The sequence below is a fragment of the Hyperoodon ampullatus genome, assembly GCF_949752795.1.
Source record: "Hyperoodon ampullatus genome assembly, chromosome: 13".
NCBI lineage: Eukaryota > Metazoa > Chordata > Mammalia > Artiodactyla > Ziphiidae > Hyperoodon > Hyperoodon ampullatus.
In genome coordinates, this window is record NC_136926.1 from 79,531,546 (window position 1) to 79,675,724 (window position 144,179).

The 144,179-nt window shown below is 33.8% G+C and overlaps 1 protein-coding gene across 1 annotated transcript; it reads right to left on the bottom strand.

The window, feature by feature from the left end:
- Positions 1-29,387: 29,387 nt before the first annotated feature.
- On the bottom strand, positions 29,388-88,977 carry CDH19 (cadherin 19; the record flags this gene model as incomplete). Its single annotated transcript, XM_079718276.1, has 12 exons — positions 88,933-88,977; positions 83,892-84,190; positions 80,371-80,665; positions 73,239-73,358; positions 70,028-70,192; positions 67,826-68,007; positions 66,823-67,076; positions 54,764-54,885; positions 48,417-48,538; positions 34,867-34,981; positions 32,578-32,829; positions 29,388-29,878 (listed from the first exon to the last, which is right to left on the bottom strand). The coding sequence occupies exons 2-12, from the start codon at positions 84,084-84,086 to the stop codon at positions 29,388-29,390; spliced, it is 2,313 nt and encodes a 770-aa protein (XP_079574402.1). The 5' UTR covers positions 84,087-84,190; positions 88,933-88,977.
- Positions 88,978-144,179: the final 55,202 nt, after the last annotated feature.

Sequence of the window (144,179 nt, forward strand, 5' to 3'; positions counted from 1 at the left end):
CCCATAATTTAGTATCCATGGTATTCCTATAGAACATTTTTGGACCATTTACAAAATTAAAATATCAGTATATGATCGAGTTTGCATAAAGGACCGTGGCCGTGTGCTAGAGAAACTCTGCTTGATGCATGTTTCTGATTAATCAATCCTCTCATCTTACACTAACTTCACTCTTAGGTCTCCTGATCCAGCTTATGCAACTATTGTTTGACATATAATTATCTCCTATAATTTACTGTTTGTTTATCATATCATGTGATTTTTCTGTTGATTAACCAACTATGACATGAGATACTCAAGACAAGTTAGCGGCTTAAGAGTGTATTTGTCTCCCTCATGATGGTTCAGGGCAGATGTTCCAGGTCTGTGTGTAATTCTCCTTCATTTGTTGATTCAGACTTAGGACCCTTCCATCTGCTCACTCTACACTTTCCTAGGGCTTACTCACCATCTACATGGTGGAGACCTGCTAGCCACGCCTAGGCTGCAGATGGCAAAACGGAAAGGGATGTGTGAAGCAAGTATGCTGCTGACTTAAAAGTCCTTGGTCAGAAAGAGAACACTTCTGTCTACATCCTATTCCCTTGCCAAGTGGTCAGACACGAGTGAAAGGGTGACTGAGAAATGACGTCCGACTGTGTGCTCATGATGAAGGGGTGGGTGAGGAATATTTGAGAGAGAGCCAACAGTCTCTGTCACCCCATTAATTTCCTTAACTTTTACTATGACAAATGTTCTCATCTGGTATTTCAGGTATTATTAGGAGTCCTTAGGAGAGGAGATAGAACACCCTAACAATATGTCATTACATTATTGCTTGAAAACACGTCAAAATGAAGTGATGCAGGTGTTATTCCCTTGTGTATTCAGTCTGTTCTCCTCAACCAACAGTGACTCCCAGAGGGCAGGGTGTGCCTTGTAAACTCAGGATGCAGCCCCGGTCTGGAATAGACTATGAATATGTTCAACACCTTGGTTATGGCATAAAGAAATGTGGCCAGGCAAAATTAAGATGTTCTTACTACTTAAAAAGATGGAAATGCTACTATCAATTAACTGTGCTTTGATCATGACACCAGTGTTTTGTTATATTTCTGACACTAAATTTAAACAAGAATATGTGTAAAGAGGGTATCTGTCAACTGAAAGCAACTTACTAAAGACTGACTCAGATGAAGTCGTAGTTCACTGCCATATCATATGAAGAATGATAGCCAAACTATGACTAATTAGCCTATAGGAAAAAAACAAAACACATGAGAACATGACAGCTGTTTCAAAGAAACATATTTTGCTGTTTATGGACCTCTGAAGAAAATCTATATTTTTTGGTTGGAAGTTCTTAAGTTCCATTTAAATAAGTAACTTTAAGATATACCAGGAAGAGTCGACCAAGATGGTGACAGAAGGCTCGTGAGCTTCCTTCCTCCCACTAACACATTGAATGTACAACTACAGGAGGAAAAATTGCCTCTGAAAGACATCCAGAAACTAGCTGGGGCACTCCTACAGATGCAAAAAAAAAAAAAAAAAAAAAAAAACACCTCATAGGAAGGAGTACGAAAGGCTGAGACTCAGACCCCAGGGCTGACACTGCACCATACAAATGGGAGGGTTTGGACCCCACATCTAGACCCCAACTTTTAAGACTTTTAAGACTCCCACTGGAGAGACTGGCTTCCAAAACATCTAGTTCAACACCAGTAATCAGGGCAATGAAAGTCAAAACCACAGTCAGATCACCTTGCACCAGTTAGAATGGTTATTATCAAAAGCCCAAGAGATAACAAGTGCTGATAAGGTTGTGGAGAAAAGGGGACTCTTTTGCCCTGTTCATGGGAATGTAAACTTAAACAACCACTATGGGAAACAGTACGGAGTTTCCTCAAGATTAAAAATATATCTAACATATGATCCAACAATTCTACTTCTTGGTATGTATCCAAAGAAAATGAAATCAGTATCTTTAAGACATATTGGCATTGTCATATTTATTACAGTGTTATTCACAACAGCCAAGGTATGCAAACTACCTAAGTATCCACCGATGGATAAATGGATAAGGACAGGGTGGTATGTACATGCAATGGAATATTATTCAGCCATTAAAAAAGAGGGAAATCCTGCCATTTGGAACAATATGGATAGAGCTTAAGGACATTATGATAAGTGAAATAAGCCAGACAAAGAAAGACAAATATCTCATAGTATCACATTTATGTGAAATCTTAAAAAAAAAAAAAAAGTTGAACTTATAGAAACAAAAAGTAGGAAAATGTTTCCCAGAGGTTGGGTCATAGAGGAAATGAGGAGAGGTTGGTAAAAGGGTACAAAGTTTAAGTTATAAGATGAATAAGATCTGAGGGTCTAATGTATTATATGGTGATTGTAGTTGATAACACCGTATTATATAATTGAAATTTACTAAGGGAGTAGAACGCAAATGTTACCACAAAAAAAAAGAAAAATAACAAATCCCCAGTCACTTGAAGGTGTCATAGAGTAAGTCAAATTCTGAGTGTTTCATACAGATAGCATCTATGCATTCTATTTGTGGTAGGATAACAACATCTATAACTTATGTGAAAATCTTAAAATTCTATATCAAAGCCAATGTAAACATTTAAATACTTTTACTCCAAAAGGGAACTTCATGGTAAAGACTGTATCAACCTAAATGTTAGCTTTCTCAACAATTTTTGAAAGATAAATGATATTTAAATCATTTCAAAAATATCTTTACTAATTATAATAAAAGGAATACATTGTTATTTAAGAGAACAAATAAGTTTACTTTAGTATATTAACTTCAAATGAACCAATAGCATCATGTTTTATTAAATATATATATAATTAATTTATTCATGCATATTTTATTGATTCCCTAAAAAACACATCATATTGTGGAGATTGTAAAGATAAATCATAATTCCAGAGATCAAGGGACTTATAATCATAAAATTAGAGAAAAGTTGCTACAACTCTGGTTCTATTTTATACACATAGTCATTTTTACAGATTCATTCCAGATTTTCAATCAAAAATGCAATTATAAAATATAACATTTGGGGAACAAAAACAAAATTCTCCACAAATTTATTTAGGGAATCTGACACATAAAATCACATTTTAATGTACATGTTTATGTTGTCAACTTTATAATATGGAAAATATTATTATTATTTATTAAATTTTTATTAAAAGAACTCCATAATGACTGTCTTGGAAATGCCCAACAAAGACAGTGGTTGTGTGTACATTGTTACCAGGCACTGTGGTGCTTTTGGAGCATTCTGTGTTATTTTTCTAGTCTTATGGTGTAAATAACCCCTTTATAATTTTTCTTCATAAAGTCACACTGTTCCTCAAGACAGAGATGTCATCAAATTTCTGGCTTTGTCCAGTTTGCAACTACCTAATTTTTATGACATGTTCCTAAGTAGCTCAGAGAATCAGATAGTAACTGAATTTCCTTAAAAATATAAATATGTTTCAATAAACATCTGAAGGCATTCTCTCTTCAATTAGGTGACACTCAACAAACAGTTTTTGGTTTGCTGAATGAGAGAGAAAGTAAAATCATTCAAATAAAAAAGCAAAAATCATATTGCAAATGTTTTTGTAACCAGCCTCCATCAGTAAATTTAATATAACAAAACTGACAAGCTATTTTGATTTTATTTACTCTTGCCTTGAATTTTAACTCTCTTAAGTTACAAGACAATATTAAGAAAGCCAAAATGAGTGAAGATGTATTACTGTATCACATCCATTATTGCAAGAGTTTCCATTCTCCAAAACAATGGAGGAGTAATGCCCTTTTCAAGTGTATCAAATGATCTCCACATTTGAAGACAAGCATCTGTTAACAACATAAATAAAATGCAAGTAAAAGCATAAAATATGTAGTTACATGGGAGCAACTATAAAAAGCATTTCTCTTTGATTTTCAATAAATTGTCCATGGCTCAGCTACAGAGAGTGTCTATACTAATTCTTTGTGGAAATAAATGCAGTTCATTCCACATCTGCAAAATATTTGGAAATATAATAAACATAAACATACTTAAAAATATTTTTATCATTATTTTACCTGATGGAACATATTTAATTTTAGTTATCATTTGTGTGTTGATGGATTGATGGAATAGAAATTTATGAGCCTGTATCCTTCATGTATCATCAATATCTATCTTAAATTGACTTCATAGCCCATAATGCATTCTATTACCACACTTCCCTTCTTACTACTTCTCTGTATTTATGCAGCAACAATTGGCATCTTTGATTTTCAAATAACTGGAAATATTAGTTCCTCTGATAGTGACTGAAATGAAAAAATATGACACAACCCCTTTGTAAAATTCTAAAATTCCTGTCAGAACCATTTATAGTGTCTCTTGGGTGGTGGTTCCAAATTCTTGCTAAGTTTTCATATGGAAAGTTACAAACCACAGCTCAACATATATATATGTTGAGCTAAAAAATTAAACATATATATTCATTTATATCTAAATAGTTAGGTAATTGTATCTAGCCAATTAATATCTGAAATAACAAGTGAAGCTATGCCTGAACTACATGACTATTTATTATATACACAACATGTATATGAATGTATTTACATACATAAATACACATGCATATTTATATATGTATATATGCTTGTGTCTATGCATGTATGTATGTATATAATTGTATATTGACTGGGTGACTCACTATGAATAAGAATGTCTCTATTAGTTCATGAGGTAACCTAAAAACCCATATTTATTCTTAATATAATATAGATATTTAAATCTAATCTTTAAAATAGGAGCCAAACATGTTAGGTCTAATAATAAATCACTTTTTACTTATCATCTTTTTTAAAATTGTAGTAAAATACATAAAATTTACCATTAACTATTTTTTTAAGTGTACAATTCAACAGCACTAAGTACATTTGCATTGCTGTGCTACCATTACCATCATCTATCTATAGAAGTCTTGTTATCTTTCAAAACTGAAACTCTGTACCTATTCTAAAATACTCCTAATTCCCTCCTACTCCCAGCCATTGCCAACCATTATTCTACTTTCCGTTTCTATGAATTTGATTACTCTAGGTACTTCATGTAAGTGGAATCATGCAGTATTTGTTCTTTTGTGACTGGCATATTTCACTTAGCATAATGTCCTTAGGGTTAATCCATCCTATAGCACATGTCAGAATTTACTCCTTTTTTAAGGTTGAACAATATTCAATTGTATGCATATTGCACATTTTGTTTATCCATTCATCCGTCAATAGATACTTGGGTTACTTCCACCTTTTGGCTACTGCAAATAATGCTGCAATAACATGGGTGTACCAAATATCTCTTTAAGATGATGTCTTCAGTTCTTTTGGGTATATATCCAGAAGTGAAATTGCTATATCATATGGTTATTCTATATTTATTTTTTTGAGGAATTGCCAAACTGTTTTTCATAGCAGCTGCACCATTTACATTCCCATCAACAGTGTACAAAATTTCCCATTTCTCCACATCCTTGCCAACACTTCTTATTTCCTATTTTTTGATAGTAGTCATACTTATGAATGTGAGGTGGTATCTCACTGTGTTTTTGATTTGCATTTCCCTAATTATTAGTGATGTTGAGCATCTTTTCCTATGTTTATTAGCCATATATATTTTTTCTTTGGAGAAATGTCTATTCAAGTCTTTTCTCTCTTTTTAAAATTCAGTTTGTTCTTTTGCATGTGTTATTAAGATGTAGGGGGTCTTTATATGTATCTGATATTAAGTCCTTTACATATTTATGATTTTTAGATATTTTCTCCCATTTCATGGGTTGCCCTTTCACTCTGGCAAAATTGTTATGTTGATGCAGTTCTTTATCTGTAGGTCTTATGTTCCTTATCTCCTTGATACAGTTTTCCTCAGCAGTTAAGTTTACACACCCCATGCATGCATCACTGAATTCCTTCAGACAATTTTTCATAAACTCTATAATATTCACACCTTATCTCTGCAAGTAGTGATCTACACTGTTATAATAATACTGAACAATTTCATCAAATGTGTTTATTTTCTCTATCAGATTTGCTCTTCTGTCTTTATTGTAGATCTAATTTTAATATTGGAATGGCAGTTACTCTGTTATACTACAGTAGGCAATCAAAACAGATATAAGCTTTTCAAGCAAGTAAAATATTTATGTAGTGGTTCTGAAGGAAAAATCTTTAATTCCTTGAAACATTTTCATCTATTCTATGCCTTAGAACACCAAAGTTATTAACTTCTGACTACCATTCCATCTTTATAGTAATTATATCCACCTTGTCTCTAAAGGTTAATTGATACAACTTGACATCTCTTTTATAATTTTATCATTCCTGTTGAAAATAGGGAGACTAGTTTCACAACATTCTCTACTCTCAACTGTGGCTTACAGAAATTAGGCATGCTGACCTAAACAACAAAAGCAGTATGCATTTCATCAGAAAAATTCTTATGAGCCCAGTGAACAGATAGCTCTTTGGCTTTCTCAAGAAACAAAGTAATCCTGTGGGTTCTCTTACACATTTTGAGTTATTTGATCATTTTCTCCACACCCTGCAAAGGGTCTTTTTTTTTTTTTTTACATTTTTATTTCAGGTGAGTCATCACATTTGCAAGTTTCCAGGATCGTTGGTTTCTGGTGTTATAGAAAAGCACTTAAATTCTAAACCAAAGAAGAGTCTCTCTATCCATAACTCATTTTAGTTTATCCAGACTTAATTTCTTATTTCCTGATATTCCATAAACTCATGGACCACTCACAAACATGCTCTCAAAGTCTCTATTGATTAATTACTGCATGTTATTTTGATTTACCGAGGTTGCTTTGGTGTACATGCCATTTTGTACACAGCTTGCTAGTCATACCAGAAGAGATTTGACCTCATGACTGGACTTATGGCCAGGAGAGGTAAATATTGTCTTACAACTCATCTGTCTCACAATTTCAGGGTAGAAGTGATATGTCCAGTGAGGAAAACTTGGATAGGAATCAATACTGTAATATGTCAATCCACAATTCTCCCTGAGTCCCAGTTCTACCACTTAGCAGGCATGGGAATTTTGATCATGTTATGAACTTCTCCAGGTCTCAGATTCTCAGTATGAAATGTGTATATAATACATATATATATATACATAAAATATAAAATATACATTATATATATAATATATATGAGAGAGAGATAAGAATTAGTTCATTCTTGGAATTTTAGGTTGCAATCTGAACATTAGACTTGAAATAAATGATAATCTAACATAGAATGTATCCCATAGAGTATGAACAGGATTGTGAGGAAAACAAATGTTTATGTGTGTGAAATGAACTTTGCCCGTTGAAGAGAAAAATGGGGGGGAGGAGAAGGAGGCATAAAGATTTTCTTTAAATTATCAAAAGGGCACTCTCATAAGAGGAATTAGATGTATAGAATAAAACCCCAGATGAGAGAAGTAAAAGTAATGGATAGAAATTATGGTGAGGAAGACTCTGTATCAAGATGATAATGTTCTATTAACAACTACAGGAAAAAAATGGACTAAAATTTCTCTGAAATGGGCTTATTCTCACCTCTGTGGATGTGTTTAAGCAGAGTGGGATGTGCATTTGAACAATATTTTGAACAAATTTATGTGCCTCACAGGGGTCAGGACAATATGCTAAGAAATTAATTTTGATTATGAGATCCTAGCCCCATGATGTTATAATTAATTCATGATTATATTTAATGGAATATCCAGGAACAGGATTATTATACATGAGTATTAACGGACATTAATATGCATAATATGCATTTCTTTGTTATAAAGCTTTGTACCATAATACATATAACACTTTGGTTTAGGAAAAAATAAATAATTGCTGACAAATTCAAAACAGCCTAGAGATATGGATTCATTTATAAAATTATGTATGAAATGTTGGTGTTTTCTCACACTCAGTACTGCAGAAAGTCATGGCTAAGATATTTCATCTTTTATTTATTGTAGGTTTACTTTTCTACTGCTATTAATGTTAATGTAACTTAAATAAAATAAACCATCATTATTTATTTTGTTCTGTTTTTGTGAAACTTGGCTTCACTAGGTGTAATACTGATTAAAGTTTTATGGGCAGCCCAATTTCCCCTTGATAATCAAGATCAGTATCCCACCCAGTACATTAACCCCCTTCTTTGCCTAACTTAGAGGCATGAGGAGGTCAAAGTGGACAGTGGCAGTAGTAACTTCTCACCAGTGGAAACATTTTATCTCTTGAAGGAAGCAATACTGCCTTTGGAAGTCTCTAAACCAGGACAGCCTAAGGTCATGGGGATAGGAAGCAAATGTTTTGCTAATGGATCACTAGGTATCAGTGTGAGTCAGCCACTCCTATTTCCACTCTTGATTCCTGAACTTATAAATCCTGGCTGTGGGAAAAACAGCAACATATTTGGACACTGGTTAAGGTCATATACAGAATCTTGATGAGTATATCTTTAGCCCCACAAGGTATTACCACTTAGCTGACACTGAGAATCTTCAAAAGGCTATTCTATCCCTCTTGTTAAGCCAGGTGGACCAGTGAATTGCATGTGCATGGTTCCACTGATGCACTTTATTTACTGTGTAGTGAGTTCCATGATATGTAAAGATTAAGTCTGCCATTTTATTATTTGTTTCTATCTCACCAAAGGAAATAAAAAAGGAAAAGAAGAAAGAAAAAAATGTTCATTCTCAAGAAAATAACTCACTCTGTTGAAATATGTTGAGACTGTTTCAATGAAATCCTCGATGAAAAGTCAAGGGACTTCCCTGGTGGCACAGTGGTTGAGAATCCACCTGCCAATGCAGGGGACATGGGTTCGGTCCCTGGTTCAGGAAGATCCTACATGACGCAGAACAACTAAGCCCCTGCTCCACAACTACTGAGCCTGTGCTCTAGAGCCTGTGAGCCACAACTACTGAGCTCGCATGCCTCAACTACTGAGCCCACACACTTAGGGCCCATGCTCCGCAACAAAAGAAGCCACTGCAATGAGAAATCCATGCACTGCAACAAAGAATAGCCCCCTCTCACCGAAACTAGAGAAAGCCCGCTGACAATAATGAAGACCCAACACAGCCAAAAAAAAATAAATTAAAAAAATCTTTTTTAAAACGTTGAACAACATTCTTACATTCTTTTGTGGAATAATGTAATATTTTTTTTAAAATTCAAGATTAAGAGTATGAATACTCTTTCAAAGCAACCTGAGGTCCAGGTCTCAGATTTTTTGTGCCTAGCAAAATTTACTTCGAAATGATACTGGAAATTTAACCATAAATCAATTTTTGTGTAAAAACATATTAGAGAAGATGAGTTTGGCTTCATACTGAGTGATGCCTCAGAGAGTGCTGTAAAACTGATTTTTTAATGAATATTGTCATTTGCCAGGTTTTTTAAAATTATAAAAACAATATAAGGTAATGGGTAAGTCCTCAATAAACATTTTTGAATGGCTGACTATATGAATGAATAAGGAGAGATCACAAATTTTATAATAAACATGTTCTTTGATATGCTTATTGACAAAATTACTTATTTTTACCACTATTTTTCATAACTTCTAATAATTGCTTAGAAATATATTGAATTATCTATAATAATTTATCTTGGACAGAAAATTTTTATAATTTCTGAATTTTTTGAATTGGAGAAGTTGGCAAATATTAAGGATAAGTATTTAGAAATTTTAAAATGTAAAATATTTGCATATATCATTAATTCACGAAAATATATAGCACCATATAAAGTGAATGAAATGATTTGGAAAAAAAATGAACTAACAATTACAATATGGAATAATTACCTTTATGCTGAAAATAATTATTTTAAAAATCAAAATAAAGATGAACAAACTGGACACATCCCAGCTGATCTAATACTCAACAAGGGTATTAGATTAGCTAAAATCAAAAGTATACAAATAACAAATTAAGAAAGGTCAAGAGAAACTCACAGAACAAAGACATTTAATAAAGGAGAAACAAAATATATCTCTCTATATAAATCTGGAAACCCAGATGAAATGTATGCTTTGGAGAAAATATGGTATAGAAAAACTGCAACTGGAAGATACAGAGAGTGTAAACAATTTAAAAGAACTTCCCAGTAAAATGCCCAAGAATTGTACTTTTTTTCTGAGGGGAACTTTACAAAATCTTTAAAGATCAGAGAATAAAATCATACCTAAGCTGTTTCAGAGAATAGAAAAGAAAGGACATTTTCCAATTTGTATGGGGGCATACTGAAGTGTAATTAATGTAAATGATAAAACAATACTCTAGGTCAATATCACTTAAGAATATCAATAAAAATTATTATCAAGCAATCCCACAAAATATTAAAGATAATACATTATGACTAATTACATTTTTGAAATTCAATGATTGTATAGATTAAGAAATCCTTTAATATGATACATTCTATTTATAGAACTTAAAAGTAATAGTCATTTCCATGCATACAAAAATATATTTTAAAAAACTGAACTTCTTCAACAAATACCTGAGATAATATCAGTTTTACAAATGAAAAAATTGAGGTTCATTTAATTTAAAGGATTTTGTTGCAGAGGACAAGCGAGCAAGTAGGGGGTGTGGGATTCCAGCCTTCACCCTCCTGATTCTAAATGTCACTGTAACCCAGCTCTCACCAGTGGGCAAGGCTTTCATTCACATGCTGGGCAGTTGCTCTGTGCCAGGCACCGTTCTACATGCTTTATTTCCATCATCCTATTTAATCCTCCCAACAGTCACATGAGATAGGTAATATAATTCCCCCTGTTCAAAAAAAATGAAAACAAGCCCAGAAGGGTTTTTAAAAAAATCAAACTTCTATTAATTGTAAAAAGAAGCAATAAAATAGTATGATGTGACATATGGTTATTACCTCTTTATATTATAAACCCAAGAGTCAGAATCTTATTGGTCAATGGGTACAAACTTGCAGCTATAAGATGATAAAGTTCTGAGGATTTAATTCGCAACATTGTGAATAGAGTTGACCATACAGTTTTATATTCTTGAAAGCTGCTAAGAGAGTAGATCTTAAAGGTTCTCACCACAAAAAAGAAATGGCATTATGTGACATGATGGTTGTGTTAGGTAACACTACAGAGGTAATCATATTGCAATATATAAGTGTGTCAAATCAACACATTGTACACATTAAACTTACACAATGTTATATGTCAATTATATCTCAATAAAGCTTGAAAAACTGTATATAACTAGAAATAAAATTATTAAAAAGAGAGAGACCCCACCAAGCTCTGGAGCCCTTTCTACCATGTGAGGACACAATGAGAAGTCTGTCACCTCGGAGAGGCCCCTCAGCCAACCATGCTGGCATCCTGACCTGGGACTTTCAGGCTCCGGAACTGTGAGAAATAAATTTCTGTTGCTTAAAAGCTACTCAGTCTGTGGTATTTTGCTATAGCAGCTCGAACGAGCTAAGACAGCACTATAATAAAAATTATTAATGCTACATCTCTGATTTCTATCAGAGATTTCTTTCAGACATTTTTTTTTTGTTAGTCTCCACGATACCATGCATGCATAAGTGTTGTGGGAGCAGGAAAATTCTACAAAATCCATAGAATGAAACTAGAGCAGTTAATAAACCAAACGCTGTGGTACATTGTTAATTCGGGTCCATGTAAAATAAAGTTCAAGTACGAACAGTATTAACATTGTGAGACTGTGTTTAAACAATTGTTAATTACTTATGTCTTATTTTTACCCAGATGATAGATGTGTGTATTTTTAAGGAAACAAGGCTTTTTGTCTTTTTGTTTTGTTTTTGTTTTTGTTTTTTTTGGAATAGAAAGCATGCCTTGAGAAAAACCTTTCCCTCTTTTACCTGGATTTATAAATCTAGGTCTCAGCATTTGTTTTGGAGGGAAAGTGGGGAATAAGAATATCAGGTCCAAACATTTAGTATGTAGCTTTCAGTAATATAACAACATTATACTGCATATTGTATTAATTAAAAATAGGACACCATGTCTACGCAGACAGAGCCCTACGGGTGAAGGGGTAGGGTATAGAATCTTGTCTTAGTCTGCTGAGAGATTGAAAGAATAAATTGTGTACGGCTGAAAATTCTCCTTCCTTTGTGATTTTAGCCAGTCTACTACCTAAGTTTATTTTGACATTTATCAAATCCAAATCTTTATCTAATAAGAAGTCACAGGAGATCTTTCACCTGCTTGGTACTTTTTCCCATGTTTGACATAAGTATATATAAAAATAAAGTTGGTGTAAATTCATGCAATATAGATGCACAGCAGCATGCAGGCTGCGGCATTTCATTTAATTCTTATTAACTTGAAATAGGAAGCATCTATGACCCCAAAACCGCAATCGTCTCTCCCAGCCCAGCTTTAACTATTTGCGTTTTTGGATAAGTCAATTTTGTAAGGAAGGATAATTTATACCTATCTTAAGAGCCTAATTTATTATTTCATTGATGACCTATTAAGCCGTCAGTTCTGTACTATGCCCTGTGATTATTAAAGAGCTAACTTTTTGACATGATAAATTAGGATCAATTCAGAAAGAAGTATCAGATAAGAATTTTTAAATCTAAGCTAACTAGAAATAAAATGATAAGTGACCACTCCATCTTCCTATGTCCTGTAAAGTGTCACTCTGGGACTTTGCAAATGAAGTGACTTGCATTTAACTCCTTTTCTAAATGTACTTCTCTATGCATTTACAAGTTTCTCAAAAAGTGAATGTGGATGGAGAGAGTGCTTTAAAACTATTTCAGAATATGCTCCACTTGTATTAATTTGAAATCAAGAAGGCTGATCCACATTGGACTATGTTTCAGAATAAAATGCCCATAAAGATACTGTAGTTCCATTCTGATAAATTCATGTTTTAGAGGAGTTTCCATAATTCTTAAGTAAAGCATTAAACCCACTTCTCTGTTAAATTATATAAGAAAAAAATAATCTACAGGCTTTTGCTTTAAAGAAATGACAGGGATGGCCACTACTTAAACAAGATCTGTATCTTATAAGAAGTACTGTATATGATAATCACTTTGGGAAAAGTGTCCATTCAAAGAAATGGCTGCACTGGGAGAAGTTATGGATGAATTGTAGAGTCATATGCTGAAAATCTAGGTTATTTCAAAGTTATACAATCTTCTTTGACCCATCCAGGTTAAAGCAAAGCCGAACGACAAAACCTGTGCTACAGAAGCATATCCTTTTAGGGGTCAAAGAACCAGGGATAAAAAAGTAATTGCTGTTCAATTGGTTAATTGATTGGATAGTGTATCAATCACTGGAATATGTCCAATTAGAAGCTTAGATAATATTCACCTGGCTATAAAGAACAGAATATGTTTATTATTCGTAATTACAATAACCTTTAAGTATCATATCATTTACTACATATTTTCAGATACATTTTCTAATTTGACCTTCAAAAACAGGCCAAGTAAATAAGCAAGTGTGTTTAGTGAATTCCTACAAAGAACTGTAATAGGCATAGGGAAATTATGACAATTTAATTTGTTTCCCTCAATTCTAGCCTCCTTTCTCATAGAGATATTACTATATTTGACTTTTCACATGAATAAACTGAAGTAGGAAATTTTAATTACTTGCTGATATCTGACAGAATCTGCACAAAGCCTGTTCTTCATAATCCAGGCAAATTCCACACCAGGTTGTTTAACTCTTAGGACACTGAAAAAACAATCATTATTTAAAGCACTGAAGTACTAACATATAGCTGTAAGTGTATTGGATTTCCAAAGAATACCTTAAAACAAGGGTTAGAAAACTATGGCCTGTGAGCCTGCTGCCTGATTTTACAAATAATGTTTATTGGAACTTAGCTGTGCCATTAATTTATGTATCATCTGGGGCTGCTTTATACTATAAAATCAAACACTGAAAAGTTGCAATAAAGACTATATGCACGGCAAGGCTAAATTATTTACTACCTGAGCCTTTAAAGAAAGACTTGCTGACCACTGCCTGGGATTCACAAGGGCCACAAACAATTTCAAATTACAACAAAACAGTAGGGAGAACGCAACCCACAACAAAGAGGGAATTCAAAACCATAGCTTCTCCCAGAGAAGCGAATTGTTCTAACGCCACACTGAGCACCCCGACTTGCTCATCTGGCTGAGCACCCACTGAGACACCTGAAAGATGAACCCCCAAAACATCCAACTTTGAAAAGCAACATGGCTCGAGGCTCGCGACCACAATACCCCGCAGCGAACTGAGAAACCGCTCCTAAAAGGCTTACCCCAGGGCCCAGCACAGAAGCAGCGCTTTGAAAAGCACCCAAACTTTATATGAAAGAAGCCAGCTTGCTAACCTTAAGGCGTTGGTCTGAGGGTCGGCGGCTGCTGAGATAAACTCCAGGGACAGAGGCTGGCGGGCGTAGTCTTTTTTTTTTTTCTTCTTCTTTCCAAGTAGTGCCAGCTTTGTGCTCCCCTCTGCCTTGCCCCAGCTGGTGGGCTCCATCTTCACGCTCTCCTTCTGCCTTCCTTAAATTTTGAGGAGAGATTTCTGGCACGAGCAACGACGGATAAAGAGACTGGAAGATGTCACCCCCATTCTTACAACAATAACAGCAAAAACTGAACAAGCTGAAATTCACTGACTTTTCTTAAACCCGTCAGATAACTGATATGGCAGCTTATTATTGGAAGGCAAACTGCCACGCTGAAATTTGGAAACACAGGTGAATCCAGTCAGTCTCAGCTCCTCGACCCATTAACTGGTAATTTGAACAAATTGCTGGGGACTGAGTGTGGACTAGCATGAGAATGAGAAACTCCTAAAAGCTGCAGTCTTTGGTGGATTTCCCCTCTGGAATTCCAGCAGTTTTTTATGAAAAAGAGCCCCCAGGTCCCCCAAAACAAACAGGAAAGAAAATGGAGAAGGGAGAAAGGAGGGAAAAAGAAAAGAAAGAAGGAAGGAAAAAGAAGGTAATAAAGAAAGGTTCCTTGTGTTTCTGGCAGCGGGGAAAGAAAAATAATCTTTGTGAAAATACGCCTGGAATATACTTGGCAGACCTGTAGAACAGGATTATCGCCATGGCCTACCCGCCAGGGAGAAAGACCTTTCCAGAGACATACCCACCTAGAGACAAGGGCGTTTATCTAAGTCTAGCTCCCACTACCATTCTGCCTCACTTAAGCAGTTGGGGGAAGAAAGAAATACTTGTGAAGGTCATAGCACTGAGACAGAGGGCCACTAAGAGAGATTAATCATAAGCTGAGATTTAATCATAATATTATAGAATGCTTCCCCTCCCCCACCCACATTATTACCGCCTCATCAGAGCTCCAGTAAATAAGAATGGATTATAAATGAAATAACCACAACCCAAGGAATCCATGTAAGGAGACAAACAGAAGGACACTAGGTGAAATTGAAGATATATACATGTAATCACTTTAAATATGAATGGTATAATCATTAAAAAAGATATTGTAAGAGTGGATATAAAAATAACCCACTATGAGATGGGAATATGAAATGCACTTTAAATGTAAAAAGTCAAATAAGTTAAAAGTAAAGGGATGAGGAAAATGTATCATGTAAATATTAACTGAAAAAAAAACTCGAATCTGTATATAAATTTCAGAAAAAGTGGACTTCAGGACAGAGAAAAGTATCAGTTATAAAGAGGGATATTATATAGATTATAGACATAGACATAGAGATAGGAATAGATATAGTCAATTCTCCATGAAAATATAACAGATAACAGTCCTTAATGTGTATGCATCTAACAAAAGAGTACCAACATATGAGGCAAAAACTTAAAGAACTAAAGGATAAATAAACAAATCCATTCTTAGTTTGACACTTCAACACCCTCTTTCAGTAACTGACAGTTCAAGCAGGCAGAAAATCAGTAATAATATAATTACCTGACCAACACTGTCATTCAATCGAATTGACATTTATAGAATACTCCATCTAAACACAGCTGAATAGACACATACAAAGTTTCATCCCAAAGGGGTACTTGTTAACAATTCTGATACTGCTATAGATGTATATTAGAATTGAATAATTAAGTAAATGGATGGAAGATATTAGAAACCAGGTTTCTCACTGTTGGAGCATAGTCTAGATATAAGCAAGTGTAGAAGGCTAGAATGACCCATTAGCTAATAGATTACTGTTGGAACCATAAGTATAAGCTCATATGTTGCTTAATACAGATGCAGATGGTTGCATATGGAAATACTTATGATATGATTAAGATATGTGTATTTACACATGACAGTAAACACATGTATATTTCCCTGCTCTTACAGCTGAGAGCCTAAAAGAAGGAAAAAGAAAAACCAATACCCCAGTAGCAATAAACACTCTTATTGCCCAAATCTTGGTTTCTAACATCATTCACCAGTAGAAGGTCCCAGAGCTCACTAGAGAAATGGCTGCTTCTGGGAGTGAAGCAGGAAATATACAAAATAAACCTAGAACATCTTATTGTGCCAGAAAGTAAGAAAGTGCTACGCATAGACACATACACATACACAGAGTCATGGGGGCGGGTGTCAAAATGACACAAAATCCAAATATAAGAACTCCAAATGGCCAAAGCTGGAACAATCTGAGCAACAAAATAAAGTAATATTGGATTATAACCCAAAAGATAAAGTAAATATCCATGAGTTTATACTGATATAAATGAGTGAATAAATAATCAGGAGACCTCTCTCCCATGCGTAAGAATCTCTCAAAGTACGTACTTACTCTGCCCTCAATGAGGGGAAGCATAATTCCTCATGTCCTAGATGTGGGCTGTACATAGGCGCTTCCTTCCAAAAAATATAGTAGGAAAAGGGAGAAAAAAAGAGTAACTTAACTGTGGAGAAGAGTGACAGACACTACGCCAACCAGGCAAAGTCAACAACAGCAGCAACAGATCATATGGAAAGTATGTACCTTTGATTTGGTATGATTAAAATGGCACCTCAGTGATCTTCCCCCCAAAACACACAACCCCAGTCGAAACACTAGGAAGACATTAGTCAAATTAAATTAGAGGGACATTCAACAGAATACCTGACCAGAGATATTCAAAACAGTCAGGTTCATCAGAAACAGTGAAAGCCTGAGAAACTGTCGCAGTCAAGAGGGGCCTAAGGAGCAGTGAAAACAAAGTGTGTTGTATCCTGAATAGGACCCTGAAACAAAGGAGACATTAGTTAATACCTAAGGAAATTTTAATAAATTGTGGACTTTATTTAATAATAATATATCATTATTGGTTCATTAATTGTAATAAGTGTACTATACTAACGTAGAATGTTGATACTGGGGAGACTGGGTATGTGGTATAGGGGAAGTCTGTACTATCAACACAAATGTAAATCTAAAATGCAACATAACAAACATAAATCTAGAATTGTTTGAAAAATAAAGTATATTCACAATTTTCTTGGGAGAGAGACATTTGTGGCCACAGTTGCCTCATGAGTCAAATCCTATTGCAACACTGATTGCAAATGAATGGCACCCCTAAGAGTTTCTCTATGCATGGTTATGCTCTCTACCTAGCTGTCTGCATTTGCACCAAAACTGGCATTCACTGCTTGTATATTTGGGGCAAGCCCAGCTTTGAGGTAATTTTTATGTACCTGCAAGCTAAACGGTGTCACCAGAAGGTTCTGTCTAACATCTAAAGAAATTCCACTGTGTGGTAGGTAAATGTGTATGAGGTACAGTATTGTATCCACAAAAATCATGTGAACGACCATCTCCTTATCAATCTTCTTCAAACCCAGCTCAAATATCACCAGCTTATGGAGTGTTTTCTCACCACACCTCTCTGCCCTATCTCCTACTGGGCACTGCTAGCTTTGGGATTATGAGAAATGCATTGTTGCACACCTGCTTCTCACTTAGAGTATATTTTTGGTATTAAGAGACCTTGTAGTATTCTCTTTGATTTTCTCAGCATCTACTAAAGTGCTTGCCATGTAATCGGTGCTCAATAAGTATTTATTGATTGGGGTTTAAAAGGGAAAATTGAATAAATAATAAATATGCTACATGTCCTTAGAAAGAACCGGGGATGAGAACATAGCAGAATGGATTCTCACTATCTTATGGTGTGACTTCTGCCTCTTATGATATATGTTACTACGAGTTGTTATATATACATAATGGAATTTTTCATTGCACAACTCTATAGGTACTTAGTAAACTAGAACCAAATCATCTTAAAAAATGCAACAATATAGGATCACGTAGCTATCACATTTTAAAGATATTTAATAATATTATTCAAATGGATCTTTTGAAGAAAATAATTGCTTAAGTAACAAAATACCTTCTAAAATGTGCATTTTCAACTTTTCTTGCTACTTTTAGTAGGTGAAGGACACTTTAAGGACATTGTGTCTTACAAGTAGTTTAACAGTGGTTTAACTGTATGAAATTTAACTCTTGAAAAGATTAACAATGTTTACTACACATTATATTTCCTCAAAGAATATCTACTAAATACTTGAGTATTCCAAACCAAATTGCTTGACTCTTTTATTACTAATGCAAAGCAGTATAGGTATGATATTTAAAAATTCATTGTTTTGGGGTTCCCTGGTGGCGCAGTGGTTGAGAGTCTGCCTGCCGATGCAGGGGATGTGGGTTCGTGCCCCGGTCCGGGAGGATCCCACATGCCGCGGAGCGGCTGGGCCCGTGAGCCACGGCCGCTGAGCCTGCGCGTCCGGAGCCTGTGCTCCGCAACGGGAGAGGCCACAACAGTGAGAGGCCCGCGTACCGCAGAAAAAAAAAAATTAATTGTTATTCTGATCCTCTCTCCTCTGGGGCAATGTCTTAAGTCAAAAGCTCATTGTAAAAGCCACATCTCAGATAATTTCTGCTTGAATAAAGGAACTGTCTGGAGGAAGAGAAGCATCTTGAATTGCTTTATAAAGGTGTGATGTTGTTGAGATTCCCAGTCTCTCAGTGGGAAAGTTGCCATGTTTAACATATTTAATACATTTAACTATCCTACCTTTCAGAAAAGCAATTAGAGGTCATAATGGAATACGCTGATTAACTTAATGTTATATACAGTATGAAAATCAGTGGAAGTGATTAGGGAAGGGAAAATATGGGCTGAAACCTTCCTCAGAGATTAGCATACATGCCACAAAAAAGTAGCATTTGGCTTTTGGAAGTGTAAGGCGTGTGGCAAAGCAAGAGTCAGCTTGGAAATGAATAGCTCCGCCCCCACAAGGCATTTGAGTTCAAATCCCAAGGTTCCATAAGCTTTGTGCAACCAATTTAATTAGGAAAAAGAATACATTATAAGGTAGCAAATGATTTACAAGGGCAGAAACCCTTCTGCAATCTTAAATACAATAAGATGACTCATTCCTAAAAGCTTCAGCTCTGACTTTCAGTTCTAGTTACCTATACATTTTAATAAATCTAGTAGTTTTTATTAATGTTGCAAACCAAGAATTTTTTAAAGGCTGAAAACCATCAGAAATTCAGGATTTTAATATAATATAAAATTCTGTGTGGGTTGGTGCTACTTCCTCATACATGTTCAGTTCTATTCTCTTACTCTGAGCTGATAATGGTAATGTTTGCTTTGACACAAAATACAGAAGGGCCCATAGTCTTCTCTCTAAGTAAAAATGGGTAGAATGCACCCCCTGCAGGGGCAGACTATATGGGTGTCTTGTCTACCTTGCCTTTCCCAGATCAGAGTCAAGCTTCATTTCATCAATAGAAACAAGGCATTTTAATTACTTGGTTAGGAACACAGTAATGATTCAGTGATAATAACTGCCCACCATGTTTTAATATTCACTCTAAAAATATTAAGAGAAAGGATTTTAGGTTACCTTCTTTCCACATGGAGAGTAGAAAGAGAGCATGGAGAATAGTCGCTTGAATACATTTCCTTTGCAAATGGCTCTAGGTATGTGGCTCCTGAGTTATTCTCTCTCTTTCTTGTTTTCATCCTTTCCAGGTTTATTATATTAAAGATTTGCACGGTTTTTGGCCCTAAAGTTGATCAGAAGACAATTTTAAACAAAGAATTTCAAGTTAAAAACTTGAAATTTTTAAAGTCAAATTAAATTGACTTGTATCATTCTATGTTGACCACCTTAAAAATTAAGACCAGAGAGCTTCCCTGGTGGCGCAGTGGTTAAGAATCCACCTGCTAATGCGGGGGACACGGGTTTGAGCCCTGGTCTGGGCAGATCCCACATGCCGCGGAGCAACTAAGCCTGTGAGCCACAACTACTGAGCCCATGTGCCACAACTACTGAGCCCACGTGCCACAACTACTGAAGCCCGCACACCTAGAGCCCATGCTCTACAACAACAGAAGCCACCGTAATGAGAAGCCCATGCACCGCAATGAAGAGTAGACCACGCTAGCCACGATTAGAGAAAGCCCACGCACAGCAACACCACCCAGTGCAGCCAAAAATAAATAAATAGATAAATAGATAAATAAATAAAGACCATATTTGAGTATGCATGTAGAAAGATCAAAAATAAAAACAATTACAATTCAGATGTGCAAAAAAATCAGTTGACTGATATGCTTCCCAGTGTGCTAATTTTATATGATGACCATATATCCCAATATACAATCACACATTGCTGTGGACGAAATAGAAACTTCTATTTTGTTTTCATCCTGAGTGAAGAGGATGTGTGCTGGCGAAATCAATAGATGACCTGGTGCTCAGTAGTGATGGTGGCTATTATCTTGGTATTTCAGGTGGTCTGTTGGTCAATTGCTGTCTCCTTTATTCAAAGAGTACTACATTCTTTAATATGATTCAGACCATGAACTCTGATATCAGTAGAGGAAAGCTAAAGGAACATGTCGGGCTTATTATCATGCTTTTGTTCCTAAGGCACAGATCATTGCTGAAAAATACATCAGGGAATCATGTGTGTTTATTTATGAAAGCTTACTTTGTGCTACCCAACCACATCAGAATAATTCAACTATCCTGTGAGTCTTGGTGTTCAGTTCTCTGTTTCTATGAATCTCAAAAGTCATTGCTTAAAAATAGCTAATCCTTGTCTCTGATTGAGGATTAAATTATGAAAAATAAATCAAGCGCATTCTAAGATACAGAAAACGCTCAAATAGAAAAAAAAAAAAACAGCAAAGAAAGAAGCAGGGGGGCGTGACAAAAGCAATGTAAATGAATGGTAGTTGCTCTGAATTCCCAATGTGAATTTAGTGGTTTTTTCATATTCTTGCCTAATTTTCTTTCTTTCTTTTGCTCATTATTTATTTGCTATTCATGACAACATATACACAAGTATTTATTTTATTCCCTTTATGGGGGGATTATTACTAAGGAGAGGGAAAAATATAAGTCATATTAAGTAAATTAATATACTGGATTTTTATGTCATTATCTAATATAACAATAATCTGAGTATCCTTAAATAATCAATCTTCTGTTCTCATGTTTTGAGGGTGTCATTTCTATGGTTGATTAGTAGCAGTAAGGAATGGTATGTAATAATAAGGGGAAAAGTAAAATGTTCAACATTTCATTTTGATAGAAACAGTTTCAGTAATAATAATATAAAAATGGCTCAGTATGTTTTGAAAAAAGAATACTAATCAACTCTTTATCCTATCTATATGTATATATAATTTATATGCTACCATAACATCTAAAGTAACAAAAAAAATCATTGGTAACCAAATGAATAAAGCCCCTACATTAATAACCTAAGAAGGTAATGCAAATTAGGAACTGGTATGGTATGATGGGTGAAAGCCTGGCATCTAGAACTAATTTGCCTGGGTTTACATTATCACCACTTATTATATGTATGACTTCAGGCAAATTGCTCAGTCTTTCTTTGTCCCTGTTTCCTTATTAGTATGCTAGGAGTAACATCAGTACCTTTCTCTTATAATAGAGATTTAAATAACACTTAAAACAACACTTAGAATAACACCTGGAAATGCAACTGCATTAAAAAAAAAAAAAAGAAAAAAAAGAGTGAGAGAGATTTAAAGGAACAGCTTTATTTATTTTCTTTTTTAACATCTTTATTGGAGTATAATTGCTTTACAACGGTGTGTTTCTGCTTTATAGCAAAGTGAATCAGCTACGCACATACATATAACCCCATATCTCCTCCCTCTTGCGTCTCCCTCCCTCCCACCCTCCCTATCCCACCCCTCTAGGGGGTCACAAAGCACCGTGCTGATCTCCCTGTGCTATGCGGCTGCTTCCCACTAGCTATCCATTTTACATTTGGTAGTGTATATATATATCCATGCCACTCTCTCTCTTCGTCCCAGCTTACCCTTCTCCTCCCAGTGTCCTCAAGTCCATTCTCTATGTCTGCGTAAAGGAACAGATTTGTTTGACATATTCAGAAACATCTGAAAGAGTACAAACCTCATCATTAATACTTTCCTGTTTGGGGCCAGTAGCGTAACTGAATGAAGAGCAGTAAGAGGCAGTGACTCCTTTGCAAAGCACAGAGGGGAGCTGAACTCAACACCGAGTCTCACCTTAGCACTAGCTCTCACCCTGGTCACAGTCTCTCACTCCACCTCCACTTGTTCCTCGCCATAATTTTTCCAGCGAGGATGCAGATATAGCATTTGTTAGGATTCCAATCAGGGTTCATTATGCAGTACTCAACTTGGAGATGCTCAGAAGATGATTCTAGTGGATAAGATCTTTGACGTTTGTTATTTACTTAAGGCAGATGGGTGAACATAAGTGTGAGAAATATGTAGGATTTTCACAGTTCACACTTTTTGCTAGTATGTCCTTTGGTACAGATTTCATTTTCAAGCATTTATGTAAAAAAATAAAGTAACATGACTGTAGACTATTTTATAAAGTGGGAGAAATTTTTGCTCTTAAAAACTATGTTATTGGGACAAATTATTTTAACAATGTGTGATAATGGTAAGGTAGTATGAATAAATATACCATATGATTTATCAACTTCTAATTTTATTTATACAATCTCTAAAACTTAAAACGTTTTCAATTGATCAGCTGAAATTCTATGTAAATTGAATTTGTCATGTGCAGGTATGTTTTAAGTTGTAAAGAGAGTTAAAATTAGTTAATTAGCTCCGCAGAGGAATAATGCGGAGGTCATCTGGGATAAGAAAGGAGTTTCTGAAAACTGAGGTGGCATTATGAGCTGGATAATTGCCTAGAAGTTGCCTGAGTCCTAAAATTGGATAGAAGAAAAGGAGATGATAAAAATGTACTCATCAGAGAACATACGGCAACACGTCCTTAATTTTTTGTTTTTAAAACAAGAAAGGACAGGGGAATGTAGATAGAAGCCAAAGTGCAACTTTTCATTTTGTATCTTCAGAGTTGATGAGAACAATCTGCTTCGTAATTTAATTTTAAATTCTTAACATAAAATTAGAACTGTGGGTATCAGACCTTAGATATTACAACTGGTATGAAAGCTTTCTCTTGGAGCCATTAGCATGTGAACTTCACGTTTTCCATGTAGTTCTAATAAAGCATAGAAATAACTTCATTTCTCCATTAGTTACAAAAGCGAGCAAAACCAACCCTTTCTTTTTTGATAGTTTTTGTTTGTTTCTAAAATATATATACCTAGAAAAAGTTGCCAGCAAATGTTGTTACTACTTAACTTAGCAAGTCTTTTTCCAAATAAATGTCACAGAGGAGTGACTTTCAATCAGAACATCTCATACATAATGTATAACCTGAGCAATTAATTTTTTCCTTTGGTAATAACGGCACATTACCCTGGAAGGGTGAAGGTGTGCAGGCAGGAAGTAACAGCAAGCTAATTATTGTCCTGAATTAATTCATTTTCTTCTCTTTTTTTTTTCGTATTATTAACCACAGTCAGCATACTGTACATTACATCCCCAGGATTTATTTATTTTATAACTGGAAGTTTGTACCTTTTAGCCATCTTTGCCCATTTCCACTTCATTTTCTTTTTGGCCATAATATTTCAAGAGTAAGGAGATAAGTCTATGAGCATTCCTAAAGTTAAACTTAATATAATTATAATAATTATTATTTTAAGAATCACAACAGGTAAAAATGTCATGTTTGCTATACATTAAGCCCAGTTAATTATTTATATGTATTATTTCAGTTAATTCCTCCAATGGTATGATGAGTTATATACCCTTAATATCCCTATTGTATAGATAAATCCCATATATCATCTCTATTCCCTTTCCTAGGACAAAATATTCTATAGATTCGTATCTCTATGTAATCATGAATATATGGTCATTTCCATGTCCAGCCTTATTTCTAGCTGAGATAAACCACTTAGCACTGCAGAAGCCAAAAGAACATATCACATTTTAAATATTAAAATGAATAAGCACAAAGAAATAGCATGAAATAAAGCTGTATAAACTATTTTAACAGGCTTTCAAATGTCCTAAGAAAACTATAAATTATATTTACTTTTTTTGTATTTTGCTAATGTTTTCTACTAGTAAGGTGAATTTTAAATTATTCAAACTATATGAAATGCCAGATTGATTTGATATGTTAATGTATCCACTTTATCGATTAGTTTGTAACTTGAAAGAAACATCATGAAAATGTTTCATTTTATTCAGTTTTTAAGAAACATTTGCCTGATCTTTCTTATGCCCGCTTTGGCCAAGGTGGTTGTCTCTCTCCCTGTTCCACTTACTCTGCTGCATCTGGACCTCTGGTTTCTGGGTGGGGAAGGAGAGATGAGAGATAAAGGGCATATAATCAAGGCTGGCTCTATCATAATTTCACAGCCAAAGTTCTGTGTGATGACCGGCGTCTGCCTGCTGGCACTCTATTCTGGAGCTCATGCATTGGGCATTTGGAGACATTTTAAGGACCAGAGGTCCCTGTTTTTCCTTAGCCTGTGTGACAGTCTTTGGATGACTGATTTAAGCTCCCTTTCAGCTTCTACATTCTGTGCAAAACTTCTACACCTGGAACCACTTAACCTATGGGAAATTCATGCAGTTTTGCCTTGCCAAAGGCTAGGAACTGCATTTTGCCTAGTTTTAGCCCTCTCTGTTTGCCTGCCATTTCATATCAGGCAGCTTCCCATCCTTGGAGCTCTCTAGGAAAAAAAGACGGCAAGAAATACTAACATGTCTCAAAGGATCTAATTTGTGATTGAGATGCTAGTCTCTAATGTAGTTGTGAAATTATAGTTTCCTGGAAGAGGGGATAGATAGTAGAAAGGAGATAGTTGATAGATGGATATGTGGATGGAAGGATGGTTGGAGAGGTACATAGATATATAAGATAGATGTAATTGGATACATAAAAGCCACATAATCCTTTCTACATTTATTTCCAGCTTTTAAAGTACTTGATATCTAATTCCTATTTATATCATATAAAAGAACATGAAGCTACCTTGTAGGTTTTGTGTAGCCCTGTGAGCTTAACAATGCATTTGTTACCAAATTGTATTCTAAAATGTGAAGCATAGAATTCTCATGCATCGCAAATGTTTTCCTATTCATCACACTTCATGGGAATTTATTCATATGAGAACTTCTACAGCAATCATCGAAGGATGTGTTTTGACTAAACAGTATAACATTATTACCTTGTCCCACAACAGGAAATGATATCAATAAGTACAAACAAGTAAAAATACCAAATTCATATAATTTCTAGAAAGATTTAAAAAAATCTTATTGTAACCCAGAAATGCCCAGTGCTATCCTGGTTTGAAAAATACATTAATTTCACATTAATATTCCACAATGTCAATATGGCTTCTATACAGGACCGAGTAAAATAGATTGGGATTCATTATTACATTCATTTAAGAAATATTTATTGGTCACACACCATATGCTAGAAACAATTTTAGACAAGAACAAATGAAAAAGTCCTATAATCTCTTGCCCAATTAGGGTTTACATTCTAATAAAGGATAAAGGCAGTAACAAGTAACATATATATAACGTACTTGCTACAAGGTAGCTGAGTGATTTGATGCAAAGAAAGGCAGAGCAAGGGACACAGTGGGAGAGAGTGGTCTGGTAGGCCTTTCTGAGGAAGCTGCAATTGATCACGGAGTTGAATGAAGTGAGGGAATGAAAAATAGAAATGTTTGGAAGGAGATTGCTTCAGGCCTAGAGCATGGCATTAGAAGAGGTCAGAGCACACAGAGATAAGCAGACACAGGATAACATATGACCTTGTATGTCAGGTCAGAAAACTGATTTATATTTCAAATGCGCTGTGAAGCCCTTGGGATCACTCAGTGCTAGAAAAGAAAGGGATCTGTGCATTCCAGCAGAATAATGTCAGCTGTTACGATGTTGGGCTGTTATTTATTGAACTCTTGCGTTTTGTCTGGTACTACGTGTGCTTCCTGTTTTACTTATTCTTCACAACAATCGTGTGAAATAGGTAGATTGGACCTCGTTTTACCGATCACAACCTCAGATACGGAAAGATTAGACAGTTCGATAAAGTTCACACAATTATTTAAATAAAAGTGAACTAATTCAAACTCAGATCTGATAGGCTCAAGCTATGTGCTTAGTGAACTATTATTGCTAACATTTTCTGATCCCTATAAAGGATTTCAATATTTTCCTGTCTCAACCACTAGTAATTTAAGACTTACACATAAACCTGTAAGTTAATGAAGGGTACTATTTAAGTAGTGCAGGTATTAACGCTAAGCTGTGCTATTTCATAAATATCCTCGCATTGATTTACCTTTATTAAAATTTACGAAAATGAGACCCTAATGTCATGTCTTTAGCTTAGGGTACAGCTGTGTTCTTGCAACAGCTGTGTGACTAGAAAAAAAGGTTAAAATCATTATTGAAATATTACCAAGTATAACTTCTAGAAAATTGCAACTTCTCTACTAGAATCAGATAGTATTTTCTTGATATAGTTTAAAAGGACACTTTCTAGACTAGCAAACAGGTATCCAGCCCTGAATCTCTTTTCCTATGTACCCTATGATTGACAATCCTCTCATTAACTAAACCAGAATTTATTTTAACACATCTGCTTAGTGCCACTGGACTCAAGCACTAAACTTAGTGATGCAGATACTGCATTTTTATAAGGTGTTCATCCAAGTTGATAAGTTGTTTATAAGGCTTTCATTCATGACTGAACTAACTGCAAGCCTCAGAAGACCCTATTTCTTTTTTTCTAATCTATTTTCCATGGATTGTTTTATCTGCTGTTTATCATACGTTCCAGTTCTTCAACAACGATTACATAGCACTATTTTCTAAATACAGGGTACAGCCATTCACGGAATAATTCATGAAAATTTCCCTAACTATACTCTTTCAATTTTTATGTCCATATGATAGGAATATAAATGTTCTCTCAACCCATACATTTTTTTACTTGCAAGTTTTTACACTTTTTGAATTTTCTTTTGTTTACTGTTCTTACTTTTCCCTAAGTAAATAATGATATGAACATACAAGGATTTACTATAGCTTATGTCCTCTCTACTACATTTAATATCTTCCTAAATTGTTGTATTTCAAGTCTGATTTTCTCAGGCTTTTGTAAAATGGTAATATCTGTGTTGCTGACATAATGGTACCTGATTGATGCTGATGAAAAAATTCTCTTCTATTACATAGTATGGATGGTATTGTCTTAAAGTACAGAGAAAAAAATAGTGTAGCCATTCAACTACTCCAACTTTAGCTCAAAATTATTTGAAATACTTGATTAGAGCATATATGGTCAATTTGGTTCAGCTCAGTTTCACATGCTATTAAAAAATGAACACATAAAGCTATTTTGAGGACACAGTATTCACTACTTTCTTTCTGTTCAACCTGTGAATTTTGAATTCCACTTTGATTGGGATAGAATAAAAAGACTCATTCTTATAAGGTTGATTAAAATTAAAGTGTTTTATTATCTTACTATCTAATGTTACCTTAAAGCTTTATGTCCAGCAGCTTAGCATACCTCCTTCATAATGTTACAATAAAAGTCACTATTGTACCTAATTTTATATTCCATAATAAAAAAAATGACACAGAAGAATCAGTTATAGTCTAATCTCTTAATAAAAAAGGAAATGCTGAGAATTTTATCATGTTTTATTTTATGCATGGTAAGAGCAAGGCAGCTGATCATAACATTTAGGGTGAATATTAACTCCAGTTTGAATCCAGTACTCCTTTCATTTATTTCTATTATTTTTAGTAGCAATAAAATTAGAAATCAAAAACTAAAGCTAAAATTAAAAAATTTTTCACACTTTCTACCATTTTCTTAAAGTTCAAATTTAATGTTGAGTAAATATTGATATGTGTTTTGTCATAGTATTGTGACATGATAAAGATGTATTTTGGATACATAAGAAAATAACATATGAAAATCTCCTAAACAAAATGTATGTCCCTTTTTTAAAATAAAGCTGTAATATCAAAAAGAGTACAAATTTCCACTATATCTTTGAGTAATTAACAGATACCAAGCATCTGTCTAACTTTGAAATCAGTTTTAAAATGTGGTCTTGATGACATTTATAAAATATCAAACTAGAGGTGCTTCCCTGGTGGCGCAGTGGTTGAGAGTCCGCCTGCTGATGCAGGGGACACGGGTTCGTGTCCCAGTCCGGGAGGATCCCACATGCCACGGAGCAGCTGGGTCTGTGAGCCATGGCCGCTGGGCCTGCGCGTCCGGAGCCTGTGCTCCGCAACGGGAGAGGCCACAACAGTGAGAGGCCCGCATACAGCAAAAAAACAAAAACAAAACAAAACAAAAAATATCAAACTAGAATGAATCATAGACTCTCAGTCAGAAGCTTGCTTATTCATAGAAAAGAAACAGTTTTTAAAAGATGTATATAACCACCAAGATTCTCCTAGGTGTTTATCTCTGTAGGATATCAGGAGCTTAACACACATAAACTCTTCACTCTTACTTTGTAAGATTTAAAAAATGGACAAATGAAATAATATTAAGACAATCTAGTTCGGGGCCCTTTTCACACTAAACTTTCAAAAATTTTGAGAATTTGTATTGGATGGTATTGAAAAAATGACAGAGGAGTATTTCAGGGGCACACTAGAGCTGGCCTGCATTGGCACCCGAGAGCTGACTGTTAGCTTCACCTCCCATACCTGCAGTCAGTGACAATGTATGGGTAGCTTGAAATAACAATGGGATACTTACCCCCAAGAATATCGGAAAACATTATAAATTGGTCTTTTCCTTTTTCCAGAGAACCGGAGTATACAACTCTTTACCAAGAGACTACCAGTTTGCCCAAATACACATTAGCATTTAAAAAAATTATTTTAAAAAAAGCCCTAATTATTTGACTGCATAGCAGAACCAAACATGCATGCTAATCTTTTAAAGCGAGGTCCCAATTCATTAAGGTAATCATAGTTTTCATCCTGGTCAAAGACTGCTGACTCTAAAGAGCTCAGGGATCCAGCTAAGGACCCTGTCCCCTCAAAAGCATAGGTCTGGAGGGAGTCAAAAGGAGGGGCACAGGGATCAGTGTTAGCCTCTTCGAGCTTTTCTAGAATGAATTTCTTGAATACGGCACTATCTGGGCCAACCTGCAAAGACTGCCTGTACAGGCTCCGAATCTCTACCCTGGTGGTTCTCCGAGTCTTGCGTTCCCGCATGACTGTGCCACCCTGCAGCTCCACTATGTCAAATGCCTCTGTATCCTCCTCTCCGCCACCTTCGTCATCATATCTGAATATATTCTCTCTGAAATCTTCACCTTTCTCAGGAAATAGAGTCTGTTTCCTTCGTTGTTTCAGACCTAGGTTCAAAAAAATAAACCCTGTCAAAGAGAGCATACAAAAACATTAATTAACACAAATATAATACAATATTATATATTATAAATACATATGCTTCATATTACCCATTATATGACTATTATATTATAAATATATAATATATAATAAATATCATATATTAGTATGTTATCATATATTTATACTAAACACATTATTAATTATTGTATGTTACAATATTTTATATTATATATTATACATAAATATATAATGTACTATTTCATAAATATTATATGTCATAATATATTATATACGATATTGTTAAATATTGTTATTTATAATAAACTATATAATTCTTGCTTCTGTTACAAGCTCAAGACATAAGCTTTGATTTTCTGATTATAAGACAAAAAGATATATTTGCTATTGAAAATTTATGGAAGGGACTTGCAGAATGACAAGGAAGTATAACAATCTTTCTGGCTGATGGTTTAAAGTAGAAAAACATCATAAAAATATAGTGATTGTTTATGATGATCAATTTAAGATTAAAAATTTTATATTTTTCTTATATATTGAAAATAGAACAAAGCAGAATGAAGGAAAGTTTTGCAATCTATGTGCATCTGCCAATCTCAGTAACCAATGATCCATGTTAGTGGAAGTTAAGCACATAGAACTGATTTGATTTTCGCCATTGAGACAAATTCGGTGGCATAATTATTTTCTAAGTTAGTATTTATTGACTACAAAATATGTACCAGTCATTTTTCTGAAAGCTTTACATTTATTCATTGATTTGTTATGATACCCATATTTTATTATAATTCTCTATTAAAGATAAGGAAACTGAAGTGCAGAGAGATTAAATCACATACTCAGAGTCACACAGCTAGGAAACAAAAAGCTGGCATTCAAAACTAGAAAGTTGGTTCAGAATCCATGCTTTGTTATACCATATTAATTTCAGAAGTTCCAAACCTATCAGGTTTTTGAATCATAACACTGATATGTCCACATCGATCAATTATATAAGATAATTTTAGCATTGTGTAGAAATAGAACAACTTCAGAATGCTTTTTAAAATTTTTAAATTTTAAAGAAAAGTGCGTGTGTATATGTGTGTGTTTGTGTGTGTTTCATGGATAGCCAATCCTTACACAATCTTGGATCTATGTAGTTGTTCAGTATTTCATCTATAAGAATTGAAACAAACAGGAAGTAATGTTATTAATATTATCACAAAGAAATATATTAGGCAATATTTTATATAAATCTTACATTTAAAGAAATTGAAATAGTGTTCTTGAAATAAGGCCATCGTGTTTGAATCCAGGCACTGTACTTTAATACAGCAGAGGTATATGGTTAAAATAGAAAGGGATCTAATAAATAATTTTTCAATCTATGAAAATTGAAGAGCGTGTTCATGAAACTTTCACAGGAACCTGCTGACTACTGCTTTACTCTGATTTCCCGCCTTCTCAATATTACTTGTGCCCTTGACTGTGAGGCTGCCCTTGGTTTTTACTTGCAGGGTTTCGAGACTAGGTTTAGTTCTGTACCAGTGAGTAATTTAGTACTTGCATCCTGCAAACATTATACTGTTTTTACTACTTGCTTCTGATATCTAGCTATGAAGCTCTAAATTCAGTTTTATGATCAAAGATAATTAAAAATAATTTTGAAAAACTGAAGCTAGGTAGAAATAAAGGGTAACTTTGAATGGTAAAAGAGGAAAGCTTTGAGAAAGACGAGAAGAGTGAAGGCAAAGCAAATCCTGAAACATTTTGTATGTCCCTTTGAGCAGTGAGTTTGGGATTCCAGAACCCATGGCTGATACCATTGCTGTCAACACTCAGTAAAGTTGTGTTGGCTTTGATATGAAGTTATGAGGGAAAGCAAGAGAAGGGTTTAGATTATATATACTGGTATGTTAAAGAAAGGGAAAAAGTTATGGTAGATGCATGTAGTTTTGAAAGCCTGGCTAAAACATTTGGGGCCTCATTTGCCTCTTTCGTAAAATGAGTATAACTTATCTCCTTGTGAAAACAACAGCAACAACAATAGCAAACAAAAACAGGTGGAGCTATTTTACTATTTCTTTTGTGTTTAGCACTTTAAGTAAGACCCTCTCTTTTCCATTTTTTCATCTTAACATTTACTTCCTCAATGCTCCTAGGCTCCAGTGAGCTGCAGTATTAGGTTGGATAGAGGTGTGTTATGGTTATGGAATCTTAGCACTTCATTTACTAGCTGCATGACCCTTTGTAAACCATATAACTCTTGGAATTTCACTTTCTTCATCTACACAATGAAGGTGATAATATTTGCCACTTCTTAAGTTTATCCTGAGGATCAAACTGCATAATTTCTGTAAAGCACGTAGGACAGTCTCCTGGAGTATAATAAGCACTCAATGGAATCTCACCATTATTATTACTAATTTTATATTGCTACATATGTTGCAATGTGTGTCCAAAACACTCTTAAAAGGATGTGCACAGGTGTACTCATATACTCATAGAATTCAAGGATCATCTATTTTCAACCTGAAGTGCATATTCACTCTATTTTTCATTCACTCCACTTGATTTTAGAATTGTAACACATTAAGAAGGGCAATTAAATGCAGACACACACACACAAGCCCACACATACCATTATAATGGAATTAACTCTTTTCTATATTTATCATGTTACTGTCAATAAATGAAGATATGCTCAGTTCACACAACTTACCACATATTATCATAATGCATATCATAATAGCAATTATGACTTCTGTCCTGAATCCCATGGAAAGCATAAGATCCTTATTACTGCAGGTCTGCGTGCTACCAGTGTCATCACAGGCACAGACGTGTATGGTAAGGGTGTTTGTGCTTGTAAGTGATGGGATTCCATTGTCAGCAATTAGGATGGATACGTAGAAGACAGGCTCTTCTTGAAGGCTGAAACCAGTTCTATTAGTCAAAATTACAGCTGTGTTATCTAAAACAAAAATCCATGTGCATGATTTTTTCAATAATACAAAAGAAATTCATACCAGTTAAACGTACTAGAGACAGCAGTGTAGAGATCAAATAAGTTCAAATAGGGAAGAGCAAATTTCTGATAAAAAAGACAAGAGACCAACTCAAAAAGTCATTATTGATTTTGACATTGCCTAAATCCCAATTTAAAAATTAGATAAAGCATACGAATCAGTTCCAAAATGTTTTTTGATAAATATATGAAATGTACATGTGGAACACAGAAAAGAAAATGGCATTTTAGTTAGATATCAATAGTAAATAGGGGGTACTAGCATTAAATTTATAATGACAGTATCAGTTTCATTTGGGTTAAATACTCATGACAGTGCTTTTTCTAGTAGAAACTCATTATTTTTACAAATACTATAAATACACAAGATTTTCAAGTCATCTCCCTATCACAGTAAGTGATCTCAAATAATGTATTTACTAATAAGACAAAATAATTAATTTTACTTGGTGTAAAAGATTCTATTAGAATGTTTCATTTCACTTTGACATTATTAACTCATTTTCTACTTAAATTTCAGAGAATCGTTAAACCTTGGTAGTACTGATTAATTCACCTAAACAGAACATTCAAAAAATTAACAAAAATAAACAATATATACTTCAAAACATTTGAAATTGCTCTTCCCTCAATCCCAAAATATTCTAAATAGTCTTTTCCAGTGCAGTTTATGGTGTCTCAGTACTAGTGCTTCCCCCCGACTTGACTTTGACTTTTGGTATTGGCATTCCCTGAAATATTTTCTGTGGCAATCAAACAAAGTTTAGAAGACACAAACAAATAAATGGAAACATATAAATGGAAGACTTTGAAATAGGCAAATGCAAATAAATGGAAGTCTTTTAAATGTATGCCTACTTATGACTTTTCCCAAATGACCTTTTAAAAACTAATTCTCCATCATGCTCTTGAAGTCTATAAAACTCTTGTGATTTTATTCACTAGGCAGATTGAAGAGGTGAGAGAGTTTATATATTTTTGGTATGTATTTCATTAAATTCCTTGTAACTGCAAACATTAAACCAAATCAATTATTCTCTTTATGTTTCAATATATTTATTTTGTCCCACTAACTTATTTTATATTTACAAAAACAAATCTAACCTACAGCTTATTTCTTATATTGATATTTGCATTTTTTAAAATCCTAAATCTATTTGAGTTTCTTCACTGGGGAATTTGACAAAGGCAAAAGGGAAAGAACGTGTCTGCATTTATTCTCCCATAACAGTTCTCCCCTTATATGGAGCTTAAACTCAGTTGTAAGGAAGGACAGCTGCAGGGGTTTGGTTATAGATGCTTGAGTAATGAATCCTACAGTGTTTCATATCTTTGAGATATGAAGCAAAATTAGAATAGAAATCCATGTAACGACAAAAAAATATTTTACTGAAGTGAAGGAAAAAAGAACAGAGTGGCTCTGTAAAAAGTTATTCCCTTTCTATATGGAAGGAAAAGGAATTCTCTCCCTCTGTACAAAATCCTTTAGAACATTTTGTTCTCAGGCTGATATAATCACTTCGTTTTGAAGGAAAAAGAATAGTCTTAAGCCAATTCCAAATACTTATAGCTCCTAATTAATGACTCCAAATGTCTTTCAATCAATCAAACTAACATGATTATATATCATTTTCTTCCCCAGACATGGGGTGAAGTTTGAGTTATGTGAAGACATGAAAGGAACCATGGTGTCAGAACTGCAATTATATTTGCAAGGTCATTCAGACTTTACAGGGGCCTATAGCCAATGATGACTTGAATAAGTGCTTCTAATTTAAAGAAATCCAGTGGGAAATGGGGCTGATATTTCCAGGACGCTACTTTGAGTTTTGTTCCCAATTTCCATTGTCACTCCTTGCTTTATTTCTCAACATTATCATATTTCAGGTATAGTATAAAAAGTAATGCTACAAATTTCCTTAAAATTAAACAAGATTCTCGAAGAAGAATGGATAGAAAGCTATTATGAGTGAATGGCATTACCTTGATTATCTATGATTGTAAAACTTGAGTTATTTTCTACCACAGATACATTAAAGTAAAAGTGGTGATCTTCTATGGATTCATCTCTATCCACTGCACTGATGGTCTGAATCACCTAGAAAAATATAGGGATAAGCTTTTTTATATTATTATTCAGAAAAATGATCATTATCATTATTATATTCTTCTTATTATTTTAAATTATTATTAGCTTTTATTAAAATTGCTTTACCAAAATCTTTATGGATATTGCAGAGGATATCTCAAACTGGTGGAGAATATGAAAATATTTTTTCAGGTTAAAAATATGTTTACTTGCTCCTTTCAAAAGAACATTTTAATATTACATAATAAATAAACTCTTGTTAACAGAGGAGAAAATTTCCATAAGCTAAGTTTGTTAGAAAACATCCTCTCATCCTTCCTGCCTGGATTTCTCCCTTCCTTCCTTTTTTCCTTCTCCCTTTCTTATCGGAATAAAAATCATTATGATTTGCTGAAGTTATATATTTCCTGTTTATATTGACAGCATAACTGTGGTAAGCTTATTGTCTTACTAGAGTATTTGCTAAAGTAATGAGCTTTTATATTGATTTGAGGAAGTAATGCATTTAAAGCTTAGGGGCAATGTACATGATTTCCTTGACCCACAAAGATTATAGGAAAAGTGTTCCACGTCAAATAAATCCCTCTCTCTATCTCAGATCATAAAAAAATGAAATAATGTAACTAGGAACGAATCACAATTAGTTCTTGGCTTTCAAGACATGAAAGTGTCAGTCAAGTAGTTAATTATTGTCAAAAAAGAGATGTGCTGTCAAGATCAAATAATGAGATTGTGATTAATTCTGTAAATTAAAGTAAATTGACTATAGAAGTTATTGTTTTGAATTTTCTAGAATGAAAGTGCTTTTAACAATGTGTCAAACAAAAATATCCTTAGTTACAAGATGACAGACCCATAATTTATAATGTTACACCTCAAAGGGTATCTCCTCACATGCATAAAGAACCTTGTGAAACTAATGCAATTTGTACATTATTTCTCTACATTGATTTATCTTTTCCCTCATAACACGTCCCTAATTAAATCATAATCATGTAGTGTTAATTAAATAATCTAATAAAAGAAAACATTTTTATTCAATCAATGCCTACAATAATAAATGTTCATCGTATGAGGATAATGATTTTATTTTGGGTTATTATAAGATTTTGGAAGTCTGATATTCTGAATTCTGTCTTTACCACTTAATTTTCTAAGCTTAAAAACTGGAGATACTTTTTTTTTTAATTTTTTAATTTTTTTGGCCACATCGCATGGCTCACATGTGGGATCTTAGATCCTTAACCAGGGATCGAACCTGTGACCCCTGCACTGGAAGCATGGATTCTTAACCACTGGACCACTAGACAATTCATTTTGCTGTACACCTGAAACTAACACAACATTGTAAATCAACTCTGCTCCAATAGCATTTTTTTAAAATGGAGATATTAATACTTAACTTTTAGCATTCATTTTTAGGATTCAATGTCTTAGCTTGTCAAAGTGCTTGTCACATAAGCAGTACATATTTTTATGTGTTTTCTTTGAGAAAACATTGTCTTGTTGGGATTTGCATAGGATGGTGTCTTGAATACTGTGAGTAACCTCGTTATATATATATTTGCTCAATTATGATGGATAGCAAATTGTAAAAAAAAAATCACCTTTATCTTGTTGGCATATGCAGCCTTGATTTTTAGACAAGGAATAATTTATCTTACTACCTGACTTTCTGTTTTAGACACATGCCTCTGACTAAATGTTGAAAATGTTTTCCTTTCCTGTATGAAGGCTCAAGAACACTAGAGAGATTTTGACTTTGTATATATTTTTTAATACTTTTAAAACCAAACTACCCTATACATATGTATAGGTAAATGGAATATGTACAGGTTTCTCTGGTCCTTTTCAATGAACATACCTCCACTTATAAATTGCTTTGTAAACTGGGTTTTACACCACTTTACAAAAATAGGAACCTACTGACATAACAGAATCAGTCACATAGTGGGTATCATTAATTCTATTGAACCAACCTTGAACATGTATATTTTTCTTGAAAACGCAAATCTCTAAAAAGGGGTCAACATTAATATACCTTCAAGTCTTGAGTGAGGATATTGATTCTTCATTTTAATATAACAATGGAAAGTTTTTCATTTTAATTTTCAAATAAAATTCTAAGAAAAATACCTATTTGTTGCATTGGTTAGATTTCTAAACTATATATTTATATCTACTTACCTGGAGCCTATCTCTGGTCTTATACATTTATGAGAGAAGCAAAGAAATCAAAATGCAAAGCTCATACAAAGAACTGCTGTGTTATGACAAATTCTGAAACTGTAGCCTTTTCATTTCTCTTTGTTCTCTGGGCAGAATTTTGTCCAGTTTCTTTCTGACACAATACATGTGATTTCCTGTCTATACTACTTTGAAGTCTACAATGGGAATATATTTTGTAAGCATAGAGAACTTAACAATACCCACCTTTCACTGAGAACTTACCTATTGGCCGGGGTTTGTTCTATATATTACCATAGCTGATCTTTGCAACAATCTTGTGGAATAAACCTTATCATTGTCCCAACTTTATATTTTCTTATATTAAACTTCAAGTCAGTTGTATATCTTAGGTAGGTAAAATTGCTGGGACAGAATTTGAATGTAAGATGATGCAACAGCTGGTGTGAAATATGAGTAGTATATGTGCCCCCCAGAGCCTTTTTTCAACTTTATTTAGATATAATTGACAAATAAAATTGTAAGATATTTAAAGATAATCAAGGAAGACATATAATCATTTTCCTTCTATTAATTACCTTTCATTATGGCTTTTTTTTTTTAAAGAGGCACCCATGGACCAGCTTACTAAAATGTCATTCCCAGATTAAATAGCCTGATTTTAAATCAGTCCAATACTCATTTCTCCACAAACTATAAGGTATGGCCTTTGTTAAACATGCAATTTTTTGAAAGCTAGTCAATAAGCAAGTGTTATATACTGTGATTTGGAGCAAACAACTCAATTGAGTCTGTTTCATTACCTCTAATGGCAGATATCAGTGAAACCTACTTCCAAGGTTAGTTGAGGAACACATTTTTGAATTATTATGAACTATAAATTGAATTATAAACTATAAATCAATACACAGGTACTGAGTATCAATTGATGTAAATTATTAATTCCTTGAAATGTGCTTAATAAATAATTTCTCTCAATGCAAGCTATATTAACCAAAAAGTAGGAGTTGCAGTAAATGAATAAGTGGAAGGATTTTTAAAAATCTTATCAAAATTGCTTGCTTATCTAGTTATTCTAGGTATTTGTTCCTTATATCAAGCTATAAATGCAAATTCTTTCTCCTGTCAAGAAATTGTTGTCAACAAATATGAACAAGACTGTCACTTCTTATCGTACTTCCAAATCAGATTCCAAATCAGATCTGTTTGACAAAATAAATCTATAGAATTCAAAAAGGTTGTTGAACACCTGTTCAAAAGGTCAAAGTGCTAATTAATAAAATAATAGAGCCACAAGAAAATTGAGTCTGTAGTCTGTTTTCTTTTTTTGTTTAGAATGTTTTTAGGGGAAAAATGTTGAGATGCTCATGATATTCTCATATTTTGGTCCTAGACAGAGGCAGAGCTACTCTGTTTTAAAAAAAATAAGTTTTCACAAAACTTTATTGGATGTATTTAAAAGCCATAGATATTGCAATGTTTTACCATTAACTTGTAGAAATCTACCCATATTCTGTTAAAAATTATACATTATTTTATCTCAATATATTTATTTTTTATTTTCCTTTGACAAATTAATTTTTAATGATTCTTTATAAGTTCACATAAAATCATATATAAATTTAAAATTAAATTATGAAAATATCTAATTAATATCCCAAATGTATCCATTTACAAATATTTCATTGACACTTGGAACATGCCACGTCATCTCAGGTCTGGGTGTCCCATGGTGGCTGGGGTCAAGAGTGACTCTCTCACCACTGTTTACATTCTAGTGGAATAGAGGTAGAAGCAGGACTGCAAACGTAGAGTGTTGAGTAAGGACCTAATACCTAAAGTACAGAATAAAAGCATATAATAAAACACCTAAAGTACCTAATACTTAAACTTTTGGGGTCAGAGGACCTGGCATCTAAACTGAAATTAGATTTTACTTCAGAGTTGATCAGTGGCCACACAAACATTTATTTAAGGAGGGCATTTTACAGAGTTTGGACTTCACACCAATGGCCACTCACAAGTTTTAAATTGGGAAAGACAAAATTATTTTTATTTAGAATCCCAAATTATTGGGGGAAGTTTTGCATTTTAAAAGGCTCATTCTATGGACATCCTTAGTGTGGGTATGAAAATAGAAAATCTAGTTAGCAAGTTTGGGAGCAACCGGTTGGTAAACAAAACTCCTGGATGTGCTATACAAAAAGACAGCAACAATCAGTGATAGGATGTAAGTTATTTTAAATGAGAAAGTACAAATAAATTACTGAAGAGTTTGCATAAACTGAAGATGGTACAACATGCTTCCAGATGGAGATACAGATTCCCAGGTCCCCAATTTTCTCTAAGGGTATGTCGATGTCACCAAAGTAAGGTCTTTTTATCATTCCTAAGAAGGCACACAACATATTCTTCTGACCATTGCCGCAAAACTTAAAACTGACTGTCATAGAAGCGGTTTACGTGCCTACAGGCTTACCTAACGATAACTAATGAACAACCATAGTATATCTCTGCATGTCGGCTGTGAGATCGGATAATTCAACATTTGATTTTACAGGAACGTCCCTCGGCAGAACTAAGGTTCACTGCGCAAGTGTTGTTAGGCCCTTGTGAGCTTAGTAAGAGTGGGGATAGAGTATGATTGACAGATTACAGAAAAATTTAGGAGATGGAATCAACTGAACTTAATGATTGATTAGATATGAAGAATAAAAGCCTAGAAAGAATTAACGATAATATCCATTTGTCTTTCTTGCACGACTTGGTGAATTGTAGTAATTTTGCTGGGGACACTGTAAAAAAAAGGCGGGCTTGGGAACAAATCTGGTGTGACCATAGGAGACCTGAGTAAGTATTTTCTCTAATTAGTCGGACATATAGCTTAAAATACAAGAGAAAGAACTGGCATAAAGATCTAGAAGTCACTTGAATATGAACTGTATTTAAGACATATTTGTGGAGGATAGCAGGAAGAGTGAGTCTGAAAAAAATGAAAAGTATTGGACACAAGAGAGAAAGGAAGATGAAGAGAAACCAGGGATCACACTGTGGGATCACAGAAATGTAGTCAAAAGAATACTTTTATATGGAGACAATGTAAATGTCTTTACATTAGACAGTGTATTGGTATGAAAGAATCTAAAAATCACTGCTATTACACTATACTTCTGGAAAAGAGATTTGGTACAAGTCAAGATAATGGGAATCATTAATTTGAAAAATAACTATTTACACAAAACAGAAAAGACAAATTGCCCTAATGTCAGCTCATTTATTATATTCACATTTTGCAAACCAATGATAAATGTTCTCCTTCCCCTCCTCCCCATTCTGGCCATTTACACACTAAGAACAGAAGAAAATCTTCTGTTTACCCACATATGTCGTTAAGGAAATGTCTGATTTCTTCCAGAATACAGTGCAGCTATTCTGGTATTTTGATTTTCTATAATGAATGTTATTATCTACCCAAAGCAGATAGATATAGGAGACGTTTTAACTTGTCATTTTGTCCAGCTGTTTGAGCCTGTGGGAAATGGGATGGGAGTGATTTTCATAGTATGAGAAAACATATAAAGTATTTCCCTTTTGATTTTTAATTCATTACATGTGAAAATCACAATATTCTGTATATATTGTGTCAAAAAACATTAAAGTTAATTTCAGCAGTTTCTCTTTGACATACTAAAAACTTTAATTGTGATAAGAGCACTTAACATGAGATCGACCCTCTTAACACATTTTTAAGTATCGGTAACTATAGAGACAATGTCGCACGCAGATTTCTAGAGCTTATTCACCCAGCTTAACGGAAACCTTATGCCTGTTGGATAGCAACCTCTCCTCTTTTTAAAATACTTTTAAATCTGGCTTTAAGAAAATTTAAAATTCTGTCATATTTATTTGTCAGTATTTTACTAGATAATCTTATCTTCTCAAATAAATTTTCTTCTTTTCAATAACTCTGTTTTGTATGTATTTTATATATTATTGTGTGGACCTAAGCTTCAGAACACTATGCATTGATAGTGTGGAATGCATTGATAGTGTGGAAAGCAGGAATTCCTTTCTCATTACTGTTTTATATTATGCTACCATGTGTGTTTCAGTATTAAGTGAGATTTTGACTATTGATTTGAGTACATTATTTCATTCTTACTATTTATATTATGTGTGCATTTTGACTCATTTTATTTGTAATCCAAAATTTAAGTTTTTGCCAAAGGACTTCTTAGCATCAAATGAAAAGTTTACACATATTTTTACATTATGTGTATATTATACCACTATCTCTAAGGAAAATATTAATAGCTTTTAAAATATCGTTTTGTTATTCTCTTAAAAATACTGAATATGTTTTCTCTTATGGATTGGGCTTTTGGTGACATATTTAAGAACTCTTTGCCTAGCCACAGAAGAGAATTTTTTTCTCCTCTGCCTCTAAAAGTTTTGTTGCTTTAGGTTGACATTTAAATATATGATACATTCTGAAATAATCTTTGTATAAGGTGTGAGGTTAAGGTGAAGTTTTCCATTTCCGCCCTATGAATACCCATTTGCAACAGCAAAATTCGTTTTTTTTGCTGTACGCGGGCCTCTCCTGCTGCGGAGCACAGGCTCCGGACACGCAGGCTTAGTGGCCACGGCCCACGGGTCCAGCCATTCTGTGGCACGTGGGATCCTCCCGGACCGGGGCATGAACCCGCGTCCCCTGCATCAGCAGGCGGACTCCCAACCACTGTACCACCAGCGAAGCCCTTTTTCTTTTTCTTGATTTGCATTCTCAAAGGTATCATTTCATTGTCTTTCAAACAATAGTTTTGAAATAAAATAATTTGGTAAACAAATAAACAAATATTAACTTAAAGAAAGAAAAATGATAAATGCAATTTATTGAATTATTGCTCCAGAGATTTAAAAAAAGCTTAATGTTTCAAACCAATCAAAATAAATCAAGAATCTGACCAAAAAGCTCCAATAAAAAAAACATCAATATTATGTTTGTATTGGTTTTCAATTTTTATTTTATAAGTAATGGTTTCCTTTAAGCATTGAATGAGAGACATTAACCTGCTTCCACCCTCATCTGCATACACAGTGACAGTGTTGTTTCTGTGCCCTATCCAGTGTACACAGATGACTCATAGCTCATCAGAGTCTCTTTAGAAGGGTATGGGCCCCATGTTAAGAACTTGTAATGTATGACACTACTCTTAAATGTTTGCTGCTGTTAGTACTTACAAAATTACTTTGAATAAAGCTGAATTCTACTAATTTTATCATTTAATAGTATTTTTAAAGTATATCTTTACTAAACCCTTTTGTAGAGCAAAAGTTGTATCATTCTTTTTCATATGAGGAGACCGGTATTCAGCATGGTTAGATTATCACTGAATTCGGTTAGTGTGGATGAGTTTAGTCAAGTTCTCTTGCTATTACGCCAGGCAATCTTTCTATTATTGCTGCTTAACTGTCGTTTTTGATGTTTCATTCCCACAGGAGCAGAAACATATTTGAATTACATAACTGATTTTTAGACAATAAAAAATACCAATCAGTCCATACCATGCCCCAAATTAACACTAGAAAACAAACGTTCATTGCAATCCTCTCTAAAGGACCACTTTGTCTCTCAAAAACATGAAACAAAACAAGATAGAACAAATAAAAAACAAAGGATATCAGGTAGAGAATAAAGGGAAGAAAAATTATTTTGCTATCCTTTTCGTTTTTTCTCAAATGCTAAGAGAAGCAAATCCATCAAACTTACACAAATACACACAGTTATCATTGGAAAGCTGTGTACATTCATTGCTTAAGACTAAATTAAAAGTGTAGTAGAGGACTTCCCCGGTGGTGCAGTGGTTGGGAGTCTGCCTGCCGGTGTGGGAGAGGAGGGTTCGTGTCCCGGTCCGGGAGGATCCCACATGCCACGGAGCGGCTGGGACCGTGGGCCATGGCCGCTGAGCCTGCGCGTCCGGAGCCTGTGCTCCACAATAGGAGAGGCCGCAGCAGTGAGAGGCCCGTGCACCAGAAAAAAAAAAAATGTAGTAGACAATGCCACTCAAAAGAAAAAAAAAAAAACTAGTGAAGCCTGAGTTAATAAATACTTTTTTTTGTTTGTTGACTCTGTGGTCACTTTGATGCCAAGAATGATAATTAGCTGGAAAGAAAATGGCTTGTTGTTTAGTTTTCTGACGTTCTAGCACAGTTAAGCAATCTTCAGTATCTCAAAATAAATTCATCATTAACAAATTACCAATGTTTGTAAAACAATCAAATCCCGATTTGAAATAATCAAGAAAATATTGTATATATAATAGAACATGGTTTTAAGATATAGATATATTTGTTGAAATTTGTTTGGAAAATTTTTAACAATTTTAAAATGCAATACTTTTGCCCTTCATACTTATTCATAGATCTGCACTGTAAAAAACGAACCAGCAAAGCTCATGGAAAATCTCATGAATTCTTATACACATAGTCACATTATAAGCTTTAAAAAACAAATTTCACAATTCAAAGCATTTTTCCCTAATTGTTTTTGAACCCAAGTTTTAAAAATTTGATCATCTTGATGTCAAAATAAAGGTAAGGGAAAATGTTGCTTTTATAGGATGACACTGATTGTTCTGGAATCTAATTGTTTCAAATTGTGCTACTTCAAGACTCATTAGTCTGGTTGTTCTAATAATCTAGGAGCTAATTAGAAAGACTGCTTTTCTTTTACTGGTTTTAAGGTGATTTATTAGGTAATTGGTATTCCAAAACATCTTTTATTTTCTTTGTTTTTCCTAAATTAAGTAAAATTATCTATATGCTTAAATTATGTTTTATACTCATTTTTATATACTCAGTATTTCTATAGTCATAAGTAATTTACAAACATGTTTTCTATAAATCAATTTATTAAAAATGTTCACTTCCTATGAATATTAGTAGTAGATTCTATTATAAAAGACTATACAGTAAAATGTGGTTTTTTTAAAAATGAAAAATAGATTAATTTATAGTAATACATATTATAGAAAATGATTTGGATAAACTTCAATAGGACCACTATATTCTAGGGAAAATATTCACATTGACGAATCATTAACATGTCATCTGTAATGGATACAAAGTACCTGGATATTTATTTATTGACAAATTTATTCACAGTATTTCCAAAAGACAGTTACTACATCAGTATCAAGGAACCAGCTTTTAATAAGATGATTTCTTATCAATCAGCATGCCCTCTTATATGTTCATAACAGAAGCACTTTTTTTTTCAGTTTTTGCAAATAATTATTTTCCCTCTATCTTTTGCCTTTATTTTTAATTAAAATTTATTGATATACCAAAAATGTATAGGATTTGTGAATATATTTACTTGTAATGGAAAACATTTACTAAATTTGACACTGTTTTCAATCATTTTATTTTTTAAATAGAATTTGCTTCTTCATCCTTTGTCTTTTAAGTTTCTGAGAGTGTGTGACATGTAAAATTAATTTCTTATCTTTTGGGTATCATCACCTCATAATATTTTTCATATTAATTCTATTACATTTAAGAATAGAGAGTCTTGTACTAGTCCTAGAATTCAAGTCTCTATTAGACATTTAGATGAAGTATTTTGGTCAAAAAGCACACGTTATTTGCCATAGCTGTATACGTATATATGTACACACATTAATGGCAGAACTATCCCAACTAGTGCTGAAATATAAGTGGGATTATCTTTTGCAATTTGAGAAAAAATTATTTACCTCTAAATATTTATAAATGTTCTAATTAAAGAGGACCTCTGAAAATTATCATACCTATCTTTCTCTAAAATATATTAATTGTACATAACTGAAGAAAATAAAGAAACATGCAAAGAAATAACAAAATGAGATGGAGTTTTCCTTACAGTGGTCTTCAATATTATTAAAAATACGAGAGAGAGAGAAGAAGAGATCTAAGATAGTCGGGTAAGAGAAAGAGAGCAGGGTTTAACTTGGTTTGCATGGACAGATATCCCAATTTTATTTACTGATATTGCATCTACATTTTCTATAATTCTCCAATAAAAATATCACAGAATCTTGGGAAAATAACTGATTTGAGATCTTGAACAGGAAATATAAAATGCTCCTATGTATCAGTCTGGTTCCAATTGAGAGAGACAATAATTAAAATGAAGGAAGTTTAATATAAAGAAGTATTAAGCTATAATAGGGGAGTAACTATAAAGATGTAATGAGAACTCCAAAGGGTACTCTGGGGTTCAGTGAAATCATCTAAGGACAGACAAATGTGGAAGGGAGACAAGCTTCAGATGTCCTTGGAGGAGGTGTGGTTGCGGCATCTTGCACGCACGGCAAAGGAATTCACTGGGCTAGAACCAGTCCACATTCTCCAGGCAAACATGGATAATTCTCCAGGGTACAACTGGGCTGGTGGTTGGAAATGCAGAGGGAATTGGGAGACCACTGCAGGTGCAAGGCCGGGAGCACACAGTGACGACACTGGCAAGGGTGTAAGACCTCCTCTGGCTTGGGCTGGAGTCCTATTGTTGCCAAGGGAATGTACATTTGGGACTTTGGGAACTGTGCTTGTGTTTAGGTAAAGCAATACATGTATTTCCACACATCCAGTTAGCTGGTCAACCGTGCAGCATGAGAAAGGGAAAAGCAAAAATGCTACACACATAGAACCAGGAAGAGGAGCCCTTTTCCTCCTGCAATGTGCATTCAGTGCCCTTTATTGATAAGACTCAACCTTGCACTCACAATAAAAGATGCTCTAATGGGCCAATCCATTATCATAGTTTCACAGTGCCAGTTCTTTTTAAGCAGGTAGTGAAGGATGAATGTGCAGCTAGGAAGCAATAATTTGGTAAGTGGCAGAGCCTAGAACATATTGCTGTACCAAAAACGATGAAAGCAATCAAAGACTAATAGGTCATGTCTAAAGTACACAGAAACGGACACAAATTCTGAAGATCTATTTTTCTTAACATCACCCATTTATAAATCTGTGATATAGATTGCTTACATTCTTTTCTTTTGTTTTTACTCGAGTGTATGTATGTGTACCCATGCAAGTGCACATATCTTTATTTTTTAAACTAGCATGGCTCTGGGTTTTTTGAACATCAAAGAGGACTTCTCTTTGTGTGTGTGTGGGGGGAAGGAGAATGTGTGGGAGAAAAAAGAGTGAACTTCACTTTGGGATTCTTAGTATAAACAAATTCACACCAAGTCTATTGTCCTTGGCAGAAAGTCTCCCCTCAGATTTTACTATTAAGAAGTTTTATGTTTCTTACTCCAATATTTTCTAAATTACATATTCCCTATATTTTATTCTTCATTCTTCTTTTAGCAATTAACTTTGGGGAATCTCAGGCTGAGAGGTGTATCACAAAAGGCTCCTCTTTCTCATTACATTCCCTTTCTCATCTGCAATCGAAAGGTGAGATTCTTTCCTCTCTGCTTTCACCACCCAAATTTTCTGTTTGCCATCTGGGGAAGTATATGCTGTTTCTTCATCTTCTCTTGGCTTAAGCCAGAATTTACACTATGTGACATGTATAGTTCTCATTGTATGTTTTGATGGTGTAGCCACTTCTTTATTTTATTGATTATTTATTTTTTATTTTTAATAAAAAAATTTTCTCTGAAAAAATTTAAACAGAATGTTTAAATTGTAAGATAAATTGATTATTCCCCAAATTATGTGACTTTTAAGGAAACTGATTTACTACACTTAAAGTATCATTTATTAGATTTACATGAATTATTTACGTGATTTTTTAAAAAGTTGCCTATTTGTTGATGTGTCCAGGTAACCAGGTATGTTTGAAATGCTTGAGAAACTTAGATATATCAAATTTTTAAGCATAGATCTATTTGTAACACCAAGTTTAAAGAGATGTCTAAGCCCAATGTCTATAGAAGAGATGGGTCCCAGTTCACTTGCATTCTGTTTTTGAATCTTTCTATCCTATATTGTATGTTCACAGGTTTCTAAATCAGTTTGCTTTTGGATCTAGAGGACAGTGTGCTGCATTGTGGAGAGTATCTGAAAGTTTTATGTTTAACCTTTCACTTTATCAAAAACCCTGGGTATAAATCCATTTAAAATAGATATTTTAAGTTTAAATTCATTTGTACATTTATAATTATTTTTTATTATTTTTAAAAATATTTAGGAAATACTTATAGGCAAGATTTGAGAATTATTTCCAGAATAAAATGTATTCTAGCATAAACTTAGCTGAATAAATTTCACAAGACATTTTAAGACCCATGTAAAATCCAAATTGTCTCCAACTAGCTTTATTGATAAATTCAAGCCTACTTAGAATAATTGATTTTATAGTATATATACTTATTCGGTATTTTGAAAACTAGTTTATAAATTTTTTAAATGTTTTATGACATTTAATAGGATACCTTAAAAAATGTAAAGTTATTGTGTACTGGAAATGAGACACTCAAAGAAGAATTTAATTTAAACTCTACATTTTAAAAATGAGAAAAAGGTAAGCTCCTCATGAGAAAATGTGTGAAAAAAATTGTGAAGGGCTTCCCTGGTGGCGCAGTGGTTGAGAGTCCGCCTGCCAATGCAGGGGACACGCGTTCGTGCCCCTGTCAGGGAAGATCCCACATGCTGTGGAGCGGCTGGGCCCGTGAGCCATGGCCGCTGAGCCTGCGTGTCCGGAGCCTGTGCTCCGCAACGGGAGAGGCCACAACAGTGAGAGGCCCGCGTACCGCAAAAAAAAAAAAAAAAAATTGTGAAGTAATGATAAGTTATTTCAAAATGAGTATGCTCTCATAAGTCTTTACATACTTAGTAATTCATTTGAAATTGAGTTTCACTTGTGTTGATGTCTGATATATTTTATATATCATTTTATCTTTATCTTCATGATGAATGGGAAAATAAAAATTAATTAAAATTATCTATTCTATGGAATCACAAAAGATAATTTTTCTTTATTGAACTGACAATGTGCAAAGGATTTACTCGTGAATCCTGACTGTTAGCAGATTTTTCAAACATTTGAGGAATTTGGAAGTAGCAAATGTGAAGTTTACATATTTTTTTAAAGAAAGAAATTTAAATTATACAGAATTTACAGCATTAAAGCATGGAATTAATATAGCTAAATAACTCTTATTTTTATCATTTCAAAGTGGGAGGAATACATAGCAAAAGTTATTCTGTATAAAACAAGGCAATGTTTCGACGTCGGCAATTTATTATGGATTCTTACCTGACCAGAGACTGCGTTTTCACAAACGTAAGTCTCATAGTATTCGGAGAACTCAGGAGCATGATCATTGATATTGAGAACTTGCACATACACAGGGACTGCAGAAATCTGTTCTATACTATCTGCAAATTGAATAAACAGAATGAAAATAAAGAATGCTAATGCTGTCTTTAGGGGAAACATGGTCATGAAAACTGCATTAGAGGCTACATGGTACATTTTTATTATACTTGAATAAAAGCTGAGGACAGGATAGCTATATAATTCATCTATTATTCAACAATACAGCCTAGAAAAAATGTTCTCAACACATTCAGCTCAACCAATATTAATCCAGTGCCTTGTATCTGCTATGGACTGTAGGAGCTCTTGAGGAAAAGTAGTAAAAGTAAAGGAGATAGTCAGGTACATGAGAACTTTTGTTTTTAAATCCAGGAACTATTGAACATATTTGTATTAACCCTGGCCTCTACGAACTGAATGCCAGTAGCACCCTCCACTCTAGTTGTGATGATCTAAATTGTCTTCAGACATGGTCAAATGTACTAGGAGGCAAAAATGCCTGCAGTTGAGACGTGTTGCTCTATCATAACTTTCACAAAGGCGCTCGCTCACCAGAAATGAGGAGAATGATGATTTAGTCCATGTGTTAAATATGAAACACAGAGCCAGTGATGGTGGAAGGATGAAAAATAGTGGGATGTTAGCCTCTTCTAGAACCTAATCTGGCAATGGATAGTAAAAGTTAAACTACATATATCTTTGACCCAGTCATTAGTTTGGGAAACCTATGCTACAGTCCAAGACACCAATATATAAGAGTATGTAATCCAATGTATTTATTCCAGAATTGTATGCATCCCAACCAAACAACTGGAAGTAACCCAAAAGGGATTGGGGAAATAAATTACCACCAAACTATGAAATTGTGCATGCTTATTAAAAATGAATGCATCAATGTAACACATGTAGTAATATCATGAACATTAAAAATGTATTTTAATCTTGGTTCTCAATTTGAGAAAAATGCTCACCACTGTTTGTCTCAGTTGGTTTACTGTAAAATGGAAATGATACTAGTAACTAGCTTATAGAACTGTTATAAAGATTAAATGAATTAATGCATATGAAACATTTAGAGGATCACTTAACATATAAATAAGCAATAAACATTAAATACTATTATTTTATTTATCTACTAACCAGAAGTGATATACATGATGTTTTGTGAAGTGCTAAAAAACAATTTGTAGCATAAGGTATTGTATATTTGTATATCATTATTTTAAATCTTTCTTTTTATTTTAAAAAGCCGTGGGAAGGTACATATATTGAAGAGTGGGGAGAGGGAGTTTCTTTTGTTTGTCTCAGTGTTTTTATTTATAATCTTACATGCTCTTTTTTTTTTAAATCACAAAGCATTATATTTGCGATTGTAATTCGTAAGGGCAAATACATATTAAAAAAAAAAAAAAATGGAGGCTTAACTCTCCCTGTTGAAAATTAGGGAAAAGTCTTTCCTTCCTTCCTCTTCTTAGAACATTTACTTTAGAAAAGCTTGTAAACTGTTTTTCTATCTCTTTTAAATGTATGTAAACCTTTTAAAATTGAGATAAACCTCTTGCCAACTTTATAACCCAGGCCTGTCTTTCTCCAGTCCTGGGAGCCAGTTCCTTGAAATAAAGACATCAACGAAGATAACACTTTTTTATCCCAGTTTCTGTGGGAGGGTAGGAGCCTAACTTCAGCAAAGGTCTTGACCCTAAGATGCAAAACTACCTCTTGTCATAAACATATAAAAGTTTAGGTTTCAGTTAGCAAACAAACACAGATGGTCACTCCAACTACCTAGTGAATTTAGGATAAACTGTATGGCACATGGTGATGTGAAGTTCTCCTACTTTAAGGCCAGTAATGGTTTATCTTGAGAACATGTCTGCAGTGGGTTATATCTGCTTGGCTATGTAAAAAGCTGAGATTTCTTTCTGATTTGGCAATTTCTTATCAATTTACTGGGATGCACATCAAATTCTGGTTTAATGATTTTCAATTATAAAACTGTTTCTATTTCACCTCGTGAAGAGGTTTTCCAGGTTGGGATAAAATTTTTGGTTGTAATTGTTTTTAACTAATAAATAACAGTGGCAATTATGATAGAAATTGCAGCTTTCAACTCATTAAAATTAAAATTTGCAAGTTTTATTGCATACAAAAGAAACCCATGGCCTTTAGAAAATACATAAACCATTAAGAATTATGATGATGAGACTCTTCTCTATTGTGTTACATTCAGGATAAAATTGATTAAGAAACATTAAATATGAAAATATATTTCTAGATATTTCAAGATGAAATTATTCAAAACTTAAGTCTAATATTTTTTATGGTTTAAATATATATCACTATAGAACAACTTTCTGCATAAGTAAGTAAAATGGAAAAAGTATATCAGTTACAAATAAATTTAAGGAAAATTAGTAAAAAATTCATTTAAAATTTTTATCTATTTTTCTGAAAAATCTATTTAAAATCAAGTTCAAATTAAACCTTTGGCATGACTATAAAAAGCATACACATATCTTCACAGATTCATTTTAAAGTAGTTAGTTGTCTTATTCACTTAGTTGGCATGCTGATAAATAGCTTGTTGCTTAATTTGGGATGTTTCCAGGAAAAAGATTAAGCAGAGTGAACTTCATTTGCTGGGAAAACTAATGTGAAAATGGAACATCTCTTTCCTGTAATCAGCATAATTGTTATGTCACAAGATTCTAGGTAGTTAACACATGCAGCAAGTACTTTTTGTAACAAATATATATGAAGCCTTGTTTTCCACTGTTTAGGTGGTTTGTTTATATTACTATGTCTTAAGTGACTTAAATGGTCAAACAATTATTTTGATATCAATATTATGGTAATGAGAAATTGGGACTTACAATTATTTTCTACAAAATTGTTCTAAAATGAGTTTAATAATGTGGATTAAAAATGAATCAAGAGACAGAGGGAAAAATACATGAAAATTGGTTACTTAGTGTTACATAAGTTCTTTCTAAGCAGTTTCCCTTAAAATGAAATAAACATTTTCAAAAATATATCTTCAAAGATGAGTGAAATGATAATTAACTTTGTGGGGTTTTGAAAATATTTATCTGATTATATTTTATTTTGGAATTTTATTCCCCATCCTGTAACTTTTCAACTTGATAAAAATAACAATGGGAATATCAAATCTCTCTTTTTCTAAACGAATTTTTTTATTTTGAGGAAACTGATCTTATAGCACCAGAAGCAGATCAGCATGAACTGTGTAATTGCTATACTCGATAACATTTCAAATCACTTATTTCTAGAACAGTGATTAACTTCTCAGTAATAAATTCCATGTAATATAAATATATTCAGCTTATATTCATTTTGCCTTTCACAGGCATTTTTTCCTTAACCATATTTTTAATCTTCTTTTATTTATAAATTTTGTTTTAATACAATATTTGTGTCTAACAATACAAATAATATATTTTAAAGACTCTGCTTTTTAATAACAAATTGTAGTACTTCTAATTTAACAGAAATTAATGATATAGTCTTACAAAAAAAACCCTTATATATAAACTAAGATTACAGTGGCTAATTATTTACATAAATTCAGTAAAACATGCTCTTAATGTACAGTGGAGAAAGGACAGCCTCTTCAATAATTGGTGTTGGGAAAACTGGACAGGGACATGTAAAAGTATGAGATTAGATCACTCCCTAACACCACACACAAAAATAAGCTCAAAATGGATCAAAGACCTAAATGTAAGGCTAGAAACTACCAAACTCTTAGAGGAAAACATAGGCAGAACACTCTGACATAAATCACAGCAAGATCCTTTTTGACCCACCTCCTAGAGAAATGGAAATAAAAACAAAAATAAACAAATGGGACCTAATGAAACTTCAAAGCTTTTGCACAGCATAAGAAAGCATACACAAGACAAAAAGGCAACCCTCAGTATGGGAGAAAATATTTGCAAATGACAAAGGATTAACCTCCAAAATTTATAAGCAGCTCATGCAGCTCAATAACAAAAAAACAAAAAACCCCATCCAAAAATGGGCAGAAGACCTAAATAGACATTTCTCCAAAGAAGATATACAGACTGCCAACAAACACATGAAAGAATGCTCAACATCATTAATCATTAGAGAAATGCAAATCAAAACTACAATGAGATATCTTCTCACACCAGTCAGAATGGCCATCATCAAAAAATCTAGAAACAATAAATGCTGGAGAGGGTGTGGAGAAAAGGGAACACTCTTGCACTGCTGGTGGGAATGTGAATTGGTACAGCCACTATGGAGAACAGTATGGAGGTTCCTTAAAAAACTACAAATAGAACTACCATATGACCCAGCAATCCCACTACTAGGCATATACCCTGAGAAAACCATAATTCAAAAAGAGTCATGTACCAAAATGTTCATTGTAGCTCTATTTATAATAGCCCAGAGATGGAAACAACCTAAGTGTCCATCATCGGATGAATGGATAAAGAAGAAGTGGCACATATATACAATGGAATATTACTCAGCCATAAAAAGAAATGAAATTGAGCTATTTGTAATGAGGTGGATAGACCTAGAGTCTGTCATACAGAGTGAAGTAAGTCAGAAAGAGAAAGACAAATACCGTATGCTAACACATATATATGGAATCTAAGAAAAAAACCAAAAATGTCATGAAGAACCTAGGGGTAAAACAGGAATAAAGACACAGACCTACTTGAGAATGGACTTGAGGATATGGAGAGGGGGAAGGGTAAGCTGTGACAAAGCGAGAGAGAGGCATGGACATATATACACTACCAAATGTAAGGTAGATAGCTAGTGGGAAGCAGCCGCATAGCAGAGGGAGATCAGATGGGTGCTTTGTGACTGCCTGGAGGGGTGGGATAGGGAGGGTGGGAGGGAGAGAGACCCAAGAGGGAAGGGATATGGGAACAGATGCATATGTATAACTGATTCAGTTTGTTATATAGCAGAAACTAACATACCATTGTAAAGTAATTTTGCTCCAATAAAGTTGTAAAAAAAAATGCTCTTTCAATAGTTGAAGGCTACTTTACGTAGAAACACATTTTTCAAAGATGTCCAGTCTTCCTTTGAACTGATTTGAATTCTTTTCTCAGCAGTCTTTTAAGTAATGATATAAATAATTTGTTCTCAGAAATATCCAGTGAATAAAAGTTTCTTGCTTTTAGACAAACATCTTTGTGTTTTCTGACACCAAAAGCCTTGGTGTTTCTTCTGTGCAGCAGGCATTTACTCCCCTGCAACATTTGCTCCCCATCATTTATCGTTTAGTTAAACAGAAAACTCAAAACCCAGACCCAGTCCTTCTGCAGTTTCCAAAGAGCTATTCAATGTATGACAAAAAATATGCAAGAGATGCTTTGTACTCCACCGTCTCATCAGCCTACTGCTCAGTAAGGTGAGGAGTAAGATATATGTTCAAAGACTTTCAAAGAACAAGCCAAGAAAGGAAACATGATGAATAAAATTCCATGCAAAATCAGTTTTGAAAGGATGCAATCTAAAACATTGAAAACTCACAAATTGAATCCTTTACTGTACTATATTAAAACCATTGAGTAAGTAATAGGGAAGATTTTGATAATCCTTTCCATTGTGTTTTATCCATTTTTTTGAGCCTGAATGAATATGGTTGATCTAATTCTGACTGAGAATTCTGAAGACACAATCTAAGTGGTAAACTGGGATGATTTTATCTAGTTTTGCAACCTGAAAATGGAATCATCTGCCTCTCTGTGAAAAAAAACTGGTCACTACTGGTTATTAAAGATGTGACTATCAGCACTGCTGACACAATGAGTTTAATATGAACACATTTTACTGGGAAATATTTTATATGTCCAGTTTGAAAAAACTTACAAATTTATATTCAGTTTTTAAAAATTGATTTAAAAATGCATTCATGAAAAATATGGTAAGAACATATAATTATATAATTAAAATTTCTTAGAATTTCAAGGGATTTTTTTGTTTAATTCTTGTGTTTTTTTGAATTTTCCATGATTTATTTCTTGCATTGAACATTAGTTATTGCCATAAAAATAAAGATATTTAGTGGTAAGTATATAAATAAGCTGTAGTAAGAATGTGCAGACATTTTGAATTTAAAATAATAAATTAAATACACGTGTATGAATTGACACATAAAATACCATTTAATTCTAATTTCAGCAACACTTTAGCTTTTGTCTCTATGTTTAGAGATTACTGAATGGTTTAAAAAATATGGGGAACGAATATGTGGTTCCCAAATGAGTACTTACATTTTTCTGTGGCTGTAACACTTAGGTTATACCAAGCACTAATCTCTCGATCAAGAGGGTTAGTTGTGAAGACTGTACCATTGTCATCAATACTGAACACTTTGCTTCTAGTAATAGAATACCTGCACACACACAAATAATTCCTTAATTTTATTATTTTCCCCATATAATACTCTTTAAAGAGTGTATAATACTCTTTTTAAGCAATAAGATATTATCAGATCCACACTCTACACAGCTAATGCAATGCTGAACAATTTTCAGAAAGGTAAATTCTACATTTAAGATTCAACTCAATGGAGACAGGAAAAAAAAAAAAAGCATCAAAACCCTAAAACAGCTCTAGACTTCAATTTACACGTGTGAAATCTAAACACATGTCACTCATTCTCATTCCCAGAAGAGAATTTTCATAAGTGAATGACTTGGTTAAAAAGAAATGGCAAAATGTCTTTTGCAAAATGAAGAGAAGTACAAATAAATGGGGGTAAAAATTAAAGCTTGTGAAACATGTTTTTCCTTTGAAGCAATGTAAAACAAATTCTCAGTTTAGGCTGCTGAGTCTCCTTGCTACACCACATAGTTGCTTTCTAAATCTGTACATCATATTATAATTACTTGATTGCTGACATATGAGAAATATTTGTTTTTGTTTAAGGAAATAATTAGATAATATCTAATAAAAATAAAGTATGTATTTATTACATATATTTATATATGTATATATATGTGTGTGTACACATATAAACATATCTATATATATACATATATAAACATATATACATATATAAACATATCTCCTAAAAGTGAGGAAGTAAGGATATTAGGTGTAATGTGCTATTATTAGATCATGCATGGAAAGAAGCCAGGTAATAAAATTCTCTCATGCAAAAGCCCGGAAAATAATCTCAAATTCCACAATGAAAGAAGACTTTGAAGTACTCAGCATGTCTTATCTGCTTGCAAGTGATTAATAATAAAAATTAAAGAAGAGTAATAACTAGAGTTCAGTGATGCCTTCTCATTGCATATATATTCCTAAAGATTTTGATAAGACATCAATGAGATTTACCATAATTATGTGGCAAAAGATGAGAATATTTTAATCTTGAATTGACAGTTCTCTAAAAATATCACACTAATTTGTAGGTTGGTGTTGAGGGGGAAATTAAAACAGAAACTACAAAGAATTAAGCTTTAAAAGAATTCAGTTTTAGCTCTACTCATTTTTAAACCTTTATAAGCAATTTGCTTACATATCCACATGTGGTCACATTTCCTACTTAGATTTGTTGACAAAATGAAACAATAGTTTAATATTTTGTAGTAAAGGTACAGAATATCCTGTTTCTATAATACACCCTTCCAAATAAAACCAACAAAAAGTTTGAGATTATTTCCTTATAAAAGTTTTTAAAAATTATGACCCTGAGTCATCAGTAACATTTTAAATAATAGTGAATACACACCATTTAAGAAAGGAAAGAAGTCTGTAATACATATTAGAAAGAGCTTGAACTAAAACGCTTAAAATATAAAGTTTTAATCTTTGGTTTGCTTCATAAAGCAAAGTATTTTTAAAATACTCTTCATTCCTCTAAAAATGCTGAGTGAATAGAATGTGGCTATGTAATGTTTTCTCACTGCTAAGAGCTCTTGACAGAATGATAGAAACAAATGATTCTTCCATACATATAAGGATGCCTTTATATCGGGTTCTTAATTTTCGTACGCCTCTACTATTCCCACTTCCCAGAAGAAAAACTGAGGCACATAATAGCCAAGCCCAAATACAAAGCCTAGAGATTCTCAAGTAGGTGCAACTCCACCAGATCTTTCAAGAATTTTAAAGTACTTTTTTAATGTACAGGTGAAAGATGTTTAAAGACAGCCTCTTCCACTGGTGAAAGATATCCCTGTCATTCGTGAACTAAATACAAACCTGCTTCTGGCTCCTGAGCTGGGCTCTTTCTCACAAACCTGATTACTCAGATTATTTGTCCTTTTATGTGAATATTGGTAGTTTCTTTCAAGGAATTTCAAGGAATTGGTCTGAATTCATAGGTGTAGAGTTGTTCATAGTATTTCCTTATAATATTGTTTAATATCTATGGGTTCAATAGTTATGTGCCCTCTTCCATTTCTGATAATGGTAATTTTTGTCTAATCTCTTCTTTCCCTCTTGGCTGTCTGGTTAGATTGATCATTTTTACCAGTGTTTTGGAAGAAACAGCTTTTCATTTCACTGTATTTCTCTATTTTCAATTTCACTGCTCCTGCTCTAATGTTTTTTAACTTCTTTTTTCTTTTCCTTTTTTTGCTTGCTTGAATTTAAATTGCTCTTCTTTTTCTAACAGAAAAAACTATATTCTTTCTCATATTTATGAAATATTATAAAATTTGACTATAGGCTTAGTTAAAAAGGAAAGTTTAATAATGTCCAAAGAATGAATCATCCACAGTAGTGGCAAAAGAATATATGCCCTATATGTGGAATCTAAACAATATGGTAATACAGAGAATGGGGATAAAATGAAAATCATAAGGAAAATTTCTTGTGAAGTTTCTCATAATTGTATGATGGAGTTTTTATTACAGACTGCTTCTAAGCTCTAATTCCCAGCACATTAGGCTCCTTGAAGCAACTGTATCATCTCACTTTCAGGTCTAGATTCTGCGTTCTTCCTTCATACCTGCCCCCAGTTCTCTTAAGCAGTTACCATATAGCTTATTATAATAATTTATACAAAGGCAAACTTACTTCTCAAGTTTGTCTGCTCTTGACAATGACAAGAATATTTCGTTAAACAAGTTGATTTATCACACATAAGACTTGCTGAAAATGATCCTGGAAATGCCTATGCTTCACAGAAACATGAGGTGATATTCAGGAGGAAAACCTGAGTAATATAAGTTATTGGAAGTAGGTATATTTTACCCTGCTTACTATGTGTTAATCTCTTTTTCCCAAGCAATGGAACATCGCTGAGGGGAAAAGCAATGCATTTCCCCTATATTATCATTCCCTTTGCTTTCTATATATCTTGCCATGGGGTGAGTATTAAGGAAGAGATATTATCAAATTAAAACTCAAATTGAAATTATTTAGTATTTTCTGGATCTTTTGCTTCCAAAAAAAAGGGGAAACCTCCTGAAATGTGTTCTTGTGGACTTTTTAATATAAATTTGATATTGAACATTTGCTACATAAAACTATACCACATGGAAAGAAATCTGTGAACCTATTATTTAAGCATAATATTATTTGAAAGACACTCTCAATGAACGTCCATAAGAGACATTGAAAGATATTCTTTTTGTAGGCTCTCACAAACTGTTTTTAAGAGTAATTAATTTTGTGGGTATTCCCTGGTGGTCCAGTGGTTAGGACTCCGTACTCTCACTGCGGAGGGCCTGGGTTCAATCCCTAATCAGGAACTAAGATCCCACAAGCCAAGTGGTGCAACCGAAAAAAAATTTGTAATTTAAATAAATAAATAAAGTTCAGTTACAGAAAGAAGAACAAAAAAAACCCCCAAAGTTAGCAGAAGGAAAGAAATCATAAAGATCAGATCAGAAATAAATGAAAAAGAAATGAAGGAAACAATAGCAAAGATCAATAAAACTAAAAGCTGATTCATTGAGAAGATAAAAAAATCCTGATAAAACATTAGCCAGGATTATGAAGAAAAAAAAGGGAGAAGACTCAAATCAATAGAATTAGAAATGTAAAGGGAGAAGAAACAACTGACACTGCAAAAGTACAAAGGATCACGAGAGATTACTACAAGCAACTATATGACAATAAAATGAACAACCTGGAAGAAATGGACAAATACTTAGAAATGCACAACCTTCTGAGACAGAACCAGGAAGAAATAGAAAATATGAACAGACCAATCACAAGTACTTAAACTGAAACTGTGATTTGAAATCTTCCAACAGGGCTTCCCTGGTGGCACAGTGGTTGAGAGTCTGCATGCCGATGCAGGCGACACAGGTTCATGCCCCAGTATGGGAAGGTCCCACATGCCACAGAGTGGCTAGGCCCGTGAGCCATGGCTGCTGAGCCTGTGCATCTGGAGCCTGTGCCCCACAACGGGAGAAGCCACAACAGTGAGAGGCCCTCGTACCGCAAAAAAAAAAAAAAAGAAAAAAATTTTCAAACAAACAAAAGCCCAGGACCAAATGGCTTCACAGGCGAATTCTATCAAATATTTAGAGAAGAGCTAACACCTATCCTTCTCAAACTCCTCCAAAATACAACAGAGGGAGGAACACTCCCATAATCACTCTGTGAAGCCACCATCACTCTGATAACAAAACCAGACAAAGATGTCACAAAGAAAGAAAACTACAGGACAATATCACTGATGAACATAGACGCAAAAATCGTCAACAAAATATGAGACAACAGAATACAACATCACATTAAAAGGATCATATACTATGATCAAGTGGGGTTTATCCCAGAAATGCAAGGATTCTTCAATATATGCAAATCAATCAATGTGATACACCATATTAACAAACTGAAGGAGAAAACAATATGAACATCTGAATAGATGCAGAGAAAGCTTTTGACAAAATTCAACACCCATTTATGATAAAAATCCTCCAGAAAGTAGGCATAGAGGGAACTTTCCTCAACATAGTAAAGGCCATACATGTCAATCCCACAGCCAACAGCATCCTCAGTAGTGAAAAACTGAAACCATTTCCACTAAGATCAGGAGCAAGACAAGGTTTCCCAATCTTATCACTATTACTCAACATAGTTTTGGAAGTTTTAGCTACAGCAATGAGAGAAGAAAAAGAAATAAAAGGAATCCAAATCGGAAAAGAAGAAGTAAAGCTGTCACTGTTTGCAGATGACATGATATTACACATAGAGAATCCTAAAGATGCTACCAGTAAATTACTAGTGCTAATCAATGAATTTGGTAAATTAATGCACAGAAATCTCTTGCATTCCTATACACTAATGATGAAAAATCTGAGAGTGTAATTAAGAAAACACTCCCATTTACAACAGCAACAAAAAGAAAAAAGTATCTAGGAATAAACCTACCTAAGGAGACAAAAGACCTATAGGCAGAAAATTATAAGACACTGATGAAAGAAACTAAAGAGAACAGAAATAGATGGCGAGATATACCAAGTTCTTGGATAGGAAGAATCAATATTGTGAAAATGACTCTACTACCCAAAGCAATCTACAGATTCAATGCAATCCCTATCAAACTACCACTGGCATTTTTCACAGAACTAGAACAAAAATTTTCACAATCTGTATGGAAACACAAAGACCCCAAATAGCCAAAGCAATCTTGAGGAAGAAAAACAGAGCTGGAGGAATCAGGCTCACTGACTTCAGACTATACTATGGACCTAGAGTAATCAAGACAGTATGGTACTGGCACAAAAACAGAGATATAGATCAATGGAACAGGATAGAAAGCATAGAGATAAACCCATGCACATATGGTCACCTTATCTTTGATAAAGGAAGCAAGAATATACAGTGGAGAAAAGACAGCCTCTTCAATAACTGGTGCTGGGAAAACTGGACAGCTACATGTAAGAGAATGAAATTACAACACTCCCTAACGTCATACAAAAAAATAAACTCAAAATGGATTAAAGACCTAAATGTAAGGCAGACACCATCAAACTCTTAGAGGAAAACATAGGCAGAACACTCTATGACATAAATCACAGCAAGATCCTTTTTGACCAACCTCGTAGAGAAATGGAAATAAAAACAAAAATAAACAAATGGGACCTAATGAAATTTAAAAGCTTTTGCACAGCAAAAGAAACCATAAACAAGACAAAAAGAAAACACTCAGAATGGGAGAAAATATTTGCAAATGAAGTAAATGACAAAGGATTAATCTCCAAAACACACAAGCAACTCATGCAGCTCAATATCAAAAAAACAAACAACCCAATCCAAAAATGGGCAGAAGACCTAAATAGACAGTTCTCCTAAGAAGATATGCTGATTGCCAACAAACACATGAAAGGATGCTCAACATCATTAATCATTAGAGAAATGCAAATCAAACTTACAATGAGATATCCTCTCATACCGGTCTGAATGGCCATCATCAAAATATCTACAAACAGTAAATGCTGGAGAGGGTGTGGAGAAAAGGGAACACTTTTGCTCTGTTGGTGGGAATGTAAATTGATACAACCAGTATGGAGAACAATATGGAAGCTGTTTAAAAAATTACAAATAGAACTACCATATGACCCATCAACCCCACTACTGGGCATATACCCTGAGAAAACCATAATTCAAAAAGAGTCATGTACCACAATGTTCATTGCAGCTCTATTTACAATAGCCAGGACCTGGAAGCAACCTAAGCATCCATCAACAGATGAATGGATAAAGAAGATGTGGCACATATATACAATGGAATATTACTCAGCCATATAAAGGAACGAAACTGAGTTATTTGTAGTGAGGTGAATGGACCTAGAGACTGTCATACAGAGTGAAGTAAGTCAGAAAAAGAAGAACAAATACCGTATGCTAACACATATATATGGGATCTAAAAAAAAAAAAGAAAAAAAATGGTCAAAAGAACCTAGGTCAAGATGGAAATAAAGATGGAGACCCACTAGAGAATGGACTTGAGGATATGGGGAGGGGGAACGGTAAGCAGGGACAAAGTGAGAGAGTGGCATGGACAGATATACACTACCAAATGTAAAATAGATAGCTAGTGCGAGGAAGCTGCATGGCACAGGGAGGGGTGGGATAGGGAGTGTGGGAGGGAGGGAGATGCAAGAGGTAAGAGATACGGGGACATAAGTGTATGTGTGACTGATTCACTTTATTATACAGCAGAAGCTGGCACCCCATTGTAAAGAAATTATACTCCAATAAAGATGTTAAAATAAATAAATAAATAAATAAATAAACTTGGTTATATAGAAAAAAAAAAGAAAGAAAGCTGGAGTAGCAATACTCATATCAGATAAGACAGACTTTAAAATAAAGAATGTTATAAGAGACAAGGAAGGACACTATATAATGATCAAGTGATCAATCCAAGAAGAAGATATAACAATTGTAAATATTTATGCACCCAACATAGGAGTACCTCAATACATAAGGCAGCTGCTAACAGCTATAAAAGAGGAAATTAACAGTAACACAATAATAGTGGGGGACTTTAACACCGCACTTAAACCAATGGACAGATCATCCAAAATGAAAATAAATAAGGAAACAGAAGCTTTAAATGACACAATAGACCAGATAGATTTAATTGATAATTATAGGACATTCCATCCAAAAACAGCAGATTACACATTCTTCTCAAGTGCACATGGAACGTTCTCTGGGATAGATCACATCTTGGGTCACAAATCAAGCCACAGTAAATTTAAGAAAATTGAAATCATATGAAGCATCTTTTCTGACCACAACACTATGAGATTAGAAATGAATTACAGGGAAAAAAACATAAAAAACACAAACACATGGAGGCTAAACAATACGTTAGTAAACAACCAAGAGATCACTGAAGGAATCAAAGATGAAATCAAAAAATACCTAGAGACAAATGACAATGAAAACACAATGATCCAAAACTTATGCGATGCAGCAAAAGCACTTATAAGAGGGAAGTTTATAGCTATACAAGCTTACCTCAAGAAATGAGAAAAATCTCAAGTAAACAATATAACCTTACCCCTAAAGGAAGTAGAGAAAGAAGAACAAACAAAACCCAAAGTTAGCAGAAGGACAGAGATCATAAAGATCAGAGCAGAAATAAATGAAATAGAAACAAAAAAAACAATAGCAAAGATCAATAAAACTAAAATCTGGTTCTTTAAGAAGATAAACAAAATTGATAAACCATTAGCCAGATGCATCAAGAAAAAGAGGGAGAGGACTCAAATCAATAAACTTAGAAATGAAAAAGGAGAAGTTACAACAGGCACCACAGAAATACAAAGCATCTTAAGAGACTATTACAAGCAACTCTATGCCAATAAAATGGACAACCTGGAAGAAATGGACAAATTCTTAGAAAGGCATAACCTTCCAAGAGTGGACCAGGAAGAAATAGAAAATATGAACAGACCAATCACAAGTAATGAAATTGAAACTGTGATTAAAAATCTTCCAACAAACAAAAGTCCAGGACCAGATGGCTTCACAGGTGATTTCTATCAAACATTTAGAGAAGAGCTAACTCCCATCCTTCTCAAACTCTTCCAAACAATTACAGAGGAAGGAACACTCCCAAACTCATTCTATGAGGCCACCATCACCCTGATACCAAAACCAGACAAAGATACTACAAAAAAAGAAAATTACAGACCAATATCACTGATGAATATAGATGCAAAAATCCTCAACAAAATACTACCAAACAGAATCCAACAACACATTAAAAGGATCATACACCATGATCAAGTGGGATTTATCCCAGGGATGCAAGGATTGTTCAATATACGCAAATCAATCAATGTGATACACCATATTAACAAATTGAAGAATAAAAAACTTATGATCATCTCAATAGATGCAGAAAAGGCTTTTGACAAAATTCAACACCCATTTATGATAAAATGCTCTCCAGAAAGTGGGCATAGAGGGAACCTGCTTCAACATAATAAAGGCCATATATGACAAACCCACAGCAAACATCATTCTCAATGGTGAAAAACTGAAACCATTTCCTCTAAGATCAGGAAGAAGAAAAGGATGTCCACTCTCAGCACTATTATTCAACATAGTTTTGGAAGTCCTAGCTATGGCGATAAGAGAAGAAAAAGAAATAAAAGGAATACAAATTGGAAAAGAAGAAGTAAAACTGTCACTGTTTGCAGATGCCATGATACTATACATAGGGAATCCTAAAGATGCCACCAGCAAACTATTAGACCTAATCAATGAATTTGGTAAAGTTGTAGATACAAAATTAATGCACAGTAATTTCTTGCATTCCTACACACTAATGATGAAAAATCTGAAAGAGAAATTAAGGGAAAACTCCTATTTACCATTGCAACAAAAAGAATCAAATACCTAGGAATAAGCCAACTTAGGGAGAAAAAAGACCTGTATATAGAAAACTATAAGACACTGATGAAAGTAATTAAAGATGATACCAACAGATGGAGAGATATATTATTGTGAAAATGACTATACTACCCAAAGCAATCTACAGATTTAATGCTATCCCTATCAAATTACCAATGGCATATTTTACAGAACAAGAACAAAAAAATCTTAAAATTTGTATGGAGACACAAAAGACCCTGAAAAGCCAAAGCTGTCTTGAGGGAAGAAAACAGAGCTGGAGGAATCAGACTCCCTGATTTCAGACTATACTACAAACTACAATAATCAAGACAATGTGGTATTGGCACAAAAACAGAAACATAGATAAATGGAACAAGATGGAAAGCCCAGAGATAAACCCAAGCACCTATGGTCAACTAACCTATGACAAAAGAGGCAAGGATATACAATGGAGAAAAGACAGTGTCTTCAATAAGTGGTGCTGGGAAAACTGGACAGCTACATTTAAAAGAATGAAGTTAGAACACTCCCTAACACCATACACAAAATAAACACAAAATGGATTAGAGACCTAAATGTGAGTCCAGACACCATAAAACTCTTAGAGGAAAAAATAGGAAGAACATTCTTTGACATAAATCACAGCAAGATCTTTTTTGATCCACCTCCTAGAGTAATGGAAATAAAACCAAAAATAAACAAATGGGCCCTAATGAAACTTCAAAGCTTTTGCACAGCAAAGGAAACCATAAAAAAGATGAAAAGACAACCCTCAGAATGGGAGAAAATATTTGCAAATGAATCAACGGACAAAGGATTAATCTCCAAAATATATAAACAGCTCATGCAGCTCAATATTAAAAAAACAAACAACCCATTCCAAAAATGGGCAGAAGACCTAAATAGACACTTCTCCAAAGAAGACATACAGATGGCCAAGAAACACATGAAAAGCTGCTCAACATCACTAATTATTAGAGAAATGCAAATCAAAACTACAATGAGGTATCACCTCACACCAGTTAGAATGGGCTTCATCAGAACATCTACCAACAACAAATGCTGGAGAGGGTGTGGAGAAAAGGGAACCCTCTTGCACTGTTGGTGAGAATGTAAATTGATACAGCCACTATAGAGAACAGTAAGGAGGTTCCTAATAATTGAAAGTAGAACTACCATACAACCCAGCAATCCCACTACTGGGCACATACCCAGAGAAAACCATATTCAAAAAGACACATGCACCCCAATGTTCATTGCAGCACTACTTACAATAGCCAGGTCATGGAAGCAACCTAAGTGCCCAATGACGGACAAATGTATAAAGAAGATGTGGTACATATATACAATGGAATATGATTCAGCCATAAAAAGGAACGAAACTGGGTCATTTGTAGAGACATGGATGGACCCAGAGACTGTCATACAGAGTGAAGTAAGTCAGAAAGAGATAAACAAATATCGTATGTTAACGCATGTATGTGGAACCTAGAAAAATGGTACAGATGAACCAGTTTGCAGGGCAGAAATCGAGACACAAATGTAGAGAACAAACATATGGACACCAAGGGGGGAAAGCAGTGGGCGGGTGGGTGTGGTGGTGTGGTGAATTGGGAGATTGGGATTGACATGTATACACTGATGTGTATAAAATTGATGACTAATAAGAACCTGCTGTATAAAAAAAATAAAATAAAATAAAATTAAAAAAAAACAAAAATAAGAAAACACAACCTCTGTTAATATTTGGGTGTGCTCACTTATTTTTTTCATTTATTTTACATAATATTTTACTTGTAGTAAACCTATGACTCTAATGATTTTGTATTATTATTATTATTATTATTATTATTTTATTTTGTGTTATTTTTAAAGAATCATGCCATGTCTTTATGTTAATAAGCATCATTAGAAAGCATTCATCATTCATTGCCTTATTTACACCACCGAGATTAGATATTTAAATTGTTTTGACAATTTTATTTTTATAAAGAATAATATAATGAAAGCTTTAATCATGAAAGCATTTTTTAAAATTATGTATTCTTTAGTATTGTCAGAAAAACAAACAGGTTAATATACTCTTTAAAATCTAAACAATTAATTTACCAACTTGTATATACACACACATATATATATTCTACATATATACTTATATTCATTATTAAATTTACTGCTAATAAATAGGAAGTGTATCTACATATTAGAAGGCAGCATTTTATGATTAGGAATTACAGTGGAAAAGTGGGAGCATTGTCTGTCTCAGAAATTTAAAGAAGCTCTTCTTTGTGTCAGTAGCCCTTCCAAAGAGCAAAGCAGTACCCAGCACCTTAATAAATATATGGAAGTTTGTGTAAGTCCCTGGACTGTAAAGTATGGAAAATGGATGAGCAAGGGAAGGTGGTGGAAGGAAACACGTAACAGGTTTTGCTTTTATTTTTAACCAGAACTATGATGTGAGTACAAAAAAAAAAAAAAACAGAAAGAAAATATACTACCTGAATATAACAGACTAATTTAATAGAGGGTAAATATTGTTTAATTGCAACACAGAAATTTATTTCTAATTGATTGGGCTTACTTCAGTTTTACTCCTTTAGTGGTACCCTATAAATGCTTAGTTTATTTTTGAATATCATTTTAATTAAACAGTGTTTAGATGAACCACATTGTGATCAGCTTTGTTTCTGCTCTGATTTGGCATAATCAAGGGTTTCTTTTCCCTCACCTTCTTACCCCAATTAATAGAGAGTTGACTGCATCTAATTTTAGTTGATGATTGCCTCTTTCTTGCACATGTTTTCAAGTGCTTATTTCACTGCATCTTAACCAATAGTGAGGCTTCCTGTTTCACTTTGTTTAAACTGTTGCAAATTTTATAAGTACCTTAGAGAGAAATACAGATCTAGATATATCTTTGTTACATTAATATGAAATTTTATTTTCAAGCTAATCTGTGTTCCCTCATTTACTAATGCAAAGCTGGCCTTCCAGACATACCTGATAGGAGATTTCCTCTGATCTGGATCTGTGGCAGAGACGGTGCCTACAAATGATCCGTACGGGCTTCCTTCAAAGATTTCAAATATGTAATACGGGAGGAGGAAAACAGGAGGTTCATCAACATCTTCCACCTGGATCTTGATGAAAGTGGTGGAAGCTTCAGTATGGTATTTCCTGAGCTCCTCATCAACTCGGCGGTTTTTAACTTTTGCTCTAATACGATAGTGGTTCTGGTGCTCAAAGTCTACTTTCTGCAAAGAAATGCAGTGTACACAGAAAACTGGTATCAGTGACCCGAGGAATTACTTAAGAAAAAAAAAGTTTTTATTGTTAAATTAAATCTCAGTTGCTTTCCAGTTAGGTTTTACTATTTATGTTCTTGGATCCCTCTGATATCATTAAGTAGTTGCGTAGCAAATCCCTATGTGTATTTTGTTATTTATGTCTATTATAAAATGTTTTGGGTTAATAATTATATTTTTTATTTAGGATTAAAAGTATACTTTTCTGAGTATAAATATAGAGTTGAGAATTAATTTCCTGTTATTTAAGATAATTTCAAAAAGTTTCTCCTGTATATTAAAATCTTAAAAAAAACTACTCTACAATATAATTCAAAAGATCTCAGTAATAATTAACTCTCTCCTCAATTATATTTGAAATATATAGATATAAAATATAAATAACTGAGCTTTTTTCTTTATTTTTTCAGAAGTATCTTGCATAAAATTGATAAATAATTAGCTATTTGTATATTATTATTTGTTATTAATACTAAAATGTAGGTAATAATCATATATGTTAATATTCTAAAAAATGAAATATCTTAGAATTTTTTATAAAAGCACATATAATATATCTTTTCTTTTGCTCCCTAAACTAAATCACAGGGTCTTATTTTAATTACTTAACAAAGCAAAAACTAACTGGTTACACAAAATATATATGTATTTCTGATTTGATTTTGCATTATTATGCAAAACAATTTTAATGCATCTACCTTTATTAATATAATTATTCCTTCTTGGGTCTCATTATTAGTAATGACATCGAACGTTTTTGAATCATCTTCTATGCTGTAATCCATTTCTGCATTCTCTCCTATGTCATTATCATATGCCATGATTTTTCCAATTGACATCCCAACAGGTGCAGATTCAGAGACAGTCAAGCGGTATAAACCTTTAAAAACAAAATTCAGGATATTTTGCACAGATAATTAAAGTAAAAATCTCCCAAATATAGCACGCTCCCTTTATTATGGGCTGTCGGAAAAACCATACCCACCCTTTTCACCAATAACTTGTTCTAAATACCTGTCTCTGTTGCTCTCTTTCTCCCTTTATTTTTTTGCAATCTGAACATTTCCCTCAAATTTTTTGAGTATCTATTATTTTCTCTTAAATATATCTTAGGACGTCCTTTCACCAGTACATATAGTTTCCAAATTTCTATTCATATGCATACCTTCTCAATATCCATAGGTTTATTTTTATTGTATCCTTCCACCATGCCAAATTAAATTTAATAAAAAGTTTTTCAATTTCACTCAAGCATTCTCTGATACCTAAAATAACCAATAAATATGGAGTTGGCCAAAAGGTTCATTTGGGTTTTTCCATGAGATGTTACAAAAAAACCTGAATGAACTTTTTGGCCAACCCAATATAAGTATGAATTAAAGATGGTAGAGTCCAAAAACAAATAGTTGAGTTCTAAGGGTAACAGTTTGACTTTGAGAATCTGAACCTGGATTGCATTAACTCCATTCCATTAGTGGAAATGGAAAAGAAAGATACGGAATATTATGCAACCATAAAGAAGAATGAAATAATGCCATTTGCAGCAACATGGATGAACCTAGAGATTACCATACTAACTGAAGTATCTCAGAAAGAGAAAGACATATACCATAAGATATCACTTATATGTGGAATTTAAAATGTGACACAAATGAACTTATCTATGAAACAGAAACAGACTCAGAGACACAGAGAACAGACTTGTGGTTGTCAGGAGGATGGGGGTGGGGGAGGGATGGATTGGAAGTGTGAGGCTAGCTGATGCAAACTATTATATATAGAATGGGTAAACAACAATGTCTTACTGAATAGTACAGGGAACTATATTCAATATCCTCTGATAAACCATAAAGGAAAAGAATATCAAAAAGAATTATATATATGTATAACTCAATCACTTTTCTGTACAGTAGAAATTAACACAACATTGTAAATCGACTATATCTGAATAAAATAAATTTTAAAAAAAAGAAAAAGAGAGAGAAAGATGAAGTCAGATGACCCCATTGTTTTCGTCACAAGAAAATAATGGCAGTTATATTTGAAATACATAGATATAAATATAAATAAGTTTTTTCTCTTTACTTTTCAGAAGTAACTTGCATAAAACTTACAAAGAACTAGTCATCCATATATCATTTGTAATCTATGCTAAAATGTACAAAATAATCACATGTGTTAATATCCTAAAGAATAAATCTTTTTAGAATTAAAAAAAGGAGCATGTTCAGTATAAATTTTCTTTAAAGGGATTCTTGACTTCCTTAGTAGCATATAGCAAGTCATTCCACAGACTGCTTTGTGAGATTTTCCTTTTTTTAGGTGGGAGAAATGTTACTTTAAAGTTGGTAACATTTTGCTGTTTTCAGGAAGTAACAGTTTAACTGTGCTACTGTGCCTCTTTCATTGTAGGAAAATTAAAAGAAACTTTTATTTGATTGTACAAATTAAAAATTGCCAACAAGTTAATCTGGAGGAAAGAGTGACACTACCCTAAATCTGAAAGCAGATGCTTTAAGCACTTTGCTAAATCAAGACTTAGTTTGTGCTATTTCCCATACTTTCAAAAATTATTTATTAGAATCCTTTTTACTTACTGTCTTTAAATATAGGCTTATTGTCATTAACATCAGAAAGTTTGATTAATACACTTGTGTATTAATTAAATTAATTAATAATTAATTAACTTATAATAATTAATTAATAAATAAAACAAATAATAATAAAATAGTAATTTTAATTTATTTTAAATTTATTTAAATTTAAAATAAAATTTAAAATAAAATTTAAATTTATTTATTTAAAATTTAATTTATTATAAATTAATTTATTTTAATAATTAAAAATTAATAATAAAATAAAAATAATAATAAAATAAAATTAGAATCCTTTTTACTTACTGTCTTTAAATATAGGCTTATTGTCATTAACATCAGAAAGTTTGATTAATACACTTGTTGTTCCAGACAGTGCTCCAGGCAGACCAATCATGTCTTTGGCTTGAATAATCACCCAATACTCATCTTGCAGTTCTCTATCCATTTTAGAAGATATTCTTATGACCCCTTTAAAGACATAATAAACTATAATTATTATTTCATTATTAACCATGACATCTTCCTAGCTAATTTCTTAAGAATTCAAACATAAAAGCATTTTTTGACACATTTTGAACCACTACAATGTGCCAGATGCTGCCCTGGAGAAAAAAATACAAAAATAATAAGTCAATCACCACCTCTGCCTAAAGTTTAGAGTGGTCATCACAATACTAATAGTAGTGGAATCTTAATAAAGTACTATGTTAAGATAAACCACAGGGAGAGAAGAAGAATGTCTTATTTTTACCTCAACTTATTTTCTGCTTTCTTCTCTAACATAATATCAGGGCTCTACAATTAACTTTTCCCCTAAACTTAGAAGAAGTTAGTTTATTATGGATACATGTAAAACTATAATAACAAATTTATGCAAAAATATTGTGCACCTGTGATGTTAAATCTATTTTGAGTCATAATATATGAGGAAGAGCTGATTTTTGACTCACAGTTATTCATAACCCAACAACAGAGATATTCATATCCATATTGGACCACGGAAATGTTGTAATAAGTGTCCACTTTCTATAAAATTATTTAGTAAAAAGTTAATCATCACTGAAAAAAGCCTAGGAAAAATTTAAGGTGGTGAATAGAAGGGCTGTAATCCTAAAGATTTGGGGAACACATAATACAAATATAAGAAAGAGAATGGCTAATCTTCAAATATGTCTGGGGAAAAAGTGTTAATTTAAAAAGTGTGATACCTGTAAAAAATAAAAGAAGGACAAATTGGACCACATTATGATGAGATTTTAATTGTGGACTGAAGTGTTTCACAATTATACTCTGTTATATGAATCAGTATGGAAACCATGGAATATATGAAACAGATGCTCCTAATATCTCCCTGTGTGTGACTCAACAGGGAATTGTGTTTCCTATTAGCAAAGGAGAATAGTATTAGAGTTTTGGAACTATATATCCAAAGGTGTAGAGACTAGTCAGCGAGTGAGACGAACACAGAGGCCTTCACTTCCCATGTATGGAGGCTTCAATTAACTTTGCTGACTTTATTTTCAACATGTCTTCTTACCTTCAGAATGGATAAAGGATATATATTCCTAGATCCTCTTACACACTCAAAAACTTACTACTTCTGTGCTTTGGCTTCCAATTGTCTTGCTGCCGGCTCTACTGCTCCTCCATTAATGCAATTAATTGCTTTAGCTAATCTGCTCAATATGTTTAAGAAGTCAGCGAGGGCTGGAGGAAAAGTGCTCAAAATCGTTGTGAAGATCCAGTGTCACCCAGCACACATGTACTACACAGATAGCCCATTTTCTATTCTCCTCCTCGGTGCTTTTTCACACTGGTGTCTAGTTAGTCTAAGAGCTTAAACACTCTCCTTTCTCAGGAATTTCCTATACATTCTTCCCATAACCTAGAATGCTTTCCATGCTCTCCTACCTTGGTCACGTGCTCAGCTCAGCATTCTGGTTTCAGTGTATTCTGCCTTGGTCACAGAATATGAAGGAGTTCTTACTTTCTTCTATTGAACCTTGCTTATTTACTTCATAATATTCACAAACTCAATGCATGTATTTATTAATACACAAATGTTTAATATTTATTTGTAAGTTCCAAGAGAAAAGAGTCCCTGTTGCTTTCCTTTTATTATTATTATTTTTTATTTTTTATTTTATTTTATTTTTTACGGTATGCGGGCCTCTCACTGTTGTGGCCTCTCCCGTTGCGGAGCACAGGCCCCGGACGCGCAGGCTCAGCGGCCATGGCTCACGGGCTCAGCTGCTCCGCAGCATGTGAGATCTTCCTGGACCGGGGCACGAACCCGTGTCCCCTGCATCGGCAGGCGGACTCTCAACCACTGCGCCACCAGGGAAGCCCTATTATTATTTTTTTAACGTTGCAATGGTGTCCTGCTGTAAACCTAGTATACTGTACAATGCCTGTTGCATGTTCAACCCTTCTCAACCAAAATTGTGTAAGGAAATGTCTTAAGGCATCCATTGCATGTATTAAAATAACTGTAACCTGTACATTCAGAATAATAGAAACTAGGTATTATCCTGGGGAGAATTTGGAATATAGTCACTCAAATCATATTTTTCAGAATCTGATTCTCAAAAGAAACTTGATTGATAAAGGCTGACCTATTTAATACTTGCTAAATGAATGAATCAATAACAAATGCTTAAAGACCCAACACATGTTTAATTTTTTAAAGCTTTTCATGTCATAAAGATGGAAATAATATTTGTCTCATTAACAATCACAGATTTTTATTGCTTTTGGAACTTGCCACATTCTTGGTTGGTTAGCCAAGTTTTTTTTTTTCTCTCATCTTTAGAGTCTATAAGCTCATTTATATGGGTTTAATCTTTGTAGTGACCAAAGCAATCAATATTTGTTAAATGAATCAATGTCACATAATTCTTAACTGTTTAATAGATGTAAATAAATAAGAGCAATTTTAAAATTTATTTTATAAAGTATTCAATTGATTAACAGAAATTGGAGGACAGAAAAAGCAAATGTTGTATTCACGTGAATCAAAAAGACATAAAATTCAGAACTATTTTTTTTTAAGTTCCTACACCCAGCCATAAACTCAGCTTAATCTCATTCTGGCTGGGTGTACAGGTGTAACTCTGTGATTTTAATTTGCATTTCCATGATGACTAATGAGGTTGAGCAATTTTAATATGCTTGCAGACTTTTTGTTTGTCAATTTTTTGTAAATTGCTTGTAAATGTCTTTTCCCTTATATTTAAATTAGGTTGTCTGTAGTTCTGTAATTAATTTGTAATAAACCTTAAGTATGTTTTATATCCCATACACAAATCATTTGTGGTATGGGTGTGAAAAGTCCAATCTCCCAACCTTAGAAAAACCAGCTAAAAGATTAAAAATAATTAAATGCTTAACATTACAACCCATTTATTTATTGAAACATCAGGTCTACTTTACAACATGTTTGTAGGCAGAGAACTTTTGCTCTGACTTTGCCTTAGAATCATGTTGAATTGCACTTCGTTTCTTCCAGGAATACCTGTTGTTGGTTCAATGGAGAAATATGGTTGGCCTTGTCGTAAGCTGTACAGGAGACGAGCGTTATTTCCACTTGAAGGATCATCAGCATCACTTGCTGTCACCTGGATGACAAATGTTCCTAAAGAGAAAATACATAGTTACAAGAAATTAAGCCTATGGTCTTTTTGAAAAACGGATTCCAGTTCTGTAAAGTATTCTTTCTTTAGCAAGCAAGATGATGATATGCAATAAAAGACTAGTCCTCCCTGTTCTGAATTATAAAACAAGTATCTTTCTGTGTAGACAAGAAAATATAACCTTATACAAAATAACCCTAATTTCCACATACCATGTAGAGTTTTAAATATGTGAATCCATGATCTAATGAAATATAACTATTAAACAACCCATTACAATACATAATTAAGGATCATTTAAAGATGTGTTATTAGCAGAGGAATCAAAGGGAAATTAAAAACAGTTTTCTTCAAAAAACTATGTTGTGGGCTTCCCTGGTGGCGCAGTGGTTGAGAGTCCGCCTGCCGATGCAGGGGACACGGGTTCGTGCTCCGGTCTGGGAAGATCCCACATGCCGCGGAGCGGCTGGGCCCGTGAGCCATGGCCGTTGAGCCTGCGCGTCCGGAGCCTGTGCTCCGCAACGGGAGAGGCCACAATAGTGAGAGGCCCACGTACCGCAAAAAAAAAAAAAAAAAAACTATGTTGTGACCTGTACCTCAAAAAATTACAGAATATTAGTAAAATATTAATAAAGATTATTGAAATGATCTCAACACAGTGTCAAGCTGAAGATGAGCATAATTATTTGGCTTGCTACATCCCCTTCTGTAAAATGCCTACTTTCTTTAAAGAAATTTTTAAAGTGCAAAACAAAATCTACCAGATTGATAAGGTAAGTACTCTTATTAAAATTCAGTAACAATCAATAAAACTCATGGGAAATAAGTATTTGTATGTTTAAAATTAATGGTCAAATTAAAAATATTTCTTTAATGAGCTTTTAAATTATTTTTATGTAAACATGGAATCTAGCATTATGGGTCTTGTTGGAAATCCACATCTTTGAGACACTATGTTCTATGTCAATAAGAATGGCAACACAAATGGCACTAAATCAAATAAGCTTGTGATTTTATGTGAAATTAGCATTATGAAGTTTTTCATTACAATCTAATTTTATAAACTGACACATTCTAATATGAAGCCATTCTATGCTTCAGTAATAAAAATGTTGAAACTTTTACTGTGGTCCTCAATTGCATGTATTGATAGTATTTGCTGTTTTGTTTTAGAATTGTTATGTTAGTTATTTAACACTTGTTTTGTACTGTCCTCCACTCAACATGTAGACACTCATTAGTTTCAGGTGTTTTAAATACATTCCTGCCATTTGAGACAACATGGATGGACCTTGAGGGCATTATGCTAAGTCAAAGGCAGAGTATGCAATGAATTATATGAGGAGTCTAAAAAAAAAAAAAAAAAAGGCGGAACTTACAGAGACAGTGGATTGCTGGTTACCAGGGTCTGGGTTGTAGGGGAATTGGGATGTTTGTCAAAGGATGTTTGTAATATATTCATATTACAGTTAGAATATGAATAAGTTCTGGGGAGATTATGTACCTTATAGTGATTATAGTCAGCAATACTGTATTATAAACTTTAAAGTTGCTAAGAGACTAGATCTGAAATGTTTTCACCACAGAAATGATAATCATGTGACATGATGGAAATGATAGGTAAGGCTATAGTGGTAACCACATTGCAATATATAAATGTATGAAATCAGCACATTGTACGCCTTACACTTACACAATATTATATGTCAATTATATCACAATAATACAAATACTAAATAAATGAATAGATAGATACATCCCTGTAGGAATCGTAAAGAATTATTCCAACAAAAGGCTTCTTAGAGACCATTTCTATCAGTTTGTAATAGGCAAGTCTTGTTCTTTTAACTACGCTTCTTTGCACTCATCCATTTCCTTCCCCTACATTTCCTCATGATGTCTCCATTTCATTTATTTCTATCAGGGTTTCCTGTCTCTAGTTTGCAGAACTAGACCACCTGTATTTGGCTTCAGAAACAATAGTCAAAATCATTGTACTCTTAGTTGTTGACCAAGAGAAATTCTTAATTAAGACTTTAGATTTCTTATCTTAGTACCGTACAAATGAGAATCAGGAAGACTAAGAAAATGCACTGACTCATAGACCACCCATACTTCATTTCTAGAGACAAGAGCTATGGAGTTAGGTTGTTATTCCCAGTTCAGTTTATTTTAAAGCCCATTTTAATCGACGCTTCATTTACTTCTAACCAAAACATACCTCTTCAATGTCCTAATACGTCATGACCTTTTTCTCTACTAAATGGAAAACTTAATGTAATATATTAATGTCACAAAAAATAATTTCTTTGCGTGTGGGGTAAATCAAAAAAAGTCAAACTCAGAAAATTTAGTGGATAAAAATATGATATAAATATTCAGAATAACTCTCTCACATGAATTTGTTAGGGAGTTCAATTTCTAGGAAAATAATTATTGTTCTCCCTTATAAGACTCACTGCACTTTTAAATTAAAAGTAGCAATCCTGGGCTTCCCTGGTGGCGCAGTGGTTGAGAGTCCGCCTGCCGATGCAGGGGAAACGGGTTCGTGCCCCGGTCCGGGAGGATCCCACATGCCGTGGAGCCTGTGAGTCCGGAGCCTGTGCTCCACAACGGGAGAGGTCACAGCAGTGAGAGGCCCGCGTACTACAAAAAAAAAAAAAAAAAAAAAGTAGCAATCCTACAGAACTGGCATAATTCTACAATGTTTCAATGTTTCAAACAGTGCTTGATGATGAACAATTGATGACTAACCAGTGATTCACTTTTTATGTTTGTGAGTGAGTGAGTGTGTGTGTGCATGCGTGTATGTGTGTGAAATCATGTGTCTGTGAATCTTACTATAAACTTACCACGGAAAAAAGAAATGTAAAATAAATTAAGATGATACAAATATGCAGCAGAATTTCCAAAAATTCATTGCATAAAGTCTTGCTTTATTCTTACTCATAATTTGTAAATGTCGTCTATAAAATTCAGAAGGACTTTAGCAATGTTCAATTCCTACATCACTCTGATGATCTGATTTTATTTTCTTCAGTTGTTTCAGTCTTCCCTTTTTTCCTGTTTCAGTTTTATTGACATTACAATTCATTAAATACAGATTAAGCAACTTTAAACCCTCTAAATATTTTCTAAATTGTTTTTCTAAAAAAGTAAATAGAGAGAAGTAAGCCTGTATACTTTCCTAATCAGTAATTTAAATACTGTAGAAATCTTCAAAAAATAGTCAAATGTAAATAAATAGTAATAATAAATAAACATCAAAGCAATTAAGAAATACAAAAATATTTGATAATATTTTGTATATTTATGTTTTCCATTAGGACTTGTCATGTGTAAGAGGAATTGTGCATTCACTTGCAGTTAGGTATGCTATACTATAGTGCATACAAAGTTGACAAAATCACTATGTGGCCAATAATGTGTCTTTCATGGAAATAATCAATAATTGTTTCACAGTCCCCTCTTCCTTGTGTTACCAGTTAAATATAGGCAACAGACACTTAGTTGTTGAGTATCATCTTTAATGTGCATTACTGACTCGATCAATGTATGAAGCATGGTACATGTCACATATATAATCTAACCTGTTTAGTCTCTCTTTATTCATTTCACTGTGCTCTCACTACAAGTGACAAAGTTGGGTTTATTACATTAATGGATCAAAAATTAAATTCTCTCTAAATTATATTAGAAATAAATGTATTTCTAAAGAATAAATGGTCTATATGTACATTAATGAAAGATATGCAGACTATTTTAACCTGAAATATATCATCAGAAGGATATTCTTCATATGTATTCACATTATTTAATAGGTTTCTTAGCTTAACTGTGTTTTATCATATAGTGTACTGGGTTATAACTAGCCCTCTTTCAGATTTAACCATGTCTTAAAACAACTTTATTCACTGTCCACATGACTCACACACTTTATCTCACACACCATGGAAGAAGCTGCAAGTAAAAAAAGTAGATGTCTACCAAATTAACTCTGGCTTGTTGTAATGCAGGTACTAATACAATTTTTTAAAAATTAAAAAACAGGGACAAATGCTTCTAGGACAAGATGCCAGAAAAAAAAATAGGGTTTAGTAGGGCTGTCATAGGTAGAACTGGAAATCTGATCGCCCTACTTTAGAACACTGGTGACAATGCAAAATGATCACAATGATTATGTGTAAAGGGAACGGCCAATAACCCAGAACGAATATGTATATACTGAATCCTCTCACTCTTAACTCCTATTATTCCACCTTAAGACACCATCCTGTAATTAGAGTTGAATAACTGATGGCAACTCTTAAAATTTTAAATTTTAAACTAGATTCATGAAATTGAATTAGCAAGGAATGTAGACGAGAGAGTGGGAAAAGCCTTCTCTTGGTGACTGAAGGATCCAAAGGTCATTGTGAGTCTCTGAGTTGAGTCAGCATAGCTAGATCACAGATGACCAAACTATTTGGAAATGCAAAGAGCCAATGACTGGACTCTTGCAGTCTGAAGATCTCTTAAATCAGTTGGTATCTACACTGTTAAGTGAACAAAAGTTTAGTTCTAAAAAATTATTGTCTCAGAATCAGATTTTAATAAAAGTAATTTCTCAGTTTACTTGTTCCTATAATAAACTTACAACATAATATGTTGTAATATATCAATTCTGCATTTTATCCATTACATTGATAGTTGATATTGTTTGTCTATATTACCCTTGAGAGATTTTCTTCAAACATGCAAAATTTAAATCAGTTGTGTCTTTCTAGATGGATTTCTAGAATCTTAAAGCTAGTTTTTGCAAAGGACTTTATAAAAATAAATTTAAGATGATATTTGACTATGCCCACTTTATCAGACATATCATATTGCAAAAACATTTTACATAGGTGATGCAGCATGTAAACTTGTACCAAATTCTTGAGAAAAAAAATCACGTTGATTTTATTCAACCTAAAAGCAGCTTCCACACAGTTGGAGGATCTCTTCTTGTGCAACATCTCTCCTCGTGTCTTTCTTTTCTTACATGACTGACCAATCTCATTGATTCTAATTCAGCAGTCAATTAAGTTCTTACAGTTCGGTCACCCTGTACGTTTGCCTTTTCTCTACCTAAATTCTCTACCAAGGGGATCTCATCCTTTGTCATGCCCTCCACGCCAGCAATATGCCAATAACTCCAATATTGATATATACAATTCTCCTCACCCTGCAATGGAAATTTTTTTTCCCAGAACATGGCATGGCTGGCCTCTTTGTATCATTTCCTTCAAATGCCACCTCCTAAATGTCCCCGTTTCCTCCAGTCAATTAATCACCATCATACTTTACCCATACTTAACACTTTAATAAAATACAATGTCAAATATTACCTGGCTTATTTAAGATAATTATTTACTGTTCATGTGCTATAACTAAAATATAAGTTCCATAGTAGCCGTTACTTCATATATTTCCTTTACAACTGAATCCCCAGTCTTACAAAAAGTTCCTAGAACATGTGAGGACCATAACATATGCTAGTTGAAGAAGAAGGAGGAAGGGGAGGAGAGAAAGGAGGAGGAGGAGAAGAATGGAAAGGGGAAAAAGAAATATCACTGCCAGACTTCCCTGTGGCTCAGTGGTTGAGAATCCGCCTGCCAATGCAGGGGACACGGGTTCAAGCTCTGGTCCGGGAAGATCCCACATGCCGCAGAGCAACTAAGCCCACGTGCCACAACTACTGAGCCTGTTCTCTAGAGCCCACGAGCCACAACTACTGAGGCTGCGTGCCACAACTACTGAAGCCCGTGCACCTAGAGCCCAAGCTCTGCAACAAGAAAAGCCACTGCAATGAGAAACCTTCGCACCCCAGTGAAGAATGGTCCCCGCTTGCCACAGCTAGAGAAAGCCTGTGCACAGCAAAGAAGACCCAGTGCAGCCAAAAATAAATAAATAAATAAATAAATAAATTTATTTAAAAAAAGAAGAAATATATCACTGCCTAGTTATCACATAGGACAATATTAATGTGTCAATTATATCTAAGGACAGTTGGTCTTGATACATGCTACACAGCTAAATTTGTTTAGGCTGTTGTTAAAACACTATGTTCTGAATATATGTAGAAGTAGGTCTTTAAATTGTTACCTGGAATGTTTAAAAAAATGAAGAATCAGGAAAATATGTAATGGAATATACATTTTTAGACTTCCTAGCTAATGAATCAAATGTTTAGGTAAGGCAGTTTTAAAGCACATTAGCATAATTTAAAAATGACAATTATTAAATTACATTGAAGTTTATCATACTTAAGTAAATTTTGTGAATTAAATTTTACTATCTGTTGTATTATTAAACTTTTCTCACAAAGAATGTGTGGACAAATTTTGTGTAACCATACCATGATTTTCTCCCTATTGGAAAGACATGTCTGATTTCCAAGGCAGTCAATTATTACATCTAATGGAAAGCATTCTCTTCTACAAGTATTATATTTAAAATATTTATTAAAGTGGCATTGGGTTTGAAAAAGAACTTAAAAATGGATATGGCTAAACAGAGGTCTTCAACCATTTTGTTTTGTTTTTAGTTTTCAAGTTCTGTTGTTTGGATGCATCTAGGATTCTAGTCTTATAAATTGGTTTCTCCTATTTTTATGTGTGACTCTTTCAGGATGATCTTATGTATTTTTTGAGATACAAAAGAATAGTTTGTTTTGGAAAGTAAATTCTTTTATGGAAGAAACCAATAAGTGAACAAGCTAAAGAATTTTATGTATACTCAAATAAACGTTTCTTTCTATTGAAGACTGAAGTTATATTTTAATAAGACAAATTACTTATTAATATATAGTATGACTATTTACAAGATTTTAATCATAAGTCTAATGTTTTCAAATATTTTACTTAACACATTTGCAGAAGGAAGTACCCGTGTAGAACGGTAAATAATTCACTTCCAAAACATATGCTTGAAATTTTAAATCTGTTTTCATTGTTAATAGGTACATCTTTGATGTAAATTAATATGCAATACCTTCTGGAGACATCTCTGGTACAATGGCCTCATAAGGTTCATCTAGGAATTTTGGTTCATTGTCATTGATATCCGACACTCTGATGACAAACTCAGACTCAGGTTCCATAGCCCTTCCAGTAGTGGTGTCTATTACCTGGGCTCTTAGAGTGTAGAGGGACCGTTCCTCTCTATCAAGCTTCTGTACAGCATATATGTCACCTGTTCTTTCATCAATGACAAAAATACTTCCAGCTCCAGCTCCCAAAAGCTTGTACTGGAAAGAGTTGTTTCCATTGTCTAAATCAGATCTTAGCTGCAAGTGCAAAGAGAGATAATTTACTTTCCAAACATGTTAAGACAAATTTTAATCATTGCAATCTTAATTTCTGTTAATTATTCCCTAAGAATTCCATATAATTCCCATATTATATTAAGTGAGGTAAAATGTTAAGTTTAAGATTAACATCTATTACCATGCAGAGAAGTCTTTGAATTTTCAACGAAAAGCACTATACAAATTTCATTACTCTAAACAAATTATTCTAATTAGAAACTATAATGATTGAAAAACAAAGCCCCTTTTATACATTATGCACAAAAAAGTTGGTTCATGTTTACTCTATATGATTACATTTTTAGTCACTAAAACCATACTCTCAAATATTTATATTAGATCGGGGCCTAGAGACAGAGAGATAATGATCTAAAATAAAGTTAAACTGTGATGTTCTATCTCTAGGCTAAAAACACATAGAAAACATGGAAATATTAGTAAGAAAATTAGGGAGCATGTTGAGAAGATGATAATAATCTCAATCATCCATAAAATCTACAAATTGCTTTATATTAGTTTTCTCAATTAATCCTCATGCATTCATTGTAAAATACACATTGATATAATAAATTCTTTCAATAGAGAAGGAAAGTGAGACTGAAAATTTTAAAAACTTTCACAGCGTCACATGGTTTTGGGGTAGAATTATGATTTACACCAAAAGGCCTGTTTGATCTCAGATCCTCCCCTGCAAACCGGTAGCTAATATGATCTTTTAGTCCTTGAGTTTTAGCCAAATTAGCTCTAACTCTTCCTTTCCAACATAGGTCACTCATTTCTCAAATGTACTTCTTTTGTCCTCACTATTTTATTTATTTAAGAGCAAAGTAAATTTGTCATTATTCATAGTGTGAATGGGATTTTGAATTTTATATATAAAAAAGATGTTATGATATAGGTAACATTGTATGATTTTTCATATCTAACATATTTTTACATAAAGAAAGGAAGGATTAGAGAATAATCTCTTAATTATTGTGAATCCATGGTTCTCTTGATTCACCATTTATGAATATACCCATCTTCAAAGTAAGAGCTTCTCTGAAAAATTACAAAGTTAGCCAAAAAATACAACCTTAATTTCATAATTTTTCTGATAGCTCGAAGTACAATATATTATTCTGGACTAATTAATAATGTTTTCTATGTGATTGTGGAGAATATCTAAAACAACAAATTTTAATAATTTTAATAGTGTGTGAACATCACTGCTCTACAACGAAAGAACCAAATTGGAGACAATAAAAAGATAATAAGAGTTACAGCCTTTAAAATTTGAAAGTCCTTCATTACTCGTAAAAGTGAAATCCCCATGACCCAGTGATAAGAAATTGTGGAAAACAAATGTATTCTCCAATAAGTATACCAAATGAAAGCAATGCTTAGTCCCTGGTTTCCAAATATTATTTCAATATAGTTTGAAAATTTGAATGTTAGAATGAAGACAAGTCAAATTCAGTCATGAATAAATGTATTTCAAGTATATTCATGTTAATTTTCATAGATCAGTGAGCTTCATCTCTTTAAGGACCCATATTTAATTTTTAAAAAATTGAACATCTTCCTCTTGTTGTCACAAAATGCATTTTAAACACTTTTCAATTTCGTGGATTCTAGTGTTATAAAATTTTCTGTATTTCCATTCAAAAATATTTTTCAATTACATTGTTACTATCAATTTGGCAAATCAATATGACTAAATTTTTACCTAATTGTGTGTTCCAAATTTAATCTGTTTTAACAAACAGATCAAAAAGTAAGTTATTTTGGACACATCATCTACATTTTATTTTTACCAGCTCTGTTATTACAAGCATGTAAGTATTCATTATTACTCTCTTTTAAACCAGTTACCTGTGTATGGTTTAAGCTTAATGAGGTTGTTTAGAGGAAAAGATATCTGTTAGAATATTTTCATAAATATTTTTACTAAATGAAAAAGAAGCAAAACCAACCGCTATATGAAAGGAGGAAATGGGAGATATGTGTGGGGAGCAGAAAAACAAAAAACAGAAAATGTGAGTTATTCAGTGACTAGTCCCTGTTCTGACTGCACTGATGCACTTCCCTGTAGAGCCTTACCGCTAACATTCGCCTGTCAATAGTAGCATGTCTCCTTATTCAGTGTTGGGAGAGCCCATGGGGATCTGTGGAGTCCTCTGTAAATATGGCTAGAGACTCAGGTAACTAGCAGACACTTAACAACGGACCTCACACTGTTCTGCCTGTGCTTTACCTGGAGTCATCTTAGAAAATAAAAAGGGATGGGAAATATTACTTATAGCAGGCAGGCATGCGTGCGGGTGGGCGCATACGTACACGTGTGCGCGCACACACACACACACACGATTGAAATCTGTTTGCCTAAAACCCTAATCTAGGCCTTTGGTTGAATGTACTCATATATTTGGCTGATGGGACAGATGAACTCATATGGAATCCAGACAACACACTAACACTGCAGCTCCCCTAAAAGGGCTAGAAAAAGAGAGTTAATAAATTTTGAGTGTTTCACGCTTTGGGCCCAATTAAATTTTAGTGTCAGTTAATTAGTGGTTAAACTTATTTCAGTTCATTCATCCAGAGAAAGAGCCTTACAGAGAAGGACATGATATTATAACTATCTCTGTTTGAAGAAAATCAAATAATAAAACCCAAAAACATAAATAGGAAATGTTTTGTCTCATAAAGGAAATTTTCTTAAAATGTATTCTTATAAGAAAATGAAATAATTATTTGTTTTACTTCAACTTCACTAATCAAATGAAGTGTGTAGGCTCTTGAAGCTACATAAATGTAAAAGGATTTGGTATTAATCTGCTTCATTAAAAATTAATGAGGGGTAAATCAACACCTACTTAGCATAATGGAAAATCAGGCTAAATACCGTTGGTAAACATTACTGTTCTCTGTGTGGTGGCTTTGATCCATAACCAAAAATAACACCATCACATTTCCAGATGTTGATAAATGCTGTAATTTGTATGAGGTTAAAGTGAAATTTAAAAATCAGAGCTTTCCCTCTTTTTCAAGTTTTTGCGACTTTTAGGTGCTTGCAAATATAACAATCAATTATGCTGGTGTTTGAAGCTTTCTAATGGTTCCACTAAGAAAAACGGAGAATTCATCAAATACCAAAGCCTCCTCTACTCTTTCGATCAGATTTACAAGGTTATTTCCTGTAGCACTTTCAGAAAATCAGTACCTGGCCAATGTGATGTCTAGTCTTATTCATTTCTTCTGGTACAAAAAACTGGTTCCACATCCAGCCCCGCCTCACTCTCAAATGAGATCCCTCTGGGTGCTTAACTTGCTCTGTTTTAGAGTTTTCTGTTGCTATAAGGCAAGGCAATAGGAGAGGAATTCCCAACATAAAAGGCAGCAATAAGCAGCAATTCATTCTGATCTTTATTCCACTGGTACTCTTCAGAGGAACAGTATGTTGCAAACAAAAATCTTATGTTCCCTTGTGATATTTTTAACTCTTAGGTATCTTTCATATTCCTAGAGAACAAAAAACAAAACAAAATTCTCAACATTTAAAAAATAACATTTTCTCGCATAATTGTTAAAGACAGGATACAACTTTTGTATCTGTAAAAATGGAACAGAAATATACACTCATCTTCCAGTTCAGCTACTTAATTATGTTTTGTAACTCAGCAATAATTTGAATGGTACAATTACAAATTTCTGCTCAGTCATTGTAGTCATAAATTTGCCTGAAGGTTGAAAAGTTGCTCTAGCAATCTCCTTGATTGATAACTGACACTGAGATATTTAAAAAAATTTAACCTGCTTACTTCTTCCTTTCTATCTCAGTAAAATTCAAACTATCCAATTAAATCAACCACCAAGCCAGGGGAAAATGTGACATTTTTCCTCTTTTTCAATAGATACGTTTTTTCATCCAGTTTCCCACATTATGGTATTTTACATAGCTAATTAAATAGACAAAATGACAATTCAACTTAAAACCTGGGGGATTTAAACATTTACACTGATTTATACTGATGTTATAAAACATCATGTGAATAGAAATCCTGTTAAGATATTTTTATATTGCAAAAGATATGAAAGAAATGTTTTTCAGCTTAACAAAGAAATAAAACCATTTTTAAAAAATAAATGAAAAATTACAGTGCTTGGGTAAAATGACTGAATGTTTATAATACGTAAAATGGAGATGAAAGGTATCTTTTAGTATGTAAATACTGAGACAAAAAACTCAAGCTACTGACTTTTCCATTTAAAATTTTCCATTTACCTGATACTGATCATAACAGCTCTCCATGATATGACTGGTAATTCTCACCCTTATATAAAACTGAATAACTTTGCAATTTCCACATCTATATAGTGCCTCTGTATAACCAGATTGGATTTGTTTGTTTGGGATTAATGAAGAAAAATAATTTTGTCTAGTCTACAAGCCATAATCAGCAGAAAAATCATAGAATCTCTTTCTGTTAGGAGTTTTTCATATGATCTTGTTTTGAATTTTCTCCACATATTTTTGATAGTCCCTGACAGGTTTTCTTAGGTCTTTGGCTCTTGTTAGGAAGAGTTATTAAAAACACTTAATTAAGAAAGAACACATTGTCATAAACGGGGATCCTGTGGTCCCTCTGTAATTCCTTCAAGCAGATGTATTCTTTGTTATAAGTTTACTTAATGAAAGTCATGAAGAAATTCAGCTGAGGTGAAAATTAAAGATGAATTTCACCCTTATGTTAAATATTTGAAATTCTTATGTCTGTTACTTAGAAATAGCTAAAACATATATTTTGATAGTTAGTGAATAATGAAAACATTTGGAACAAGTACAGTTTTCTTTATGAGAATATATTTTGTATACCTTTGTAAAGCTATCACTAACAGTGATATGAATTATGCTTAAAATGTTGGGTAAATAACATCTATGTTAACTTTATATTATGGTATCTTCATACATCTAAACAGAGTATAATGAACACCTATATACCATTACTTAGGTTCAAAATTATCAAAACACGGTCATATTGTTTAATCTATATACATATCCACTTCCTGATATTAAAACAAATTTCAAATGTCGTTATCATTTTTTTTTTTTTGCGGTACGCGGGCCTCTCACTGTTGTGGCCTCTCCCGTTGTGGAGCACAGGCTCCGGACGTGCAGGCTCAGCGGCCATGGCTCACGGGCCCAGCCGCTCTGCGACATGTGGGATCTTCCCAGACCGGGGCACGAATCCTTACCCCTGCATCGGCAGGCGGACTCTCAACAATTGTGCCACCAGGGAGGCCCAACACTCTTCTTACAATTCATTGGATTTAATTGATTTTTCATTTTTATGACTAGAACTAATCAAAGTTGCATTACGCACACACACACACAAATGGTATCTAAACAAATAGAACATTGTGTTTATTTCCAGGCTCCAGCTCTATGTGTGTGTGTGTGTGTGTGTGTGTCTGCGTGTCTGCGTGTGTGTATGTGTGTATGGAATTTATACAGGGTGAAAACTAAAGTGTAATTCATGCAGATAAACCACTGAAATATTGATTAGAAAATATAACATATATTCCAGGTTTCCTTTATTATCTAATCCTAATGAATTCACAGCTTTCAGATAGTATATAACTAACAAAAAATGATTTTCAATGTTAAGAAAAACTAAAAGACAAATTTAGAAAAGTAAACATTTTAAACAATTGATGAATAAGGTACACTTTTGAAGATTTCATGAACCATGAAATAAATCATAGCAGTTTTACAAAACCATCAGTTAACATATATTTTGAGTCAAAAATTCCACAATCTTAGAATGATGTAAAGTTATTGTTTTAGGCATTTTTCACCTAAAACGTTGTTTTGCATGATTATAAAATATAATCAGTTAATTATTTTCATCACATAAATAATATCTGTCGAATTGAACATATATATCGCTATAAAGACAAGACAAAGGAAAAAAATATTTTTCTTCTTACGAACAATATATTCTACTCTCCAAAAAATTTGTTACAGTTATATATTTTGTCCTCAATTTCCATTATAAAGATATTATTTTGGTTTTCACTTGTTGAAAATCTTTTTAGCCACTTTTATTATAGTATTATAAATAAAGACAGTTGTACTCTATTTGACAATTTTTGCTCATGTTGTATTAGTAGCTGAATAAAGCCTAGTCAAATATATCCAAAAAATGTTCCTTTCTCCAATTATCAATTGTGTTCAGTACATCTTCTTTACAACTACAATATCTATAAATTTATTCTACCATCAAAAGCAATACTTCGTAAGCACCACTTCTAAATGGTGTGGAAAATATGATTCTGTAATTGAAAAAATCATAATATAAACATGACTTTTTTAAAAGCCCAAATCATAGTGAATGAAAAAAAAAGTTTAAAGTCATATACCCTGTATTTTGCTTGTGTGTGTGTGTCTGTGTGTGTATGTGTGTGTATAGAATCAATGAAAAATTTTAAAATTCATAAAGTATTATCACAGAATCATATAGTATCAGATTCAGAGGAACTGGGTGAAATATTAAAAGCATTTCAGCAAAAACACTTTTTTGACAATAGTAGTAATAATTATTAGTTTAAACTCTGAACACGTGACAATACTGTTATTATTTTACGTTGGAGCTGATTACATTTTTTCTACTTTAAAATTTTTACTATGCATGAAGAGAATTCCTTGATCCTTAAATGTATAAAGTAAACTATACCTTGGTTAGTTCCATCCCTCTATTTGTGGGAAATGATTTACACATCTTAGTCTACTCTGGATAAAATGTAGATTTTCCACTCCATAGTTTCTGATTCACCAGTTAAGTATTTTTAACAAGCACTATAGGTAATTCTAAGGCAAATAGTCTGAGGACACTACCATCATCATCATCATCATCATCATCATCATCATCATCATCTTGTCTAACAAGTATTGAGTGCTTACTCCATGATTATAACTATACAAAGAGTATGTCATTTTTTAGTTAATTTGTCTTATAACAATTCTATGGTATATTTTCTTTTAATGTTGCTATTTTATAAATGCAGACAATGAACATATGTAGGTTAACTAGCTTTGCTTAGCCATGTAATCATTGGTGGGATTGGAGTTAAATCTAGAGAGAGCTTATTTCTTTCTGAGTGGGTACATTTAACCAATGTGGTTGCAGGATTCTGGAATATGGATGCTATTTTGGAAATGAAATATGTGTGCAGATATTGGCCAAGGTTTATTTTTAGAGCAGTGGTTTCTGAACTTTCATATTTTATACTCCTATCAGAAAAAAATGCTGAAGGTGGGCTCCAATATTTGTTGTATATTTATATACTAATCATTTACTTCTACAACTTTCACCACTATATAGATATTTTATAAATCACGTTGAAAATTGAAATGCAAAAGAATGAGATAAAACATCAATACAAATAGAATTTCTTACATTTTCCCACAGCTCAGTTGATGGTATTGTGTATGCCCTATGTTACATAAACACCTATTTGGAGACTGTTCTGCAAGGTAGAGGAGCACCACATGGCCATGTTGGATGTTCCAAATCCACATCCCCCACTTTATCCTGCTTCCCTTCTCTTCAAGAGAATAATCTGCTCTGGTTCTCAGACTGACTTTTACCGTAAAGCCCTGATCATGTAGTAGTAACTTTCTGGTTGCCAAATTATATCTAGAATGGATGGTTATTATAAATAATAAAGGTTGAGAATACATAATAGTAGATAAAGGGCTTCCATGGTGGCACAGTGGTTGAGAGTCCACCTGCCGATGCAGGGGACACGGGTTCGTGCCCCGGTTCGGGAAGATCCCACATGCCGTGGAGCGGCTAGGCCCGTAAGCCATGGCCGCTGAGCCTGTGCGTCCGGAGCCTGTGCTCCGCAACGGGAGAGGCCACAGCAGTGAGAGGCCTGCGTACCGCAAAAAAAAAAAAAAAAAAAAAAAAAAAAAAATATATATATATATATATATATATATATATATGCAGTAGATAAAGGTATGACATGAAGTAAAGAATTAAATCAAATAAACCATATAGTATCCATCTGGTTGTTTTTCTTAATTATATTACTTATTTAAGTCTTCATTTAATATTAAATTAATGCTAACCATTAAGGAAATCTGTATAAAATGTAAAGATTTGTACATATATAGATACAAGAGTTGCATGGTACTAATCAGGGTGCTTAAACACTCTCAGATTGAGTTACTCCAATTGCAAAATGAGATAACATACCTGACTTCTATGTATGTTGTGATAAGTCATTTAAAAAGAACTGGAACTGCACCTGGAACATATTAAATGTGCAATAAAAGTAGTTATTATTATGCCATAAACATGGCATTTATTTAAATGTTTATAAACACAGATTTCTTTGTAACCCTCTAATTAATTCATCCTTAGGGTGCATAAGAGAATCACTAGTAAGTCCCTATTACCACAGGAATAAAAAATCAAAGGAGTAACTGTCAACATTAATGTTGTTTAAATCATAGAGGAAAGAACTCCTTTCAAGACAGGGCAACAAAAAATAGGAAATATTTGCTGCAGACTGTATACAAATGATTTCAGGTTTATACACCCAAAGCTAATGTATGCAGTTTCTATTATGTGAAAAGTCAGGTTTTGAAGTAGAAACGTACTATAAATAGTGACAAGACCTAAGACACTTCAGAGATAGAATCAGAAGGCTAAAACCATCACCTTGTAGTGTCATTGTCACATCTAAATATAGATTTAGAAAAGTTGATTCCATGAACTTGTAAACTGAAATCTATCTACTTGCCTATCAACTTTCTTTAATAAAGAAACATATATCCTCAAGTACAAAGCTGTAATGATAGTTGGGGTATCTAAATCAACCACCTGAGTCATTGCCAAAAAAAAATCTAGTGAAGTCCAATTTCATGACTGGTTTTTTAAAAGATAAATTTGAGAAAATCTCTTAGGAAGTAGAATAACAATGCATAGATCTAGAAACTTGGATAGAAAAGATCAGGAAATTAGAAGGTTAATTCAAAAGGCACAGCATCCACAAATAAATCTCAAATTAAATGGAGGGGAAATACTATTACAGGATAAATGTCCATTTACTGTCTTCACGGTCTCTCATTCAGTCTACAGAAAAATGCAGTCTGGCTTTTTCCACCCTTACTACTGTACAATGCAACCAATCCATTGAGGTCAAAAGGGATCCCCTTTATTTGTTTCTATAAATTTAATAAATACTTTTATTTATTTTTTTAAAATTAACTTCACAGTGGCATGGCACATTGTTGCCTGCACCATAACCACACATCATTTTCAAAAATCTCCCTTTTTTGGTTTGCAATACACCATACACGTTTGTGGTTCTCTTTTTTCTGAGGAATCTCTGTTTCATTTTACTGTCCTATTTCTTAAATTATGGAGTTCGATTCTTAAGGAATTTTTTGTTCATTCGATTCATGTTTATCTCCTGGTTTTACAGCTTCAATTAATATTTATATCCTGAAGCATCACAAAGCAATCTCAATAGTCCATATATATCACTTCCCTGATCTACAAACCTATTTTCCAAGAGGTATTTCAATGTCCATGTCTCACACAGAAATAATTATCTTTTATCCCCCATTCCACATCATCACTATGTTGTTTCTTTCACTGAATGAAACCAGGGTCCACTCAGAAACTCTCAGTTGAATAAAAATTCCCCTTTAATGTTTTCTTCACTTTACCTCTCATATACATTCAGGCTTCATCTATAGTCAAATCTACCTCTTAAGTCTTTCAAAGATATGCACTAATCTCCTACAACCTCTAACTTCCTAATCCATAATTTCTTGTTATTAGTTGCTTCTCATACCAGCAAAATAAATTGGAATGATATTTTGAAATTAGAAAATATCTTTCAGGAGTGTTAAAGATTTCAGACCATTTAATCTACTAAACTCAGGTCTGAAACTCTATCCTACAGAAATAAACTGACATTTAGAAAATTCTGGTGCAATGCATTTGTTTATTGTGTGAAGAAATTGGAAACCTAATTGTTGAAGATAGTTGAGTAATTTTTGACATCTACACTCAGTCAAATATTTAAAGAGGTTGGACAGAATTATGACAATGACAGTGTATAGTTTTGTAGTAGAAAAACTATATGCTATCAGGAAAGTAGAGTTTAATAGTGAGTTGTATTTAATTAGAAAAATCAGTATTCACAAATGAGCATGAAAAATAGATATCTTTCCTAAAGTGCCACTAAAAGAGACCATAACAATATCAGCAAAAATTTACCTATTACCAGCACTAATATGCACCCTAAGTGTCCAGATTTTGTTTCTTACACCACTCATTAATTAAAAACAAAAACTGGTGCATCTTGATGAATAGCTCAAGAGAAGTTTTACAAGTGATTCTCAACACTTAGAAAAGAGTGGATTGAAGAGTGACTAAAGGTCAAAAATTGAGTCCCAAGAGTAGATGTGTCTCTCAGAGTTGTTGCAAATAGAGGGAAAGCAGAGATATGTCTCTGCCCTAGGGGGCTTCGAGTTAATGAAGAATTTTTTTTCATTTACTATACTTTTAATATCCTTTCTGAATTTTAACAATATATTTAAACACAGTTCACATAACTGGTCAATTAGAGAAGAGCACATTTGTTACATTTTGAATACAAATTTGTGCTAAATACATTTTGAAAAGTTTTGAATTTACATTCCACAGCTGGCCTAGCCACGTATGAAGAATTTTTTAAGATAGAAATTACAGTGTTTGAGAGCCCATTTGTAGGAGAGTTAAATGAGCAATAATAAGCAAAGATGCTGCAAAGAAAAAAAATAAACCAAGCACCAAAGTAACCACTCAATAAATTCTGTTTATTATTAAGAATGATAATATATAAGTAAATAATAATAATGTAATTACCACTATTTATGCTTCGCTATGACATTAGAGTTAAAAAATAAATTCAGGAACTTCAAATGATTTCTCAGAATATTCCATGTGTTAAGATAACACTTACTCAAATCAACTTCAAAACTGAAAAAAAAAGTTTATAAAGAGTTTGCTCTTACAATATTTACTCACCAAAAGTTGGATTAAAATTATAAGAAATTTTGGGTCCTAATATGGAATGTCCATTTCAAAGGACATGTTTTTAAAGGAAGTGAGAATATATCACTATTTTAGTACAAAATATGTTTAAACAAACATTCTTTCAAGATAAGTAATAGATGTTTTTAAATATATAAAACAGTAAATGTACCTCCAAGAGATGGGATGGGTTAAAAATACATAGACTTAAGGAAGGAAAATCATCATGAATATAGTTCATTTGAGACACAAAATTGATTTAAAAAGTAAGGTAGGATATCGTATTTAAATTTTTTATTCCTTTGTAATTGATACCAGGGAAGATAAAGATGCATTCTTTTAGTGCTTAATGTAGAAGCATTCAGTATAACTTTTTTTTTTAAAGATTTTTTTATGTGGGCCATTTTTAAAGTCTTTATTGAATTTGTTACAATATTGCTTCTGTTTTGGTTTTTTGGCTGCAAGATATGTGGGATCTTAGCTCCCCAAACAGGCATTGAACCCACAGCCCCTGCATTGGAAGGCAAAGTCTTAACTACTGGACTGCCAGGGAAGTCCCTCATTCAGTATAATATTAATGTAGAAGCTGAATGACTGAATTATTGAAGGAATAAGTGTCTCTGTTTTTCCTAAAAATTTAAGTTATGTGGACTATGAGACACTCCAACTTGTCAATGGGTAGAGAGAGTTCATATATTCTGTGGAAAGGGATGATGTTCTTACATGAAATAATTCCTTATATAATTTTTTTTAAATCTGGAAACCCTTATAATTATTTTGTTTTGTAATATGTAGAAAGGAGCTAATTAATATCTTACTAAGATTTGTAATATTTAACTCATATACATATAGCCTTAAACATGTATTGCTTGTCCTTTTTTCCCTACAAAACAAAAGCTTAGTGGTATCATTATAATACAGTGTCACATACCTCATGAAAATTATTCTTATGAGTTAAGAACTGTGTGTTTTAAACGTTGGTTTAAAAAATTCCTATGTATATATGTAATATACATATATGCACACATATATACACACACAATGACAGGACTGTTTCATACCTATAAAATAATTTAAATTTGCAGCAACATGGATGGACTTGGAGGACATTATGCTAAGTGAAATAAGTCAGGCAGACAAAGACAATTACTGTATGATATCACTTCTATGTGAAATCTAAAAAATATACACAACTAGTGAAGTTAACAAAAAAGAAGCAGACTCACAGATATAGAGAACAAACCAGTAGTTACCACTGGGGAGAGGGAAGGGGGGAGGGAAAATATAAGGGCAGGAGATTAAAAGGTACAAACTATTAGGCATAAAATAAGCTCTAAGGATATACTGTACAACATGGGGAATATAGCCAATATTTTATAATACTATAAATGGAGTATAACCTTTAAAAGTTGTGAATCGCTATATTGTACACCTGTAACTTATGTAATATTGCACAGAAATTATACTTTAATTTAAAAAAACAGTTTAAACTTCTTATAAGTGACTTTATTAAATCTACACTCTAACATGGCACAGTATTTTAACAAATAATTTGTGTGGGCTTAAAATTATTAAATGAATATATATGTAAATTTGAAATTTGACCATAGATAAATATATAGACACACATATGTGTGTATATGTATATATGTGTATGCATGTATAGAAACACATATGCTTATTTATTATTAACCAATAAATTTGGAGTCAAATTCTGATATGCCTATAGAATTGGCATAGTCAGTAGACATTGGTTAAGGACAGAAAATAACCAAAGAGAAACCAATGTTTTAAGAAGCCCCAAGACAAAAGTCCAAATTAGAAGAAGGGGATTTACATCCAATTAAAAAATTACAGCGTGGCCCTTTTATTTTTCATCTAACACTTTGGGGAAAGAGTTATATTTTGCTTCAGTAATTCAAGAGCAACTCCAAGAACTGTCAAGAAGTATTTGCTTAATGACAAAAATACCATTAAAATTTCAAACAGAAGATTCATCCCTATCTTTTTCTTTTTATCTTTTTTAGTGTTCTAGTTATAGTTTATATCTGTGTCTGAATTTGGTGGTATTATCTCTTTATCAAAGAGGTCATACAAATACCATATGATATCACTTAAATGTGGCATCTAAAATATGACACAAATGAACTTATCTACAAAACAGAAACAGACTCAAAGATACAGAGAGCAGACTTGTTGCCAAGGGGGAGGATTGGTGGGGGAGGGATGGATTGGGAATTTGGGATTAGCAGATGCAAACTATTATATAGAGAATGGCTAAACAACAAGGTAGTACTGTATAGCACAGAAAACTATATTCAATATCCTGTGATAAACCATAAAGGAAAATAATATGAAAAAGAGTGAATCACTTTGCTGTACAGTACTTCAATAAAATAAATTTTTTTATAAAAGGAGGTCATAGATACTCCACTTGAGATTTTTAAAAATAAAATAGATGGAAAACTCTCGAACACAATTTAGCTTTAATCCAACTTAAAGGCAGAAAAATGGTGGCGTTTTCCGTTCCCATGATTTATGTATAATTTTCTCATTTCCACAGGAACATTTCTAAATTTTGCACTTAGAGAAAATTACCTCGGTTATTTTTAGCCATAACTAATATGCCAAAATTACTCCCACTTTAATATATTACCCTGCTAATTTACAAAATTAATTTATCATGTAAGTTCTTAGAAGGAAGGAACAGATAAAATGTAAATGTACTGATCTTGTATGTTGATAAGTCACTGTTCTATAATAACATTTCAAACTTGACTTCATATGCCAAAGCAGAGTCCCTGAAAAATTATTTTTGCTTTAAGACATTTTTTGTTGATTCTGAATGTCTTTTATTGAGTACTAATTAATGCGACAAATTTCTGACAAAAACATTTCTACTTTACTAATTCTAGAGGCATTTTTAATGTGAGACAAGAGTTGTCTTACTGAATCATATCAGAATATTCAAGAGGGCATGCAACATTTCAAAAAGAAATTGATTTGCTGTAAATTGTGAAAAGGTGGGTTTTAGAGCATTTTAGCTGAATTCTTTTAATTGAGTGGTGGCAACAAAACTCTCTAATGGTATAGATCTTTAAAAAAAGGGTCAAACATGTTTCTGGTCACTATGGAAAAAGTAACTCATTCATTTCTCAAATTTGTGAGCTGTCACCAGCACGGCAAGGAAGAAAGGATTCATATGCTTTATTAAGTTCCATATTTGTTTATGTTTCATCCTTCATCTGTTATGCCAAAGCAAAGGTACAGGTATTCGAAGATCATGGTTATTAAAGAAAGTCATCATGACAACAAAATATAAAAGTTCCATTTTCCCATATTCATCAGCATGGTTCTCACATATTAGGTCAGTAACAATAAATCCCAATCTAAATAAAGGTATATGAAAAGATCAATATGTTCTTTTAAACTGTGTAATACATTTATTCCTATTGCATTAGTACTCAATAACATGTTAAATACTATACTATAACACTTTAAATATAACATAATATTTAAAGGGTACATGTTAAGAGCATGACTGGCAAAAAATTTACTACCAATTTATATTTAGTTACTGATTATTATTTATCAAATTATGTGTACTACATTATGGCAAATTTCTGAAAGATGGGTCAGGTTTCTTAAGAATGCATGGGAGGAATTAGTACACATCATTTTAAAACATCTTCAACTTATGATAATTTAATTGAATTATTTTTTTAAATTTCCTGGAGATAAGTACCTTAGAAATATTTCAAAGGGGGAAACAAAATAAAATAAAAAATATACTTAGGTAATATATGCATTAAGTCTTCTACAAATTGTGTGAAAGCGTGTGTGTGGGTTTAAGCATAAAAGGGCACAAGTAAAGGAAATACTAAAATTGAAACCATAGTACTTCCCTGGAGGTCCAGTGGTTAAGGCTCTGTGCTTCCACTGCAGGGGATATGGGTTCAATCCCTGGTGGGGGAACTAAGATCCTACACGCCATGCAGTACAGCCAAACAAACAAACAAACAAAATTGAAAACGTAGAAGGAAGATATAATTTACAGAATAATCTGATTCATTTCAGTCATTGCTAAACACTGTTGGTAAAGTAGAAAACACATATAAAGAATAAGAGGTCAAATGATTTCTAGATTTCACAAACTGGCTATTTTAAAAGATTAAATAATTCTAGACTGCTAATTTTGTAATATTTATTCTTTTTTGGAAATATTTTTACTGGTTACAAAATTTGGTAAACAGAAATGTTCAGATTATATTGAAATTTAAATATTTTCAAATTAAAAATTATTAGTATATATATTTGCATGCTAGTGATATTTAGACATTTAAAGTATTTAGAATTTGAAATAATATTATATAAATGTATATTATTTTATTACATTACTCCATATTGTAAATACATCCAAAATATAAATATATATTAATATATAAAATTTTATATATTATATATTATAACTATATAAAGTTGCAAATATTTTAAATAAATAATATTTTCTCTGTGGGTATATTAATTAAAAAATAAACTTATAGAGCTAGACTATAAATTTATATAATCTAAAGAAAAGTTTGCCATTCTATTTATGTATCTTTGTTGTTAACCTCTTCAGGTGTTATTTCATATGCTAGTTACTGATTTACTAAATCCCTTTGGCAAATTTACATTGAAATATTTTATTAAAATTGGTAACCCAATTAAAATTATTTATAATGAATTAGAATTGAAACAATAATAAATGCCTTTCACAGTTTGCATTGCTTAATTTATAGTTTTGTGTATTTCATATTTGATGAATTAGCCTTCTTATTTCATGTAATAGATGTAATATATTACAAATTAATATGTGTTTGTATTCATAATATGCTCAATAATTTACTTTTTTTAGTAGTATTTTTGTAACATTCTCAATTATCTAAACTTTTTCACTCTAAGAAATATTGAAAGTCAATAGAAAGTTTGATAGGCAAAAAAACCTGGCAGAGAGGAAGAAAATAAAATAATTATATGTCAACTTTAATAACAGATTGTCCTTCAAAGAAACATATAGTTTTATTGAGATATGTGAAAAGCTCCATACAGAATATCATTTACTAAGAAATAAATAATTTATTACTTTAAAAATAGTTACTCTATAAATAAATATTTTTCTCATATCTTTAAGGCTGATAACTTTATTGCTCATAGCATCTGATAGTAGAGAGATAAATACAAAAAATACTTAAGAAACAAAATCCTGGAGAAAGAAAAAAAAGCAGTAATGCTACATTCCTCCCAAGAAACTTATTTTAAATTTTCTAGATATAAGCAACTTTTATTTTCCTCGATCTGAATTGTAGAGCTGGCAAATTGATTTTTGTTTTAGAGAATGTTCAATGCACATGTCAAGTTTTAAAAGTTTTAGAAATTTTTCCTTATGAAGTGCAAATTAGCAGAGTTTTTCAAGTACTTTTTGGCCCTATTTTCATTGAGTTAACTTATATAATAAATACATGCCTGATTATCACATTCTTACCTGTGTATCTTCAAGTTCAATAAGCTCTGCAGAAACAAATTCAAAATTCACATGAAACACATGAGGAATAGTAGGAGAGTTTGTCCCGATTTTGTTTCACAGACTTCTCATCAAACCTTATATGTGCCGCATTGCTCTGAGTTACAGACGCTTGTGCTTTTAGTACCAAGACCTTCAGTATGTCACTGCTTACTGAATGCTATTTTGGGTTCTCTGAGTAGAGCCATGAACACTGAGCCTTTGTGCAAAATATCATAAGGGCACTCTGATGTCCGTTCATAGTCTGGGATTAAAATGCAGACAGCTCCAGCAAGTAGCATGAGCTGATTTTTTTCACCCTTTTTCCTAACAACAACCAAAAAGAAAATAAAGTACTTATTGGCTTGAGGTGATAAGGAGGGAATTCAACTTATGTAAGAGAATTCTGCAAGTGGAAAGGACATGCCCTCTACTTGGGGATTAGCTGATGAAACAAATGATCAGTTTAAAACGGGCACAGAAGTTACTACAAAGAGAAAAGCTTTTTAACTGTGAGTCTGTGCCTTCTGACTGCTCCTTAATTCAGTCTTTCTATTCAGGAATAAAGTAAAATACAGAAAGAGAGGGTAATATCTAAATTATAATCCTCTTCTTTTCCTTGGTTTATGCATTACCTAAATACAGTTATTGTATTAAATTTATAATTAGAATTTGTTATAGTTATTGTTATTTATTATGAAATACATATTATACTCCATACTGTTTACTCAAGCTGTTTTTAGTTAAAAATCATCTTTTAACCAAATCAGAGAGAGGTTAAAAAACTGTGAACAGTGTCTAACACTATGATTGATGTATATAAAATTTAATATTTTTATGGTTTACATATGCAATTATTGTGAGGAGACAGCTTCAAATTTCAGAAATATACTTGAGTCCTGCAATATGAGGAGTATATACATGTTCACTGTATATGTTATAACAGTGGAAGGAAAGTAGGAAAAAGATTACAACCAACGTTAATGAGAACTAAATAGATTACGTGACGTCTGATTCATGCTTACTCTATTTTTCAATTCATAAAAACCAAATTTCATTTGTTACCATTTGCTAAATAAATAGATGTTAGATACCTCTGTACCATGCGGCAAAACCAAACAAGAATAAGTTAAATAAGTTTTTCCCCACAAGCTATTTTTTAAATTTTAATTGTGGTAAGAACACTTAACATGAGAGTTACCTTCTTGACAAATTGTAAAGTGCATAGTACAGTCTTGTAAACTAGCAGCATAACAGTGTACAGCAGATCTCTAGAACTTTCTCATCTTGTATAACGGAAACTTTATACCCATTGAACAACGGCTCCCCATTTCCACCTGCCCCCAGGCCCCATCAACTGCCATTCTACCCTCTGCTTCTGAGTTTGACAAATTAAGACACCTCATATAAGTGGACTCATGCAATATATCATTCTGTGAATGCCTCATTTCACTTGCATAATGTCCTCTAGATTCATCCATGTTCTAGTGTTTGGGTAAGAATCTAACATTTTATGGGGTATTGTTTCCTGCCTTGATACAGTATCCAGATCCACTCTGAACTGCAATTACACTTTTTCAACCTGATAGCCTGTTTTCGCAAGACGTCCTGAGGGCTTATCTTAAGGCAAAAGAGAACAAGCGTGGATCAGCATTTTCTACACGATTGTTATAATACCACTAAAAGGACAATCAGGACTGTAGAAAATCCACTGAGACAGTATTAAACTTTCTAAAGAAGGTACAGTTTGAAACTATATATTTTATGTAGAATACCATTAACAGCAATTTTTGATTTCTTTAAGGGAAGATCTGTCATAAAACACCTATGTAAAGTGACCAACTAGATTTGATTTTAATCTAGCACAAAGTACTATAAATTACTAAAAAAATGCTTGTCCTCCCTGGGGAAGAGATAGGCGGGAATCCAGCAAGTCTCTACACGTATGCCAAAACCAAGAATGTAGACTTGGCTGGACTGATGGGACTCAAATAAGCTTAGTCATCAAATAAGCTTAGGGATTATTTCTAGTGCATTTTCTTCATATCAGGAGAAAAGTCTTTTTCAGGAGTGGGAGGGAAAAGAAGTAGTGCATGGAACATGACTGTATAAGAATGGAGAGTCTCAGAATTAAGTACAGCACTATCCATAGGAGAGCCAAAGCCATTACACTATGGGTTATTGGAGGTCTCCACACCATAGAACAAACGTAAGGGAGGGTGGACAATTCCTGCAACACAGACGCTGTTTCATAACTACAGAGTAACATTCTAGTAAACAATTGTCAGCTTTCACATGCAATCTTGGGGAATTCTACAAATGTCATCTGCCAGCAGGCTGATGAAAAGAGCATGAAGTTTTAGAAACATTTAAGCCAGGATTGAATTGAGTCCATCTAAATAAGGATTTAAATTAAAATATTACAATTCATCAATGCGCTGATGAGCCATCAGTTTCTTTTTTAAAAGAAGATAATTAAGGAATGTAAATCCATTGACTAGCTGCAGACTGGACCAGCTAATGAAGTTTAGATCTAACAGCAGGCAGAGGACAAAAGCCAAATGTTATAGGTTATAGTTACATAAACACAAATAAGACTCTGACCAACCATCTCTTGAAAATGTAAAGCACACATCATTTTTAAGCATAAAACAAGATGCTTAACAAAATGAAATTTTAAAAAAAAGAAAATCCAATAAAATCACTTTGAGAGAGAGGAATGTTAACCTCCACTGACCATGTGATGAGATGTGAAATACGTGTTATTTAATCAAGAGATGATCATGAGAGAATTTTAGAACATAACGGCTGTTTGCAGACTGAGCTGTACTGTACGAGATGTCCTGACTATTGTTTAAGTTCCCTGAAATATAATTGTACCTCTAAGACATTTCTGCATTTTATGAAATATTTTGCATATATCTATATAAAGAAAAATCCTGTTTAAGTGTTTTGTTTGTCTGTTTTGTGGTATGCGGACCTCTCACTGTTGTGGCCTCTCCCGTTGTGGAGCACAGGCTCCGGACGCACAGGCTCAGTGGCCATGGCTCACGGGCCCAGCCACCACGCGGCATGTGGGATCTTCCCGGACCGGGGCACGAACCCGCGTCCCCTGCATCGGCAGCCAGACTCTCAACCACTGCACCACCAGGGAAGCCCATTAGTAGTGTTTTAATATTAATTAAAGGACAATCTTTCTCCACATCAGGATCTGCAAACTAAGAAGCCAATTGCCCAATACACCCAGCTCTCTGTTTTTATAAACAAAAAAAAATGTTTTATTGAAACACAATCATTCTCATTTGTTTACATATTGTCTGAATTGTCTGTGGCTGTTTTCATACTCTAAGGGCAGAGTTGAGTAGTTGCAACAGAGACTCTTGACCTACAAAATCTAAACTATTTACCCTGGGACTTCCCTGGTGGCGCAGAGGTTGGGAATCCGCCTGCCAATACAGGAGACACGGGTTCGATCCCTGGTCTGGGAAGATCCCACATGCCGGAGCAACTAAGCTTGTGGGCCACAGCTACTGAGCCTACATGCCACAACTACTGAAGCCCATGCACCTAGAGCCCGTGCTCCGCAATGAGAGGCCACCACAATGAGAAGCCTGCGCACTACAATGAAGAGTAGCTCTCACTCGGTGCAACTAGAGAAAGCCCGTGTGCAGCAATGAAGACCCAACGCAGCCAAAAATAAATAAATTTCAAAAATATAAAAATAAAATAAAATATTTACCCTGGCCATTTACAGGAAAAGTTTACCAACTTCTGATTTATATTCATGTGATGTAGTGAATTTTAGTTCATATTTATAGCATAGTTTACTTAAAAATTAAATTACATGCATTTGATCAATAGATAAATAAGCACACATAAATATACAAAAATCTACACAGCAGCAATCATCTTGTTCTACATTATTTTTCCTGTTGGTGGGTCAATGAATTAATATGGTTGAATAAAATGTTAGCTTTTTTAAAGATAGCTTAAATAGTTTATATTTACCTAAAATATATACATTCAGGTTAGTTTTATACATATATTTAGCCCTAGGGTGTCAAGGCATTTTCTTTGAGATATTATCCTCAGAATGAGTCTCTGCATATTTTTCTATAAAACACATTCATCATATGTCTATGTTTTCCAGTTTGTTTAAGAATAAAGAAGGAATTTAAAGAAACATGTGAAGGCATACAGTTTAATAAATTATTTTTATGGGATGTTTTAGGTTATAAGTGAATTATGGTAGAAAGTACACATGGCTCCCATATTCCCCCTGCCACACACATGCAGAGCCTCTTCTACTGTCAACATCCCCCATCAAAGTGGAATATTTGTTATAATTGATGAACCTACAGGGATACATAATTATCACCCAAAGTCCATAGTTTACATTAAGATTTACCATTGGTGCTGTACAGTCTATGAATCTGGACAAATGTTTGGACATGTATCCACCGTTACAGATACAGAGTAATTTCATGGCCCTAAAAATCCTCTGTATTCTTCTGCCTATTCATTCTACCCTCCCTGTTAACCCCTGGCAACTACTGATCTTTTTATTGTCTCTATAGTTTTACCTAAAGTTTTACAAAATGTCATATATTTGGTATCATACAGTATGTAGCCTTTTCAGATTGGCTTCTTTTCCTTACAATAGGGATTTAATTTTCCTCTATGTTTTCTTCATGGCTTGATAACTCACTTGTTTAATCCCTGAATAATATTCTACAGTTTATCCTTTCACCTACTGAAGGACATCTTGATTGCTTCCAAGTGTTAGCAATTATGAATAAAGCTGTCATAAACATCCGTGCACAGGCTTTTGTGTGGATATAAATGTTTCCTATTTGGTTTCAATGATTTTTTTCATATCTATTTTTAAAAATGCTTTTACTCATACCCTTCAATAGCTTTTTAACACCTTGCTTTTAATGAGCATTTTTAGAACATATATCTTAAATTTAATGGAAAAATAATGGCTTCTACTTTTCAGACATATTTTGCTTGTTATATTTTATAAATCTATGTTTTCAATAATTAGAACGCCTCATATAAATAGTTTTGCAAACTAACATAGCTGGCTTTTTGGAAGAATATATTTGCATGGTTGGGAGAAAACGTGTGCTCATATATCAGAGAGTATTGCGGCAGGTTCAGAGTGTTCTGTTTTGCAGAAGAAATGGAAAGCCTCAGTTATTTCATTTTATGGTACATATGGAACGGCTGTGCTATGATAGAAACTATTTAATGCTCACCGTATTTCTGCCAAGTAGTTGTTGGCCCCCTTTACATTTGAGTAAATGTGAGACAAATAGCAAAGCAAGGTCTTGAAGAGTCAGAGGATTTTTTATGCCAAAGCCTATATTACACTCACTATAACACACTCTTTCTTTACTGAAGAAAACAATTTTTAAAAGAAACACTTCTCTTAAAAACATGATGGGCAGTCTAATTTAGTAGTATTATAGTAGCCACCACTTGTAAAGCAATAAAACATAAGCATATAAGCACTTAAACTAATGTCCTTTCTTCCTTAATTGATTCCTTTTTTGTCCTTCCCAAGAAATTTTTGAGCATCTACCATTTCTCAGGCCCCTGTCTTAGTGTCAGAGGTACACTCAGGAATGTTCCAGAAAAAAGTCTCTATCTAGATGAAGTTCATGTCTTAGTTTAGGACATAGTTAATAGACAAGGTAAATTAGTAAAATATATAGTATATTAGATAAACAAAAGTGTTAAGTAGAAAAATAGAGGAGGTAAGGGGGGTAGTTAGTATTGTCATGGGGTAGGAAACACAAAATTTTATACAGAAGATTCAGAAAAGGTCCAACTGAAGAGATAGTGGGTAAATACATGACTAAGATGAGGGAGTGAGCCCTGAAGTTATCAAGCTGAAGCACAGCTTAGTTCACACAAAACTATTAGCCAAAAATGCTCAAGGAACATCAAGGCATCCTTCATGGCTGGAGTGCAGAGAGGTAGAAAGCAGAAGATGATGATGATGCTGATGATGATGATGTGTGTATGTGTGTGTGTGTGTGAGAGAGATTTGTGCACATGGGGGCAGATTTTATAAGGTCTTGCTGACAACTTTAGGTTATTTGGCTTTTACAAGGAGTGAGTTGGGAAGCATTGGACAATTTTAAATGAAAGACGATGTCATCTTATTTACATTTTAAAGAACCAATCTAGCTTATGTGTTGAGATTACAATGTCAGGGGTCATGATGGAAAAAAGGGTAAGACATGTTAAGAGGTGTTGTAAAAATCAGATCTGTTTTCTGGATTATAGCAAACTTATGACACAGGTAATAATTGATCAGGCAAATCTGGTTGTAAGGAAAAGAGATTTATCTCCAGAAATGACTTGGCTACTTTCTCTCTCTGTGTTCCTTTTCCAATTAATATCAAATTACGTTATTAATCTCCTCTCTCTGTGTACGGCTTTCTTTCACTCAGAGTTTCTGTTTATTTATAATTTATCTTATTTATGGCTGATTGTCAACACAAATTCTTAGTGACAGATTTTCAACTTCTACTAGTAAATGCCTATTTTCTTCCTGTTGAAACTTCTAAGGGGACAATAGCCAGGTCATGGAAGCAACCTAAACGTTCATTGACAGACAAAAGGATAAAGAAGATGTGGTACATATATATAATGGAATATTACTCAGCCATAAAAAGGAATGAAACTGGGTCATTTGTAGAGACGTGGATGGACCTAGAGACTGTCATACAGAGTGAAATAAGTCAGAAAGAGAAAAACAAATATCATATATTAACGCATATATGTGGAATCTAGAAAAATGGTAGAGATGAACTGGTTTGCAAGGCAGAAATAGAGACACAGCTGTAGACAACAAACGTATGGACGCCAAGGGGGGAAAGTGGCGGGGGGTTGTGGTGGGATAAATTGAGAGATTGGGATTGACATATATACAATAATATGTATAAAATAGATAACTAATAAGAACCTGCTGTATAAAAATAAATAAATAAAGTTAAATTAAAAAAAAAACCTCTAAGGAGACAAAGTAGTCTATGTACATCAGCAATGATCCTATACTCCCTTACTTTTTGGATTCACAACCTTTGTCCAGTTTCTATGGCAAAGGAAGTAGATGGTGTTGTACACAACAAATGGTAATTCTCCAGGGCATCCCTTCCAGCAGCAGTAGGATAAAGGATGCTGTGACTCTTTCGGGTGATATGGAGTTGTCAGGCATCATAATATATGCTGGTTGCTATTATTTTCATCCTCATATAAGGCGTGAGGAAACTAAAGTTCAGAGAATGTCATGCAGTTAGAATGTTTTGCAGCCAGATCTCAAGCTTCTGTCATTGATGCCAGAAATGACACAGTTTCCAGTCTATCACACCGTCTATATTTAGGAGTGCAAGCGAATATACAGCATTTATTCTTTCACAGAATGTTTACTGAGTGTTACTATGAGTGATGCACTGGGCTAGAAATAGACAAAAACAAACAAATCAAAATTCCTACTACTGCCTTTCCCTACAGGAATCATGGCGTCTATTCAAGAGCTCTGCATTGTAACAAATGTCTTAATGAATTTTAAACTTTTAACACATACACACTCACATGCTTTAAGTAGCTTATGTACAAACAATAACAAAATTGGACACACACATATATTATAGTTTTATATTCTATGTATATTCCAATTTTAGAATTTATAATTGTTATTTGCAGGAGACTTTGCCTAACCATTAACTCTTGGGTTAAGTTACTGGAAGCCTAACACTTGAAACTTCCCTATATTTACATACTACATAATATAAGCCTATAGATATGGAAGATATAGACTAATATTTATTTTACCTCAACTACTCTTATACGTTCCTTCCATACAATTATTTTAATTAATCCTCATAACAGCCTCAGTAGGTAGATGGTTTTCCCATGTCAGGGTTGAACAGACTATAGACCAAAGAGGTCAAGTAACTTCTTCAAATTGTACAGAGAGTAAATGATAGAATCAGAAATCAAGCTTATGAAGTACAATACCAGTCCCTGTAATCTTGACTACTATGTTTGGGGACTTTGTAGAGGGTGATTAAGGAGTGAGAAATGTGCTTGAGTTGACAAGAGTGAGTGGAAGACACAGGTGGTTTGCTTTCAAATGATTCTCCTTACTAAATTATCAGATAGAAGATAAATCTGTATACAAATACTAGTAATATATGTGAATTGTGGAATAATAACAAAATGATAATAAATAGGCACTTTTTTTAACATCTTTATTGGAGTATAATTGCTTTACAATGGTGTGTTAGTTTCTGCTTTATAACAAAGTGAATCAGCTATACATGTTCTATATTTTTTTATCTGCATTCTATCATGACACTATCAAAAAATGAGAGTGTAAGATTGAGACAGAAATGAAAGATGTCATGACAAACAAACAAACAAAAAATATTGTAAGTATATTTTGAATTAAAATGTAAAAAGAAGGGACCATATGCTAATGTAAGACTTTTCAATATGGCAATAGCAAATATTAATATTTATAATGTTTTTCTCTGCCCAAAGCATGCTTCCTGTAAACTGATTTTATTCATTTAACAATTTATATGATCTATCTTATATTTGTTTTTATGATGGAATGAGGACATATGGAGGAAATATATGTTTATTTTACCTTAAGTTATATTTTTAAAGTTCTTGCATTATTCACACAATACAATTTGGCAAGACTAATATAGAAAAAACAAATGAATTAACTGTTTTCTTGTAAAGCCCCAAAGAAATTCTTACAGATATGTATGTTAACCTCTCAATACTTTGTTTTCTTAGTGATGGTGGATTTTGTCTGTTAGGATGATTAGCCCCACAGATTCATCCTTACTGGGATAATAATGGACGCTTTTATCCAAGATACCAGAGGATTATCTAACATACATTACATTTAGGTCTAACATACATTTAGGTCACACTGTGTATACTGAAGCATTTTATGGTGAATAAAGCAACCATTTTGATCTATGGTAGTATTGTTTGGAATCAACAATAGCTAATGAGAAGTCAAGAAAAGAGTCACCTATCATATGTTTGCTGATGATATGCATAATGTATTGGTTTTCATCTTCCAAGGGGCAGATGGCAAGATGGGATTAGATGTGCAATAGTTCATTGGGGGAAGTGCCTGGGAATGATGAACATGAAGAATCAGAAGTAACTAGGAAAACAGTCAGAACATAATGCAAGCCTGATGCCTCTGAAAAGGAGGTGGAAAGGAAGGAGGATGGAATGGGAGAGATTTAAGATTGCAGCATTTTTCTGATAAATTTTTGGTTGAGCTCATGGGCAGTCTTTGACTCAAAACATCCTTTGAAATAGAGTTTCATAGAAATAGGCCTGTACTAGTAGCTCTCTCATGGTCAATCATTGGCTGGGAGCAGCCTCAGGGAATCATGAATGTGGCACCAACATGGTGGTGGATCCAGAGTCCAGAGGGATATTAGAGGGGGCTGTCACTCAACCATGCTCCTCACAGCAGAGGATCATATAGAAATGTTCATGGCTATCACAATTACCATACTGAAGTGGTTTGCAGAAAGACTCTTTTTTCCCCCTATTACAAATGTATAGGGACTCACAAACTCACTATCAAATGCCAAATATTATTTTTGGTAGATATTTGTAAATTCAAGTCACCTACTTGATCACCATCTGACTAATTATATGGATAGCATGGACTAAAATACGGTAACCAGAAAGTGTTCCCATCATTTTCTATTTTACATGGATCTTCATCTGAAAGCTCCTCCAGGAGAGTGGGATGCCCCCACCATTATTGTCTTTATTCTGCTGCTACTAATCATCACTTTCCATCCAAAACTCTATTGTGTCAACTGGACTGACAATCCTTTTATGCTGAAGCATGAGAGAAATAGGCAGTAAAGGCTGTTTCCTCATAAGCCTGCTTTATGACAAAGATAAAAGATGCATATGCTATGAATATGTCTTTACTTAAAGGAAAATTTTACTATGGAATTAAAATTTTGAAATGATAAAGAAGCTAAAAATCTTGAAAATTTCCTTGAATCTTCGAAAGACAAACACTTAGACTTTCCTAAATAGGCCCTCATATGCTTTTTTCACTTCTGATGCAGCTCTGTTATTTCCAAGTTTTTGCCTGTGCTGCAATTTATTTATTGTCATTTTGTTTGATAGTGAGAATTGTCAAAAGCATTTCTCTACAGTCAATGGTAATTTTATCAACTTAACTTACACTTCATATTAAAATGATTACAGTGAACTTCAGAAAGGTATACAAACCAAAGTTTCTGCATATGAGAATGAATGTCTTAAATCATTAGTTTAGATGTGTACACCTGAATTGTGCAAGTAAATAAGAAGCACTTGACTTAGTTGGAATGAAATTGCTCTAGTGGCATTAAGGATATCCAATAAACCATGAAAAGTATGAAAGCTTATACAACATGATAAAGGCAGTTCTGTGTAACAAGCTATGACACTGCTCTTTATAAGGCTGGCAGTGGACCTTGTGTGTATTCCCAGTGGGAAACATTATAGGATAATCCAACATAATGCACTCTCAGGCTAACGTTATGGGCTTGTTTTCCTGTATTTCCATATTAACATTACAGGGAATGTGAATATCCATAATCAAATATAAAATCATTCTCCAGAACATTACTTCAAAGGTATGGAGAAGAATATAAATAACTGTAGCACATTTTTCATTAATGTTCAAATAAAACTGATGGTTAGTTTATACAAACACTGAAATTTGAGATATAATTAGGTATATATGAGTGAATTTATGTAATGTTACTGGATCTCAACTTCATTCACACATAACCATTATAAAAATATACTAAATCCAAGGACATCTGAAGAGTTTTTAATGTTAAATATCTGGTCAATTCAAATATCATTTGGCATAGGATCTTACTGGAGAAACATATAAAATCATTTTAATTAAAAGTCTGGTAGTTTCTGATAAACTAAATTTAACTTCATTGCTCGTAACTGTTTTGATCTGTCTTAGTAAGTTTTTGCTTTCACTATATATTATAAATAATAAATTCAGTTCCAAGGAAGCAACTTACTTGTTGAGGCTGATTTATGTTCAAACACTTTCTTTTTTCCATTTCAATACATCTTTTAGAAATCCCAAGAAGAACGTTTAGATGTTAAGGAAATCTGTAGCAAAAGTATTTCTAACCTAAACCAATGAATAGTAGTTGTTTTCTTCACCGATAAAATTGATAGCTGATGCAAGCTGTATTTTTTTCTTCTGTACTCTCTTGGTAGGTATTTTTGCAACAAGATAACAATTGCTTCACTGATTGCCTCTCACTGGGAAACACACTTAAATGGGAAATGCACTATCTAGGTAGTTTCTGTGGGTAAAAACAACTTTGTCACTGGGGGAAAGAAGTATGCAAAATGCATTACTTCAACAGTTTTTTCAACGTTGCACTGGCATGTAGAGGATCAGGAATGCTTGTTTGTATTTGACTCCACAGTGCACTATGGTTTGCCTCTTTTTATAACAAAAATTTCCCCTCACTATGACTATATTTTCCTTAACATGGACTACAAAAATGGGTCCTATGTTAACAGTTAATTCTACATGTAATTATAATTAAAGAGGTATGTTTTGCATAAAAAATCATTATTAGACTATGACTAATGCCTAAATTAATTAACATGGTTATGTTGGATAAAAATATGCACTGTTTTCCTGTGTTAAGTGGATAATTTTCTGTAAATGGTTGTATCTACCTGGATAGACTAACTCAGGCTGTGGTTTACAAAAAAAACTGTAAAATCTGGGCTTCCCTGGTGGCGCAGTGGTTGAGGGTCCGCCTGCCGATTCAGGGGACACGGGTTCGTGCCCCGGTCCGGGAGGATCCCACATGCCATGGAGAGGCTGGGCCCGTGGGTATGGCCACTGGGCCTGCGCATCTGGAGCCTGTGCTCCGCAACGGGAGAGGCCACAACAGTGAGAGGCCCACGTACTGCAAAAAAAAAAACCACAAAAAAACAAAAACAAAAAAACTGTAAAATCTTAGTGGCTTAAAAAAATAAATGATTCTTTCTCTGAAACCTACATTTTATAGAAGGTAGCTGGAACTCCAGTTTGTGTATATTCGCTCCAGAACTCAAGTTATCAGGGCAGACACTATATTGAATTGATGCATGTTGTCAGGGTCTGATAATGAAAGACTGATGGTTCTTTAAATTTCCACCTGGACCTGACAAATGTCACTTCTGCTCATGTTTTATGGGCCTTCGATGGAGTGGGGCAGTGAAATCATAATAGGTTCCTAGAAGGAGAGCCAGCAGTATTAGAGGGACTACCATAGGCCATCTATTTGTCCAAATATTGGGTTCCTCTCCTTACCATGCAGACACACTCACTCAGTCCTCTGAGGAACAATGCAAAAGTCCCATCCAGTTATTATGTTCCAGCCCATCTTCCAAAAATTCTGAGTGATATCTGTTTTTGATTTTGTTTTTGTTTATATCATGTCCAAATGTGATTCCTCTTGGTCTAGAGACCTACGTATTAGAAAGACAAGTTTTCTCAAAACTCAAACAATGCGCAATGATAGAATAGGTACAGAGCCCACAATATGCTCTTGAATTTGGAAAGAATACAAAACACACAGAGCAGTGACCGATAGGTAGCAGTTTTGAACTCTCTCAGGAAAGCATGGCAAGAGCCCTTACCCCAGCATGGGAAACACTCCAGGGTTAGGTCTTAACTCTGCTCCCTAGGAAGAAATAGCCAATTAATTTTTCTCTGTAATTTTTTTTTTTTTTTTTTTTTTTTTTTGGTGGTACGTGGGCCTCTCACTATTGTGGCCTCTCCCACTGCAGAGCACAGGCTCCGGACGCACAGGCTCAGTGGCCATGGCTCACGGGCCCAGCCGCCCTGCGGCATGTGGGATCTTCCCGGACCGGGGCACGAACCCATGTCCCCTGCATCGGCAGGCGGACTCTCAACCACTGCGCCACCAGGGAAGCCCTCTCTGTAAATTTTGACATCACATTCTGGCAGTTTCTTTTTATCCTTTATTCTCCCTGACCATGTCTAAATTAGATTGGAGAATATATCCTTACTAGGGCTAAGCAACTTTCTCAGCCCATTTCCTGACTCTAGACACCTGGAGAGCAAAGGGACACTTTAAGTCTTAAGCAGTCACACGTTATGTTGGTTTGAGAGTCGTGGTGGTGGATATTTTGGCATTACGATTTTCTCAAAAACCAAGCTGGCCTCTGCTTTATTTGATTCTAGTTAGATCCACATGCCAATAGGTACATTCACAGTACTTTCTTAAATTTACTTCCTGAATTTGCTGTGTATCTTTATTTTTTTCATTCCAACTCCAACCATGATGGATGTATGTGAAAGGCAGAATTCTAAAAAGAGTTCTTTCAGAGAATGATTAAAATTGAACACATATTAAAATAGTTGTATTGGGTGACATCAAATCACTTTCTACAGATGGGTGGTTAAAAAGGTGACTTTGCCTATTACCAGAAACCAATACAGTAGTCTGAAGATTACTTAGATTTTTCCAAATGCTGCCAAGAAGATGATATTTTCACTAACCAAGAAGCCTGGGTTGTTCATCTTGTTTGTGTTTTTATTAATATTGTCATCATTGTTGTTTCAGGTTGTATAATAAAATAACTTTTTAGTACAGGATTTTCAGCAGCTAGCTATTTGATCTTAAACCAGAGATTTATAGTTTTGGATTTCAATATTTATCTTTAACACTATTGTTGTCAATTATAATAAAAATTGGAAAGTTAGAGAATTTCTGACCATGTTTTTCACACAAGAACTCTAATATAATTGTAAATCAAGCCAGCTGCTGAAGAGCTATAACACAAATACATGAGAATAAGCATGGTGAAAATATTGATCACAAAAAACATATTTATTTAAATATGTTTTCATCATTTGTTTAATTTCATTATGTTGTTTTAGGTTTGACCAAGTTGTGAGTTTAGCTTGGTAGTTAACTTATTTGACTCACTAAAACCCTATATCTAGATGCTTTCTAAGGATTAAATAGGACACAAATGTATTTAAAAGGTTTAGACTGCTCTCTATTTAGAAAAAAAAAAAAAGAAAGAAGTTCAAAGAGAATTTTTTTAATGTTGAAAAAATGTTTAAAAAGGTCAACTGAATTATAACAATAGTATAATAATGATCAGATGAAATAGTAGAGAAGTCTTCCCTCCTTTTCAAAATTCAGCAAATAAGTTTTGAAGAAATAACTTATTTCTGTATTGACTATTAGAATTTGTCTGTGAAATTATATGGTACTAGATTTTTTGTTCCTGGAAGTAAAATAAGAATTAAACTTCTGTAATAGAAATAACACCATACCAATTATTCATTTTTTTTCTTCAGTTGATTTTTTTTTTTTTTTTTGTAGTACGTGGGCCTCTCACTGTTGTGGCCTCTCCCGTTGCGGAGCACAGGCTCCGGACGCACAGGCTCAGCGGCCATGGCTCACGGGCTCAGCCGCTCTGTGGTATGTGGGATCTTCCGGGACCGGGGCACGAACCTGTGTCCCCTGCATTGGCAGGCGGACTCTCAACCACTGTGCCACCAGGAAAGCCCTCTTCAGTTGATTTTTATAGTTTGTGTTATTCAAGGATTTCTTTCTTTTCAAACTAAGTATTTACTACCCTACATTTTCATATTTCTTTAGTGTCAAAGACCAATATAATATTCACTAAACATAATACCCTCTGGGTCCATCCATATTTTTGCAAATGGAAAAATTTTCATTTTTTTTTTATAGCTGAGTAGTATCCCATTATATGTTTATATCTATATATATCTATATATCACATCTTCTTTATCCATTCATCTGTTGATAAACACTTAGGTTACTTCCATATTTTGGCTTTTGGAAATAATGCTTCTATGAATATTGGATGCATATAAGTCAGACAAAGAAAGACAAATACTGTATGTTTTCACTTATATGGGAAATCTAAAAAATAAAATGATGAATGTAACAAAACAGAAACAGACTCATAGATACAGATAAAAAACTAGTGGTTACCAATGGGGAGAGGGCTAGGAAGTGGGGCAAGAGAGGGGAATGGTCTTGAGAGGCATAAACCACTAGGTATAAAATAAATAAGATGCAAGGATGTAATGTACAATACAAGTAATAGAGCCAACATATTTTATAATAACATTAAATGGAGTAAAATCTGTAAAAATATCAAATCTCTATTTTGCACACCTGAAACTAATATAACACTGTAAATCAACTATACTTCAAGTAAAATACTTTTTAAAAAAGATCAATACTTACTTCAGAAGCCTAAAATAAATTCATAACTTAATGGATATTAAAAGCATTTATTAAACTGTAAATTCCATGCAAACAGTAGTTATCTTAGTCACTTGGTATCATACATCTAAATGACTGGAAACTTAGAGTTATTTGTTGTAAGCCAGGGTTCTCAAACTTGGCACCATTGTCATTTGGAAATGGATTATTTTCTGTTGTGAGGGCTGTCCTGGGCATTATTGTCAAATGCCTACCAGTGCCTCGGGCCACTACCCCAGGTGCCTTCGCACCCTCTCTTCCCCAGTTATGAAAACCAGAATGTCTCCAAACACTGCAAATGTCCTCTGCAGGACAAAATCACTGTTGGTTAAGAGCCGTTGCTCCAGGCTGAAGGATGAGATGTAACATCTCGCTTATGACAAAGCCTATGCATTATTTCTTAATTAGATAAGAAATTGTATCATTATTCCATTTAATCCAGCTTCTTAAATAAACAAAAAAGTTGACCATAAAAGCTAATTTATCTTTCAAATGCTCTGTTTACAGAGAGATTCACATTCTAAATTTAAGTGGCTTTGAACATGAAGATTTTATAAAAATAATTACATTTGTGTATCATGCTAGGGATAAGATGGTTACTTTTTTTTTAAGAAAGACTAGGAGTTAAATATTTGAACAATTAGCTCTATTCTCTTTGCCCATAGGTTGAACTTTAAACATGCATGCCTGTACAATATTTTAATAGACTATTTTCAAGAATAAGATGGAATGTTTAATGGAAGATAAACAATTGAGGAGTATAATCAAGAAATAAAAAACAGGATACTAAAAATAACATAGAAAAGTAAACTCTAAATTTATGCAACTAAAACAGAGACATAAGTCTCCCAAAGGGGTTCATTCATACGCAAATTGATACAGACATATTAGAGTGTGAATATGGAATTAAGATTCATATAAACAACACATAACATAAAATACTGGACACTATTTATTGATATTCCATGTTATAAAACATTAAGAGGTTTAGAAATGTATAGTTCTGGACTATCTCTTGTTGCTTTATTTACCAATTTAATTTAGATACATGAAATATACTGAAAATTTAAATGCATATATTGTGTGCAATAGGAAGAAGGAAATAATTATTCAAAACTTAAATGTATGTGTTCATATATTTCAGAAAGCAAAGGAGAATTAATTAACATAAAATGAACAGGAAAGAATTGGAAATAAATATACATTGAAAAGCAGGTTTTAAGGATAAATTACTTTCCGGATAATATTTTGTGTTTCCTATCCAAAGAATGATATGTCTTTCTCTTGGATAGATTTGTCCCAATTTTATGACTGGAGGGCCTCATACATCTCTAGCTAAGGACCAATAAGAGTATATGTGAGTGGAAACTACCTGATGCCAGAGAAATAGTCATCCACAAGGAGCACAGGACTCACAAGGGCCAGGAATATATTGCGTCCCAGCAGTCAAAGTGGAAAACTTGTAATTCATGGGACATGGGTTTAGTACCCAGAAAGGTATTATCTCACTATGACTATTTAGCCCTTTACTAAAAGCTTCTTTGGTCACATCTAAAAAACCTAAAGCCAGCACTGATTTGCTTTAACCATACTCTCTAGAGCTTGATCCTCCATACCTGACCAACAACTCAAAACTAGGACCTAGGGTCTACCACCTAGGGTCTTCTGAGATACATTGTATTTCTACCTGTGTCACTCTATTTTCTGACAACACCCTACGCCATTCAATCATTTCTTTTTTTCTGCCCAGTCCTGGTTCGCTTATGTGGTTCAGGTGACAATTTCCTTCACCCTTGCATCATCATGGAGCTCTCCTTGGTGCTCAAAGAGACATCAGCACAAAAGTCTTTATCTGTAAATGGTAGATTTCCCTTGGTTAAGTGTCAAAAGAAATGCTGAAGCTGAGACAGCACAACCTGAGCACAAAACTAAAGCTTGGCCATCACAAAATAGGAGCCCAAGGATTGTTCATGTCCACAGCACCCATGATCCAGCAAAAACCTTAACATCCTCAAAAACAGTCATCCATGGTGGTACTACATGGATTAATGGCAGAAGAGTGCTGAATTAACTATCTGCTTTCTCATATTAAGACTTCAGAAGAATTAATGACAAGCAAAAACCTACAACATCAAAAGGAACATTAGGGCCCACAATGACACGAACTTTATCACAGCAGAGTCACTGAGAGATACAGCTTTAAGCAACATCACTCATACCTGAAATAGGTCTCCTGTTGCCATTTATTCATTGCCATTTTTGGAAATCCTTGAAGTCTGAAGTTGAGCTAGGAAGGATTACCTTGGAGGCCAAGACTGAAATTTCTGATGAGAGAAATAGTGTAATCCCTAAAGTCGCACACCTCAATCCTGAGCAGGAAATCTAAGCATGGATTTTGCTGCTTAATCACTAGGGGAATCAGGGACACACTAATGACCCTTCGTGAGAACTACAATACATTGACTCATGTCCTTGGGATATTTTAATGTAAATATTCCATTACAAATTCTCTTTATTGAGCTTAAACTAGACTTATGTTTAAGCTAAAAAAGACCTACTAAATTTCTGAGTTGTAATATATTAGGGATTCCTAATGCATGTGCTATTTAAAATTTTTTTTTTTTTTTTTTTTTTTTTGGTGGTACGTGGGCCTCTCATTGTTGTGGCCTCTCCCGTTGCGGAGCACAGACTCCGGACGCACAGGCCCAGCAGCCATGGCTCACGGGCCCAGCCGCTCCGCGACATGTGGGATCTTCCCGGACCGGGGCACGAACCCGTGTCCCCTGCATCGGCAGGCGGACTCTCAACCACTGCACCACCAGGGAAGCCCTGCATGTGCTATTTAAACTCTGACCAGCAGAGAATCTTAGCAGTCCTACAGTAATAGCAAGGAAACCTGTTATTGTTGGGATTGAAAGCCCAAGAGACAAGTGGTCACTTTGTCTTTTTCTTACCAAAGTATAGAAATATTCTAACACACTGAGAAAGCTTTATTAATTAATGTTCGTTGTTCTTTTTCCTACTTTTTTAATTATAAAAATTTAATAAAACTTCATTTTGTGAAGTTATCATCTAAGTGCAAATGAATTCTGATGAGTCACAGAAGACATAAATATACTCAAAATGACAGTACACTCACAGTTTTTCTCTGTATTCTTCCTCTATTATGGTAGCTTAGTGGTGATGGCTTATTTTCAGTAGTGTAAAATGGATGAATTCAATGTGACCTTCCCTACTCCATGTGTTCAGAAAATATGATATGCTCTGGGGAATTAATGACATATCATCACCATTACCCTAGCAAGAACATCATTGCTGTGATTTGTACAAACCATAAACTGTTGTGGGAAGGATACTGAAATTAAATTGACATTGAATGAAAGTTAAAATTGCGGCCCCTCTCACATACACATATTTGGCTTTCTTCATTTTAATAAGGCATTACAAAGAGACTTTCTGATTGATAGGTGTTTGGTATTTACGATCATCTAAAACAGACAAAATTTGCAGAAAACCTAATGAAAGTGGTTTTACTAACTTTTCACAACTTATATTTACTGATGCACATGTAGAAATGTTTGTGTTGGTGGTGGCTAAACTGGCATTATGTCAACTCACTGCATACCATTTGTCTGTAAACTTTGTTGGGGATGATATAAACCAGGCTGCATATTTGTTCTTTAATTCCATTAATCTTAGTAGTTTGGAGATATTAGATATTGATAATATGTTTACATGCAGACGTTATGTCTAGAGATTATATTTAGTTACTATTATTTGATTCTTTTATTTCTATTTAATTTTGTTTCAAAATTCAGTTGAAGGATAGGAATATTACTAATACCTCTCTTATTAAAAATGCAGGCAATGATTACTTTAGTCTAATGCAACATGGGCTGTGATGGGAGTAGCTTTTCTGATAACACTGTAGAAGCCAAATAAACATATCAAATAGAAGAAAATGTGACGGAAGGCATCCAGGACTTGAGGGATCATGATTCTGGAGAAAAGGTAAGCTGACTGAGGTGAGCTCACCAGCATTTTGTACACCTCTTTTTTACAAAGCATTCCCTAATACTTGGCATAAAAGGAGAGAGTCCAAAAAGCCAGTCAGGCAGTGATTTCCAAGGGGGCAGAGAAACTGACAGAGCTTTCAGCAATCTCACAACCTATGGTGACAAACCCTAGAGTTGCTGGATTTCAAGACAATAAGACTTGAAAGGGCAAGAACATGGAGAGGAGAGAGGTTCAGAAAATTTATCTTGACGTTTGACATCTTTGAGGCATCTGAGATTCTTAAGTTGTGTAGGGAGGGAAGCTAAAAAGCCAAGCAGAAAAGTCACTGAAAATCATGAGAGAACTATAGTTAACTTAATTAGTGCTGAAAAAAATAAAATTTGAATACAGAACCTTCTGGGGAAGGTGGACACTGATAATTATCCCCAATTCTCGGTTGATACTCTGAAAGGGCTCTCACTTTGGAGTGATGTGACTCAGAGGTACAGTTATATATACAAAGACTGCATAGTAGGCTGGAATAAATTAAATCCCTGAGTAAATTGACAAGATTTGTCCCCTGTTAGGGTTCTGGACCCAATTCCAACATGTGTTAGAGGGTTCTCCCCACACCACCAAGCAATTCTCTGGACACCAGCTGTGTGTTCTACAATTCAACTCAATTCTGACACTGTCTACCTAGAAATAGCACCAGAATCCACAGGTTAAGGGTTTGGCCCCCCAAGAGCAGCAGTCTGAGTCCAGAGGCCTGTGAACCAGGGGCGTCAGTGGTATAAATTCTAGTCCAAGGGCAGGAGAAGACCGATGTCCCAGCTCCAAAGGCAGGTAGAAAGAAAAAAAGGTGAATTCCTCCTTTCTCTGCCTTTTGTTCCATTCAGACTCTCAATGAATTGGATGATGCCCACCCTTATTGGGGAGGGCCATCTACTTTACTGAATCCACAGATTCAAATGCTAAGCTCAACCAGAAACACCCCCACTAAACATACCTAGAAATAATATTTAATCTAGGCACTCCATGGCACAGTCAAGTTGACACATAGAATTAACCAATAAACAACTTTTTGTTGTTGTTAGAATTTAAAACAACTTCTTAAACAACAAGGTCTTACTGTATAGCACAGAGAACTATATTCAAGATCCTATGACAAACCATATTGGGAAAGAATATTAAAAAAAAGAATATAACTATATGTATAACTGAATCTCTTTGCTGTACAGCAGAAATTAGCATAACATTGTAAATCAACTATACTCCAATAAAACATAAATAAAAAAACTTCTTAATTTCTTAATTGCAGAGTTACTTAACTTCCTATACTCAACTTAAATGTTTTCATGCCATTGCTTATTTTTTAGTATGCTATCTAATTATTCTATGACTTAAAAAATAATCTATGTATGATATTAAATGATAAATTTGCATGCTGAGGGTATGAAGGAGGAAAAAAAATTTCCTTTGAAGGGGTTCAGAACAAGCCTCCCCAGAATGTGCCACTTTGGCATATGGATTATTTTAAGCTGAAGACAATCAAGGCCCAAAAGACTCAGAAAGAGATTTTTATTTCCCGCTTAACTTCCTAAAATAATTTAGAAGGGGTGCCTGGCTCAGAGAGAGAGCTATTACTAGAGATAACTTTTTATCTGAATGATCTGTCGGTCTGGCAGGGCAAACATCTAATAATCAAACATTTGCTCTTCTTATTGCTTTGTAAATTATCCTCCACCCCTTTGAAGCCCCAGGCCCCTATCTCAATCCTTAGCTCAGAATACAAGATTCACCTGCACAACTTGCCCTTTGGGTCTCAAATCTTTGGGACTCCCATGCATTCATAATTAAATTTGTTTTTCTCCTATTGATCTGTCTTATGTCAATTGAATTATTAGACCAGCCAAGGAACCCAGAAGGGTAGAGGAGAAGTTTTTCTTCCTCTACACCCTCTAAGCTTGTAGGTTTTTGGCTGAGACACCCCTGTAAAAAAAAAAAGACAGATTAACAGAAAAACAAACAAAAGTTTTACAACATGTATACCTTCTATATACGTGAGAGATAGACAGGAAAACTGAGTAACTCTCTGAGAGGGTCCACACCATCACCTTAAACATCATCTTCCTCTAAAGACAAAAGAAAGATATTGGAGGTCGGGGAGCCGCTTATGGGAGGTTAACAGGAAAGCACAGTTAATAGGATATGGTTGTTATGAAGATTTAAGTCACTATCATCTCCATTGATAAGAGTTTCTAGAGATTTGGTGATCCCTCTCTGGTTATGGTAAGGGAGACACCTGTACAAATGGAGATTTCCCTTGCACGCATAAATATCTCTTACAAAAGGGTAACTTCTACTCAGTTTTCAGAGCTTCTCCTGTGTCTGCTGTCTTTTAAAAACAACCAGCTTAAGATAATCGTCGTGCCAAGCATGCTTATTTTGGGGTGAAAAATTCTGCTCCCCTTCACGTGTGAGATGCACTGAAATTTCATTTGTATCAGAAACTCATTACAAGAGAATATGTAGCAAAATACTTAAGGCATAAAAGTAAGGAAAATATTTGTTATGTTTCAGTAACTATGGCAACATTTTGTATATTTTGTCAAAGAAGGGAGAAGTCTGCTCCCTGTTTCCAATCTTTTTTTTATAATACCACTTTCCTGATATCTAAATTTAGCAAGAAATGTTTACCTTGATGTAATTATATTTCCAATACCTCACAAATTTAAAAAATACTAAAAGTTTACTCAAACTGAAGGCTGTTTAAATAAATGAAATTAAAAATCTCATACTAGAGATTTATGTTCTTACTAATTTAGTGAAAAAAAATTGCATGATAAAAATTTTAGAAAAATAAAACTTTAAAATGAGACTAGTCAAGTGTAGGGGAGCAAAATTTGTCACCCCAAAATGTGTCTCTTTGGCATGAGAATTACTTTATATGGATTATTTTTAAGAAAGAGCAGACACAGGAAGTCTTTCTTTTTACCTTCCCTTTAACTACCTAAAAGAATTTAGATAAAGGGCCAGTTCAGGAAGGGCATTATCACTAGAGATATCTGCAAAGAATGTGGGCTGGAGGGGGTGGAAGGAACTCAGAAGGGCTTGGGGACCAGTGTACACTCGGTGTCCCATTGTCTCTGCATGGTTCAGCAAATATTTGTTTACCAAACATTTGTTTTCCCATCTTCATGTGAATTGCCTCCCTTCCCTTTGAAGTCCCAAACTCCCACCCCTTCTTCTTCTTTCCATTGGCGCATAAGCCTCAATTGGCTAACCTGTCCTAGAGCTCATATTCCTATGGAGCCCTGTATGTATATATTTAAACTGTTTTTTTCTCCTGTTAATCTGTCTCACATCAATTTAATTCTTAGATCATACAGAAGAACCCAGAAGGGTAGAGAAAAAATGTTTTTCCTTTCCCAACACAAGTTATTATGGCATGTTAATATTTTTGACATGACTGGGTGATTTGTAAACTATTTTTGTACATTGTAATTGTTCTGTGTTTGTTTTTAATAAATGCAATGGGATGCTTCTCACTGCTATTTAAGTAAAATTATTGCTGTTGGTTGCATAAAAATATGGATCAAACTTACACGACTACATAAGAAATGGTAAGTAGATGGAAATTTAAATTTTCATGTAATTTTCCAAAACTTTGTTCTTTTCTAAATCATAAGGCTCATATCTAAATTAAAAATATGCTTGTCATGGAGTTTATCCACACTCACAGAGATACATTTAAAAAATCCAAGTAACACTTTCTTCAAATTATAGTTCATACTACATTCAATATCTTGTAATAACCTATAATGGAAAAGAATTTGAAAAAGAATATATATATATATATATATATATATATGAATCACTTTGTTGTACACTGAAATATATTGATAAATCAACTATACTTCATCAAAAAAAAAAGGAAAAAAAAAGGATATAGTTCATATACTTCAACTTTTCTCCAGCACTACTAGTTTCTCTGCTTAGAGACAAATTAATATGGGAAGGAGACGTGGAGAAACATTATGATCCATTCTTCAAGGGATATTAAAACATAATCATAACAGACAAAAATACATTGCAATCTCCTCAGATTTCTACAGGCAGATGATTCTTAACTGGCAAAATATTAATTGATTTCAATTCTGCTAGTTAACAACAATATCAAGAAAAACTAAAGATAAGTTTATCATCAGACCTGACCTAGTTCTCCAGAGTACTTTTTTCAAGTTAGATTTTAAAGTAAAACTACATAATGTGACCCAAACCCTGACACCAGTTATCTGGGTTTTTTTGTTTGTTTGTTTGTTTGTTTGCAGTACGCGGGCCTCTCACTGTTGTGGCCTCTCCCGTTGCGGAGCACAGGCTTCAGACACGCAGGCTCAGCGGCCATGGCTCACGGGCCCAGCCGCTCCGTGGCATGTGGGATCTTCCTGGACTGGGGCACGAACCCGTGTCCCCTGCATCGGCAGGCGGACTCTCAACCACTGTGCCAACAGGGAAGCCCCTGGTTTCTTTTTTTAAGTGTTATGTTTTTGTTTTAATATTCTCTATAGAATGATAACCTATGCCCATGTCAGTAAAATTATTTGCACTTCCAAAACAGAATAATGCCAGGTGAAGTGACATAAACCAGTAAGTGGTAATTTATTTTATTACCTTAATTTTAAATACTTTAAACTTCTTCTGAAGAGTTTGTCCAGTTTAGAACAATTCAAATCAAACTGGAAAAGACCTACAAAATTACAGGCCCTATTTTTTGGACCTGATGGCCAGATGAAAGAATTTTAAACATATTTAAGCAATATTTATAATCATATTTCTCTAAGTCAGTGTGGTTTTGGTGAGTTGAATGACTAACATTATTTATGAGTGATGGGAAAGTATAAAATAAAAGAAAAAATCTAAGTATTTGAAAACTTTACTTTGGGTTCAGTACCAGAAAGAATCTCCTATTTTGAATATAAAGAATAATATAATTTTTTTTTTTTTTTTTGCGGTACGCGGGCCTCTCACTGTTGTGGCCTCTCCCGTGGCGGAGCACAGGCTCCGGACGCGCAGGCGCAGCGGCCATGGCTCACGGGCCCAGCCGCTCCGCGGCATGTGGGATCCTCCCAGACCGGGGCACGAACCCATGATCCCTGCATCAGCAGGCGGACTCTCAACCACTGAGCCACCAGGGAAGCCCAATAATATAATTTGATTAGCAGAAAATGTTGTTTCATTTTAACCCACAATAATTCATGTTGAACAAACGTTTCATGGTATTGTTTTTGACGGGCATGGATTTAATAGTTTGCCCATCATACCTCCATCACTCACCTTGACTCTTATGCAACTCGCTCTCATTTCATATAAAAACAATTAATTGTTGCCAAACCTTTCCTCTGATTCCTCCTTTATTTCTTTCCCACACAGCCATGATTTACTTTGTGACAGGGGTCCCCAACTCCTGGGCTGCAGACCAGTGTTAGGAACTGGGCCACGCAGCAGAAGGTCAGTGGCAAGTGAGTGAGCAAAGCCTCATCTGCAGCTCCCCGTCACTCCCCATCACTCACATTACTGCCTGAACCCTCCCTTCCCACCTTCCGTGGCAAAATTGTCTTCCACGAAACTGGTCCCTGGTTCCAAAAATGTTGGGGCCCCCTGCTTTACGAGATTTAACATCTTCCGGTTTTACCTAGAACTAAAAGCAAAACTAGCATCTCCTCCACAGCCCTATACTTTCTGACCACATCCACTTCATTGGAGGCCAGTCTCCAAGGTGTCCCTCGTGTTTTCATCCTGCCCTTCATAAGTTTCTCTAATAAGTTAGCTCTTTTCATTTCAGAGTAGTTTTATGTTCAATTATGTTAACATAGAATGTTTGTTTCTTACACCTGCACCTTTCTTACCCTTCCTTTCCTAGTCTTCAAACATGCACATTCTTCAGACTGATTCTTATTGTGAAAGGAAAATCAAAATGGAGTCAGTATTGCTAAGAAAATTCTCTAAGTAGAGTCCGGAGGCCATTGAGGAAGTATGACCTTATGCAGGTCTCAGCCCAGATGGAGTCCGAACTTTGATCCCCGATTGTCTTAACTCAGGCATCCAGAACACCTGCCCAATGTTCCAGAAACTCAAGATACATACCGGACCCTTACCTAAAATAACTCCTGGCAGTCTGTCTCTTAAGGATAAATATTTTCTTTCTTGTATCAGAGTCAGAGTAATAATTTCGGCCAGGGAATTTAACAACCTCGTGGCTTTTGCCTTTATGAGTCCCTGACTCTTCCTTTTCCCTGGAACACTCTTTCAGTGTTATCCAAATCTGTGTCTTCCAAATTGCAGTTCCTAAGACCCCAAATAAAGCTCTTTGTCCTTTGCAGGCTCAATACTGACTATTCAACATTACCTACCCTGAGATTTCAGCTAAAATGTTACTGTCATACAGAAGCTTCTGTCGACCTCTCCTGTGTAAAGCTAAATATTTTCTCTTGCTCCGATTTACAGAGCTATGTTCAATTCCTTTACTGCACTTTAGATAATGTTAAACAGACATGTTTACAAAAAACTTTTGTTTTCTCATTAGATTGTGAATGACCTAACATTAGATATGAAGTCTCTTATTTTCATCACTAATTCAAATGCCTATCATCGAGTTTGGGACCCAGAAAACATGTACGGTACATAAAAGTCACTTTGAGTAGATCATTTCCCCTGAAATTTTGGTTTTGACAGTGTAAAATGCTTAGTAGGTAATAGCTTTGATCTGTTATTGATTGGGACAGAGATGTGTTACAATGTCGTGTAAACTGAAATAATTTTTTATAAATTTTGCTTTTCTTCTTTCTACTTTATTACCCCAATTTCTTTTATTTCACTAGCGTTTTATTTACCAGGCATGAGGATTAAAGAGAGCATGGGAGCATGGGAACATGACATAATATTAAGGAATACTGAACCCTGGAAAATACCAAGGCTAATAATTAAAGCATCCTTACTTAAGCCTCAGTTTTATTTTTTGAAAAATAAAGTTGGTAGACTAGCTAAAGTTTAAGCACCTATGAGGCTGTAAACTCCAATTTTTCCTTTAAAAGTATGCCACATGAACTATAAAAATCACATTTTTATGTATGCGTTCATAGGTAGATGTATTTATATTTTGTTTAGGAGTGGAACATAGATTTCTAGTCCTTTGTGAATGATTGAAAATTAATCTTTTACAACTTTTTTAAGGCTTTTTCTAAGTAAACCATTCTTTAGAAACCATTCATTTGCCCATTGGCTTATTATGATGGCATGCATTGTATAACAACTATAAGTAAATATTTCTGTTTTATGATGTGACAGAAATAGGATAAAAATGAAAAAGCCATGGATCCATTCCCCCAAAGAATATAATGATTAACTTAAAATTTCTATTCTTAAGAAAATAGTTTTATTATTCTCTCCAAGGCAAAGTGCTTATGTGAGCAGTTTCTCACAATTAAGAGAAATTTGACATAAAAGAGAGAAATCTACTTTTATAAAATGGTGATCAAACGAAAGGATATCATCAAGTAAAACTGTATATTTTAGTTGACCTTTTATGAAACTACTCAGAATCACTAGTATGTACAACATGAAATTATAAATTGGGTTGAGATTTAAATTGTCTTTAAGAATCAGAAAAAAATGTGTGATTTTTGAAAAATGTGAGATTTTTCTCTTTGTAACACTGTCATTATTCTTATGCACCAAAAAAAGTGGTTTCATTTTGAAAAAGACCTTGAAAATCATTGAGGTGAGTTTCCCTGTGAAACTTCTGAAATGATATTCTTCTATTTTTTGGCAGTGATAATGTTTTTACACATTCTGAAAGACAACTCTATTCAGTTGTTTTTTTTAGCACTCCACAGAGGGTTAAAATAAATTTACTTGTTTATAAAGAGAAATTTTAAAACTAAGATTTAGAAAAGGTCAGGTTACCTGTAGGTCAAGAAGCATATTAATATTCAGAAGCCATCATTACACTGGATCTTGTAGGGACCCAACTCACAACTTGAAGAGGAATCATTTAAATGCAGATCACAGCAGGTCTCTAAATTGTATTTCAAAGGCAAAAATTAAAGAGTACTAAATGCCAAAATAAAAGAGATTTGAAATGTCTTGGAGCTTAATCTTTTTCTACTTATTCCTGAGGTTTCCATCATATCACTATTGAGTATCTACAAATTACTGTGTTTTTTAATTATAATTTTTCATCCCTAAAGGTATGCTATCCACAATCAAACACACAGTATAAAGAAAGCATTGGTGATAGCTTATAAGAAAATTAATTTTTACAAACATTGCTTTCTGGATGCAATTAAAGATTGCTGGGTTCTGAATGTCCTGTTCTGCCCTCTGCCTAGCACACTCTAGAATTCTATTTCCTCCTTAAATGAAAATTGTCTTCTTCTGTGTAGGACAGGTTAACTGTGGTCATACAGGATGTTTTCCAATGCCAAGAACCAAATTTAACATTAGAACCAAAGAAGACCACAACGAGAATACAGTCTCCACTCCCCAACTCTTTACTCAGAGCCTTAAAAAATCACCTTCTGGGGCTTCCCTGGTGGCGCAGTGGTTGAGAGTCCGCCTGCCAATGCAGGGGACACGGGTTCGTGCCCTGGTCCAGGAGGATCCCACATGCCGTGGAGCGGCTGGGCCCGTGAGCCATGGCACTGGGCCTGCGCGTCCAGAGCCTGTGCTCCGCAACGGGAGAGGCCGCAGCGGTGAAAGGCCCGTGTACCGCAAAACAACAACAACAACAAGAAAAACCCACCACCTTCTGATTTGAGACAGTTTGAACCCCAGCTTCCTCCTTAATTTCTGTTTGTTTAACCCTAAGAGGACTCAGGCTTTATATTTCTTCTCTTGTACTCTTAGTGTCATTCTATCTCTGTACATTCACGACCTTATCCCTTTGCTTGTCAACACCCATTTCCTCTATCCCTTCTATAACCTATTAAAAAAGCTGTTCAGCATCAACAAAATGCCTTCTATCCAAACTCACCTGCCAAACTCCCACTTGGTTTAAGTCTAATTCTATGCCAAGTTTCTATAAATGTCCGAACAAATTGGGAGAAAACATCTTCAAAGATGCTGATTGATCTCATTACATTTTCATGATTATAATCCCAAGGAGGCTATTCTTTTTTTTTTTTTTTTTTTTTTTTGGCGTTATGCGGGCCTCTCACTGTTGTGGCCTCTCCCGTTGCAGAGCACAGGCTCCGGACGCGCAGGCTCAGCGGCCATGGCTCACGGGCCCAGCCGCTCCGCGGCATGTGGGATCTTCCCAGACCGAGGCACGAACCCGTGTCCCCTGCATCGGCAGGCGGACTCTCAACCACTGCGCCACCAGGGAAGCCCCAAGGAGGCTATTCTTGATACCCACTAATCACACCTTATTTCTTGGTATATACTCTCTCACTCTCCTTTCTCTTCAAATATTCAAAACCTCTTCTCCTTGGGTGTTGTTGATCTCAGTTTTGTTGCTCTAAGTACTGCCTATGCTGAAGATTCCAGCATTTTTATGTCTAGACTGAACTTCTCCCTTGATATCCAAATATTATATACAACCAGCTAATTGACCTTTCTAGGTGGATGTCAAAAAGGCATGTCAAATATCACACTTCAGTAACTGAGCCTTTGATCACACCCAACTGTTCTTCCCACAGTCTTCCCTATCTTAATGCCAACTTCTTTCTCCAATTGTTTAGGCCAAAAGGTTCAAGTCATCCATGTTTCCTCTCAGTTTCTTAAACACCTAATTCATTGTGTCAGTGAGTCTGTTTCTGTTACCTTCAATATACAGCTTGAATCTGATCATTTTTCTTTATACTATAAGCCAATGTATATACTCCAGAAAACCCCTACATATGTAATAAGACACAGACATGCCCAAAATCATCAGATCTTAATAGAAACCCTGTAAGTAATATTCCTGCAATATATACGGATATTAATATACATACATCAAAATAAATGCAACTCTTTTGAATAGAAGATTAATACATTTGTTAATTCATTCAAAATATACTTACTGAGCTCAAACTCTGTATCAAGCAAAATTCTAGATATTTCAAATACATCATTAAACAAAACAAAAATGCTTACGTTAGTGGAACATATTCTGGTAAGAAGGCACAGAAACTTTAAAAAATAAACATAATTAATATATTACTGATGTGGTATGTTAGTTATAAAAGCAATGAAAAATGGAAAAGAAATGGTAAATACGAACTGGGGAGAGAAACAATGGAATATTTTGTAGCAGGGAACAAAAGCTACCTTTCACATATTAATGTTGCTGAATCTTAGATATTTAATAGTAAGTTGAAAAAGCAAGATGCAGTAAGTTCAATATGTTATAATAAAAAGTATATCTAACATGGATAAAATATTTGTTGTAAAACTATTAGGAAAACATGGAATGACAATAATTGTGGTAAGCAAGAGAATTAGAAGGAACTCCCAGTGAATATCAGTAATATACTTTCTTAATTTGTGTGATAAACTAATGAATTTTCATTTTATTATTGGTTTCAGAAATTTTAAAAAAAGATACAAATTCTGTTGCATGTATCAAATATTGTCTTTTAAAAAATAAAAGAAAAATGTTCGTAATAATTTGCTTAGTTTTATGTCAGCTCCCAGTGCATTATTGCACACATTCTTAAAAAGAAAAAAAGAAAAAAAAATCTGAAGGTATATAACTAAGTTATCAAGAGTCCTTACATTTTCTGGGTGAATGGTAGGTTACCTTGAGTTGACAAAAATTTTTGTCAAGATGTATTTGTTTTTAATAATAAATTAAGAAATTTTGCAAATACAAAGAAACAATATGAATTTGAAAAGAAAGATATATAACTTCATAATTAGAAGAAAATTCTGAAGAGACTCTTGATGGCTTTAGAAAAAAATATTGAGTGGTACTAGATTCTTAGACACATGATGATTATTCGAAGTGGAATCTCCAGTCTCCACTGAGTTCCTACTGCCAGTGGAGAATAAACTCCAAATTCCTTTTCAAACCCTGCAAAGATGGTAGAGATCTGGTGCTTGCCTCATTCACAGCCTCTGCTCCCACCGTACTCCCTCTCACCTCACTGGTGAGTCTAGCCCCATTCCTTGCCTCCTTGCTGCTACTCAAACACCAAGCATGTTTCTACCTCTGAGCCTTTGCATTTGGAATGTTCTTTTTCTGTGTATTTGCATGACTTAGTCTTTCCATTGTCCCCAGTCTTTTCTCAGAGTCAACTTCCTGATTGTCATGGTTGCTACAAAAGCAGGAAACATAAAAAAAAAAAAAAAAAAAAACACTATAAAAGCTGTCCTCTAAATATAAAGTGTTTGATACTGGAAGTGTAAATTGGTACCATTTTATGGGAATGATTTGACAATATCTGTCACATTCAGAGAGCAATTTTTGCAACAAGCAAATATGTGTTTCACGATTTTCCTTGCAGCATTGTTTGTGTTAGCAAAAAAAAAAAAAACAAACTGGAACAAAGAACCTGCAAATAAGGCTATGGTTGGAATAGGAAATAACTGAATATTTGGGTAGGCCTATGGTTATTCCATGTCTGCAATGCACAAAATGAAGAATTTTCTACTTACCTGCACAAAATGTATAATGTCCCACAGGACATATATGATGATAATTTTTTGAGTCTTGAACATTACTCCATTTCGTATACAAAGACAAATTTTTTGCATGATTTTAACCACATTGAATATATATTTTTTCAGAAATACAAATCCTGTGTAAACTGCAAGATGATAATTTATTCTATATAGAATATTTTCAAAAAATTTTAAACATTTTGCAGAGATGTGTCACAATGACAACGCTGCAGGTTTTTTTATTGCAAAAACAGCATGCTTATTTTCATCTATATTTGTACTGATATTTACACTGCGTTTAAGTACTGGTGCAAAGTGATTATAGGTTTTCTAGTATGGCCATAGTTGAATACTTTCATGTTGAAAGCCATATTATTTTATTATAATTAACTTTTATTTCTCCTTTTTGTAATTACTATTAGTACACTTTATTGACCCCTTTAAATTTTTGCACATGTTTTGAAAGATTATTTTATCAGTGAATTCTGTTGCAGGATACAAAATATTGTTGTAAAAATTTGGTTTAAATAGTTGAACATCATAGAGAGGAGAAGTATTTCTCTTATCCTTTGCTGTTCAAATATCAATGTTTATTAGTTGGACCAACAACATTGGCATTCACTTGGAATCTTGTTAGAAATGCATAGTCCAGGGGCAGATCCATCCAATCAGTACAGATGTTAAATCTGTATTTGGCTGTGCATTCATATTGACACTGGTATTTGAGAAGCACTGTTTTAATCCATCTATTCCCTCTACTTTTCCACTGCTAATAGTTTTGTCCTTTATATTTTTTTAAGGGTTCTGCAAGAGTTTAAGTGCTTTTTACTGATGTTTCCCTCTATCCACTCTTCAAAGAGCAGAAATGATTCTTATGTTAAAAGAAAAGCTCTAATTTGTCTGATCCGTTCAACAGCACCTGGGTATTCTTAGGAAAACACTCACAGCCTGACCAGACATGATCCTTCCTCTTACCAAGAGGCCATGTGAGACCTAGTCTCAGCACACCTCAGCCAACTCATTGTGGACAAATATGAATTGCTGTGAATACAAGTCTGAGGCTTTTCTGTTTATCCATGTTCTATGCTGTTTCTTATTTCACAGTCTGTGCAAGCACTATTCACTTCATTTCAAAAGTTCTTTTCCATCCCCTGACCCAGTTCCCTCAGTTTTGCTAGTCCTTACTTTTCCTTCAAATATGAACTCAGATACATCTTCCTCAAGAAAAGCTTTCTTTAAACATTAATATTCATTGTTTGGTATTTTGTTTTAAAAGTTGATATGTTCTAAATTATATTATTTTTTACTGAAAGATCAAATATACTAATAGATAATGGCCAGACCATATATGTGATAAAACTGCAATCCACAGTCTCTGCAGCAATCAGTCAGGAAGCCGAACATCATTGGCAGTGATCTACCCAGAAGGTTAGAACTTGGTCAGTGACAGATAGCTTGCCTGATGTTTACCTCTGCTTCCAACTCAGGACCAACCAGAGAAAGCCAGATATGCTCCCTTAGCCAATTACAGAGAATGTCTCTAATTAGCCCACCTACAATTCCCCACATCTTCCAATCAGAGCATACCTGGAGGCTTCCCTCGATTTTACTATAAAGTTTATTCACTTCCCTGCCTGCCTTTGATGCTCTACCAGAGGCAAGTGATCGCTATAGCAGGCTCAGAATGAATAGCCTTTAGTTTTTCTCATTTGGATCAGCTTTGTTTACTTCCACATTACTAATTTAATGATTTGAAAAAATTTTCTTTATCTTGGGTGAAATTCATATAGTGTGATAGAAATAATAAAAGGAGTAAAAGGAGATTCTATTATTCTCTGTGTTTTTCTCTCAAAACTAAGCACTCTCAGTCCAAAATTAGATTATCTCTCTTTAAGTAGCAAATAAATTTTTGGTGTATGTGGCCAGAGCACAGACACATTGACATAATACTATATAAGAGCATTTAAGAATTAAGGAAAGTATCTTTTGTTCTCACCCTTCCAGCATTTAAAAAATCTGTCCATTAAAAAAAATATTTTGCTTTGTTGTGTATAGCTGGTTTGCTGAATACCAATAAACACAAGGCTATTTCTAACCTGCGGGGCAATCATTTCTAGGAAATCAATTTCAAAATAGTATGCTACTGCATTGTATTTGTGTGCAAGCCGTTTTCATAGAAAACTGTATCCCCATACATTTCACAGAGTTAAATAATTCAATTATGGAATGCAATAACAGAAGTAGAAAGAAAAAGCTATGGTTTTAGATGGAATTTGAAATGGCAGCTCTGATGATGCAGAAAGATAGAGAAAGCCTGCTCCAGATGTTAGTCACTGCTACAAAGAGGACGGGGAGGGATATTTTGTGTGAAGTGACATGCAAGAGATAAATGGACTCCACGTATTTTGGACATATCAATTTTGATTATGCAATTTCAAGCTATGAACCTAAAATTGGGAGAAAAAGCAACATCTTTTATCTGAAAATATAGTTTGATTTGGAGTTAGATTCAACTGGTATTTATTGAGAACCTGCTAAGTGCTAGATAACATTCTGGAGTTTTAGATATACTGTTATTATGAGATGCTGGAGAATCCCTACTCAAAAGTTCATGGAAAAAAATAGCTATGGATGAATGCAAAATCAAGATGCCCAAGAGCACAGCATTAATTATAATTATGTATATCAAGTAATAATTTTATGTCTAGATTTGAGAAAAGAATATATTTTTTATATTTACTGTAAACATTTACCTTATACAGGAAAGTATGAAGAATACAGTGCTAATAACCCCAAATCCCAGCACTCATAAATAACCACTACAAATATTTATATAAAGACTTCCAGATTTTTTCTATGCATCTATACACCAATTATATGTGTGTATATCATGTTGATAAGTACATATGAATGTATTCCCAAATGGGAATGTAATATGAGAAATTTTAATATTTTCAAATGTTATCAGTGTACCTCTTTGAGATAACACAAAATTCAGAATCTCCCATTTGAAATCAGGGATATGAGTTTAAATGATTTGTTGGCACTCAACAATTCTGTGGAGTAACCAGAAGAACTAATCTCATTCAAGAGTCCCACTCCCACAGCTGGAGCCCCACGTGCCTGGTTCCACCTCCAAGGAACCTTGATGGTCAATACCCTCCAAGAAGATAATCCTCTTTTCCCTTTCTCTCAGGATTAAAGCAAATACCCACAGCTCCCTGGCTGTGCTGAGAGCCTCAGGAGTCCACAGAGGCTAATGGTTTCGAAGGAGGGGTCCTGTGACCTCAAATTTGCATAAGAACTTTTTTTTTCCCATCAGGCTTGCTTTACAGCTGATGCCAGGGTTGTCATGGCTTCCCTGTGCGATGTACCTAATCCTTCTCTACCCTTATTAGAATATATTCCTTAGTGTCATGACTTCAAGAATAAGATATAACTCTCCCCTTTTAACCCAATCTTAATATTGCCATCATCTCAGCTTAAATCAAATCCCATGTCTTCCATGGAGGCTCCTGACTGTCTCAACATTTTCTCTAATTCCTCTGAACCACTGTGAAATTATCCCCTTTACCTCTTACACCAGGGCATGTACACAAATATCTTTGTAAAACAATTGCTCTAATTAGCACCTAACACCTAGAAGTCAGGCCTTATATTTTATGTTTGTTTATCTAAGCATCCAGCAGAGTCCTGAACTGTACCATTCAGGATTTCCTTTGCTAGTGATTGAAAGCCAAGTAAGACTAGACTAAGTAATTTGGTTTTTCATAAGGGAAGGACAGAGGTGAAGTTAGCCTTATTTGGGGAATCAAAGTTAGAACTCTCTAATGTCTGTTTCCATGGACATTGGCCCATTTTCTTTTGTGCGGGTAGGTTTATATGTATTTTTGTGTAAATGAGTGTATGAGAGGGTTAGCAAATATTATCATAAACAACTCCCATGCTAACCTTACAAGCTCATTGCAAGAAAGTTAAAAATGACTTTTTTAAACAGGAAAGTCAAGCCAGAAAATTCTAGAAAAGGAATGCAACTCTTTATTGAGTGGTGATGGATTTATTTCAGTGGTGATGGGTAGGGAGAGGTGTTATTATCAGCCTGTCCAATGTCATGTGCCTACTTTGTAATCATAACAATAGGCCTATGATTCACATCTTCCAACAAAACCACGCATTTGTTTAGAGTAAAAATGGTTGCCAAAATGCAGTATTGAATTATGTTCTGATTGTATATTAATGCCTTATCCATGTTGATTATAAAACTATATTAGTAATATTAATAGATGATTCTAACTTTTCATAACAATAAAAGTACATTACAACAAAGCCTTCTGAGATGGGAGTGAAAGCCTTTACACATTGGTGGTAATTTCCTTCATCATTGTTCTGCAATGGGAGAGATTTCCACATGTGTGTTTGTTTAGAGAAAGTCCTCAAATCATAAAAATACTTCTGCCTTCAGGGAAGAAAAGAAAAGATGGCAGTAAAACATTCAAGGGCAATGAGAAACAAGTTGTTTTTTTTTTAATTAGGTAAAATAAAACATGGTAATTGTTAAGTGTAGATTAGCTGGGGAATATTTTTCCTACTAAAAATAGAGAAAAACATTTTCATTATTTACTGATTATCTGACAGAAGTTTTCCCTATCACATTTTTAATTGTAAATTAGTTGACAATTAGATGCATTATCTCAATCTTATCCACAAATAAAGTATCACCCTGTGTAAAGCTACTATTGTCATAGAAACTAAACGCATTATTTTAAAATTTTTTAAAGTTTTGGCATTAATTGTGTACATTGATACTAATAAATTCTGTGAGAAACGTAGCATGGTTATTAACATTCTCAGTTTTCATATGAAGAAATTTTGACCAGAGACTTTAAACAATGTGTTCAAGAGTATATGCTTAGTGGTTTTTATAGCTGAACCCAGAATCCAAAGCTCACTGTTCATTCCACTACCCAGGATTTTATGTATGAACAGCTAATTTCCATCACATTATTTATCTGTACCTATGCCTTCTTGTATGTGCATAATTAATAAGAAAAAAATCCTGAATTAGACAGTTCTTAGACACATAATATGGTACATTTTTCAGGATTGAGTGATTATACTTTTAAAAGTATCCTCATCTTTTTTTTAGAACTCAGGAATCAATGTTAATGGTTGATTTTTCTGTACTTAACCAGAGCAGGTTGAAGCAGAAGAAACTCCTGTGTGTTTGTCAATGTTATGCAGGTATAATTCCACGTGTCAGCTATTTTTACTGCTCATGTTCCATATTCACTCTCTGTTTTTCAATTAACTGAGAGGTAAAGGACTATAACAAGAGAGGGAAGAGGAATAATGGTTAATATTTTCTAGTCAAAATTTCCATTTTATGATTTCTGTTTGAGTTAAATAGCACCTGGAGAGTAAGGCAGACAATAAATAAATGTACTCTTTCTAAATGAAAGCTCTTCTGCCATCTCCCAAATGCTTCCTTACCATAACGACCTATGTCATTTTAAAAATTACCCAGGATACTATCAAGTGAAATTACTCTCCTGAGTATTTGTATAAACCTATGCATGACATTATGTGTAAACAGCCCTAAAGATCTACGTCATCTCTCCAAATATAGTTATTAAGTTCTAATAAATTTATTGTAGTGAGTCAGTTCTTTTCCTCTGGTTCTCTTGTTCCCGGCAGAACTGAGTGTTCATGGGAAAGAAAAAGGAGGGAAATAGTAAACTCATAACTAATATATGGATATTCTCTTTATAAAATCAAACATTAGGGCTACAGGAAGTGGGTCATTTTTGTTGCAGGTAGTGAAACCTGGAACAGCCAGGCCTCTGATGGGAGAGGATGATTAGAGTAAATATCTCCTGAGTCAAGTTAATGGATAAATTTAAAGTACAGGGTGATGAGCACCAGGTGCTCAATCAATACCTAGTACTGCCAAAGCCTGAAGACCAGGGAATGGGGAAGTCAGTCCATTAATGCTGTGGTGTTTGTGCAGATGAGTCAGGAAGAATAGAGTAGTCCAAACCAGAGCCTATAAGAAACAGCATAGGGTTACTTTATTTCAGCTGATCTTCCCTTATTGCTAGAATGACTAACATATTTGGGTCTAGAAAGCTCTGTCTGCTGTTAAATTGGAAAGACTCTCATAGCTGCATGATTGCATTCCAAAGAAGCAATGTGGGCTCTGGGAATGGACATTTAGGTGTGGTCCATCAAACATGCCTTAAGAGGAATCAAGAAATGGTGGAACACTGTGTCATTTTTCATAAGAAATTATATATATATAACATTTACAGCCAGTAAAACCTTTATAAAATTGACATAATTAATAGTACAAATCCAGTTAATGGTCTGAGATTGCTAATCTAATTCATTGAAATACAACAATATATTTTCCAATAAAATTTTTTAAAGCATCTGATGTGCTCCAGGTGTTTTCTCAAATATATCATATTGAATTTTTACATGATAGGAAATATTAATCCTGTTGTAAAGATGAGAAGATGAGTATCAAAGAGGTCAAACAGGTTACACACTGGCATAGGAAGAACCCTGGTCATTGAGAACTGCTTTTGCTTCTGGCCCTGTCCTGAGAGAGCCCTGTTACCCCATCACGCTGTCCTGTACACAGCTTAGTTTTCTACAGGGATAGTTCTGGACAAACTAAAGAAGATGTTTCTGGATACTGTGGGGTACATTGAATAAGTAAGTTAACATTTATAAACACATTATCAATGATCAGAAATGAGGGATGCCGACAAGTATAACTGGGTTTTCCAGAGGCTTTTGGTGCCTTTATTTAGAGCTTAATTTTTTTTTTTTTTTCTGTACGCAGGCCTCTCACTGTTGTGGCCTCTCCCCTTGCGGAGCACAGGCTCCGGACGCGCAGGCTCAGTGGCCATGGCTCACGGGCCCAGCCGCTCCCCAGCATGTGGGATGTTCCCGGACTGGGGCACGAACCCGTGTCCCCTGCATCAGCAGGCGGACTCTCAACCACTGCACCACCAGGGAAGCCCTTAGAGCTTAATTCTTAAATATCTGTTATTCTCAAAGAAATCTTAAATAGAGCGAGTTACTGTAGAAAAAAATAAAATCACATTATAAAATTACTAAAAATCTCAAGAAAAACTAAGATATACTTGAATCTTCTGACATTTCGGGGAAAAGAAATTAAGGAGGAGATAAACAGAAACTGTGACCAGCTTAATTATAAGGATGTATGCTGTGCCAACAGAGTTGTTTTATTGGGACAGTGACCCTTGAATAAGTGTCACGTTTCCTACTGATTTTAAATTTTAGCATCCCCAGCTCTGTTAGGTGAATAGTGAATAACTAAAATTCTAAAATAATTTTAGATATTTATCTGAATTTTCAAATCTTATTATGTGCTGCTTGGATGACAAAGTTGTTAAACAGAATAGTTAATTGCTTTTGTCTATCGTTCCCTACTTTTCCCGAGAAAACAAAATGCTTTTCCTTCAATAAAGGATGGTATTTCTATCCTCCAACTACACTTTTACAAAAGAAAACAAAGACACCTTCTGTAGGAACACTCCTTGGAAACAAAAATCCTCCATTTACAGCAAAAAAACAGCCATTTGAAAATTTGGGGAATATAAACATTAAAAATAGAAAATGAGTTGCATGGAACCCTGTGAACCTGTAGAAAATCAGTTTAAAAAATGTGATTTAAATGCTCAGATATGTAAATCCTGTACTAGTTGATGGACTTTATCACCAGTTTATACTCTTATCATCGGCAGCAAATATCTGACTATATTCACTTTGATTTACTCTACAGCGACTTCTTCAGGTTTAAAGCTCTTTGACCAAGACAAATGGAGTGACAAATGCAATAAATTAGATATGCATGATACAAGCAGAGACATTTTAGCCTTGTAGTTACTGAAAAATAAAAGGCAAAGGAAAACAAAACCTCAGACCTGTTCTTCATCTTTACTAAAAGGAGATGCCAAAGACCCAGTTGGGGAGAAGGCAATTTTGAAGATGTAGCAGTCATTACACAGGAGATGCTTCTGTGGATGTGGATGATACGGGTTCATTTTTTTCCTCTCTTTTCTATTTCCTTCTGCCTCCCCCACTACCCCACAAGACAGCTTGGAAAACTTTGGCAGATGTTGCCCTTCCAGGGTAGTGCCAAGCAGCCATCTCTCTTCTGCTGTGACAGCTTCCACAGGAGGGAAGCTGCCTGTCCCACTTCGTTCAGTATGTTTGTGAATATTTGATTTTCACAGAAGAAAAAAGAGGGTAAGACGTCTGGGATTCAATAGAAGGTCAGAACGGCAATCTTTTTGCCTGGTCCAGCTTTCTTTTATACTCTGACATCTGGCACCCATTACCAGAACAAATTAGAGCAATTCCAAGCAGCAGCAGAGGAGGAGGACTTCCTGTTCTCAGGCAGCACAGTTATCAACGTGAACACAGGAACTGAGGCTCAAAACAATGCAGCCTTAGAAATAGATTTGTGGCAATTGCTTTGCTGACTTAAAGCACAGCTCGTGGTAAGTGTAATTAAGAAGAAGATATATTCTATCACAGAGTCGCAGTTATATTGATGAGTTTCTGCTAAATTTTCATGTTATTATAATATATGAAATCCAGCTATGTGGAATCCCACTATCAAAATCTAAACATTATATTATCAACTTTTGTTTATCAAGAGAGAAGACAACCATCAGAAATAGTATAAAACCCAAGAATTTAACTGTGCTCTTAGAATGCTATGGTGTGTTTACGTAGGTCATTCATAAAATTCATCGTTTAATAGGTCTTTCTTTTATTTAATTATTCCCATTTTCTTTATTACACATATTGGCTATCTTCCCAAAATACCCCTTGGATTTTTCATGCCTAATAATTCAATGGGAGTAGCTAAACTCCTTTAATATTTGTTTTTCCTCTTTGGAAATAATTTTCAGCATCCTTTAAAAAAATTCTTATTTATTAAAAAAAAAAACTCTTCTAGGGAATTGCTACAGACGAAAGAAGCAAGCAACACTATTCAAATAGAATATAGAAATTAAATTTCTGGGTAACTCACTCAATGACCATGCTAGGTTTTCATGTAATATTTTGTGATATTAAATATACAAATCACAGGGCTAAATGGTGGCTTAGGATGGCATACTGTCTCATAAAATAATTTTGTGATTTATTTTAAAAATGTTTAAAATAAATTTATAGTCATGAGGGTGTATTTGAATTACATTTTAAATCACAAGAATAGTTGTTACTCTAATCAGTGGACAGAATGAAATGTATTCTCAGAGCTTTAATTTGTCATTATTGATTATATATATTTAAGATATATTTATACATATTCATATATGTATAAATACATAAACACATGTATACATATTCCTCATTTATTATCACAATTTCTACTTTTCTATACAGCTTTCTTCTCTCTCTGCCTCATAATAGATTTATTTACGTTATCATTTATATAAACTTCTGACATCAAAGGTTTTTTTCCTATATATATTTGTGTTCTATATAGTAGGATGGGAATTTATTAAATACTAAATAACAAATTATCTCTTTTCTACTCAAACATACAGTTATTAAATTTACATGTAGGAAGCTAAATGCTGACACTTTACCTGTACTTAAGCGAAAGCCTGATGTCAAGAGGCAGAAAAAAAAATTTGGTGACTTACCAAAAATTGTTCTCCTAGTTTTTACTTGTTTATTAATGTTTTTTAATGCAGCATTGTCAATTTGCTGGCTGAACAGAGAGGGATACCTACACAACAGAGGAATGATACATTGTCCAGCTGCTCCATTTGCTGTGAATCTTATGGGCAGTTGTCCTGGACAGCTAGGACATGGGTGCATAGTGATTGAGTGGTTGAGGTTTTGACTGTTCTGCATTGTCTTCCTACAGTCTATTTGTTTCTGGTAATTAAAAAAAAAAACATTTTGTCTCTTTTTGTTGTTATTTATATCTGTCTATTAAATGCTTGACTAGTTGGGTCTATGATAGCAGTAAGATAGAAAAATCCTCTTGTATCCTTTTTTAATTTCTCTACATAATCCACAAAGAAAATGAAAACTTAATCTCTCAAAATAAGAAATATATTCAGTTATTTAAACAGGAAATTCATATTCTAAAGTGAAAAAATGATCAGATGTTTCTATTCATTTTTCAAATATTCCATATAATAATGTTTTCTCATTACATGAAGTTTAGATTATTTTGTCCAGTTAAAACAATTTAGATTTTATCTAAATCTACTGTGGAATTTATTAATTTGTAGTAGATCAATGTTAAAATTAATGTGTTGAAACCAATCTTTAAGTGTGAAATATAATGTTTAATTTTTATTGTTATTTTACCATATAACTGTATGCATAACATTATTTACACATATCCTTATGTCAGAGATTCACACACTCTACAAATGTATCTATAATCATAAATTCAATTTCAAAGAATTTAAGGAAAGATATTATTTTAATTCTTTAACTTGCCAAGATATTAAAGCTTATAATTAACTATAAAGGTCTGACCAATATTCAATTTTACAGGAACAATTTTTTTTAAATTGATAAAACAATCATGAGATATTACTAAATCATGTTATTGAAATAAGCAATGATTTTGCTTTGAGTGTATGAGAAATACAATTGGAAAGCTCTTGAGCCACTAATAATAGCAAAAGCTAATTTGTGAGAATTCCCATGTTACACCTTTAAAATCTCATATAGTTCCCAATTATCAGTGCAGTGATAATAAATACAAGATCAAAGAAAGTGACACCTTTAATAGACTTTTGCTGATAGTCATGTAATTAAATATTTCTTCTTGGCTCAATTTTTTCAAATATGGAAAAATACACATGCTTTCAGAACACTGATTCTGAATAAATTATTTTAGATAAAATTATATTGAATGCCAAATAGTTGTGTTACACCCACAGTCTTACTATGCTTTGGGGGGAGAATAGGGTGGGTATATACCCCCTTTACCACAGGATCCCTGGAATATAAGTACAGCTTTCCCAAGATCTTGATGCTTCCCCAGGAACTATTATTAAGTAAAAGAGAAAGGAAGGCTGGGACTCTGATAGCCATGTCAAACTTTTTCATCAAATGCTTGTTCTTCAGAAGGCTGTGATTTTTCCAGTAACATCTAGGGCTGTACCACAGTCTATAGATTTCCACTTGGCAGAGGCATCTATAATTTCCAAAGTCTGTTGAATCAGTTCAAGAGACAGAAAATTAAAGAGAAGGGTCAGAGGATTTCAGAACTTGAGATGGTTCAACTTGATCACTGTCATTCAGGGCATTTGGTCAAACCCATCAAAGAAGCATTCATTTATCCTCTGGACACAGTATCGAAAACTCCAACTATTCCTTCATTTGTTTTTCACCTCTTTTTTCAGGGCACTTTCTGACTTGCAACCCCTTCTATTTTCTGATGCAACTCAACATCATCAATTCCTTTTCACTGATGGCAAGAATCTACAGCCCTGTCTGTAGAAGGGCATGGTATGGCATTTTCAGTGTCAGCACAGTAGTAGCAGTCATTCTCTCAGGACACTCGCAAGTGTGCACAGGGCAGGATGTGTGCAACACATCCTAACTAACAAGGAACCACTTCCAATTCTCCTTGCAAGTCCTGGCTGCCTTTCTAAGAATTTCTGTGACAGTAGTTAAAATAATGAGTGTCCAACTTGCAGTTTCCTCATATGCAGGAATAGGGTTGCAAGAGGAAGGAGTCAAAGGCTCATTCCCACTTTTTTGTTTTCCCCTGTTTGAGAACTAATGTTCGGTTTGCCAGTGGTGAGACTTTCCCAAGCTTTCTCATCATTTGCTAACCTTCTTCTGTGTCATTTGGCTTATGCAAAATCAAGAGAACTCTAGAACCTTACACTCCACAGAGCACAGCAAGTTTACTTTGAGATCGTGAAACCAAAGGTTAGTGATACTTCCATCTGGGGAGCCAGAAAAGGAGGAATATTGTAAACTCCATAACCTGTCTCTAGGCAAATAGGAAGCTCAGGATCTTGGAGAACATTAAGGAAATGTCCTTATGTCCCTCACTGTTTTTTGCTTTGTTGTGTTTTATTTATTTTTAAAATTTTAAAATATTTTTTAATTGAAGTATAATTGACCTACAACACTATGTTAGTTCCAGGTGCATGACATAGTGATTCATTATTTCTATACATTAAAAAATGTTCACCATGCTAAGGCTAGTTACCATCTGTCACCATACAAAATGTGAAAATATGACTGACTATATTTCTCATGCTGTACATTTCATCCCCATGACTCAGTAATTTTGTAACTAAAAGTTTGTACCTATTTATGTCCCTCACCTATTTCATCCCCAACCCCACACCTTCTGTTTTATTTTTAACCAAGGTATAATTGACATGCAATAAACTGTATATATTTAAAATGTACAATGTATACACACACACATACATGCACAGACAAGGGTGAATGATACCACAATCAAGGTAATGGATGTATCATCAGTCACTTGCAAGTTTCCTTTTGCCCTAAATGTAATCCCTCTCAGTAGCTCTCAACTCCCAGGCACAAACAAGCACTAATTTACTTTATTTCACTTCAGGTTATTTTTGCATTTCTTAGAATTTTATATGACTAAAATCATATTAGATTTATTTTTTTGGGGGGTGAGGAACAATTGGCTTCTTTCACTCAGAATAATTTTTGAGATACATACATTTGGTTGCATCTATCAATTGTTCATATTGCTGTGTAGTATTACATTTTATAAATTCGTAGAACTATTCATCTATTGACAGATATTTGCATTGTTTCCAGTTTTGGTTACTACAAATAAAGTCGCTACGAATATTTGTCTACAACTCTTTGTAGAGATGTGTGTTTATTTTTTTAGAGCAGTTTTTGGTTCATAGCAATATTGAGAGGAAGGTACATAGATTTCCCATATAAACCCTCCCCCTACACATGTACAGCCTCTCCTATTATCAACATCCCCCATCAGAGTGGTATATTAGTTACAATTGATACATTGGTACATCATAATCACCCAAAGTCCACAGCTTACCTTAGGGTTCACTCATGGTGTCGTGCAGTCTATGGATTTTGACAAATACACAATGACATATATCCAACATTATTATTTCATACACTGTAGTTTCGCTGCCCTAAATATCATCTGTGCTTCCCCAATTCATTCCAACCTCTCCCCTAACCCCTTGAAAGTGCTGATCTTTTTACTGTCTCCATAGTTTTAGAATGCCATATAATTGGAATCATACAGTATGTAGGCTTTTCAAATTGGCTGCTTTCAGTTAGTAATATGGATTTAAGTTTTCTCCATCTCCTTTCATGGTATGATTGCTCATTTATTTGTAGCACTGAATAACATTCCATTGCCTGCATGTACAGAACATGTGTTTTTTGTCTCCTTGGGTAAATAGCTAGAGGGTAATGGCTAGACCACATGGTAGGTATATGTTTAACATTTTAAGAAAGTGGGAAACTATTTTCCAAAATGGTTTTACCATTTTACATTCCTATGAGCAGTGTATTAGCTTTCCATTTGACCCATATCTTCATAAACAATTGCTAGTCAATCATTTTACTTGTAGATATTCAAATAGATGTGTAAGCATCTCTGAGATATTTTCAGTCTCAATATGGTAGATTATATTGAATTAAATTTAAGACTGTTAAATCAATCTTGTATTCTGGAAATAAGCCATATTTGGTCATCATGTATTATACTTTTAACATATTACTGGTTTAATTTGCTAAAATGTGTCAAGAATTTCCAAACCCACTAAAGTAAATAGGAATTTAAAAATATTTTCAAGACCACACTTTCATTTCTTTCTTTCCTAGGTTTTTGTATCTTTTAATTACAGTACACCTATATATTTTAACATCATTACCATTACTATTATGTAATTAATAGGTATTTGTAATTTTTATTTGAATGGCTACATGCCTACTTTATAACTGATTATTTTATTATTAAAGTTAATACTACAATAATAATATTCATAATAATTTCCCTCTTTTAAACAATTTTCATGTTATTAACTACTCTACAAAAAGAAAAGACTATTTTTAAACTCCATGCATGTCCCTATATTTATATTCTAAAACATTCTATAATTTAATAAAATTGTAAAAGAGACATCAATACTGGGTATAATAATTTTTGTACTATACATAACTGCTTAGTTACTAGAACAAATAGATGGAACTTCATCTTGATTATATTTTAATATCTTGAAATATTTTTGAGTCAAAATTATTTTAAATGCTTAGTATCATTTCTAATTTTTCCTTAGTAAACTAAGTAATTTTTTCCCTATATATTCACTAGTCTTTTTGTTTTTTTCCTGTTAGTTATAAGCTTATTGAAAAATGAATATATTTGAGATTTTTCCTCTGTTTTGTTATTGCTACTTTTATGGACAAATTAGACGAAAAATAGGACTTCTATTTTTATAGACCCAGATTTATTTGTTCTATTTTTTTTAATTTCTTGTATTTATCTCAATTTTAGAAAAAAAAATTTTTTTTCTGAGTACTTATATTCAGCTTTATGTTTGGCCATTTTATCATTTTGTGGTAATGGATGTCATATTTTTACATTAATTAATTCATCTGCTCTTTATTTTATAATATGCTGAAGGGTATGTACTAAATCTATCATTTCCCTAATTTTGACCAAACATCTCAAACCTGTTTATTGAATAACCCTTCTTTATCTTAATAATTTCATCTTACCCCTCCTTGTCATGGTGAATTTTTCTATATAATAGTGTTTTTCAGGGTTACTTTGTCCTAACTTTCCATCTGTTTTTTCCTCTGCTAGTAACAGATGGTTTTAATTACTGTTTCATTACAATTTTCACTTTGAAATGCTGATAAATATCTACCACTAGGAACAAAGGAAAAAATAACTAGATAATGAAAAAAAATTATTCAGAAAACACGCAAAAAATAGAGTCCATTTTTGGGTAGCCATGCATATAACTTGAGAATTTGTCTAATTTGATTTATTATAATCCATTGTCTTTATTTACCTTCATTATGTAGCACTGAATGTGGACATATTATGACAGCATACAGGACACGAGTTTTTTGTTTTTTAAGGGGAAAACACTTTTGACTCTTTAATATCTTTAATCTTTCTTTCTTTTACTTTCTCTGTTGTAGCATGTCCTAGATATTTCTGTCACTCTTATGTGACTTGTAATGACTGAGAAGTGATACTATTTAGTACTAAGATAGATTTAGGCTGAAACAAGTAAATAAATAAAAGTTTTGACCTGAGATTAAACTGACATTATTATCCTTTTCCAGGTGTGATGTCTCATTAAAACAAAGAATAAAAATAACTCTATATCCTTTTTCTACTTACTAACATATCAAATATGATGATTTAATCTCTATTTAGATATATAGCTACATCTAAACTATATGTGTAAATATCTAATATAAATGCAGGCATACAACTTGTTATAACAAGAAATCTATTCTACATATTAGTACATCAATACATGTAGTACAGACGCACATGGACACACACAGTATAAGGCCTTACTGTGCAGAATACCAACAGTGACTGCTTTCATAGACAGAATACAGATTTCGTCAAACTAACCTCTCAACAAACCTTTTTACTTTCCTTTGATTCACGTATTATGAAAGATATTGATTACAAAATTTTAAGGTCTGGCTTTCGAACTGCTTACAGTTAATTAAGAACAAGTAAAGCATTTCTTTTCCTTCTTAAAAAGGAAGCATGATCTAAGGAAGAGTTAGCAAAATATTAAAATCTATTACATTTGTGTGTTTGATCC